Raw genomic sequence first — 144179 nt, forward strand, 5'->3', positions numbered from 1 at the left:
TCTCTTGGTGTTCAAAGGCTCTCTAATGACGTAGTTTGAGCAAATGAAACAGGAGTCCCATCAGACTCATGAGCAATGTTTGTGCTTGTAAAGGTAAAAAAAGTGTATTTTAGGGAATTTGTTAGTTTTCATTTGTGTACTAACGGATTATCATTATTTTGTATCTAGACTTGAAAATATATGCGAAAAATACATTTGCTTAGTTCAAAACCTGTGTTTAGGTCAAGTGAAATCTTAGACCCCTTTGAGGTCATTTCTTCTGTTTTACCATATACACTACGTTCTACTAATGTCAGTCTATGGAAAACACGCGGCCGGCTGAGACTGCCTATTTGCTGTGCACATCTAAAATTAAGTTTGCTGAAAGCAGTTCTGTTCGAGCATAGTCTTCCATACAGAGAATACTGCGGCCCGCTACGATCGCCTTTTCTTGTATGCAGATCTAAACACGATTGGAAACTTGAATGGGTGGTCTCCCGCTAATGTTAGAGCTTACCTACAAAATCACAGTTCTGGCATCACGCGTCGTGTTCTATTAAGAGCTTGCTTCGATTGCCTTGGGATGTATGTACACTATTGCCACGGCAACCCATTTGTCCTACTTTGATTTCCACTGCCACTCTGCGGTCGGCCATAGATTGGGATAGATTTCCCTCTACAGATCTGCATCACGTTGTTTTTCAAGACTAATTTACAAGATACATAGCATTAAAAACGTGCAGGTTTTGTCAGAATTGGTTCTGCGGCTTGGGCATCAGTTTATAATAGAAAGGGGCCCATTTTGTGCTTTGGTGGAAACAAGAATTAAGCTTGTATGTACACAATTGGGTCACGTGTATCTCCTATTCCCAAAGCATCATGGGGACTGTAGTTCCCGATACATATTACAGACTTCTTGCCATCAAAACTTTTACATACATATGTATTTTCTATTTCATTAATGAATGTAAAGGATGTGTAGATTCCATATTCTTGTCTAGATTATAATGTTATTTTTCCATTTAACTCCCTTGCCTAATTTTTTATGCGAAAGTTAAAACATGAACAGGCCGTTTGCCTGTAAGCAACATGATTTACATATGATCTGTCATTACGTTAATTGTGAAGATACATAAATTACATTGTAGACATGTCCTCAAACTGTTAAACAAGACTCTTGATTTCTAATTATCAGACATAGCTCATTTCTTGTTACCAGGGTTGCTTAAAGAAAATTGGACATCACATTGTCTGTATTTAAACCGGTTTCTATTCACCTAAAATAATTTATTAGTTTTGCTTCTTCTTGTCGCAGTCGTAGCTCTTGGTTTCCGCCTCGGCACCCCAAGGACACCTTTCTTAGACCAAGGAGTTTTATGTCCTGCTTACAATCCATCTGGTGAATTTTCTACCAGTGTTCTGCCAATGGTAGATTTCTATCTTGGCGTCCAATCACTGCCAAGTGCTCACAAATTCTAGTGCGAAGCTCTCGAATCGTGCTTGTAATGTAAATCTTGCTGCAAATGCATCTGAACGCATAGATCACATACTTTGTACGGCAGTTAATCTGTTCTCGTATTTTAATTGTGATCCCATTTTTGTTCTCGAAGTTGTCAGTCATGGTAACTGCATGCTTGCACATAGTGCACGTTCTACACTTTCTGAAGCCTAATTTCGGTTTTTGTAGCCAATTTTCTGGCTTTTATTCGTTGTCATCAGGTAGTAATGACAGGCTGAGGCTCAGTTTTAGCGTCCTCGCTCGTCGGTACACTATTGAAGGGTGATCCTTTATCAATGGTCCAATGTGTGGGTCCAGTTGGAGCAGGCCCCAATGTCTTTTGAGGGTTTTCTTAATCAACTGGTTGTTAGCACAGAAAGTTTTAATGAATTGTACCTCTTTCCCTTGGGTTGGTTTGTTCCGTTGTGTGATTGTTTGTAGTGTCGTTGTTCGATGCACCTTGTTGTAGGCTGTTTTGATGCTTGTTCCAGAGTAACCTCTAGCTTTGAATCTAGTGGATAGGTTTTCACATTCTTCCTCAAAGTTGGTTTGCTCATGACAATTCCTCCTCGCTCTTATGTACTCGCCCTTAGGGATAATTACGGATGATGGCTGGATAGTGACAGCTAGTAGCATATAGTGTAGAGTTCACTTCAGTACTCTTCCGATATGTTCTGGCCTTTAGACAGTCTCCTGAAACATAGATTGTTAAATCTAAGTAATTTATTTCTGTGTTGCTGTGTTCTCCTGTGAACTCAATGCCTAGATCATTGTTATTTATTTCTTGTCTGAAAAGGTCTAGTTCTTGTGGTGTTCCTTGCCATACAAGCAGAACATCGTCAATGTACCGTGGCCATATCGCAACATGTTGACTGAATGTCTTGGTAGTATAAATCCATAAATCCTCGAACATGCCCATTACTAGATTCGCTAGAGCCGGTGCATACTTCACCCCCATAGCTACACCTTGTTTTTGTTTGAAGAAGCTGTTGTTAAACATGAAAATGCTATTATCCAGAGTAGCCATCAGCATTTCTTTGAGCATGCAGACAAATGGGAGGTCTGATGCTGATTCACGTTTGAAGGTGTGATCAATTGCGTCTAAGGCAAGGTCATGGCCTATAGACGTGTAAAGGGCCTTGAGGTCCCAGGTTGCAAGTAAATAAGTTGGATGCCATTGGATATTCTCAATAATATTTATTGCTGCGGTTGAGTCTTTCAAATATGCTTGTACTGTTTTAACTTTCGGTCTTAGTAAATTGTCAATATATTCCGAAATAGGTTCTGTTGCCCAGCCTATTCCGCTTAATATTGGTCTGCCTTCCGGAATTGTTAGAAACGGTTTATGTACTTTCGGGAGAAAGTAGATAGTTGGTAGAATCGGTTTGGGGATAAAGAGGAATCTCTTTTCCTTATCAGTTATGAGGCCTTGCCTATACCATCCATCAATTGCATTTTTAAGGTTCTGTACAATTTCAGTCTTGGGGTTACTTGGTAGTCTCTCATAACAATTTGGTGTATTTAGATGGTTGAGGGCCATCTTAATGTAGTCTGAACGATTCATAATAACTATGTTTCCGCCCTTTTCTGCCTCTTTGATAACAATTGCACGGTTTTTCTCCAGTTTTTTTAAGGGCATTTCTCTTTTGTATTGTTAGGTTTTCATGTTCTCTCATTTTTCCCATTCTTCTTTGTCGATCCTCCGTTTCATGTAGGTCTTTCGTTACTGATTTATAAAAAGCGTCAATCATATCATCCGGAGGAAATTGTAGTAAGAATTTGGAGGTTGGTCTCAAGTCCTTCTTGGTTAAGCTAATCGGTGTGATCTCGAGTTCTTGCACGGTTTGATGAATCGGAAAAGAATCTGCTTCTTGCAAAGATCTTATGAGATGGATGTTTCCCAGTTCCTCTATTGTAACTTCACTTCTTATTGCTGGATGTGGTTTTTGTTTACCTGTTGTGATTTGGGTAGAAAAGAATTTTTTGAGGTTGAGTTTCCATATAAATTAATGCTATGTATATTGTAAATTAGTCTTGAAAAACAACGTGATGCAGACCTGTAGAGGGAAATCTATCCCAATCTATGGCCGACCGCAGAGCGGCAGTGGAAATCAAAGTAAGACAAATGGGTTGGCGTGGCAATAGTATACATACATCCCAAGGCAATCGAAGTGAGCTCCTAATAGAACACGACGCGTGATGCCAGAACCGTGATTTTGTAGGTAAGCCCTGACATTAGCGGGAGACCACCCATTCAAGTTTCCAATCGTGTTTAGATCTGCATACAAGAAAAGGCGGTCGTATCAGGCTACAGTATTCTCTGTATGGAAGACTACGCTCGAACAGAACCGCTTTCAGCAAACTTTATTTTAGATGTGCACAGCAAATAGGCAGTCTCAGCCGGCCGCCGTGTTTTCCATAGACTGACTTTGTCAGAAGCGAAACTGCATTAGTATAACGTAGTGTATATGGTAAAACAGAAGAAAGGACCTCGAAAGGGTCTAAGATTTCACTTGACCTAAACACAGGTTTTGAACTAAGCAAATGCATTTTTCGCATATTTTCAAGTCTAGATACAATATAATGATAATCCGTTAGTACACAAAGGAAAATTAACACATTCCCTAAAATACCCTTTTTTTACCTTTAGAAGCACGAACATCGCTCATGAGTCTGATGGGACTCCTGTTTCATTTGCTCAAACTACGTCATTAGAGAGCCTTTGAACACCAAGAGATAGGTAAGCCCTATTTGGAGATAACTTGTATTTAATTACATCAGCAGACAAATGGAATTTTTAAAGCTCAGCAGCGCTAACTCCACTCTTATATTTTGTTGTTTTTTCTATCCCTTCTTCTTTCTTTTTTCATTTCTGCCATAATGTCTCTCCCCGCCCTACCCCCTTCTCCCCCCCTTTTTTGTCTTTCCGTCTCCCTCGGAATACTTACCAGTACTTATGTGTCAACACTACAACTGGTCGCCATGATGGTATGTGGTAACACTTATATTCAAAAATTCCTCTTGCAATTTTACCTATAATTTACACCCCTCATTTCATATGAATAACTGACTTCTCATATTGTTTGAAATGTGTTGCTCTTCCTTTTCTTTCTCAATATGGGGCAACAAATGTAAATCTATGATGTCAAATATGTTTTACTTTGCACTATAGAAATCGATGGGAATTATCTTTTTGATAAAATATGGGTTTTTTCGCACTGTAAAAAACTATGTTGATATATCTTTGTTTAGTTATGATAGCAACCGGTAGAGAATTTATTGCCCAGATTTGAAAAAGGCACATTAAGAGTGCCGAAACACATGTTATCAACATGGGCCAAAAACAAAAATAAAAATGCATGAAAAAATGCAAGCAAATACAAGAAACAGTCTAGACTGATATTTCTTGTGGCGCAGTAATAGATGTGTGCAGAACTCCTTTTTCTTCAATTTTGACAAACGGAGTAGGGGAACTCTGGGTCTTCGTTTTCTGCACACACCATTGCGACACGTAAAGCTGTTATTTCACTGGAAGGTCGTGGAGGTTTAAGAGTGTGGCCAAAAAAGCTCCCCAAGTTTGCATACTAGTCAATAGTTGGTCAAAGACTTTAATGTCTTGAAGTCTGCCCAGGGTGTCCCCTTGTTTTTTTTGTGCAGTCCATCAGGTAAGTAGTAGTTATTGTTCATCCGATCGAAACACACTTTCCCTCTGAAATGTGCCAACATGCAGGTCTGCCAAGAGCTCTATGTGAGCTTCCTTGAACTCAAGCATCAATGTGCGTGCGCCCCAAAAAGGACTTCCTGTAATTTATCTAGTTTTATAGTCCTTGTGTACTGTTGACTGACCTTGCTGAAGATGTGGGAGTCAGTGTTGCACCCCAACTTTTCTTAACCTATGGTACCCATGGGCCCTGGATCTGCCATGTACTTGATGGTCCTTTGTGGGGTCCATTTAAGGATTAGTCTTGTACCCTGAAACAACCCATGTGCTGGGCCAGAGTTGCAATTATCCAATAGCCACGGTCTAAAGGTGTCAAGCCCAATGCCCCCTGATGGTCCTGGGCCCACCTCCCTACTGCTTGCCACCCCTTCCTCTCAGGATTCTTCAAGCTTCATTTGCTATCTAGTGTCTCCCTTGTTGTCTACTATTCTTCTAGTCTTTGTTCTTGCCAGGAAGAGAACTTTTTAGTTCCTGGACTTTGGACACTGTTTGGTTCTGGGCTTTCTCTTCATTTCTTTGAACTCTTGTGACCTTCCAGGCTATTTGCTTGTCTTACCCAGTGTTAACACCTGCTCGATTCTCGTGGTGTTCCCCTTTCTTCTCTCTTACAGTATCCATGCTGTCAGGTCTTCCCTTTCTACATTCCTCTTATGGTATACTTGCTCCTTCTCCTGGGAACTGGCTTGTTGACCTGCAATCTCTCTCCGTCACCTCTTTTACCTCCTTCTTTCCTTCCCTCAAATCCTCATTCTATCCACCTCTAAAGTTCATCCTTTAGTTTTCCCTCCCTCATTGTACATTTTGCCTTCAGGAGTTCTTTCAACCTCATCTCTCCTCGTTTCTCCCCATGGGATTTTGAATCCTGCTGGTCTAACCTTTTTCTCTTCCTTTTGCACCCACTTATGCTACTTTCCACTCCTCGTACAATAGACTGGACCTCTTTTTATCTGTGTTTTCCCTTCCCTCCCTGTCAGGATTCCAGTCTATTTCCCCTAACATTTCCTCCACATTATTTCTTTCTGTGTCTCACTCTGTTCTTTTTTCTCCTATTCTTGCTGCTCTTATCTCCTTCAACCTGCCCTCTGTCTCTTCTCTCTCCTCCATCCCTTGTAGCCTTTCTCTGCTTGCCATTGGTTCACATTTGTCTAATTTCCCTGCTTTCTCTGCTCTCCTTTAACTCCTCTTCTTACCCTCCCCTCTTGGCAGTCTTGTCACTCAGGACAAGACAGGACAACTGTTTCGTCTTTCCTTTTAACCTCCTTCCTCCTGGTGATCTGTCATTTATTTTGTTTACATACCACTTGGGGGTCTTTCTCTGACATCTGTCAACGGCCCAGTAAGGCCTTACCATAGACTGGCACGCAGCCCTATTTCTGAGGCTGCCTTACTTTCTTTCCAGGCTGAAAGTAGGAACTGACCTCTTCATCTCCAAGTTACCTCCAGTTGCTTCCCTGCAGAATCAACTGGACTATGCATCTCTGAGAAATTCCAAATCCTGGAACACTGATGTTCATGTTATGACCATCCACTCCACCTGTCTCCTGGATGAACCTACAAGTCCCAGATCGACACTCTCATTGACTTTAAGTCCCCTGGCCCATGGACCTCTTGACACACTCCAGCTTTCCCCCTTCTAAGGAACTCTCCAACAACCTGTAAGGTGGAGACCCTCTGAGTCGATGAGGTCCCATTATGCACCACTTTGTATTGAAGCGCATATCATGGTTAAAGAGTTTGTCACTTGCTCCTTAGGTTGCCCAACTAAGCCTGGCTTGGTCCCCTTTCATGTGACTTTGTCGGATTTCACGCCCCATTCTAACTGGTTTCCCCTGTTCTAGTCTTTCCCAGGATGGGTGCTGAAGTTATGCTCTTCCCAACTTCACTCCTAATCCAGGATAGCAATATTTGGTCTATGGTTTAGGGCCCATCCTGACTGGCCTCCATCACCATAATTCGGCTAGTTTTAGTGGGGCAAGAACTGGTATCTGAATCTTCAAGCACATTGTCTTCTGCCGTCATGTGCCATCGGACCATCATGCTCGTCTGATAGCACAGCGAGTAGAGCGCTTGCTTTAACATGCGTGCAGAGCCTGCTGAATCCTGGAAGGGCCAAACTCAGCCTTTCATCCTTCCGAGGTCAATAAATGAGCACCACACACCGTGGGTAATAATAAACAGCGCTCACATACCTGAGGGTTCGTAGCGCTATATAAATGCTAAATTATTATTATTATAAATTATTATTATTATTATTATTATTATTATTATTATTATTATTATTATTATTATTATTATTATCATCTTCTGGTCATGTTTCTCAGAGAACCTCCGCAAAACAGCCCCATTTACTATAACCCCCAACTCTGATCCCGTGGTGCATTATGGATTTGTGCCTAGAAACACTTGTGTACAGGAGCGTTATTAATGACATATCATATCTGTCATGATCTCTGCTTCCAAAAGATGAGGACTTGCCCGACTCCCTTGGAAGCAGACCCATAACCCCGGTTCCGAGTGCCAGCCAGTCCCAATTGGGACCTTTTGGACCCTGTCCTGGCGCCAGTGGCACCAGGCTCATAAAGATGCCCAGTCCCAGCGCTGGAAGCGCCGGGCTCATAATGCTTGGGTGGACTTACCTGCAGCAGACCATGCTGCTTACTTACCTGCCAGTTGAACCCCTGGTCCTCTTCTGTTTGGGACTACTTTTCCTGTTGGGTGGGGCAGGAGCCACTCCCTAGGTTCAGAACACTGGAACTCTTCTGTAAAGCAGGAACTCTTTTCTTACCTAGGCGTGGCTGTGGAAGGAGACACCTAAGCACTACAGGAGGCTATTTAAACCACACCCGATGGATGAATCTTGCTTTGTGTTATTCTGCATTCTCTGCAGCAGAACGCTCATCCTGTCTTCTGCTTCTGATCCTGGGCCTAAGGGAACAAAGGCTTACCATCCTGGAATCCAGTCTTCAGCAGCACCTGTAAAGACAAAGAAAGAACAGGTTAGCACTACGGTCTTCAGTGGCAGCGCATCTCTTACCTGGTCCATCGGCTGTCACCAACGCCTCGCGCTGCATTCCGGCATCTGAAAGACAAAAGCTTACCAGCTCTTCGCACGCTCCGGAGGCCTTCGGCGCTGCATCCTGCATCTGAAAGACAAAAGAAGGTGCGTTTAAAGACATTGGGCAACTTTATTACTCACGTGCCATTACTCCTTCCCACGCCGAATCCAGTGGGTATTCCAGCACCCTTCAGCTTCTCTAAAGCTCCGAACTTGTAACTGCAAGATAAAAGGGACAGTTAGTGCGCATCGTGAAGCAGGCTACAAGCGCTTACTTACGTGCTTCCAGGCGCTTCTATTCCTCACGCGGGTTCGATCCTCAACTCTCATCAGCCCGCCATCCGCCATCGCCGGAACCCTACAAAACAAGAGATATCATTACAAAAGACTTTTAAGACATTTGAATTGCCCAGAACTTACCGTTCGTGCAGTTAACGACGGACAGCAGTCCTCTGAGGTCAAGAGGCCTGCACCCTTATCCAGTGAAGAAACTGGTTACGGCACCCTGCCCCGAGGCAGATGGAGAGCTCGGCGTTCACTTACCTAAGGTGAGGGCGTTAACCTTTGGGGTTCTACAGGAGAAGAGAAAGGGAAGAGGAGAGAGTCACCCAATAACCCCAGTTCATTAATCCCATATTTTCTATCTGCAGACATCTTACTCTTCGAGTCAGACATACAGTGCACAGAGGTCCAGCCCAAAGAGCCAACCGTGTGTTACACATCACCTTTGAAGATACGGCCTTCACCCAGTCAAGACCGGCGCCTCTGCGGGAATCAGGTGAGCGTTACAGAACACAAAGCCGACCGCAAAACTCCCACCCAGGCGCTATGGAAACCTCGGATACCGACCAGCTAGCCCAGTTACTTGGGGAACTAAGAGCAGAAGTGCATGCAGCCCGTCAGGAAACGAATGCTCTAAGAAGGGAACTGATTATTTCCAAGGAGCGAACAGACGATCTCGCTAGACAATTGCTACAGTCACAAGCCGGACAAACTCCGTTACCCGCACCAGGGGCAAATCTTCCTTCAACATCCTCTATGAACCCAGTGCAGATCAACCTACCTGGGAATGTACCTCTGGCTCCGCCCGAACGATTTTCTGGTGACCCAAAGAGGTTTGCAGTATTTATTAATCAGTGCCGGTTGCACTTCTTATGCCGGCCAGCAGCCTTTCCAACTGATCAAGCTAAGGTAGCTTTCGCGCTTTCGTACCTTAGTGGCAATGCGGCAGACTGGTCGATCCCTCTAGTTAATCAAGATGATCCTGTTCTCCATGATTTTCAAGCTTTTCAGCTCAGTATGGAAAAACTGTTTGTAAGACATTCACAGGGGCAGGCCTTGGACAATGAGCTCCTTTCATTGCGACAGGGTAATCAAGACCTTTTGGCTTATATTGCGTCTTTCAACAGACTGATAGTGGAAACTCGATGGCCTGAGGACAAAAGGATTACGCTGTTCTATAGAGGTTTACGTGGAGAGCTCAAAGATGTGTTAGCCCAAGTAGTGAATCCCCCGCAAGACTGTTCGGACTATATTGACTTAGTCGTTCAAATTGACCACAGACTGCAGAACAGGAAGGCCGATCGTTTCAAGTTTGATGCTCGAGTATTTTCCAAATCACCAACTCCTACCAAAGGAGTAGACTCCGGGGAACCCATGCAAATAGGGGGCCTGAAAGGACCACTAACACAAAAGGAGCGGGAAAGGAGAAAACAGTTGCAATTATGCCTCTATTGCGGAAACTCGGGGCACTTTCTTCGAGACTGTCCGGTGAAACCAGCCAAGAAGGCAGTAGGAGCTGCAGTTACCATGGTCACAAACTCTGAGCAGGGAAACGCCCTCGCCCGACAAGAATAGAGGTCCTCTTGCCGAGCGTTAAAACCAGTTACGTGACCTCGCATTTCGTGATACCTATGGTCCTCATTAGCCCTGAACATCCGGATCGATTACATGCGATTGAAGCTTACGTCGACAGCGGTGCCATCAGCAATTATGTGGATCATGAAATGGTTTTGAGGATGAATCTGACTCTTTGTCCAAAGGCTGTAAAGGACGTCATTGCTACGGTGGATGGTACAGAGATAGCCTCCGGACCAGTAACGCATACCACCCAAGAAGTGACGCTAATAAGTCAAGATGGACACCATGAGAAGATCGTGTTCGATGTGATCAAGGCCCCTCAGTTCCAGATTATTCTAGGAATTCCTTGGTTAGAAAAGCACAATCCTCAGATCGATTGGCGAGCAAGAACGGTTCAGTTTCCAGAATGTGTCTCTACTTGTCACCCTCGACCTGGTGTTGCACTGGCAGCAATTTCCTCGGAGGCTCCCCAGTTACCTCCTGAATACCTAGAATTCCAAGATGTTTTCCGGAAGGATCAGGCTAACTCTCTACCCCCTCATAGGTCTTATGACTGCCAGATAGACCTGATACCTGGATCTACTCCTCCTTGTAGTAGAATTTATGCCCTCACCGAGCCTGAGAATCTTCACCTCCGACAATACCTGGATCAATACCTAGCGAATGGGTTTATTCGTCCTTCCAAGTCCCCTGCTTCCTCAGCTTTGTTCTTCGTTCCAAAAAAAGAAGGGGACCTTAGAACTTGTATAGATTATCGCGCCCTGAACCAGATCACCGTTAAGAATAGATATCCGTTACCTTTGATCCCTGAACTCCTGGACCAAGTCAGAAAAGCATGCATATATACAAAGCTGGATCTTAGAGGAGCCTACCACTTGGTACGAGTAAAAGAGGGCGATGAATGGAAGACGGCCTTCCGCACCAAGTATGGGCTATTTGAATATCAGGTCATGCCCTTCGGACTTTGCAATGCCCCTGCCGCCTTTCAATATTTTATGAACGATGTCCTCAGAGAGCTCATAGATGTGTGTGTTGTTGTTTACATTGACGACATCCTCGTTTATTCTTCATCGGAAACTGAACATCGGAAACACGTGAAAATGGTCCTCGAGAGATTGCGTCAACACAAACTTTTCACTAAGTTGAAAAATGTGTTTTCAACGTGACTGAAGTTGAATTCTTGGGATTCATATTATCACCTAGCGGAGTGCGTATGGATTCAAAGAAGGTCGATGCAATTCTCAAATGGCCATCGCCATCCTCTGTAAAAGGTGTTCAAAGCATGTTAGGCTTCGCTAACTTTTACCGCAGGTTTATCCCTGAATTCTCTCGAATAGTCCAGCCCATCACCGCCTTGTTAAAGAAAAACAAACGTTTTGAATGGTCTACCGAGGCGGAACAAGCTTTCCAGAATTTGAAGACTAGATTTATCTCTGCACCGATCTTAAAACATCCTCGCCCAGAACTCCCCTACATCGTTGAAACTGATGCTTCGAGCCTTGCCATGGGGGCAGTTCTATCACAAAAGGACCCAGTAACCAATCAGTTGCATCCCGTGGCATTCTGGTCCCGCAAATTCTCGCCTCCTGAAATCAATTACACTATTACTGATAAGGAACTTCTAGCTATCAAGTCCGCCTTTAAGGCTTGGCGGCATTATCTTCTGGGGGCCCGACACACTGTTACTGTGATTACAGATCACCGAAACCTGCAATATTTGAAAACCGCAAAAGCTCAATCCTCTAGGCAACTCCGTTGGGCATTATTTTTTACCGAGTTTGACTTCATAATTACCTATCGACCTGGTACAAAAAACGGTAAAGCTGATGCCCTTTCTCGGATGGCAGTGGAAGAACATTTGATCAATCCTAAACCTGTACCTATCATTCCCGAACAAAGAATTCTATGTGTAATCGCCACACAATCCATAGAGGAAGTTAAGGATAAAGCCAGGCTACTGGTAACTCCAGCAGACATACAGAATTGGCATCTGCAGGGAAAGGACTTTACGGTGAAGGACAACCTATTATATTTCCAAGAACGGTTATACCTGCCCAGCACAGATATACAGAAAAAGGTAATCTCTTGTTATCACGATTCTTTAATGGAAGGACATCCCGGTATGACCAAGACCTCGGAAAAGATCAAGCGCTACTTCTGGTGGCCGTCTTGGAAAAAAGATATCAGAGACTTTATAATGTCCTGTGGAGTATGCGCCCAAAACAAGAGTCAAAAGGAAAAACCAGCCGGCCTCTTACGCCCTATTGACATCCCGCCTCGCCCTTGGCATACGCTTTCTATGGACTTCATCACCGATCTACCTCCATGCTCCGGATACAATACGATCCTAGTAATCGTGGACCTATTCTCCAAGATGGCGCATTTCATTCCACTCAAAGGCTTACCAACAGCAGCAACTCTGGCCCGAGAATTTCTCGAAAACATCGTCCGACTGCACGGTTTTCCTTCAGTTCTAATTTCGGATCGAGGTAGTCAATTTATTTCTCATTTTTGGCGAAGTTGCTGTCGGTCGGCTCAAATTGATGTGAGACTTTCGACCAGCCACCACCCTCAAACCGACGGACAACCGAGAGGACCAATCAAACTCTGGAACAGTATTTGCGCTGCATGCTATAACAAACTGAAAAAACTTGGAAAGATATCCTTTGGATAGCCGAATATGCCTACAATAACTCTGTCCACTCGGGAACTGGGAAGACCCCGTTTTTTCTTTTATACGATAGTCACCCTCGAACCTCGGAGTTGGATCCACTCCAAGATCTTGGAACACCAGCAGTAGACCACCTGCATTCTACAATCACCCAAGCCTTTAAGGAAGCCGTTTCTCACCTTCAAAGGGCTAAAGAACAATACAAGAAAGGAGCAGACCAACATCGGAAGGAAGCCCCTCAATATCAAGTAGGAGATCAAGTCTGGTTATCCACCAAATATCTACCTCTAAAAGGACCACGCACATTCAACCCAAGATACCTTGGTCCCTATTCCATCACTACCATAGTAAATCCAGTAGCGGTCAAGTTGGACTTGCCCCCTCACATGAAGATACATCCGGTCTTCCACGTCTCTCTATTAAAACCCGTGCAACCTCAAACCCGACTAACTACATCTCCAAAACCTACTCTAGTTGATGGAGAACTCGAGTTTGAAGTCAAAAGCATCCTGGATTCCAAGATCTCCAAATCTAAACTATTTTACCTGATTGACTGGAAAGGCTACGGTCCCCAAGAAAGATCCTGGGAACCTGCAGAATATGTCCACGCGCCTCATCTAATCAAATGATTTCATCGAACATTTCCTAACAAGCCCAAACCCCCGGAGAAGCCCGGTTTGGGAGGGGCCTTGAGGGGGGTTGCTGTCATGATCTCTGCTTCCAAAAGATCAGGACTTGTCCGACTCCCTTGGAAGCAGACCCATAACCCCGGTTCCGAGTGCCAGCCAGTCCCGATTGGGACCTTTTGGACCCTGTCCTGGCGCCAGTGGCACCAGGCTCATAAAGATGCCCAGCCCCAGCGCTGGAAGCGCCGGGTTCATAATGCTTGGGTGGACTTACCTGCAGCAGACCATGCTGCTTACTTACCTGCCAGTTGAACCCCTGATCCTCTTCTGTTTGGGACTACTTTTCCTGTTGGGTGGGGCAGGAGCCACTCCCTAGGTTCAGAACACTGGAACTCTTCTGGAAAGCAGGAACTCTTTTCTTACCTAGGCGTGGCTGTGGAAGGAGACACCTAAGCACTACAGGAGGCTATTTAAACCACACCCGATGGATGAATCTTGCTTTGTGTTATTCTGCATTCTCTGCAGCAGAACGCTCATCGTGTCTTCTGCTTCTGATCCTGGGCCTAAGGGAACAAAGGCTTACCATCCTGGAATCCAGTCTTCAGCAGCACCTGTAAAGATAAAGAAAGAACAGGTTAGCACTACGGTCTTCAGTGGCAGCGCATCTCTTACCTGGTCCATCGGCTGTCACCAACGCCTCGCGCTGCATTCCGGCATCTGAAAGACAAAAGCTTACCAGCTCTTTGCACGCTCCGGAGGCCTTCGGCGCTGCATCCCGCATCTGAAAGACAAAAGAAGGTGCGTTTAAAGACATTGGGCAACTTTATTACTCACGTGCCATTACTCCTTCCCACGCCGAATCCAGTGGGTATTCCAGCACCCTTCAGCTTCTCTAAAGCTCCGAACTTGTACCTGCAAGATAAAAGGGACAGTTAGTGCGCATCGTGAAGCAGGCTACAAGCGCGTACTTACGTGCTTCCAGGCGCTTCTATTCCTCACACGGGTTCGATCCTCAACTCTCATCAGCCCGCCATCCGCCATCGCCGGAACCCTGCAAAACAAGAGATATCATTACAAAAGACTTTTAAGACATTTGAAGTGCCCAGAACTTACCGTTCGTGCAGTTAACGACGGACAGCAGTCCTCTGAGGTCAAGAGGCCTGCACCCTTATCCAGTGAAAAAACTGGTTACGGCACCCTGCCCCGAGGCAGATGGAGAGCTCGGCGTTCACTTACCTAAGGTGAGGGCGTTAACCTTTGGGGTTCTACAGGAGAAGAGAAAGGGAAGAGGAGAGAGGCACCCAATAACCCCAGTTCATTAATCCCATATTTTCTATCTGCAGACATCTTACTCTTCGAGTCAGACATACAGTGCACAGAGGTCCAGCCCAAAGAGCCAACCGTGTGTTACACATCACCTTTGAAGATACAGCCTTCACCCAGTCAAGACCGGCGCCTCTGCGGGAATCAGGTGAGCGTTACAATATCATATAATTCGGAAGTCTATGGATATTGAAGGTCTGTGCTGGGGGAAACATTTACTCATTACATTGAGACAGCATTGAGCAGGCTTCTAGTCACATGACCAGGTCCTGCCACTCAATTGCTCTGCCCACCACTGGTTTTCGCACCTTCCAGGTCTCGACTTAAGAACACTAGTCCAGCTCCAGGCAGAGAGCATTAATTAGGCTGCTGGTCTTGTGATTAGGCCTTGTCACTCAGTTGCCGTGCCCACCACCTGTTTTCGCACCTTCCAGGCCTCTACTTGAGGACTCTAGACCAGCTCCAGGCAGACATCATTGAAAAAGGCTGCTGGTCACATGACTAGGCCCTGCCACTCAGTTGTCCTGCCCACCACCAGTTTGTGTGCCTTCCAGCCCCCTACTTAAGGACTCTAGGTCATCTTCAGGCAAACAGCATTAAATGGATTGCTGGCCACGAGTCCAGGCTCTGCCACTCAGCTGCTCTGTCTACCACCTATTTCACCAGTCCTCCTTAAGCGTCCACGTCACTGTCGTCCTGAGCAAAGGATGGATGAAGGACCTCAGCTGTTTGTGCCTGTTCGGGCCTGATGGGCAAAGGACCAGATCCGCTATCCTGCATTTCAACTATAAAGTAGTTGCTAATACTGCTTCTTGCCAAAAGACATCCCAATGTTTCTCCTCCCTCCACAGCCCATCCCCACTCTTGCTAGGGTTCGAATGGCCAAACAACCTGGGCATTCCCGGCCAGCTACAGCGGCGAACCTCATTGATTTCGCCCATGCCCCCATCCAACACCCACGGATACTCGAACACATAGGGCCATTATGTGGTGCGGGGAAACTGCCCCAGGCCTTGCACTTGTGAGGGGCCTCGTGGCACCCTCCCTCCCTGAGTGGAAGGCAGCACACTCCACCCATGTTCTTTACACAGGGGGCTGCGCTGCCTGCCACTCAACAAGGGAGTGTACCATGCAATATATTTTTGTTTGTTTGTATGCAGAGCCGTTCGGCTCTGCAACAAGCAGCAAGATAATGAGAGATGGTGTGGCTTGGGAGTGAGCTCTGCCTGCCACTCATTACTGCACTCACAGTTTAGACAAGCTAAAAGACAGGAAAACACTCCTCTCTTGTTAGTCAGCGTGTTCATGTTCTTTTATCAAGCAGCATGTCTACATGCTGGAGAGAAGGAGAAGGAAGGGCCATTCATTCCTCCTGTGGCTGCACCGGCAGGTGTGGGGATGCATGCAGGAAAGATACGTGTTTTTTTTTAATTAAATGTATATTTGTTTTTAAATAAATATGTATGTATATGTGAATGTGTGTGTGCATGTATGTTGGTGTTTATAATGGTGTAAACTGTGTGATTGTTTTTATGTATGCATGCAAGGAGCTGTCTGAATGGTGGGTGAAAGTGTTGGATGTGAGTGTGTGTGCCAGCCCCCACCCCTAAATTTAGCAGCCTGCAGGCCACTACATTTAGTGGTGGCAGCGGGCACTCTTTTTTGCATTATGCTTGATGCACAGAACCATGCATAAGGGGTAAAGCAAACATACATGTTATTACCTTGCTAAATGGACAAAATTTACTGTAGGCCAGTTTAGCAACATAATAACACTTATCATGTTTTTTTACCCTTGATGCACGGTAACAGTATCAATTGTAAAGCAAACATAAGTGTTACCATGTGGCTTGACTTGTCTACTTTGAATGTAAGTCAGGCTAGCCAGTAAATATCTCTTATGGTGCACGATAACTATGCAAGGAGGTTAAAGCTAACATAAGTATTATTACATGGCGAAACTGGCTTACATTCAATGTAGGCCAGTCTAGCCTCATAATAACACTTAGTTTGTTTGCTTTACCCTTGACACCAAGTAAAAAATGTGATGTCACATTAAGTTCTCAAGACCTTTCTCTTCAAGGAATGCCTCTTCCTTAACATCTAGTTCCAAACCCCCTGCACTCCCCACCCTGTCCCCCCCGTTTGCTTGTAGTCCCCTTGCTGCCAACCCTCAGGCTCCCCTTTTAGCTTTGCACTCCATTTGTCTCTGTTTCCATCACTGTGTTCTTCCTCCCATGATTGTAAGCACTCTGTTGCTTTCTGAAGCTAGGTTCACGCTCAATAAATAATCTAATAATCTAATAATAATAATAACAGGAATAATAAGAAGAAAGAAAGCATATGCAGACTGGCAGTAGTAGTGCCAGCCTGCATTTGCTTTCCTAATGTGGGTTGACATTTCGTACTCAGCATCAAAGTAAAACAAACACAAGAGGCCTCATTACGAGTGTGCCGGTCCAGTAAAAACGGGGCCCGGTAAGCATACTGGCACTGTTGTTACCGCACCGGCACACTCCGAGTTCTGTGAGCGGCTGCCATCCCGCCCGCCAGGTCAGACCTCTAGGACTCAATGGGAATGGGGAGCAACATTTTCTGGCGCCTGATTTCATGGACCGCCAGGGCTGTAATGACCCAGTGATTTCGTGAAGTCAGGCACCGGAAAAGGTAACAACTCCGGCGGCAGCCTGCCGGTTTTACTGACACGGCTACCACCAGAGTTGCAATGAGGCCCAATGAGTGGCATTAGTTACTGGCTGGGAGTCCTTATATGGTAATATTAGTGGAGCCTTCATGGACCTGTATGGGAACAGCCAACATGTAAATGTTTTTATTCTGGCATATGCTGTGGGCAAAGGCAGGATGAAAAGGCTTTTCGAAAACATTCCTATGCATGGTTATTGGTTTTTCTATGTGCTACCATACAAAACCAATTTCAAACTTTATGTCTTTTTACCACATTGTTCTCCAGGAGTGAGAAACCCTCTCAAGCACTATTTGTTTGGTTTGCGCTCCCTCATTGTGCTCTGTCTATCTTGCATAATTAGTGCAAACATTTCAGCCTCTCCAGTTCAAAAATTCACCAGCCACCACTGAACATCATCTGCATGTCAATGTGTACGATGTGTGGTGTGAAGCGCATAAATGGGCAGGGCACTCCTTAATGATGGTGTGATGCACTTCATGCCGTTATGCCATCCTATATTTATTTATGCATATGATACAAAAGGTAGTCGGGAATAAACCTTTCCTCAGTAGAAAAACATAACGTTGTTGTTGTTGATTTGCAGTAGTAATAATAAACCATATTTGCATTCCTCCACACAAACTCAAGGGGACATTTCTCACATCTCCTGTTTGCAGCACCAACACCACTGGCCCAGTGCAAAAAAAGCATAAGGGGGACTCACCACATTTTTTGCCATGGGCCTCACCACACCTTGTGACAGCCCTGCACACACGCTCTCTCATGTTGATCAATGCTTGTTCAGCAGTTGCTCATGCTGCAGCGATCTCTGACCTAATCCCGTACAACAACCTTGATGCCCTGATCATCACTGAAACATGGTTTGCCCTATTGTCCCCTTATGGTTTGACATATTCCTACCTCAAGGCTACTGCATCCAACATGCTGACCGGCCATTATGGGTTGGAGGCAGAGTGGCAATCATCCACAGGAGCGATTGACCATCATCCCCTCTCCCAGAACAAGTTTGCTTGAGTCACTCGCCTGCCGATTCTGTATGCCGCAAAAGGAATTCATCACCTTCCACCTCATGTATAGACCACCTCACACAAGTGACTCTTTCATTGCTGACATCTTCAACATTCTCTCATCTGCCAAATTAGCATAATATAATAATGTCTTTCTCTGAGATTAGCCTTCACATCCTCCCACCTCATCACGTGCGCAGACTCTATCCCACTGAACTAGTCTGACTAGGCCACCATCCCTCTATCAATCACCCATTCGACCAATGCCCACATAGGTCAGGATAAATGCCCCCTCACACAGTGCCGATCTTTCACAACCTTCCCGGTCAATGAACGAGAAGTAAACTTCCCCACCAGAGGGCATACCTCAGGCCTCCTAGAATTATTGAAAAACTCTGCTATGAAACTAGACACTCATGTCCCCATAAAACAGATGTGCTAAGACAAAACCATCTGCCCTTGATACACCCCAAATTCACCTCCAACAAATGCTCAATCAGAGACCTAGAGAAACGGTGGAGCAAGAAACATAACCCTGCAGACCTCACCAACCTCCAATCTCTCTGTGCCAACCATAGGATTCTGATTACCAAGGCCAAAGCTGCTTACTACTTCACCACCATTGCAGCAGCCTCGAACAGGAGCAAAGCCCCTTTTGAAGAAGTAAAGCATTTGACCAAACTCTCACCCAACCCTGAGGTACAAGCAACTCAGGAAACATGTGATGGAATCAACACATTATTTTATCCAAAAAATACACAGAATCTGAGAGACCATCAAATCAACCTCCCACAGCATTAGCATCCCTGGCCCCAGCAAGCACACTGCCCCTCTGGACCGAATTTTATTCTCTCCTCTCTCTCCCTCACAAGGCTCCATCCTCTCACCAATCCTTTTTAACTTTACACAGAACCTCTGGACACTCTCCTCAAAGATCCCAATATAGCTATCCACCAAAATGTGGTAGATGCTCAGTTGCACATGAGAGCAAATTACATTCAGGACATCATTAATCTCCGAGAGTACCTAGCCATCATTCACTCTTTGATGTCAGCTGCCGACCTCAAACTAAACCAATCCAAGACTGAATTCATCATTACAGGTCCACCCGCTCAAAAGAAAACTTGTCCAACAATGGCTCAATGATATGTGCTGCTGGGGTGGTCGATAAAGGTCTCAATGGGAAAGAAGGGTTTGCATTGCATGCACCATATAGGTTACTGGGGTAGATACGATGTTAGCGATTTAGCATGTATCTAGTGTAGTTAATAGGAATGGGATGAGTGTTACTATTAGTGCTACTTTGTTGATAGTTGATACAATTAAGATTCGTACACGCTTAGCAACATAATGACAAGTCTGCTGATACAATGTGAACACAATGTAGTCGTGTGGCGTGCAAATGTAGTGCCTAAAGATGGGAAGCGAGGAACTTTGTATGTACACACGAGCAATACATGCACAGACATATAAACACAGGGATTTTCAGGGAAATGTGTTTGGGACAGTTGGAGAGCAAGAGGTACATGTTGAACACAAATCTGTACACCGCAGGTTCCCTGATAGTTGGAGTTGGTGTAGGCCACAGAATCCTCGGGTGGCGAGATAAACTCTGTGCGACCTGGGAAGCTGGTTGATTGAGTACGAATGTTGGGGGAAGGTTGCTAACTGCATTCGGGCAGCTGCAATAACATCAAATGCTCAGTTGCGGCAAGGTAAAGATTCTAAGACTTATTGTTATTGTGGAGATGAGATGTAATCTTTCTAAGTACACGTCAGTTGTTATTCAGTGAGCAGGGAAGTCCTGCCACCTGGTAGGGTCGATTTGGGGCCAGGTAACAAACCTGGTGCAAGGGGTGCTTAAGGGCAGATCTGATATATGGTTTATGGGTTTTGATCAGGTTCTCAAGGATGTGGCCAAAGCTTTGCATGCTGAAATGGTAGTCATTACAGATTAGCATGAAATCTAATCCCAGGACCAGCAAGTCTGGGCGAATAAGATGGCTATCGCCAGTTCAACAGGAATTTGTTTGTTTCTCTCCCTCCTCAAATTGTTGAAGTGTTCTCTGAAAGCCACCTGCATCACAACTGGAGTTAGAGGTCCCAGCACAGTTGGAACTTGTAATAAATTAGGTTTGTTGTGTGTGAATATGTAACCATGTAATGATGTCACTACTTACTATGGAAAGATCCTGAAAGGCGGTGTGCTGTACCCATAAGTTTATGCAAATATGTGTTGAAAGGGGTTGATGATTAAGTGAAATGTATCCAATGAGAATGTGGGAATTTAGGGGGATTAGATTGATTTGTATAGGTTTGACCAATCATGTTTGGGGGTGACCTTTGTAATGGAATATTTGGGAGAGTTTTAAGTGTTGCAAAATGTATATAATGTGAGATCTATGTGTGGTTCGGGAAGAATCGGGTTAGTTTGACTCTATAGCATCATCTAGCCCCTCCCCGCTGCTTGTGTACAATACACTTGTTTAGAGACCAAGATGCGCTTGCTTCTTTAAGAGGTGGTCCTATTTTGGGTAATGAGATCAGAGGTCCACCCACACATTTGGTGTCCTCGAGAAGATCTCCAGGCTTTCTGAGACACAGGGAGGTTCCTGTCTGAACAAATCGACTGTTGGGCTTCTTTGCGGGGACCAGTCTTTCATGAACATTAAAAGAAGGGTTGTACAGGCGCCATATTGATTAAAGGCCTATTTGCTCCCCAAAAGCATGGGTCCATTGTCCAGCTGTGCAGGGCAAATTGAAGGAGTACCACTATTGAGTCCTTCAAAGAACATTTTATTTGAGAACACTTTTGGCGGGTAAAGCAAGAGGGTGATAAGGGAAAAAGAGGGGTTTCCATGATATGTTTTTTTTGGGGCAGGATAAATTAGGCCTTTATGTGTGGAGTCTGATGAGGTAAGGTGGGTTGAAAACAGTGAGTGTTTGGGAGGAGAAAATGACATGTTCTGTGTTGTAAGTCCTTTTTATATTTTGCAAGGGGTGGTGAGGTGGCATCTTAATAGTAAGTCTTCCTATATATACCGTTGTGGAGTGTGCCTTGTAACCCTTCATTTAGCTTGTTTGGGCGGCAGGAGCGATATTTTTTACCCAGTTTGTTATACTCTTTTTTTGGTTAGTCGAAGTAGGGAAGGGTATCTTTCCGTAGTTGGAAAAAGACAACATTGTAGTCGAAAATGTTGTAAAAGAGATGAAGAAGAGATGAAGAAGAAGTAAAGAGGATTTGGGCCTGCATTGAGTTTTTGTTGATAATATGCTGTCTTTTGCGTAACAGTGGGACGTACCAATTAAAAATGAGTAGCTAGTGAGGTAATCATGGTGAAAGTGATTGAGGTGAGTGATTGTGGGGAAGCTTTACAAAAATTGGAAAGGAGAAAATAAAAGGGTTCTTTTGGATAGAAATTTCGTGCCATGGGTTCAGCTTCTGTATCTCGATTATTTTCTGGCAATAAGATTGTTAAAGTTAAGTTGGACACTCCACTTGATCACTTGTGTCAGGTGTTTCCAGGGTCTAAGGTAAAGATTTAGAAACATCATTGGGAATGGCTGCGGTCAACTATGGGTAAAATGCTTAGCTCTTAGCCCAAAGTGGGGACCTATGATAAGGGGATGATGGAAAACGTGTATACCTTCTCAGTTACTAGACAAAAGGTATCAAAGTTAGAGAAACTCTTAGATATTTAGTGTTATAGAGGATGTATGAGAAGGGCAGAAAGGCCCACAGTGTTAACAGAGCAGAGGAAGGGCCGAGAAAGGGGGTGCGCAGATTCCTTATGCACCGTCCCCATATGAGTGCTATCCTTTAGCGCCCCAGATGGATATAACAACCCCAAGTTCGAACCCCCATTTTCTCCAATGGTTACGAGGCGGACACAAGTAACGCCTCTTTTAGCTACGGCTTCTGATAGATGGGATACCGAGGGAACTGGAAGGGTAACTCAATGTTTAGCTCTAGCACGGAAAGATTGAGAATGGGGGCTAAAAGCAGAATGACTTCCCCGACTGTTAGGTTAGCAGAGAGGTTAAGAGTGGAGAAGTGAGAGAGAGTGAGAAGGGTTGAGAACGGGTGACAAAGGAAGGAGCATACCTCCGATTGCTAGAATTGCGGATAGGATGTGAATGGTGATGGGAAAACAAGAGCAGAGAAAGAAGAGGTAGTGCTGTTGCGGCAGCAGAGAAGAGAAAAAGCAGGAAAAAGAGAATAGGCATGTAGAAGATGGAAAAGAAGGAAAGTGGAGGCATGGACAGGACCTTGATAAGTCAGTTATCAAGGGCGTCCATGTGGTTCTTGAAGAGGACAGTGTTGCTTAGGGTACAGGACTTGAACGAAGAGAACAAGAAGCAGCATACCAAGGTAAGGCTGAGTATGCTTCCGTGCCCCTGCAAAGGCCAGGGATGAGATAGAAGGTAAAGAGAACAAGAAGAATGAATGGCAATCGGATATTGAGCAGAGAGACCAGAGTCCAGCAATCCATCCTCCCACTCCAACAGCGGCGGCTACAGAAATTACACCATGGGGTTTTAGGAAATGGTGTGGCGCTCGTATGGCCATAGTGAAATGTAAGAGAAAGACAGGGAGAGCCCCAATAAAAGTGAGAGCAACCCTGTTTCCATTGCTCCAGAAGGAACGGGGAAAGGTGCATTATGTCCTGTGTCGCACATGGACTGGAATAGCTTGATGAAGATACTTTGCTCACTGCAGGGACTGCGAAGTGGATTTATTCATTGGAAAAGCAAACTGCTAATGCTATGTTTGCTATAGTGGACATGAGAAGCTTATTCACAGCTCTAATGGGGAAATGGTCAGATGATCTTTGAAGGCGATCAGGGTATCCAGGAGTTCAGTTAGATACAAACACTCACCATGGAACATGCATCACTAATTACAGGGCGCATATATGGTGAACCCTGCGGGTTATTTAGCCTGATAGGCCAGATATAAATTCGGTTTTGGATAAAATTATGACGTTAGATGATGATACTGCCGCACACATCCAGTTGATTCAGGAAATGTGGAGAGCAGAGCCTGAAGAAGCTTGGAACCAAAATGTGGCTATTTTCTACCGTTTGTTAGAAAAGTGAGTTCAGCATGATTTAGATAAGGTGGTGGGAATGGACGCCAAACGTTGGCTGGAAATTCAGGCGCACATCGTGCATTTTTATAAGAGAAGGCAGGAGAAAGGAAAAAGAGAGTATTCAACAGGTATAAAAGGCCAAAGCCAAGCTAGTTCAGAAAAAAATAGCAAAGATCTCTTTAGAAGGAGTAATAGTTACCAGCCCCACGGAGGGACAGCAGGGACAATTAAGGCAGCAGGGACATATTGATTCAAGTATGGCACAGGGTTGGATGGATGGTTATGCTCCTGATCAGAGGCAAATGAGAGGGTTTGCGAGGGGAAGTGGAGGATTTCCATGAGGAGGTGGATCATTTGGTGGGTTCGGACGAATGAGGCCCCGGTTGAACGGACCAATGGGAGGTAATTATGGAGGAATGTATAGGATTCAGTGTTGGTTGTTTGGGAGAATGGGCCATGTGTCACAGGACTGTGGGGATAGGCCACAGTATTTTAACACAGGTGCTCAGCAAATGCAATCCCTGACCATGCCATATGCCCCAGGTTCTGTGCAATCACAGCAGGTACGGGTTGAGCAGAACCTGGTGCCTGGGGCTGCACAGACCTATACATTTCAGCCAATGGTGCCAGTGCCTGCACCAGTAAAGGCATGGGAAAACAATTCTCTACCCCAAGGAACGGTCAATCATTACACTGGAGCAAGTGTTTTTTTAGATAATCCTCTTCTGCTCCCGGGTACTATTGTGTATCCAGATTAGGACAGCGCACAGAGATCTCTAATGTGTCCATTCCTGTCTGTTACTGCTTATCTGAAACAGGAACCCTGGATAGGTGTATAGCTAGGTGATCAAACATTTTCATTTATGATCGATACAGGGGCTATGAAATCTTGCATAAAAGAAGGTAAGTTTCCCTTGTCAGGCAAAATGATGGACACACAGGGATTCTCTGGGGCTATTCTGTCAGTTCCGTACACCAAAGTATTAAGGTATTAAGGTATGTACACAAGATTTATCTGCTCCCTTCTTGTATTGTACAGGTCCCCTGGTGAATCTCTTGGGTAGAGACATCCTAAGCAAGCTGAATATGATGATCACTTTTACTGAGGAATGTATAGTATGTTCGACCCCAGGTTTGTATCCAGTGAGGGAAGCAGAGCATTTGCATGCAGGTTATAGTGACAGCGTGATAAGGGTGGGTGTCCGTACAATCAGCTTTGTTCCTATATGGAGTAATAGTTGTTTTTTTAGTTGGGTCCCTTGGCTCAGAGATCGGACATGGCGGATACCGATTGAATTTTTGTTTTGGCCTGCTGAGTCACAGGGCACACCATTTTTGGAAGCAGTGGTCATTAAAAAGGACAAGGCTATTTTGAAGTGACAGACATGAGAGTCAGACACAAGGAAGTTATATCTTCAAACAAATATATTTATTGAGATAAAATTGGGTTGGGAAACTGCCTATCTGGCCCTATTCTATAGAGGCATTTCCCTACCTTAGTTTTGATTTCCCTAGAAATCAAAACTAAGGATCGGTCTGTGTCAGTAAGTAAGTATCTGAAAAGCCGTCCTTGTGTCCAAAACATCCAATCCTGACCCTCACAGTAAAACAAAACAAAAAATGGGTGCAAAGAAATGTCTTTATCTTGATGTTAGGAAAAGGTTTCAATACCAAAAGTGTAACAATAACTCCAAAAAAAATGTTCTCTAAGGTAGAGACCATTGGATCCAGAGGGTGATCCCTTCCCCTGGAATCTTAAATAGGATGGCAAAAATTGGCTCTTTTAGATAATAGTTCCTTTTTGTCTTCAATAGACTCACAAAGTTCTTGTTTAAGCAATAGGTTATATAACAGTCTTTCTGTAGGATTTCCTTTAACTCTGCTTATTGCCTGGTATATTCCCCTGGCAGGAATCTTTATATAATTTCAACTGCCTGATTTTCTCACCTGTCAGGACTTCTCTTATGGTTCTTTTCAGATCAACTGGTATACTACCCTGCTTTGAATCTTTATATAATATCAGCTGCCTGGTGTACTCACCTTCCAGAACTTCCCTTAACAGTTTCTCACTTCCTTGGTTATACCGCAATGGCATATGACATGAGGTGCTTGGTATATTTGCCTATGTTAACACTTGCTCAAACTTCTCACCCACACTAGCATCTCATGCATCTGTACTGGATTGGGGTTGGCCTTTATAGAGTGTCTTGTCTGAAATCAAACATTAATATTGGGTGTTGAATTTGTACTTTGCCTTGACTGTATTCAAACAACCTTCTGCTATTTTCAGCATTAGCAATCTTGTATCTTTCAATCACTTTCTGGTGCGCTTGTCGGAATGCCCCAGGGTCCCCAGCTGCTTTGGGCAGACTCATCAGTTCCTTCCAGCGTTTCCGACTCTGCTTGCGCTCTGTGGATTGGCTGCTTCACCCGCGATCCACTGTGGAGTCAGCAGAGGTCTTTCCAGTGTTCTGTGTAGCTATATGGTCACACTTCAGCTTTCCTTCTCTTCCGAGACTGGCAAATGCTGCTTTCTCCACCGGGCCAACAACCAGGAGCTCCTGCGAGGCTCCCTGCGTCTCCATGACTTTTCCAGCCCGTATGTGGCAGCTCTCTTTCTGTCCTGGTAGCCTTCTCTGTGTGCCTCCTATTCACGAGCCTTCACCTGGAGTTCACTATCTTCTCCTGTACTGCTCGACTTGACAGTGCAGTTGCCATTTTTAAATGTCCCACACACTGAAGGCTTGGAAAAACAACTAGCCTGCATGTTGTACTTCAAACACCTGTCACTTTGCAAAAATTCTTTCATCGTCTTCCTCCTCTCAATACCTGAGTGATTATGGAAGTTGAAGTCCATGGATGTCATTGGACTTTTAGTTCTTAAATGGTTTCTCTCAGGGGCTTCATATAAAGGCATATTAGAAACAGAAGGTGATATGTGTGAGTTGTGGGTGTTGTGGGAAACCAAAGGGTGTCTCACCCGCTAGTCCTCAGGGACTTGTTATCCAGGTGGCAAGGACACAGCCATCACTTTTGGATCCAGTTCCTGGAGGGGTGGACCAGTGCAGGAGGGTCACCTGGGTGAGGAGGCTTTGGGGAGTGGGGGTGAGACAGCCGATGGTGAGACGTGGTATTACACCTTATTTTCTTTATCCAACCTATCCTATGTTTTAGGATGCTCCAAGGTCCCAACTCCCCTACCTTTTTACACAAAAACGGGGGTGAGGAAGAGGGTTACTGAGAGTAACCATACTAACTCTCTCACATCGTACTGCACATGTCCCGTTAATCAGGTCAGGCAAAATCAGGCACTTTACATTACGCTCATACACCTGATACCAGATAGCTCTCCTCACATGAATAAAAGGCAGAACCCAAAGACACACTCTTAGCAAGGTGGAACACGGGTATGAGCAGAACTTCCGGGAAAAAGGCAAACATACTGGAGCAGAGCGACGGACTAAGGGGCAAGAACATTGGGTCCAAAACCCTAAGAGTTCCCTAGCAAAGGTGGTTGCCTCTGAAAAGCCACAGAAAACATGTGGAGAAGGCCAGATCCCACAAGTGAAGACTGCATTGTGTTTCAAGGACACCAGCTAACCTCCTGGGTGAACAGCAGAATTGGGGAGGCGAGGCGAGGCCAAGCCTGTGGTACTAACCTTGTTGCGTGAATTGGGATTTGCAAAACCAGGAAAAAGACATATACAGCTGGTGAGCTGGTAAGTGACCTGAAAGACTGGTGTGTCAAAGATTGAAAAAGCAACATTTTATCAAAAGTGAACGCTAGGCACATGTGAGTGAAACACGAGGAATGGCAGTTCTGTGAATTAATTTAGAAGAAAAAGATGGCTGCAAAATCAGCAATACTAAGTAACAGAGTGGTCTGGCGAAAGGAAGTAGCCCACTCAAAAGTCTCTGTGAAAAGTTAATTATTTGAAATGAGAAAATGAAGGAACAGCAAAAGTGAAATAACGAGGTGTAACTCCTAGAGAAGGGGAGCGTGAAAGCTGAACTGCCAAAGTGGTCCTGCAGTGGTGTGAAAGGTAAACCACACACATTCAAAAGTCTTCGACAACTGAAAGTGGTCCGAGCCTGACAGAGGGTGACCCGAAGTAAAATAAGCTTGGCCCCCTGGCAAGTTTGTATTGAACTTTATTGTGAGAGGTCTGAGCAACGGCTAAGGTGGACCTATGAGCACTGTGTGATGAAAGGTCTGACCCTATGAACTTTTTGGTTGAAACATTATTTTGAAGTCGAGAAAAGAAACTGATATGCCTCGATCCATGCTCTGGAACTGTTTATTGTATTGGATGCCGAGCCAGAGTCTGTTAGAGCAGAGCTGGTTCAATCACCTTTATTTATTTGAACACTGACTTTTCCTTTTTGCATGCATTTCTCTTTTTTTTTTACAATTCTTTGTCCAAGAGATAGGGCAGGCATTAGGTTTTGTTAGCATAGGCCATTTTAATTTGACAGACTCCACTAGGGCTGAGTTATTTATTATTTGATGGTCAAGACTACTTCCATCTTAGTTATAGTTCAACATAAGAGTTTCTCCGACCCCAACATTTTCAATAAAGGTTTTACAAATTGTAGCCATTATTTTAGTGTCATACCATGCCTCCTTTACAGTGCTTAGGCCAAGAAAAGATCTCTTTACTTACTCTACAAGGGGGAACCGTTAAATTACAATAGGCCATTAAGGTGTTGGGTGTCAGAGGTTCTTCCTCATGGGAAAGAGTGATACTGTGTTTCATTCAATGGAGTCATAACATCTCCCCAGTAGTTGTCTCCTCATGTGATCCTCCCTCATAAAACCGCCCCCACGGTCAGGATCAGGTAACAGCTGCCATCCCCTGGCCACATGGGAGGAGCTTCCCACTGGGGAGTCCATGATTACGGCATTGGATTCATCACAGTGGTACTCTCATGCAATGACGAGGAAGGTGTAGAGTGGGGCACAGTCTTGTGCATCGATCCAACCTCATCGCTAAGGGACGTTTCCAATGAACAATTGTTCAAGGATGCCTAAGAAACAGGTGAGATTGATTTTTGAGATTGGGGTGCCCTCCCAGATAGTGATAGAACAAAGGGAAGTACCACAGACCACGTTCATTGAAAGAGCTACCTCGCCATATTTGGAAGGAGAATTTGGAGAAGGCGCTGGATCACTTGTGGACCAAAAATCCTCATGATGTGGGGTTGTTAAAGAGTGTTGGAGCAGTACAGATACAATTGAAACCTAATGCAATAGTATCACATGTGAAGCAATACCCCATGTCTAGAGAAGCTGACAAAGAGATTTATGAGACAATTATACTGTTATTGAAGCAAGGCATAATCCAGCCTTCCGCATCCCCAGGAAACACAGCCATCTATCCTTTGAAGAAAGCAAAGGGGTCCAGTTTATAGGATGGTTCAGGATTTCCACCCTCTGCATAACATTGTTGAGGTGCAGTTTCTGGTGGTGCCAAATCCTGCTACCATTCCCTGTGACATCCCTACTAGGTCAACCCACTTTACGATGATTGATTTACAAAAATCATTTTTCTCAGTCCCCTTATGCCCTGATTCGCAGTATGCCACAGCGTTTACATCGTGATCAGAGATTTAAGCACATGAGGTTGCTCCAGAACTACTGTGAATCTATGAGTGTTTTCAATAGCATGGTTAAAATGGATTTAGGGAATTTACATGAGTCCAGTATGGTAATCCAGTGGAAATCTTTCTAGTCTGTAGTATTTCAGAGGAGCAGTGTTGAGGAGATTCAATAACACTCCTCACCCTGCTTGCGGACATGGGGTACAAAGTGGACAAAGAAGAATTGCAATACTGACAGACAGAGGTAGTATATTTGGGGCAGGTAATATTGACTGCAGGATGAAAGGCAATGTCTGAGAGTGCCACTGCACTTCAGAATACGCCCCACTCAGTTACTGTGAAACAAATGCAGCCATTTTCAGATCTTTGACTACTCTAGTTACACAAGGTGCTTACTGCAAGGACTTAAGATTAAGAAAGCACAGATGTGACTTGCTTTCGGAAGCTCAAGGCTGCGATCAGCAATGCTCCAGTCTTGGCAACCCTGAACTACCAAAAGCCATTTGTTTATTTTCACATTCAGAAGAGCAGCTGATGACAGCGGTCCCGGCTCAGAAAACATCACTAGGCCATAAACCCTTGGTTTACTTGAGCAGACTCGTAGATGCCGTTATTCAGGGTCAGCTTCCATGTGAACAAGCTTTGGTGGCAGTGATACAAAAGCCTCAAACCATTACCATTGGTTGCCTAGTGATATTGTATGTGAAGCATGCAGCTTTTGCGATCTTGGAAAAGTCCAAAATCGATCTTGATGACACAAAGAGTCTTGGGGTATGAAATTATTCTATCAAATGCTTCCATCCATCCAGTAAGGTGTCACCTAGTCAATCTTGCAACATTTGTAGCAGGACCAGTAAAACCTGATGACATTGTACATGACTGTGCGACTTATGAGGGAGAAGAGGAAGACAGAGTGAATGTTAAGAAGGATGACCTGGAGGGAGGTGAGGTACTCTTTGTCAATGTTTCTTTCAAAATTAATCAGGACACTGGGGAGAGGCATATGGGTGCAGCCGTTGTGGGCCTTGAAATTGAGGAATACCAGGTCAAGATGAAGAAACAGTTGCCTTCACCTTACTCACGCGGTGGAATTAGTGGCACTCATAGAGGTGCTGAAAATGAGTAAAGGGAAGGCAGTCACTATTTATTCTGATTCTGCATATGTAACCTCCACAGTACATTCAGGCTTATCAAGATGGCTGACAAGAAGGATTAGCAGATCTGACGGGCCCCTGCCCAGCATGCTGTGCTGTTATCCAGAATAATTGAAGCAATAACACTATCCCCAGAGGTAGGAATATTTAAGTTTGCTGCATATATTAAACGTACTGACTCAGTAGTGCTTGGAAATGATGTTGCGGACAGAGCCGCAAAAAAAGCAGCGTATTTGCCATTCACAGATCCCCCAAAAATGGAAAGCGTGTCCCAACAGGTACAGTTGCCAGTCCTGTATACTGCAGTCCCTTTGTTCCAAATTTTAGAAATGCAGGAAAGAGCACTTAAAGATGAGAAGGAACTCTGGGCAAAGAGGGGAGCTCTAGGAGGAATGGTTTATACCAAACCTCCAGGAACAGGTTGGTAAATTTGTAAGGAACTTTATAGTTTTTAAAGAATTAAATCCTGGAAACACCATGAAGATGGTAAAAGGAGTTTTGCCCTGGCCATCAGGGCCTTCTCAGGAAAGCCACATGTATTGTATAGATATGATACAAAGATGTAATAATTTTCGATATCTCATTGTGGTGGTTTGGCCATTTTTCTGATGGCTTGAGGTTGGTCCTTGTTTACACCCTGATACTAAATTTGCAGCAACACATTTGGTGTTGGAGGTATTTCCAGAGTGGGGAACTTGTCCTGAAGTCTGACAATGGGACCCATTTCTTTAACGCCTTATTTTCAAAAATCACTTTGCTCTTGGGAATCAAGCACAGGTTGTGTTCAGTGTACCACAGTCAGGCCAACGGGATCATGGAGCTTTTAAACAGACTTCTTAAAACTCGGTTATCTAAAATGTAAGTGATTTAAGGAAGAATTGGCTGTACTGCTTGCCACTCGCCCTGTTTTATTTGAGAAATCACCCAAGGAAGGAACACCATCTCAGTCCTCATGAAATACTGACAGGGCACAGATTACACCCTCTACTTTCACCTGCAGTATCAGATGCACACAAATCAGAAGAGATTATTGGTGAGGAGTTCAGGGAATACCTTAGGACTTTAACCAAAATTGTTAGACTTGTATCTTCATAGGTTGTGTTCTTTCATCAACAGTCAACAGGAGAAAAGATTAGAGAATTCAAAGATCCACATCAGTCAGAGCTGTTCCCGATGGGCCTGGTATTTGTTCGGTCCTTCGTACAATGCTGGAATGACCAGAGTTTCCATGAGCCTCATTGGGTGATTTTCACAACTCTGACTGCTGAAGAGGTGGAGGGCAACAAGAGCTGGATTCATATTGGTGATGTGCGAGGTATTACCGGCGCCTCTCCACCGGGAAAGGGCCAAGGGCAGGCTCAAAGTTAAGTATGCCCTAAGGATTTGCAGGATTTGTTCCAGTCAATAGGGGGGGGGCAAACAGAAACCAGAGACTGTTATTGTAAATATAAAGGAATTTGGACTTAAAATGAATGCAAGGATGTTTGATTTTATGTTTCTTTCACTTTTCTTGTTATTTTGTTCACGCGTGGCAGAGAATGTAGATGTGAATATTTGTAACTTGTTGAGTATTGTAGGATTTATAAAGTGTTATTTAGACCACTAAGAAGCATTGATACTGATCTCATGAAAGAATACGATAATATAGATTCAGATCCAATAGTTGATGCACAGGGCTTTGCAACTGATTATGTCTGGTACAGGCACATGAGGAGGGTGGGGAGGGAGAGAGCTATACAGTCTTTCTACATTTGCTCTCTTATCCCCCATGCTTCTGGTGTCCCCAGACTGTTTATGCCTGATGAGATGGAGTTAGCCCAAGCACTGTGCCCTTTGCAAAGTCTGAGGGCAGTTTCAAGGGCAGTCAGTCACAGCTTCTGTCCTACCTATTGACGAGGCATGTTCAAGTATAGATCATAAAGAGCAGAAGGATGTGCACTGTATACAAAGAGCCCAGTTGAACTTGGAAGGGTCTATTGCTGTGAATACTTTTTGGGGGTAAAGGGTGAAGAGTTGCAGAGCTGGAGGAATGAGCGGATCTTTGGGAGGAGGGGTGGCATAGATCAATCAAGATTGTCCAAATGTCTGGAATAAGTACTTGAAATATTTGACATGGCTCAAGGAGGCAGAGAAGCCTGCTAAAATCCAATTGTTTATACGTTTTTGTATGTGTTTTAAGAGCAATGACTCAGTGCCTGTTGGCACAAACGGGAACTGCAGCCACACGCTTCACATTGAGGACCTGTCTGGAGGTAATCAGAACTTCCCAATGTATTTTGGTCTTGTGGAAAGTTTTCGTACTGACAATTATCTCCAGCCTGGCGAGGTGGGTGCAGTCTTACTACATTGCACATGCCTGTTCTTGATGTTCCCCATTTAATTTCATTTGATACTTGCCAGCCCGACATCTAATGCCACATCTGTGCCTATTTTGTCGCCTGTGCCCCTTGCGTCCCTTGTGTCATCAGACATGGACAATTCAATGGCTTTGCCTGAATAAGAAGCAGGATCATTGAGGCAGATTAAAAGATCTAACTATGTATTGCCAGCCTCTAAAGAAGCTCTGATGAACACTCCTTAGCAGTACCGACTGTTCCACAGAACTGAGATGGTCTTTGCTTCCCTTTTGTCCCCTGGTGTTCTTATGGTTTATGAACTCTTCTGAATCAGCTTTTAGTGCAATAAAAGAGGAACTGCAGGCTTTGCGGCTCCTTTCCTGGCAGAACAGGTGTGTGCCAAAAAATAGGGAGCACAAGCTGTATCTTTGTGCCTGCTAATGATTCAGAAAATGATACTCTGACACAGACAATTGCTGTATTACATAATCTGAGGGAGGTCATGGAGAAGGGATCAAGATTTACAGAAGACCCTTGGTGAGCATATCTGTGAAGATCCTCATGCCAATTTTTGTCTTTTTGCTCGCTATCTTTTGTACCTGTCAGATGCTTGTACAATGCTGTTCTGCCCAGATACCTAAAGCAGATACCATTATGGTTGTGACCCTGTCCAAGGCTAGGACCACTGCCATCATATCACATGGGTACTGTGATGAATCTAGTGAGATCATCCCTAAAATACCAAAATAGGCAACCTCTCTTGTGGCCAGCCGCTACCTGATCCTGACCCTGGGGTTGGTATTATGTGGGTGTATCACATGGCAGGGGACTTATGTCAAAGGGAGTAGGAGATCTCTGTAAATGATTCCCCTAATGTTCCTGAATTCTTAATGGCTTATTGTAAACCAACTGACAATGTTGACATAAAAACAACTAGGGACTTCAAGTCCCATAATGCCTGGGGTACTGGAATGAGGAAGAGGGATTCAGAGTTGATGAAGTATAATGAGTGGTCTAGTTGTTGTAATAGAAAGCTCCTGAGCGGAACATTTAAATGTATAAATGAGTTTTAGATGCAGGGAAAACGAGAGGAACGAGAAGCTGATGGTGTAGTAGTGGCTGCAGCAGAACTACGTGCGGGAGCTGAAGAAAGCTACGCCATGTGGGAGATGAGCTCCCGACACACTGTGAACCGATCCGGTACAGAAGTTGTACTGAAGATCACAAGGAGCTGTCAATGCTCCCCTAAAGTGCTGCACGTACCGCAGCAGTCTGACCAGAGCTGGCAGAAGCATAGAAGGCCACAAAGAGCTCTGCAACAGTACTTGTGAGTCAGAAGGAGATGCCAAGGCATACCAGTGAGTTCACCAGAAAAAGGTGACCGTGAGGCACTCCAAAAGATGCCGCTATGTGAATTTAATGATGTTGAATACTGAACAAATGAAATAAGGCAAACTGGGCGCAACTCTTTTAACAAGGGATACCAGTTGGAGATAATTGTAACCCGCATCGCCAAAGCTGCAGAAGAATAAAAACAAGACAGACTGGGCGCATCTCTCCGAACAAGGGATAACAATTAGGGGACATTTGTATCCCAAATTCCCAGCAGCCAAGAGGTTGCATAAACATAAAACAAAGTCAGAAGGAGCAAAGCCCTCTGTGTGAGAAATCAATTGGGAGAGAACTGTAACCTGCATTGCCTACAGTCAAAAATGCAGTAAAAGAATAATACAGAGACAGCAGGGGAGCACCTTCCCTTTTATGGAATATCAGTTTGTGAAGGGCTGTAACCCAGTTTGTCAAGAGTCAAGAGACTATAAAGTGAAGCAGCTGTTGTTCAAACCTCCTCACTTAGGATCCTGGTGTGGAGAGTTTTGGAACAAGCATTTCCACAGAGTTAAATTGTAGTAGTAGGAGTTTTATCCTGGCAGGCGAGTGAACCTGGAAAGGGACCAATAGTAGTTAGTCCTGGCAGCCGAGTTTACCAGGAAAGAAGAAGATTATTTAAAGTACACTGGTTGTGATAAAAAGATGTTTTGTAAAATAAGTATTAACTTAATCACCTTGTCTTGATGAAGTGTTGCATTTAAGCTATCCTTACAAAAGTGTTTCTTTTGAAGAAATAGTATGATGTGTTAACAATTGCTTGGCCTTTGAGAAATGAGCATTTGTCCTGAGTTATGAACTTGAGTTTTGAAGAAATTACTTTTGTTTTGCTAAGTAAGAGACTGTGGAAAGATAACAGTTGCTTTGATTTATTAACAAACCTTTTGAAGAGAGAGATTCACTTTGACAAGTAGAAGTAAATGTTGAATGGAAAGAGCTTTTGTGCTACGTTGAAGGGAACTTTATTATTTGCACAGAATTTTCTTGAATCTGAACTTTGCTCAATGTATTCTTGAATTGATCCAGGGGAAGGGATTCCAAACTTGGTCTCAAGGAATTCTTTCTAAATCTTTTGAGTTTGAATTGATATAATGAGAAATCTGAGGGCATTCTCACATGAAGCCCTCTTAGGACCTCTCTAAGATTACCAAGAGAAAGTTGAGGCCACCAAAACCCGAGGCTGGGGTAGAATCTCTGTAATTTGGGTATAAATTCCTGAAAGAACAGGAGGTGCTGCCTGAGGGTGAGACCTGGTATCCCTCCTTCATAAAACCTACCTAGCCTACCCTCACTCAGCCTTCATGGGGTATTCCCACTCATGCCCTGTCTTTTACACTGAAATTCCCAAAAGTAATGTGAAGAGGAAGAAAACCCAAAGAGTAATACACACATCCCCTTCGAAAACATCATTATAGTACTGGGACAAAGAAAAGGGCTATAAAGAGACTCCAATGGAATGGTCAGGCAGGTATGAATATTGAATTTCACAAAGTCAGGCACTTGAGCATAACGACCCACACCTGGCCTCAGTTAATTCTTCCCACATGTATAAAAAGATGAGTCTTGTGAGAGAGAGCAATACAAAACCCCATCTGAGATCAGGAAACCAGCCGGAAGCCAAGCAGCAGGAGAAGTGTGCTCGAGGAAGAAGTTGGGAGCGGGACAGTGTAGCAGAGTGCGCTGAGACTGAGGACCCTATGAAGCTGGGAGTTGGCTGCAATGGGTCTGCAAGGGGAAGCTGTACCTAGTTGGTACGTTCCCCGGAAGCTTGGTGTGAGTGCTCATTGCCCCAAGTGTTGATCTAGCACTGGGGTGTCAAAGGGGTAGTGTGACAACCCCTGTGAACAGGGGAAAAAAGCAGCAGAGGAGGGTCTCTGCAAAGCCATGCACTGTCGAAGGAACAGAAGTATGAGCCGGTGAGTGTCAGCAGAGAGAGACACTGAACCACTTTGCTTCCGAAGTGTGAATGTCAGCTGCAAGAGTTACAAGTAAACTAAAAGCATTATTGAACACTTCCAGTTTGATGAAACTGAACCGCGAGTAGATAAAATGTAACAAGCCATTGTTGAAGCAATTAAAGAGCTCTGCAGGCAACACATTTACTGCGTGTGAACTAATTAATTGTAAAACTTCCAATTGAATGTGTTCAAGCCAGTTAGTTAGGTAGGGACCTATTTGTTGGGCACTGGGGAAGGGAATTTGTTAGGCTAGGGAAAGACAGGTGTTTATCTCACCCCTTTTTTATTTAATAAAATGCCATCTTGTGAAAAAGCTTTGCCTTTGTGTCGGTCTCGCATTTCAGACTCCTCACAGTTCTCAGACTGAGTTAGAGTTTGATCCTGGGTTGGTTGGCTCTCCAGATGCGGTTTTATGTCCTCCACCAAATTGGGATGATTGTTTGGAACAGCGTATAGATTGCGGAGCTGATGGGGGACGTGTTCTTGTTGTTCAGCAGAGGAGTATGCCCATAGTGGGACTAGTATGAGAGATGTTTGTAGGGTCTTGTTTCCCCAGAAGATGGTTCAGAAAAACAAGGGATTGGTTTATTAGTTAATGAATTAACTAAGGGGGAAATGTTCGGGTGGTCGATAAAGGTTTTAATGGGAAAGAATGGTTTGTGTTGCACAAGCCATATTGGTGACTGGGGTAGACGCGATGTTAGCACGATGTTGCGCTTTAGCATGTATCTAGTGTGGTCAATAATAATGGGATGAGTGTTACTATCAGTGTTACTTTTTATATAGTTGATACAATTTAGATTTGCATGTGCATAGCAACATAATGAAGAGTCTTCCAATACAACGTGAACACAATGTAGTCGTGTGGCATGCAAACGTAACGCCTAAAAATGGGGAGTGAGGAACTTCATATGCACATGTGAGCAAGGAGATTCGTGTATGGAAAAGCCACTGTGAGGGGACGCGGTAGATAGTGAGCACACAAATCTGAATATCACGGGTGCCCTCATAGTTGCGGTTGGTGCAGGCAGCAAAACCCTGGGGTTGACGAGAAAAACTGTGTGCAACCTGAAAAGCTGGTTGGTCAAATACAAAGGTTGGGGGAAGCCAGCTAACTGCATTCGGGTAGTTGTGATAACATCTAATGGCCAGTTGCGGCCAGACAAGTGTTTTACTATTTAGTGCTAATGTGGAGAGGAAATGTAATCTTTCAAATTACATGGGAGTTGTTATTCAGTTGTTATTCAGTGACCTGGGATGTCCGGCCACCTGGTAGGGTCGATTTGGGCATAGGTAATAAACTCGGTGCAAGGAGTCCTTAAGGGTAAAACTGACAAATGATTTATGGCTTTCAATCAGGTTTTCAGGAATGACCAGGATGTGGAAGAGGCTATGCGTGCAGAAAGGGAATAGTGCATGCCCAGGTGGTTTTATACATCAATGGGGGAAATGCCCTCCTGACTGAACTCCCAGCTGCTCACTTAGCTCCCCTAAAAGTATTTCACCATGCTAAAGCACGTCATATTACGGATGCATGGAAATTTGGCCGAATCACCCCCACCCTACACAAACTACATTGGCTTCCTCTCCAGGTCTGGATACCATTCAGGACTGCATATATCAACTACAAAGCAGTCATGGGTAGTATGACAGTGTACCTGCAGCTAAACTCCACATATCTGGTGGCAAGCGCTCCTCGCACAACAAATTGACCAACCAGCTTGAATCACGACTCGTCCACAAAGCGAAGACCCGCAAACAATCCTCTTGTCACACACCCACCCTCTGGAACTCGATCCCTGTGTCTGCTTGGAATGCACACCCAATTCTCTGTTTTCGCAAATCTCTCAAAACATTGATTTTTCAACACCTGACCAAGGACTAATTCCAATGGGTGCACCTACTGACACACATACCTCAACTCACAGTACTGTGCTACTGTTTAAAAATGTCAGCCCACATGCTGTCTATCCATACTCTGTCCAGTGCTCCGATGCGCTCGAGATAGATTCACAGTTTAAACATACCAATAAAATAAAAAGTAATGGTGAGAGACAACAGCATTGAGCCCAGTGGCCCTGTAGCAGTCCTTGGTCCTCCTTCCTGGTCCTCGCAGCCCCTTAGACTTGATTTTCTTCCATGTCCGGTTTTGATTTCCCTCAGAATTCTACCCTGTTGTTTACAATTTGTTTAGTCAGTGCTCTACCAAGTGCTAAGGTTTTCTGTATTTTCCTCCTGGATATTTATTTCTGGCGTTTTCTGTTTATTTCGTTCACATCCCAAGACCCTTTCAGTCATCTGTTTGTCTTTCTATTTCATCCTCATGTTGTTCTCCTTTCTTCTAAACTTTAAGTACCAATTCTGTTCGCTGGTCCCCCTCTCTCGCTAGGCCCATTATGATCTCTATTTGCCTCCTCTTTTACCTCCTCCTCTCCAGTACTGTGGTTCCTCCTTTTTATCCACCTTTAAACATTGCCCCTTAGTCTTCTCTACCTTACAGCACTTCTTCCTCTTAGGACTTCTTCTTTCATTCCCCTCTATCCCTGGAATTTGTCTTCCTTCTTGTTTATCTCTACTTATTTTCTCTTGCACCCCATTTCCTCCACTTTCCACTCTTCTTACACTATACTGGACTTCCTTTCATGTCTCACTTATATTCCATTGCTCTGCCTCCTCATCTCCCCACCAAAATATGATTATTATGAATTGAGATGTGCAGTAATGATAGATTGTGAAGGTAAAGAGGCCACCTATACCTGGACCAATGGAATGTACTCCTCTAAAGCTTGGCTATGTATTCATTGAGAAACCATGTAGGATGAACAGCAGTCCCATATTAGTTTTCAACACAGCCATGAGTGATCACGCTTTTCTTAAATGGAACATCCATTTAAACCTTCCTGTCCATAAGCACAACTGTATAACTAGAGCTTCCGCCAATCTACAGTGAAATAGACTGACGTAGTCTGACCATAATGTAAAGAAATGTAACTTATTGGTTAATTAGGTTGACTGCATTGTAGACACATTTTTATCAACCAATGTCAGGACATTAAAGCCTTGATTGAGGATGTTAAAGATATAATAATTGTCAATGGGAATAATTGAGCTGGAACATGCCCTTTGTCCCTACTTTTATTTGTAATTTCAATTGAACTTCTGGCAGCTGCAATTTGAGAAGAAGAGAACATACAAGGAATAGGTTACCGTGGAGTGGGTCAGAAATTGTGTCTTTATGTCGATGATCTATTACTGGTGCTGAGGAATCTAGAACATTCAATACCAACACTTATGAGGCTTATATCAGATTTTAATGTGTGCTCAGGCAGTAATATTAACTGGGCAAAGTCAGAGGCAATGATGTTAACCAGAAGTTATGATAAACTAATGGTTGCTAATTTGGGAATCAAATGGTGACAGGAGAAACTTAAGTATTTGGGTGCTTGGATGACCAATAAATTGGAAGGAATGGCACAGAAGAATATGAAAGTTCTGAGCTTTGGACCTAAACTGCATCTGAAGATATGGAAACTACTGAACCTATACTTATGGGGTAAAGTCAATGCACTTAAAATTATCTGGACACCAATGATAACTTATCTACTGAGCATACTACCTTTGGAGGCTGGTAAGAATAATACAGAAATGCTTATGGGACGACAAGCCCCCAAGGCTAAATTATGGAAATTGCAATTTCCCCAGGAGAGAGGTGGATTGGGGGTTCCCAACTTTTATGTCCATCATCTAGCATTCATGGCCAGATATTATGCACCATTATTGGAAAAGGAGCTGGATGATTGACCAAGGCGGAAGCGTGTTTACTAGGGACTGTAGCCCCGTTGGCAGTCCTGACAACCACATCAGGACGAACAGCTAAAGTGGAGCCCACAACGCAATTTTTGAGAAGCTCTTGGAAGGAGTTTGTGACTCTTTGGGGGGGACAATGCCTTTAAAAGACTCGACTCATCTATTTGGTTCAACCCTACGATAAGGGAGAGTGGTAAAACACTTTTCTTGCCAGATTGGTTCTTGGGGGGTTTATAGTGGATTGGGGATATAAAAAGTAATGGCAGATAGCTGACACTGAACCAAGTGAAGGAGACTTGGCAAATACAAAATTGCTCACAACATGATTATCAAAGGCTTAAAAAGGCAATTGGGGAGATTGAGTCTGAGGAGGGAACAGATTTCAGGCCTCTGGATGCTAGTGGCAAGGAGTAGGATGAGCTATCTAGTAATTTTAAAAACTGATTGTGTCTAGATCAATGGACAATAGATCTCTAATGGAAGAATGGACAAGGTGAATGACGTGATATGGCTCCGAAACGGTGGGAATTTGTAAGAATGTTTGTCTGTCCTCTATAGACCTGGGCAGGAGATCACGTCAGATTAAGATCCTGATTAGGGTATATTGGGCCCCTGGAAGATTGCTTAAGAGAGGTCTCTCTGATCCGAATGACTGTTGGTAGTGCGTTCGAAGAGTGGGCACCTTGGAATACACGCTTTGGGAATGTGTGAGAGTGAATGATTTCCGGAGAAGACTCTGCATCATTTTTAACAATGTGTTAGGGCAGAACCTGAATTAAGATTTTAATGCATTAATTATTGGTGATGACGAAATTCTGATTGACCTATGCACCTCTCAATGAAAGTAGATATTTAGAGGTGTTTCAGTGGCAAAAAAATGATACTAAGAGGATGGAAATCGAGACTGTCTCCAGGAAATCAGAGCCTCTATAGCACAGAGGCCAAATGATCTTGTTAACACTGTTATACAAGCTAATTTTGATTTCTGGGCATAAATGCTGGAAATACAGTTTGCCCATATAATATCCACTGGTATACCTTAGAGCTGGAAAGAACCCATTCTGGTCTCTGTCTATATAAAAGGTGATCAACATGGCCCAATGATTTAGGCTATTAGCTATGATTGATTTCAGCTGCAAAATATTTTCAGTGCTCTTGCGACGGAAACTCAAACATTGGGTTGACACAAATAGCTTATTAACCAAGTATCAAACCGGAATTTACCGTGGTCATAGCGCCTTGCACAATCTCTGGTCCCTTCAATATTTTGCAGCAGATGCATTATGATGGCGTAAGAAAAAAACTATATCTATATTACATATATTACAGCAGTGTGTTTGATCGGGTCTCCCATCTTGGATTGTGGAAGAAATTAGAACGATGGGGTATAGAATGCACGCTGCCATATTTCATCCAGCAAATGTATACCAGTATTCTAGTTTCTGTATGGATTGATCAAAATGGCCATTCCACTGGTTTTATCTCTACCAACATGGGATTGAAACAGGGGTGCATTTTGTCACCCTGTTTGTACAATCTCTATGTGGCTGACATGGATATTGCTTTTAAGGAAGTAATTCATTTTCCACCTCGAATTGGGAAGGAAGTTGTCACATGGTTGGCATATGCTGACAACACAGTGTTGGCAGATCATATGCCAATCGGACTTCAACGCTCCTTGGAGGCCCTGTTAGCATATGCCACCTGTAATAACATGAAAATAAATTATAATAAGACCAAGATTATGATCATTGAGAAACATCCAACAAAAAAGCTCTTCCACTGGAGACTTTAGGGTGTACCTTTGGAGGTTGTACATATATATGTGTATTTAGAAATACAGATTATGGTAAGATCTTTTTCTATGATATAGGTAAGCATATATCTGCAAAAACGGTCAAAAGATGGCTTATTATTAAAAAACATTATGGCCAGGAAAGGCGGATACAATGTTGAAGGCCTATTGCAAATATATCTAAGGAGTACTGTACCAGGCATTCTATATGGCCTGGAAACTTTGCCATGCATATTAATAACCTGGCTTGATCAGATGGAAGGCAAGTTGCTGCATTCTTTATTAGGCATTCCGAGCAGTGTGCCTGTTCATGCATCAAAATGTGAACTTGGCCTTTCTTCTGTATGGCTCTTGTAATGTTGCAAATTCGTTGCAAATTTGATTTAGGCCTGATCAAAACCAGAATTGTTGTTAGGTACTATAGCCTGCAATGACTATAATAATCTGTCAAATATTGCATACTGCAATTTAAAAATGACTATGGAAACCCATTTATCTGAATTGTGTTTAGTGTTTCCTCCGATTGAATTTGCATATTCTTTTTTTTAAAACTTGAAAAAAATGTGACATGGGATTGCATACAAAACATCAAAGTTCTATATGTAGTGTCTCGACTTCGGGAGACGCGCATTGCACAGGACACAGAACAGCAAATAAGGCATGTCCACATTGGGCAGCTGTCGCAGTGTAACTACTTTATTGGTGCGCCGAGCATGCTTACATCAGCGTGGGTCTGCTGACCCTTGCATGCATCACTGCGTCCACCATGTGACTGCCGGTGATGCTATATCTCCCCCAAAATAACATCGTCCTACCTCATCTCCTCGATCCATCTTCTTGGCTTTCGAATGATGCCAAAGTGCCTGTCGTGTAGTGAAGCGCTGCATTCTCTGGCTCTGGCACTTCTTCTGCTGTGCTCTGCTCCTCCCTTTCTGATTCATCCTCATCTCCTGAGTAGCCAGAAATCTGCCTTGCAAAGTCTTCTTCCTCACTCCAGATGTGTAACCTTCGCGGTCCATTCTCTCTTGTTTTCCTGAACAGCAAACTGTCCCTTATTACAGTCCAGCCTTTTCTTTCAGCCGTCACCATGGATCCTTTCATGGCTGTGACGGTCAGTGGCCTGGGGTCAAAGGGTGGGGTATGCTTGTGGTATTGTACCTGTCACACCAGCACTTGATCTCCCATTTTCAGATCTGCCTCTCATGCTCTATTCCGTCTATCTGCATAGTCCTTCATTTTTGTTTTGCGTGGTCATCCCTCTTTCTTACTTCGCTCCCCTCCCCTCCCCTTTCTGCCCTCTGAACTTCTTGGGGCAATCTTGAATACACTGGCCGGATGAACATTAGCTCCGCCAGGCATGTTCGAGTAGATTTGTGTGGGTAATGTGGTAGTCCCATAGCAACTGATAGAGAATCTGCTCAATGGGCATGTGGGTAATGTTGGCAATGCGAATGGCCCTTTTCACATTCGCCATGAAGCATTCCACAGTCCTGTTCACTTGGAGCCACAATGGAGTAATCCTGCGGTGCTGGAAGTCCATGTATTCTGCAAAATCCCAAAAGTCTTTGCTGGTGAACGGAGGGCTGTTGTCTGACTTGACTACTTTGGGCACTCCAAAAAGATCTGATCTAGAACCGGTATGGTGGCTGTGGCAGCTGTATATGACAGGAGTTCTGTTTCTGGATACCTCAAGTGTTCATCTAGCACTACCAACACATATTCTCCCGACCTAAGGAAGCCAAAGAAGTTTATGGCCACTTCCTCCCATAACCCTTCTGGGAGTGGGGTCATGCTCAATGGCTAAGGGAATGCATGGGGGTGAAGACTGAGACAAATGTGGAATGCTTTCAGTGTCACCTCAATCATTTTTTCCATTCCTGGGAAGCATATTTTTCTTTGTAAACATTGTTTTTGTCGATACTATCCCTCTGTGACTCTCGTGTGCGATGTCAATTGTGCACTGATGGAGTGCTGCTGGTATCACAATGCAGTCTCCTTTCGGAATCAGAGACGAAGAGGACACAAACAGCTCTTCTTTGGATTTGGCAAACGTCCTGAGGAGGTGTCCATCAAGGACCTGGTTTGCCTGGACAGAGGTAGAGTTTCATTGTCCATTTCTATTTTGGACATGGCCAGGGACAGCGTAGCATCTTCAGCTATGCATTTTGACAATTCCGTCATTGATATGGTTGTAGGTATTGCATTGCGGATGATGTAGTTCACATACCAATCTGCTCCGCTGCCCGAGGAATTTGGGGCCCTCCAGTGGGTGATGCAAGAGAAAATCCACTGGATTTTCATCCTTCCCTCGCTTGTGTCGGATGGCGTACTTATATTCTTGTAGCCACACCCCCCCATCTTGCTACGCGGGGTGGCATCTGTGCTGTTGGCTTCCCATAAATTGTGACAAGAGCCCTGATGATCAGTGATTATTGTGAATGGCTTTCTGTAGATGAACAGGTGGAATTGTGTGCATACCCACACACATGCTAGGGCCTCCTTCTCCACGTGCGAGTACCTTTGTTCCGCTTCCATGAGGCTCTTGCTGGCGTAGGAAACAATTTTCCTCTGTTCGTGTTCACTCAGCGAGTGTTGAGACAGAACAGCTCCAAGACCCAACGGGCTTGCATCTACAGTCACCTCGGTTTGCAGATTGGGACATGAATACGACCTTGGCAATGTCCCTTCGGATTCCGTCAAATGCCTCTTGCTGAGCCAGACCCCTTTAGGAGGATCTGTTTTGCTTTGTGAGCGAGAAAAGTGGTACACTTTGGTGGTGAAGTCCAGTAGGTATCGGGTGCAATAGCTCGCCAACTCCAAGAACGATCCTGTGGCAAATGATCCTTCAAATTTCCTCCTGGAAAATGTCTGCCGCTGATGAAATACCAAAGCTCAGACTCCTGTAGCTAAACAACCCAAACCGTGTGGTGAAGGTTGTGATGTATCGGGACTCTTCACTGAGTTCAATCTGATGGTATCCTTTATTGAGGTCGAGGTGGGAAAATACTGTTGATACGTTGGGTATATGCATATTATCAGTGATGCGTGGTGACTGATGGTGCTCCCTGGGGATGGCTCGATTTGGTGCCCTCATTTCCATGGACAGTCTTATTTGTCCTTACGGGCCTCTTTTTGATACTGAGACCACTGGAGAAACCCATGGTGTGGGTCTTGATGCTGGTTCAATTATATCCGCCTCGCTGAGTGGGATCAGTTCTTTCTCCCCCTGGTGTTGAATAATGAAGGTGATACCTCTGAAATGCTGTGCCATCAGATTCATCGTTGGGTCAATATGCAAGCAGATTTGCCATCCCTTGAGCTTCCCAATACCTTTGAAGAGTTGAGAAAAATGTGACGGTATCCTGGCAGCCAGCGAGATGTGTTTGATTGCCATGATCTGCTAGAGTATGTGGATCAAACACATTTGGACCACTGACTTGAAACTCAATGAGCATTCACTTGTGGCTTCTGTCACCAAGACGTGTATCAAGATGTGATTTTGTTGGCAGAGAGTTTTGAAGGCTCCCAAGCAAGGAAGCAGGTCTTTGGGCCCATAAGCATAGATGCCTTTAACGTGGGATTGTCCTTGAGATATTCTGCTTCTTGCATGGAGTTTATGGTGGTGCCAGAGTCAACTAGGAACTCAAACTCACAAATCTGAATGGTGAGATGCTTATCGGTATCTTATTCCCCTCCTGTCTGTGCTGGAGTGGGACTCAGACTTGCTTGTAGAAGGGGTGTTAGTGTGGAGCCGGTGAATTCTCCTCCTACTTTTTCAACACTTCTCTAGCGATGGTGAATGTTTTTCTCTTGTGCGGCGTCTTTCTTTATGATGTCTTTCAGGGGCCCATGTTTGCTCATCCTGTTGCTGTCGGGGTGGGGATTTATTCCGCGCCACCCCAGCTCCGATGAACTGGCTCTCGCTGCCTTTGGGTTTCAACACATGGCACAGTAATGGTCCTCGCCCACACATGCAGAGCATATTTGGCCAATGGCCAGGCATGTCCCGTGATGGGGAAGGTCATAACCACATCTGTAACATTGCAGCTTCTCTTGTCGAGCATCCTGCAAGGTATGGGTTTAGTTAATGAGTTTGTTGATGCTTTCTCCTTTGATGGTCAGCGTCGATATGTGTGTCTTGCTTAGTGTCGATATTTGATGGTCCAGTGCCAACAATGTTCACACCAGAATGAGGATCTCAGCTAGTGTGTGCGGCACTTGTAGCAACTTTTTCTTCAGTATAATGGACTTGCATCCTGCAATTACCTGAGATTTGATGTCCTTCTCATTGTTGTACAGGTTGATTTCACTATACATGACCCTGGACCTGAGACACATTACAATTTGTCCATAATTTCTCCTGGAAGTTGTGTCATTGTGTGGAACACATGCTGTTCGTAACCGACATTCCTGTGTGTTGCAAAATGTTCTTTGAGTATTTTTTTGAGGTCATCGTATTTGTACTCCACCTCATCCGGTAGCTCGAAGATTATGTCCTGTACCTCAGGACCTGCCGTGACGGTGAGTAGTCCAATAATACATTTATCTTCCTGCAAGCCCACTGCATCCAAGTATGCATTGAACTCTTTCACACATCTGGTCCATCTCTTACCAAGACTGGTGGTGTCCATGGTGTCAAACAGCAGGATAGATTGTACCAGGAATTAGTCTATTCCTTTCTGGGTGGTCCCAGGAGCCACAGCATCCTGGTCTTGGCCCTGTATTGGGTATGACATGGTGCTGGGGTGTTGGGGCACTAGCCGTTGGTGTATCTTCACACAGCGTGCTCTGCAGATTGCACTGGCGTGATAGCCTGTCTTGTTGTCTGCACTTCCCTCGTGCACCCAGGTTCCATGTGCCTTGAATTCCCCTCTAGATGTGGGTCGTATGGCGTGGCACACTGGTGCCTTATTTACCCCTTGGTGCCCGGTCTCACCTCGTGCTGTGGTAGCCCAGGCCGGTCATGTGCCCAGGGTGTCCTCTTTCCATTTGCCACTCACTGCGGAACGCAGCTGGGCCCGTCGGAACAAGCAGCAGCCTTGCTTCAGCCTCCTGCCCGTGGTAAGAGGAGGGCTGTTCCAAACCGGGAACCTACACATTTCGATGTACAGGCACCCTGGGTTCCCTCCCTCGTCGCCATTGTAGTGTCCGGACTTCGGGAGGGGTGCATGGCACAGGACACGGAGCGCCAAATAAGGCACATCCACACAGGGCTGCTGTCATAGTGTAACTACTTTATTGGCACCCTGAAAGCGCTTACATCAGTGTGGGTCAGCTGACCTTTGTACACATCACTGTGTCCACTATGTGACTGCCAGCGATGCTACATCATCACACAAGAAAATATATGACCAGTATTCCACGCAAGATTTTCTTTCTGGTGTCCCAGGTTCTTATTTGTTGAATCCATGCACTTCAGAACTCAGGCGTTTTATGACCTATCAACACTTTAACATACTCCCGACATGCTGGTATATTGGTGCCTGGAATTGTGCACCACAAGAGGAAAGAATATGTTGCTTCTGCGGGGGATCTATCAAAACTATAAGACACTTACTGACGGCCTGACCAATGTTAGAGGAGGGGCTATAATGACTATGTGGCTGCATTTGAAAGAATACAAACTGACCAATTCTGCAATACTATTTATGCTGCTGAGCCAATGGTTCTTACTGCTGACGCTTACTCTATAAGGAGAGGAGTTGTAGCGTTTCATGAGGCCAAAGAATAACTTCTTTTATCATATGTTCTGGAATTGTTTTATTAAGATGAAAAGTCATTTTGAATTTTTTGTGATATGTTTTAATTGGATGTAATGGATTTTACACATGCTAAAGGTTTTAAGGTAAGGCCGTATAACACGTAAATAAATATAAAATATATATTTTCTGTCCTTGCTCCGCTCTCCCTGTCTGGGTTCCATTGTTTCCCTCCTCACCTCTCTGCAACATACTCCTCCTTGTTCCCATTTTCTTCTAATCTTTCTACTCTTATCTCCCCCGATCTGAGGCCCATGTTCTCTCTATACTGTGTGGATGAGCACTTGTCCATCTTCCCTCTGGGAGCCACTCAGAACCGCATTAGCAGTGCGCACAGGCAGTTGCCACCTCCTCAAGCATTAATAATACCCAGGCCACAGCAGTTAGCCACATGCTTTCTCTGTTAAGAAAGCTGATTTATACAAACCAATCTCGCCCTGGTCTGGCCCTGTTTACATTACCCCCACTATGAAAGGGTGACTGCAAACATATAAGGTTGCAGGGTAGGCACATTTCATTCTTAGCCTCTCCTACTTTATCAGTGCTAACATTACCCTGCTAAGGTAAACGTTTACCCTCCTCGAGGCACAGAACTGTCTCTGCTGGATGCCAGAGACAGCTTTGTGTGGTGTAAGAAGCAATGGTAGGATACATTACTGGTGATGCTCGATTTTCCATCTGCCTTCAGCCCCCTTTACCACCAAATAGTTTCAGAGCAATTTACATTGATAGCCATTGTGTTGAACATGGTGTATATCCTTGCAAATCCAAATGCTTGCATCTTCCTTATTGGTTTTGCTGATTAATCTATTCAACTCTGTTTTATATCACACCCAAATATTTTAAAAGCCAAATGAACCTGACAAGAACTGTGCAGATTGTTATATGCTAAACAAACCCTAAATTGAACCTATCCTCGACATGAGTACGATCATTGTACTTCAATGGCCCTTGACCCTGAATGACTTCGATTCCGCCTTAAGATCCCAGACTGATTTAACCAAGTACAAACATAAAAGGGCCTGATTCACAGAAGAGTTTTTTAACGGTGCAATCCCATAGGTAAATGCTCTCTAAATCAAGCCTTAAAACACGTATTTGCAGTATACCTGAATGTATAGTTATGCCCTCTGTTGCTTTCAGCAAATACTAAGTTGAGATGTTTTTTTTTAATTGCAATATAGTTTATTACAAACTTTTCACAAAGACAAGGATACAAAACAAGAAGAAACAGAAACACCATGAAATCCTCATAAAACAACAACCCGGAATCTCATCAATGAGTGTTCCTCAAAACAAATAATCAAGTGTGAAAAGCAGACTTCAAACGGTTAAAAAATAGATACAACGTTCCTCCAAAGGGGGATAAAATATATGATGTAGCCTTCAGCCTGAGAAATGTCCATTATCCGAGGGTTATACACAGATGAAAATATAACCATAAGATCAGCTGACAAAGGACGGGCCCTGGCACTTCTCAACACAGAGTATTATAAGAAGGAATGTAGTAGACAATTAAGTGACAACAGAGTCTATGCTAAGATTGATCATGACCCCACTAGCAAGATCCAGAAAGACCTAGAGGATTTATTGCAGAAAGCAGAAGAAATGGGTTTCATCTCGCAGAAACCAAAGCATTCCTACTGAATAAACAACCTCAGATTCTGCATTTTATCTTCTACCAAAGATCCACAAGAGTTTGACAAACCCACTGCTTTCCTTAACAGGTATTATACCTTAAATATGGGAACGCCATATACTACCCGGCTATCTGCCTTGATTGACTTTTGATTGTGGTGTACATCGTTACATGCACTGGCTATCTTTTTAGGTCAATTTTGATTGTGGTCCTCTACTTCAATTTGTGTTATCTAAGCAGTCCTATTAGGGATATAACCCGCTATTTCTTGTCTTGAGGACGACCCATTGGTCGAAACACTTGTCGGCTGTGACCACAATAAATCACCATTCACTATTTCGGGTGTTCACATTTATTATTCAAGGACTCTTAGTTTTCATACTATTGTCAAGGATTTGAACATTTAATATTGAGGTCACTGCACAGAAGAGCTGCACAACTATTACTCTCTTGCCATTTTCTGTTGGAGGAACCTAGGGGAACCTCTTGTGCAGTGTCTGCAGCATTGGACCACCCACAGTTTTGAAAGTTGAGTGCCTCAGCTTGTCACTCCCCTTCTTTTGTCTTCAGATGTGCACAGTCTTAGAGATTCCCTCGTACCTGTCGGGTTCTGGAGAGCGCTCTCCTGTTTTCATGCAGCATAGGGTATTGAATCCGTCTGGCGTGCTAAATTTCTAAAGTCGCTGGTCAGTGTCCAAGCGGTTCTATAGGTGATAAAATGAAGCACATGTAAGTGTCAAAGAATGCTGTGTTCCTTGATGCTGTGTGGCACGTGCAGTATTAACAGATTATCGCTACTCGTGCGTTCCCTATTTTGCTAAATGGTTTTTTTGATCGTCTCTCACCTTGTAGCGGGCTGTCAAAAGTCCCCTCAGAGAATAGACGTGAGCTCCTTCATCATCAGTTTTACTCCAAGCGTTCAGTTGTGGGCGCGAGCGGTGCTTCGCTTTCACTCCCTTGCCGTGTCTGCAGGACAACAAGCGTTTGTTGCCATGGCGCTGGTTCAAACCTCGAGCGCGCCAGGTCCATTTTCTATGTTTAAAGGTGTATCTGTAACCTGGGCGCCTTCTTGGAATGTCTCTTTGCCTAATCCAATTCTACCACTGTTCACATCAATGACATTTGTGATGTCATCTTTTATGTCCTAGGTGTTGTTAGTCTTACCAGTGCACGTTGGTGGTGCGAGTTATGGTTGCTTAGCTTACCATAACTGGCGAATTTCTGTTTTTCTCGTTTTACTTGTTTCCATAACGTCCCCTTAACAACGTTTTTTTCATTGAATTTCATAGGTGTTTATTAGTCCAACTTAACCATAATGTCCCTTTAACAAAGTTTTTTCCGTAAACCTATATTTGTATATTCAGTGAAAAAACTTTAGAAACATTCGTATGCAACAAAACTTGTTTCTTATTTGACACAAATCCATGCAGCGGTTTAGGCTGTGTTCGCAAACACAAATTTGACACTTTCCGCATGGGAAAATGAATGGAAACGTGAAAACCCACCGTTTTTTTATCCTTTAAATCCTTTGAACCATACCATGGATTTGCATGAAACTTTCTAGTCCTGGTCAGCCCAGGTCCTAATATGGGAATGTGAAACGCTGTGCTGATCTGTCCTAGGCTCAAACGTTATTAATCATAGAATCTGTGCTTTTCCTATGAATGATAGGTTTCACCTTAACTATGGAGCGACTTTAGGTGGCCTATAATATACACACACACTTATATATACAGACATATTTAACACACTTTGTATAGTGTCATGGGGAAAAAACTATAGTCGAGAATGTGATGTTGTGTGTGCCTTCCATTTTCTCAGTATCCTTTGCCCCAAGAGATGGTAAAATGCTTTCATATTTTGTAGTGCTTTGGAGGCTTCTACTAAACACTACATGTTTACGTACAAGGGGAAATGAAAGAATGGAAAGCAAAAAAAATTGTGCAAGAGCAATATAAGGCACCTAGCCCATAGAAGCTAAAAACAAAAAAATGAGTGAATTGTTTAAACATTTTGCATAGGTCTATGAGTGAGGCTAAGATTGTATTTCCCCTTTAAGACCTTCTCAGCAAGAAGAGTTGTTGGGTTTGATTGATATTCCCTGGAACTCTGGTAAATGGTTGCTGCTGTCCTAGTCCCTTCTCCCTGCCAGGTGTTCAGTTAAGTCCTTGACTTAAGGCTCTCTTGCAACACATTGCGCATCAATCACGGCTAAACACAGGAACGATAAAGACCCAGATGACTGCGCGTCTCGTCTCCTGATTTTCTTGATTAAATGCGATGCTAAATGTTTTGTTAAAATTCTTGGTATCTGGTGATAGATGTTCTACTTTGATCTAATTAACAGAGAGCAGCTAGTTTCACACTCCGAAAGCAATTAACGCTGATCATAGCCATATCATCTTGTTATTATAGTATTTTAGAACTCGTGGCATACAAGCGCATTCCTCTTTCCTTTTCATGGGTAATATATATCAGACAGCATGAAAGTATCATTTCCAATTGTACCATTAGGCTCATACAAAAGTATAGATTACTATTAAAGGATAAGCCCAAGGCATACATTACTGTGGCTGCAATCCTCACTTAAATAGTGTGCTGATGGCCAATGGGCCTCATTACGAGTTTGCTGATGCAGGTGAAAAACGGCAGTAAAATGGCCGACATTTCATGACCACCACTTTATGGACATTTTCACGCACCACTGAACTACAAGTTTAGAGGTAAACCGATTGATTTGTCTCCAGCAGAAACCTGTAGGTGAATCATCCATTTTACCTAAAATGATCATGTGATTTACCACAAAGGAATTACCTGGAATCCAGTGGATTCCTGTGGACTCCCAACATGCGGATTTTCACTGCTGTTACACCACATGCAATTCTGCATTAAATTGATGCGACTGAGTGGGGGTAATGGTAAATGAGCCTGGCGATAATTCCAATTAAATTAACACCAAAGCCATAATGAGGCATATAAACGCAGGCGTCCCATTTCACATGACTCAGTTATATTAAATTATGAAGAGCATGGCATAGTCCACAATATTATGCTATATGAAAATACTTTAAATTGCAACATGCGGATATGACTGAAGAGAAACCAATATCAGGCAATATGGTGCTGTCATGATGCAAGCAGTAGAAACGCCAGCAGCTCCATTCACTGTGGTGTACTTTTGTATTCACCAGGGCAGGCCAAAGTTTTTCACATAATTCTGTCCTGGCATGCTACGTTATTTGGTGGGGGTTTATTAAGTGCAGACATCTTGATGCTGTCAAAATAGAAAAACACAACATGTATTTTTAGACCGAGCCCCAAAGAAAAAAAAGGGGATCAACCTAGGACCTTGAGTTCACAGCTTTTTACAGAAGGTTAACAGTCTGGGTTTGGTTCACATGGAAGAAAGAAAAGTAAGAAAAACATGCCAACAATTGTAGGCTAAAGCTGAGCAAGGCAAACACAATGGATGGGCGCTGGAAGCTGAATCGACTTGTGCAGCACTGGGAAATTGGTTCATAGGTTTTTCAAATATAACTGTATGGGGTAAACCTGCAGAAAGAACACAGGAAGGGGAGGGGTAGCCCACACCTCATGAAACAATTAGTAAGGGATGCACCCGAATATCTTGTGCTGGTTATCCTAATAAGTAGTCACAGAAGTTTCAGTAAATACATTTAATTGAGAGATAAGTGAATCAGCCAACACGCGTTTCAACACTCATAGGTCTTTCTCAAGGCAAGAGGTTTGTTATGGTCCCTAGTACAATCTGGGTCTGTTGCTCAATGCGAATGAATGGACCCTAGATTAGAGGTTCAAAAATGAGCATTGCGTGGTTCAGGCTGGGTTATATGTAGCGGCCAAGTCGATTGGTGCACCATACAGGACGCTGTGCGGAGCCGAAAGGCTTTCTAACCATTTGAGCCGAAAGGCAGAAGGAGGGCCGACTTCCAGGTCCTCCCTTCTCTTTGTGATAATTGTCTACAAGCCCTGTTGGGCTCCTCTTTACATAGGCTATTTTTGCTGCATCAACCGACTTGGAAACATGGAAAGCAGGCGTCCCTACTTCCCAGGATCAGAGGAACAGTTCCAGCAACAAAAGAAAGCAATCCTGGAGTAACATTTATAAACAAACACTTTATTAAAAATATACGTAATGTATGGACATAATCATATGCTTATATTAAACAACAGACATAACTTCAAGGACAGAGCACAGACAATGGGGGTCATTCCGAGTTGGGTGGTAAGGGAAAATCGATGCCGGTAAAGGACTACCGGCATCGTTTCCCGTTACGACCCATTCTGACCCACCAGACCGTTATTTACGGCGCCGTAAAGTACGAGGCCGTAAATAGCGGTTTAGTGGCGCGCGCCCGACACGCCATGCCGAAATTAGCGGCATGGCGTAAACCGGAGCTGATCCCAAGTAAAGCGGACATGGAAAAAACGGCCTCCACAAGACCGCAAAGTACCTTACTGCCATGGAGTAAATACCGGCATCGCCGAGAAGGTGTTAAGAACCCTGAGCAGTGTTTCCAAGAGGAACAGGTGCACTCAATCAGCACAGGTGGAGGCAATGGAGTCTGGCACAGCACAAAAGGAGCACACCCACACACCACACCCCCTCCGACACCAAGATGATACCAATTGTAGCAGCATTCCTGGAGCTGGAGGCCCTGCTTGCAAGGCAGCAACTACAACAACAGCAACAACAACAACCACAGCCCCCACCACAGAGGATACACAGGAGGAGAAGGAGGGTGAGACAGGCCCAGCATGCCCTACCGGTGCAGCCACCATTACCACGCCGGCAGCCCCCAATCCCCCGCATCAGAGCCACCCCCTTCAACCTTACACCAGAGCAGATCCACACCCTTTACCGGCTTGACCGGGACACCATTACCACCATAGTGGACCTGATACATGACGATATAGTGAGCCGCATAGAAATCAGCACTGCCATCCCCCCTCTACTGAAGGTAGTGTCTGTGCTCCACTTCCTTGCCACAGGCACCTACCAGCATACAGTGGGGCACATGCATGGCATTTCACAGCCCATATTTTCCCGGATACTAACCAAGTGCTGGATGCCCTCCTCAACCACACAAGGGACTACATATCCCTACCCCGGACTCCCCAGGAGATATATGACACCAAAGTTGCCTTCCATCCACTGGCAGGCATAGCAAATTGCATAGGTGCCCTCAACTGCACCCACGTTGAATTGGTGGTCCCGCATGGCATGGAGGTGCCATTTCGCAACCGCAAGCAATAACACTCCATCAACGTCCAGATGGTGTGTAATGCCAGTAAAGCCATCACACATTGGATTGCCCGATACCCCAGATCAACTCATGACTCCTTGGTCCTGCGGAACTCAACACTACCACGCTACATGGAGCGACATGCTGGACGACGTGCCTGGCTGCTTGGTGAGTAACCTGAATCGGCCATGGCAGTGCATTGGGGCTGTGAGTAGGTTGTCTGCATACTCCACCTGGGTGGGAAAGGGGGGGAGATGCACACTCTACCTGGGTGGGAAAGTGGGGGGGAGATGCATACTCCACATGGGTGGGAAAGGGGGGGGAGATGCACACTCCACCTGGGTGGGGAAGGGGGGAGATGCATACTCCACCTGGGTGGGAAAGGGGGGGGATGCACACTCCACCTGGGTGTGAAAGGGGGGGAAGATGCATACTCCACCTGGGTGGGAAAGGGGGGGAGATGCATACTCCATCTGGGTGGGAAAGGGGGGGGGATGCACACTCCACCTGGGTGGGAAAGGGGGGGGAGATGCATACTCCACCTGGGTGGGAAAGGGGGGGGGTGCATACGCTTGTGGGATGTATTTACCCATGCATCCGAGCCCTACCTCAAAACTGTGCAGTATTGACATGGAAAACATCATGATGGCCAGAGCTTCCCAGAAAATGCACAGGGAAATGCATGAAGAATAGGCTGCCACTCATTTTTGCCGATGTTGTGGGCACAGAAGGATACTGCCTAAAACCACCATTGGACTACCCACACAGTAGTCTGAAACCATTGGGAATGGCAATGCTGATTGCCAAAAGCAAACCCATAACTGTTGGGAATTCATTTTCTTAAATCCCAAAAAGGGGTGCAGTACCAGTACTCACCACTATCCAAAAGCCGGCGTTTTAAAACCACCAGATTTTACTTTTTGTAGAAAACTGAATAAATGAACCCAAAACATGGCAAAGAAAGACTTACTGAGAGGTGGATACAATCTAAAGTTATATTCTGAAGTGACTTGAAGGTTCATAACAAGACTGGCTGAGCTGTGGATTTCAGCAGTTTAAGTAAATTTGGACTGAAAGACACTAAAAATGTAAATGTTTAAAAGAAATGAGTGACCTACTTTGAGTGTCACATAGGTTGCAATTGTTTAAATGTCATAGTTTTAAACTTAGAATCAGCATTCTAACTGCATATGTAAACATTGTCTTGACTTAGACTGGGTAACAAAAAGTGACATTTTATCTGAAACCTGGCTTAAGGAACTGAATTCTGCCTGGCAACTACCCCCATCAGGAGTGAAACTTGAGTCACAGCTGTGTTCCCAGGCCTATCTGCCTTTTGCTGGCCACACTAAGGATATGCCATCTCTCTGATAATTGAATTAAGGGGAGCCCCCACAGAATACAGGAGCTCTGAACGAAGCCCTGTCCTGACTCAGGCAAATGTTTTATTGCAGATGTCGTAAAACAGCTTCCTCTTGGCAGAAGCTGGGAGGGGCAGGGTCTCTGAGCTTGGCAGAAACTGGAAAGACTGGTTTCTGTACCATGTGACCTGAAAAGACACACCTCTATAGCCAGAATATGGTTTTAGAAAAAGATGAATAACTCATAGTACGGACTTGTGAAAATTATTTAAATGACACCATAATTCTTGTGATTTTTCTGCCCACATTTTAAGAGGTTTTTAGAACCGGTGGCATGTTCAGGGGAGTTTTAGCGGAAAAGAGGATATTACTCAAAATGTGTGCATGTGAAAAATCTGACACTTCATCAACTAATGTCCATACTCCTTGCGCACATGTGTGTAAATTTGGGGTAATGTCCGGTATTGCCAACCAGTTAAAAAGTGCAAAATATTGCCATTTCTGAATGCAAGCCCCCAGGAAGAGCAGATTTGGACAGGGTATACCTCCTGTGATATGTGAGGGGTGCGTGTAATTTTAAAACAATATGTACCTCTGCAAATATGTATTTGGTTCAAATCTAGATTTGTGTGCAAGTTGACAGGAGGAGTGGACTTTCTGCAGGCTGTAAAATGACATCACTCTGACACAACTTAGCTCCCCCAATCAGGGGAGAAATGAAAGCTTGGACAATGATAAGTGGAGAGGGGTAGGGTCTAGTGATGCTGCACACACACCCATAAAAAAAACACATAAAAGCAGACAGACAGGACAGATAGGGACCTTCAAATCCATTTGCAGCTGGAAGCTCTGCCGGGAAAATCCATACTTTACATCTATCAACCTTCAGAGACCCAGACCAGACCAGCAGAGTAGAGCTGACCTGTTAGCAGAACTACAGAGAGCTGACCCAGATCACTGTGAAGTGCAGAGACCAGAGTCCAGTCGAAAACCTGACCAGATCCGTGGCAAGGCATATTTCTAAATATATTGTGAGTACATAGCAGAACTGTGCAGAACCAATCTCCTAGTTAAAATAATATAATTCAATCTATTTTAATCTAAGTAGAACTGTCTCCTAACTGTCACCTGTCATTTGTAAAGCTGTCACTTGTCATTTTCTAGTTGCAAGCTGCACTTGTCTTTTTGAACTTTAAAATTTCAAATCTGAAAAACGACCTTTATTTAATCGCTCATATCTCCGTGACCGTTTGTGCTAGAGACTTGCAGTAACTTTCCTCTGAAAGCTGAGAATCGTGGCTTTCTTACGAACCTAGAACCGCATTCCTGCCCCCTATAGTTTTGCCGTAATCGTGAAAAACGCACTCGCGAATTGTGCCACGATTTGCAAGTTTCTCCACGTGTAAAAATCTGCTGCTGCTTGCCTTTCATTTGCCAAAAATTTGTTTAACCCACCAATTACTCCTAGATCCTTGCTAAAGTGAGCCTGGACTAATATTAACTAGATACCACTCACCCTGAACCGCTAGAGGGAATTAAAAGCATTTTAACATATTTTCACTCCATTGCCAGCACATATCAAAGCATTTTGCCTGTGTTGTAAACTTCTGTAGTCTAAGTTGCTGGGGTGAACTGAATCACATTTGATTGCATTTCTGAGAACTGTGTGCCTTCCTTCCATTTCCTTGCATTGCATAAAAGGGGGGGTGAATTGTACAAGAAAGTGATTACCTTGTTTTTTCTGAAATCCTATCAAGTTATTTTCTTTACTGCATTTCATTCCACATTGCATCCATTTGAAACCATAAAAGTATTGTTGCTATCTTATCCATTTCATGTCAACTCCTTAGTGATTATCAAGAAGTGTGTTAGTGCCAGATTCTCCGTTGTTAATCTTTATCATATCAGATTCAGTGTGATATTCAATTATTAATTTATTATAAAGCGTGATATATATATATATATATATATATATATAGTTTAAATTATCAATTAAACCTTTTAACTTGCAAAACAGAACTACTTCTTGGCTCAGTGGGGTCAGGAGGATTCCAAGAGAGGGGTGTTATATAGGGGTAGTCATCCAGAACGCATGAACTGGACATAAAGTTATATCAATAAGGGTTTTCATTCAGTATTATAGACTAGGCGTTGACTTAGCTGTAGTGTTGAATTGAATCCTCTTACAAATTGGGGGCTCGTGCCGGACGTTTGGGTTAGATCTATCACTTGTGCAGATTAATACAGTGTGCCAGCTGACCAGATACACATATCCGGTCGGATCACCACGCTGTGTTACGCTGTAAAGCACTCCTCATAGGAACGCTCCAAGGAAACGGTCTGTTTTGCAAGAATAAAATACAAACTTCTGTAAGTCAGGACAGAAGACCAATCTCTAGAATGACGACCTTAGTAGACATGAAAATAGCCAGAGAGCACCTCTTACATAAACTATTTGTGAGAGGTGAATGGACTGAACAGGGCCAGGATGCCTGGTTGCAGGCCATCACGCGACAGGTCACTGAAACAGGGTCAGACCTATGGAGAGATCAGGGTCCATTACATGTGGCCCTGAGTGAACTATATATGGCTCCTAAAGCCAAAGATGAACACAATAAGATTGCCAGGATAGCAGCATACCTGTACCTATATATGGGAGACATGCAGGACAAATGTGCTGAAGGCCAAGATCTGGCGAGTAGGCAACTGCTGGCATTACAGAAGGCCCAATCTGAGCTGGACTCTTCTGAGCAGAGGCTGCTCAGGAGCCAGGAGTCAGAAAATGATAGTAGGCAATATATCATTAAAATAAAAGAGGATATGGGCATCCTACAACAGGAAAAGACAGACCAGGATACCAGATTTCTGGCCCTGCAGAAGGAGCACCAAGACAGTTTGGACTCCTTACTGCAGAACCGGAAAAAGTTGGAGCAACAGATCAATTTCAACAGGGCATGCGCGGAGCAGGTAGTCACCCTGCAAAGCCAGCTAGATAGAGAGAAAGAGGAGAGCAATAAACTGATTCTGAAAGACCTGGATACCCAGGCAGAGTTTGATGAAGAGCGCCAAAAAGCTGGTGCCTTTCAACGACAGAGGGACGACCTGGCAGCACAGATGCAGGATCTCAGTCAGGAAAGAGACACTTTAGGCCAGGAAGTCTGCCACTTAAAAAAGGAAATTGAAGAAAATCACCTGGCCCTCCAGGGGCTGGGTGACCTCCAAAAAGAAAACCAGAACTTGGTAGAGCACACCAGAAGGGTGGAAGATGCTCTGGCAAGAAAGGAGCAGGCCAGTAGGGATGGGACTCAGGAGGTAAACCTCCTGCAGCAAAGACTGGCCCAGTGCTCCAGGACCAATCAGGAAACGCAGAGAGAGAATGAGGCTCTCTGCCAGCACAATGATAGGCTCCAACAACAGGTAGCGATGCAGGAGAGACTGATAGAGTCTAGTAAGGCCTTAACTGAGGAACTGAAGGCGCAGGCTCTTGCATTGCAACAGGGAGCAGGGGCGGATAGAGATGAGGTTCGCTGGGAAAGAGAAACTCCTGAGCATAACCCCAGGAGCCCTAGTACCAGAAACCTTTATTTCTCTCAGTCCCTGGACTCTGCCACCCCCATGTCCCTTGGCGCACATGAGCACAGGGCCACAGGGATGGCAGATTACTATCCAGCTAAAAGTATGGGGCTCATAGGCCAGTACCACTCAGGAATGGAGGGGTGGGCATCCGGGTATGGGCACCCAAGTACAGTACAGTTCAGTGGGGAACCCCAGGAGAGTAGGCCCCTTAAGGGCATCCTGAAAACCTCTGCCCAGTTAGGTCAGTGGGGGGTGTACCCAGCAAATCCTGGCAGCAAGGAGGGATCTGAGGACTCCTCTGAGCACCACAGGAAACAGGAGACCAGGTCCCCACATTCTGCCAGCCATTCCCAGGCTCGCAGAATCCGGGAAAACCTGGAAGAACAGACAGGAACCTCTGGGAGCAGTGCCTCTGAGTCAGAGGATGAATGGACAAGGGTTACCCGAACCAAAAAGGCCAATAAGGCAAAAAGGGCCTTGCTTAAGGACCCCTTAAAGCAGATTAAGGCGATCAGGAGCGTCATCACGCCTTACCATAAGAACGCTAAGTATTCTGTTTGGGAGCACTTAGAGTTGTTTGAGCAAATGATGGAGACTTTCCATTTGAAGGACAGCCAAAGCTGTATTCAATATGTAAAGTGGACCTTCTCCCCGGAATACTCCAGTTTCTTTGCGGGGCTGGAGGACCAAAATCATTTAAGATGGTCCACCTATAAGGCGGCCATCTTGAAACATTTTTCCATTCATAGAAATCCTCAAGAGGCTCGCAAGGCAGCCTACAATTTGCAATGTGGGGAGGATCAGGCCCCACAAGAATTTGTGCAAGAACTGAAACGTGCTTTTGCGCAGACCACCAGAAGGGTGCGCACAGACAGTAGAGAATTCATCAATACATTTTTTCATGCCTTGCCCAAATACATAATGACCCAGCTCGTGAGGGATTTTCACGAGAAAAGATCTTTAGACTGGGTCATTGAACAGGCTACCCGGATCTATGAGGTGCAGAAACCGGTAGATAGCAAAAATAATGCCCAGAAAAACCCCAAAGCCAACAGCACCCCTGCTGCTGCAAAGGTGGCAGAGGTAAAGGTCACCCCCGTTTTAGAGTTGGAGATGGGGGTCCTAAAAACCTACCTGCACCTAATAATGCTAGGCCCAGAAGGTCCTCGGGCCAGTTACAGACAGGGAGCCAGGGAGGCAGCCCCACAAATGGGGTCCCTCGCTCTCCTGATTATGTAAGCCCCCGTTACAAGGGAAACAGACCCATCCTGGGTTATGTGTGGACTCCTCCAGCCCAAGGGGGGAGATCCAGCCAAGAACCTAACCCAGGGAACTTTCCTCCTAACTTCCCACCGGAGGGCAGAAATTCTCCAAACCCTGGGCAGAACTTCTTCCCCAGGTATCCACCCAACTTCCAACCCCAAAATCATCCACCCTTCTTTCCCCAATTCCCTGAGCCCAGACAACCTAATCCGGGAGAGGGGAGGCCAAGGGTGGAGGGGTATCCAAATCTCCCCAACCAGGGGTACTACCAAAGAAGGGATAGCTACCCTTCCCGGGATCAGCCCAGGGGAGAAAACAGGGCCCCGTATCAGCCTGAGCGGGTTTCCCAGTTAGAGCGCCAGGTCCAAAATATGGCACGGGATCTGGGTCAAATACTGAGGGCACAGCAGAACCCCCAGATGGGCATGCCGGCGCAGAACGCCCCCAACTCTGGACCTGGTGCCCCAGAACAATGACAGGGGCAGCACCCCGATAACTCACCGGTTCCCAGGGAGGAGGCACAAAGGGAAGGGGGGTGTAAAGCCTTGGAGGAAGCTTCCTTCCTCACTTGTAAACAGCCCCTGGAAACCCAGGAACCGGAAACAAAATCTCTTGCCCCTGAAAGCCTGCCTCCTAAGGAACAGAGGGGGGGAAGGAGAAACAAAAGACCCAAACAGACTCAGTTTGAGGAGGAGGTACAGATCTTCCAATTTGAGGGAGAGGGATCCTCAGAGGATCCTGGGAAAATGATCTTCTCCTTCAGAGAGGGGGGAACTCCTCCCAAAGAAAAATGGGTCCCTAGGGATGCAAATCCAGACTGGGGAGATGTGGAGACTGAGCTACCGCCGCCCACTATCTCATCCCAGAACCAACAGCAAGAAACTCCCCTGGTTCAAACCCATCCTGGTGACTGCCTCCAAAAAGGGGGGGGGGGGCGGCCCGGAACCAGAGCCAGGGGAACCCACACTGGCTCTGATCTCCAGTTGCCAAATTTTTCTTTCAGATTCCCAAGGCTCTCCACAGAATTCTGCCCAAATTTCTTCTCTTGCGATGTCCAAAACCAGAAAGCTAGCCCACCAGTTGTCCAAAAATGTGCATTATCTGTGCCCCCTTGAGGAGAAGGAGGGAAGATATTATGCCCCGGTACAAGTACAGGGGCAGGGTACAATTTTAGCGCTGGTGGACACGGGATCTCAAGCTACCCTTCTGTCCAGAAGGGCCTTTGATGAACTGAATGCAGGAAGGGGAGAGAATTACCAAATTCCTCTCACCTCTCTTCCTGGACAACTGCAGAACTTTGACGGGAAGGAAATTGCCGTTGAGGGGACTGCAGACTTAGACATTAAGATCGGGCGACACAAGTTGAAACACCCGGTCATAGTAGTGACTCCAGAGGGCACCCCTTGTTTACTAGGGAATTACCTCCTGAGAAGGTTGTCACCCCTAATAGATTGCGTAAACAACGTCCTCTGGACCCAGACTAGCCGACCAATAAAATTAAAACAGAGTGTCAACCATGTTAGTTTAAACGGCACCTGCCACATGGTTGAACAAAAATCTGACCAAGCAGAATTCCACTTCCAGAACAACCAGATTCCAGACGTGACAGTAATAGCAGTAGGACAACAGACTGGTGATGGGGGGTCCTCTCTATTTCTGAAAATCAACCTTCCTTCCAGTTCAAGGTGGTATTCCACACTGGAAGGAAACACCCTGAAATTCTTTACTAATCCACAATCAGAAATTCCCACTCCTATAGTCCAGAAAGATGTGAAATCAGCTCAGAGCCTGGCTGATATTCAGCAATTTGGAGAGCAGTTGTTCATCCCTGTTCAGTTAAATGAGGGGAAGGAATCTGTTCTCGCTCGAGTGTGTGTGAACAACGGTAAGAGCTTCATCAGCGAAGCCATGTTTCGCCAACTCCCGAAAGATCCAGCCATTCCCACATTCAAACTGATAGACAAATGGGAAATGGACCTGGAAGCGCCTAATTCCAAACATCTCCTGCCAAGCAGGTGTATGCTCAAAATCTCCATTGGCAACAAGAGCATAGTCCACAATTGTTGGGTCGTGCGAGACGTCCCTGCCGCCTTTTACTTAGGCAGTGACATTTTCAATCGCTTTGCCATTAGTTTGGACCTAATAAACTTCAAAGCTTGGTCCCGATTAGCGGATAATCCCATGGGTTTTGATGATCCAGAAAAAGCATTTAGGTCAGCTCAATTGCTACCTTATGCAGTTGAAATTCAGATCAAAGAGGAAGTCACCATCCCAGAAAGGACCCGACAATTCTCCCTGGAAGTGAAAGTTAAAAGAGGACAATATTTGCAAAACCCTGATGCTTACATACATCTAAATGCTTCTCCCCAACAGCAAGGATTAGGGGTAAACCCAACACCATTAGTCAACATAGAACATGACACCATTCCAATAGAGGTGGATAACAGCGACTTAAAGAGTATTACTCTAGCCGTAGGCACCATTATTGGAATGGCGGTTGATGACCGACATTTTTCCATCGACTTAGTAAATGAACTGTTAGGACCAATCCCCAAGGACTGTTTTGACAGTGACAGTGATGACAATACAACACCAGACAGGATTTTTACCCGGCATGGGGGGAACTTCCTGGTGTACACTTCCTGCCCCTATGGTAAGGAAGATGTGACTTGTGACTTCAGGAGGGATGAGGTGATTTTCCAGGTCCATGAGGGCTGCCTTTCCCACCTGAAGCCTCCGGTCCAAATCAGCACTCTGACCAGGGACTTCTCCACCCAGCTGGAGGAGGCCGCTGAAATAGCCAAACCAGAAGTCTTTCCAGGCTTCAGGCAGATGGTGGAAGAGAGAGTCAACCTAGCTGATGCCTGTGTGACTCTGGAACAAAAGCAAAAGTTGAAACAAGTTTTCTTGGATTTCCAAGATCTCTTTGCGGTAGACTCATATGACTGTGGTCGCACCGACATCCACACAACAACAATCCCCACAGACCCTGGCATGACTCCTGTGTTTGTGAAGCAATATCGTTTGCCTCTCGCATCCATGGAGTCCCTTACTGAGATAATTAAGAACCTTGAGTCCCGGGGAATAATCCGTCCAGTCCACAGCACCTTCAATAATCCGGTGCTGGGAATATTGAAGCCAAACGGCCAGTGGAGACTCTGCGCTGACCTTAGGGAACTCAACAAACGGGTCCATACTTCCCGATGGCCTCTGCCCTACATTGACCAAGGGCTGGCCCAGATCCAGGGGTCACAGGTATTCACTGCAATAGACCTGACCAATGGATACTGGACTGTGCCTGTCAGCAGGGAGGACCAATATAAACTGGCTTTTACCTTTGGGGGCCAGCAGTATACATGGACCCGGACTCCCTTCGGATACCTCAACTCCGGCAATGAATTCAACATTTTTCTACACAAGGCCATGCCCGACTTGGGTGCAAGGGGTAACCTGGCTTATGTAGATGATGTCCTCATCAAAAGCTCAACTGTTGAGGAACACATAGCGGAGATCCGTTATGTTCTGACACAGTTGAGGGCCGGCGGAGCAAAACTTTCCTTTCAAAAAGCACAGTGGTGCAGAACCCGTGTTAATTTCTTGGGGCATGAGATTACTCCTCAGGGTCTCTGTCCCCAGGAAAAGAAAGTGGAAGCACTTCAGAAACTGAAAGACCCCACAACTCTGCGGGAACTAAGGAGCCTCCTTGGACTGACTAATTACAGCAGAAAGTTCATTGAGGGCTACGCAGAGATCACCAGACCCCTGATTCATCTCCTGAAGGGGGGGGTCAAGTGGGAATGGGGTCCAGAACAAGCCGAGGCAGTAAGACAACTCAAGAGAAGCCTCTCACAAGCGCCTTGCCTAGCTTACCCTGTCAGAAACAAGGAGTTCTTCCTGGAGACAGGGTTCTCTAATACGTGCTTGACGGCAGTATTATACCAAAAGCATGACAAGGTCAATAAAGTAATCTCCTATGCGAGCAAAACTTTATCCTCTGTGGAGGAAAAATTCAACGATTGTGAGAAGGCACTCCTGGCAACGGTGTGGGCATTGAAGAATTACCGCCCGTTTATCCAGGGGGAACACATCATAGTGGAGACTCCACACCAACCTCTGCAATATCTCCAAAGTGACAGAATCCGGGCCGGAAATGTGAGTAATTCCCGAATTACTTCCTGGATTCTGTCAATGCAAGGCTTTCCTGTGGAGGTCAGATATGGCCAAAACAAGAAGAGTCCCCTCGCGCAAGGTCTGGCTGACTTGCATGATTGTGCCAGAGAAAACTGTCTCGAGGACGAAAGTCTAAAAATAAAGGACAACATGGAGGCATACCTTAATTCCCCCCACAAAGTCTTTGAAGAAGACAAGTGTGAGGGAATGCCCACTGTGTATGTGGATGGATGCTCTTACCATGTTGACAACAACGGGGAGAAAGAACTGGTGGCTGGCGTAGGGAATGCATGGGTGAATGAGTCCCCAGAACCATCCGCTGGATACAAAATTGGTCCCCGAAGTAGTCAAATGGCAGAATTGATGGCTGTGCATCAAGCCATCCTCACTGCTGTCCAGCATCAACTCCACGAACTGGTCATAATCACAGATTCGGATTATGTACGGAACGGGTTCGTGGAGCACCTGGTTAATTGGAAAACCAGAGGCATGTTATGTGCTAACAACAAACCCTTGAAACATGGGAAGTTGATCCAAAACATTGATGATCTGGTCACCTCGAAGGGAATGACCATCTATTGGAAAAAGATCAAGGGTCATTCCAAAGTAGAGGGACCAGACAAAACTGGAAATGACTTAGCTGATCAGCTGGCCAAAACCGGGGCCATCCAAGGGGATCTAATTGAGATTGAGTCCCTGTTGGGGGAAATCCAGGTCACTGCTATCACTAGGTCCCAGACAAATGCTCACAACGACCTTTCAATTGCACAATGGAGTAAGGAGACCCCTGATGCTGATTTGATTACAGCTCAGAAGGGGGATCCAGTTATTGGTAAATTTTACCAACACCTTGAGGACCCTGAGAACTTTCCCCTGACGGATACCGATTACATTGGGAAAGAGGACCTAAGAGTGTTGATGAAATGTCCAAAAATGTTCCGAATCCAAGACGGTTTGCTGGTAAGGAAATCCAAAGCTGGCCACGATCAGTGGGTGGTTCCTACCTCATTCCGAAGCCTGATGTTAAGTCACGCCCATGATGCGGCCACCGCCGGTCATAGGGGGTTTCACACAACATTGGAAATCTTAAGAGAGGTTGCATACTGGCCACACATGGGGCAGGACCTCGACCAATACTTGAAGGGGTGTCTTGTGTGTGCACAATTTCAGCCATCATCCCTCACGCACCGTGCGCCTCTCCAAAAGAGGGGGATGACACTGCCATGGTCAGATTTACAAATCGACTTTGTAGGCCCCGTGATTCGCTCTGCTAGGGGGAATAAGTACATGTTGACCGTCACATGCTTGTTCACCAAGTGGGTGGAATGTCTCCCAGCCCCAAATTGCAAGGCAGAAACTGCAGCTGCCCTGATGATTAACCACATCTTTTCCCGTTTTGGTCTACCTCAAAGGATTGAGTCAGACAGAGGTAGCCACTTCACCAGTGAAGTAATGACAAAGATGTGGGAGATACTGGGGGTCAAAAGGAAGTTGCATATTGCTTATAGACCAGCTTCTTCTGGGGCAGTAGAGAGATATAACCGGACAATTGTGAGCATCTTAAAAAAGTTTGTGTCAGATTCTGGGCCAAGTTGGGATATCCGATTACCTCTGGTCCTAATGGCCATCAGATCTACCCCTTCATCTGCAACCAAAATGTCACCATTTGAGTTGATGACTGGGCGCAAGATGGTGCTTCCTCAGCATTTGCTCTACAGGACCCAAGAGCAGACACTGATAAATGCCTCCACAACTCATGAGTATGTGGAGAATTTAAGGAAACACCTCCAACATGCTTTTGCTTACGCTCAGCGGAATCTAGAAAGATCGGCTGATAGCATGAAGACCCACTATGACCTGAAGACTTCCAGGAAGGAATATCAGGTGGGAGACCGGGTCTATCTATACAACTTCCAAAGAAACCAGGCAAAACAGCGGAAATTTTTGCCTACGTGGAAGGGACCCTTTGAGATCATCGACAAGATCTCCCCTGTGGCCTACAAAATCCACATCCCCAAAGGTCCTTTGGCAGCGGGGGAAGACAATTGGGTCCACATAAACCAGTTGAAATGTTGCCATCCCAGGCACACTCTGCAACAGCTGGAGGAATCCTCTGGAATCCTAGCGGGTACTGTCTCAGACTAATTCAGTTCCAACGATAAAACATACCACATCTAGTCTCTAAAATATTGTGATTTGCATGAAACTGTCTCTTAGTTATACTGTTTTTTTTTCAAAATAAGAATGTAATGTTTCGTTATGATGAAATGCATATGCTGCCCCACTATCTCAACAGTGGTGGAAAAATGTCTATGAATAGGTATTGCCGCTCTTCCTTTGTCGTCCTAGGAGAAAGAAAACCTGGAGACGGGACAAGGAGGACGGTCCGGAGATCGGGAGCAGAGACGCAAGGGGCCCAGTGTACCGCCCAATATTCCCATCAGGACCGGCGAGGAGAACCGATCGATCCGACCGGATGGAGGAAAAGATGCTGAACTGTGCCATCTATTGGAAGAAGATGAGGAAACATCCCAGATCTTGCGGGTCCCACCAGTGAAGGATCAGATGGCCACCGCAAGAAGGGGGGCTTGTGGGATGTATTTACCCATGCATCCGAGCCCTACCTCAAAACTGTGCAGTATTGACATGGAAAACATCATGATGGCCAGAGCTTCCCAGAAAATGCACAGGGAAATGCATGAAGAATAGGCTGCCACTCATTTTTGCCGATGTTGTGGGCACAGAAGGATACTGCCTAAAACCACCATTGGACTACCCACACAGTAGTCTGAAACCATTGGGAATGGCAATGCTGATTGCCAAAAGCAAACCCATAACTGTTGGGAATTCATTTTCTTAAATCCCAAAAAGGGGTGCAGTACCAGTACTCACCACTATCCAAAAGCCGGCGTTTTAAAACCACCAGATTTTACTTTTTGTAGAAAACTGAATAAATGAACCCAAAACATGGCAAAGAAAGACTTACTGAGAGGTGGATACAATCTAAAGTTATATTCTGAAGTGACTTGAAGGTTCATAACAAGACTGGCTGAGCTGTGGATTTCAGCAGTTTAAGTAAATTTGGACTGAAAGACACTAAAAATGTAAATGTTTAAAAGAAATGAGTGACCTACTTTGAGTGTCACATAGGTTGCAATTGTTTAAATGTCATAGTTTTAAACTTAGAATCAGCATTCTAACTGCATATGTAAACATTGTCTTGACTTAGACTGGGTAACAAAAAGTGACATTTTATCTGAAACCTGGCTTAAGGAACTGAATTCTGCCTGGCAACTACCCCCATCAGGAGTGAAACTTGAGTCACAGCTGTGTTCCCAGGCCTATCTGCCTTTTGCTGGCCACACTAAGGATATGCCATCTCTCTGATAATTGAATTAAGGGGAGCCCCCACAGAATACAGGAGCTCTGAACAAAGCCCTGTCCTGACTCAGGCAAATGTTTTATTGCAGATGTCGTAAAACAGCTTCCTCTTGGCAGAAGCTGGGAGGGGCAGGGTCTCTGAGCTTGGCAGAAACTGGAAAGACTGGTTTCTGTACCATGTGACCTGAAAAGACACACCTCTATAGCCAGAATATGGTTTTAGAAAAAGATGAATAACTCATAGTACGGACTTGTGAAAATTATTTAAATGACACCATAATTCTTGTGATTTTTCTGCCCACATTTTAAGAGGTTTTTAGAACCGGTGGCATGTTCAGGGGAGTTTTAGCGGAAAAGAGGATATTACTCAAAATGTGTGCATGTGAAAAATCTGACACTTCATCAACTAATGTCCATACTCCTTGCGCACATGTGTGTAAATTTGGGGTAATGTCCGGTATTGCCAACCAGTTAAAAAGTGCAAAATATTGCCATTTCTGAATGCAAGCCCCCAGGAAGAGCAGATTTGGACAGGGTATACCTCCTGTGATATGTGAGGGGTGCGTGTAATTTTAAAACAATATGTACCTCTGCAAATATGTATTTGGTTCAAATCTAGATTTGTGTGCAAGTTGACTGGAGGAGTGGACTTTCTGCAGGCTGTAAAATGACATCACTCTGACACAACTTAGCTCCCCCAATCAGGGGAGAAATGAAAGCTTGGACAATGATAAGTGGAGAGGGGTAGGGTCTAGTGATGCTGCACACACACCCATAAAAAAAACACATAAAAGCAGACAGACAGGACAGATAGGGACCTTCAAATCCATTTGCAGCTGGAAGCTCTGCCGGGAAAATCCATACTTTACATCTATCAACCTTCAGAGACCCAGACCAGACCAGCAGAGTAGAGCTGACCTGTTAGCAGAACCAGAGAGAGCTGACCCATATCACTGTGAAGTGCAGAGACCAGAGTCCAGTCGAAAACCTGACCAGATCCGTGGCAAGGCATATTTCTAAATATATTGTGAGTACATAGCAGAACTGTGCAGAACCAATCTCCTAGTTAAAATAATATAATTCAATCTATTTTAATCTAAGTAGAACTGTCTCCTAACTGTCACCTGTCATTTGTAAAGCTGTCACTTGTCATTTTCTAGTTGCAAGCTGCACTTGTCTTTATGAACTTTAAAATTTCAAATCTGAAAAACGACCTTTATTTAATCGCTCATATCTCCGTGACCGTTTGTAAAAATCTGCTGCTGCTTGCCTTTCATTTGCCAAAAATTCGTTTAACCCACCAATTACTCCTAGATCCTTGCTAAAGTGAGCCTGGACTAATATTAACTAGATACCACTCACCCTGAACCGCTAGAGGGAATTAAAAGCATTTTAACATATTTTCACTCCATTGCCAGCACATATCAAAGCATTTTGCCTGTGTTGTAAACTTCTGTAGTCTAAGTTGCTGGGGTGAACTGAATCACATTTGATTGCATTTCTGAGAACTGTGTGCCTTCCTTCCATTTCCTTGCATTGCATAAAAGGGGGGGGGGGTGAATTGTACAAGAAAGTGATTACCTTGTTTTTGCTGAAATCCTATCAAGTTATTTTCTTTACTGCATTTCATTCCACATTGCATCCATTTGAAACCATAAAAGTATTGTTGCTATCTTATCCATTTCATGTCAACTCCTTAGTGATTATCAAGAAGTGTGCTAGTGCCAGATTCTCCGTTGTTAATCTTTATCATATCAGATTCAGTGTGATATTCAATTATTAATTTATTATAAAGCGTGATATATATGTATATATATATATAGTTTAAATTATCAATTAAACCTTTTAACTTGCAAAACAGAACTACTTCTTGGCTCAGTGGGGTCAGGAGGATTCCAAGAGAGGGGTGTTATATAGGGGTAGTCATCCAGAACGCATGAACTGGACATAAAGTTATATCAATAAGGGTTTTCATTCAGTATTCCACCTGGGTGGGAAAGGGGGGGGGAGATGCATACTCCACCTGGGGGGGAGATGCATACTCCACCTGGGTGGGAAAGGGGGGGGGAGATGCATACTCCACCTGGGTGGGAAAGGGGGGGGAGATGCATACTCCACCTGGGGGGGAGATGCATACTCCACCTGGGTGGGAAAGGGGGGGGGAGATGCATACTCCACCTGGGTGGGAATGTTCACGCCAGTGAACGATGTGCACCTCACAGCACACTGTGCCCCAAGGCAAGTGACACGGCACATGACCACATAACCACACAGTGATGAATTCGAGCCGACACCTAACACTACATGACTAACAGGAAACCTGGCCAGATACCACAACACATGCACCACTCATCGGCGGCCCTTACACACCTTAGGGGCATCCTGCACCATGCAGTGCAATAGCACCATGTCGCTGACTCCTGCATCTCAACACACAGGACAGTCATCCCTGGGAGTGCATAGAAGTGAGTCTAACAGGGATCCTACAGCGTGTCACTGGTCCTGCACCCCCATAGGATTGCTGCAAGTCACCATGGTAGGGATCCGTGCAGAATGACGAGTATGCTTCCAATTACAGCCAACACCCCCTTTCACCAAGTCTCGCGCAAGACATCAATGAATGCAGTCCAACACTGCTGCATGCATATACGATGCACATGCAACAAGACGTGAGTGCACACCATGACCCATCAGGGAGAAGCTACCCCCTCCATCATTCCATTGCACATGACACATAGCCGGGCCAGTAATGGGGTGACTGTATCCTGGGACAAGTGTGTATGGCCAGCAATCACCTGCGGCCATGTAAGACTAGTACAATTCTCCACCATGAATGCACAAACACTTACCTTCATTCCACTCTCATGCAGGTGATGCTGGCTACCCTTTGAAGCCGTGGCTCATGACCCCGGGCCGCAACCCACAGAACAGGCACGAGGAGGACTACAATAGATCCCATACCCGTACACGGGTGGTGATAGAGCAGACCTTCGGCCTGTTGAAGGCACGATTTCGTTGCCTCAGCCGGTCATGTGGGGCACTCATCTACAGCCACGAGAAGGTGTCCAAGATCACCATGGCATGTGTAATGCTGCACAACATGTGCATCCGTCGGAACGTGCCACTGCCCCCTGACGTGGAACTGCTACCACCAGATGATGATGAGGGGGAGGAGGAAGGAATGGCAGGACAGCATCACAGTGCTGATGCACAGGAGGGAAGTTCCGTGCGGCAATCATTGATCGGACAATATTACTGACTCACAAGTCAGCTGAGGGTGTGAGGATGACAGGACATTGGGCACTGGGTGTGGGGATACATGTACACCATGCACTGTGAGACATTAAAAGACACATGCACAATGATCAATGTCCACTCTTTTTTTAGGGATGATCAACCACTGTATTGAATAATAAAACGTGTACAACAAAACCTCCACCCTCACCCCCCTCCCCCCAACTCCCACACACACCCTCACCCCCCCTCCCCCTCCCCCCAACTCCCACACACACCCTCACCCCCTCCCCCTCCACCTCCCCACCCCAACTCCCACGCACACCCTCACCCCCTCCCCTTCCCCCCCAACTCCCACACACACCCTCACCCCCCTTCACCTCCCCCCACAACAACCCCACAATAGTCCCATCAGTGCAACATAGGCCACATGTGTGTGGCAGTATGGTCAATGTGCACTCCCAGAGCCAGGGGGATCCATGTCGTGGCGGCACAATGTACGCAGTGACCGACGGACAGGGCTGGTCTGCGTGGAGGAGCTTTGGGAGGATGGGTACTCCCACTGGGGCTGTGGTCTGGGGGGTGCTGCCTCCAGGGCATCTGCGATCCGGCCCAGCACCTCACAGAGCCGGTTTGTGCTCGCAGTGACCACCTCGCCCAGAGCCTGAAGGTCATTGTGCCACTCCAACCTTGAATCGCGGTTGTCACGGATGAACTCCTCAATCAGGCCCGTGAGGTGCTGGGAGCGCACTGCATCCATGGGCGGTGTGGCTGATGTGCTTGGCAGGCTTGGTATTGAGCCTGCAGCCCTTTCGGGACTTTCTGCAGGGGAAGTGGATCCAGGACAGGCAGGTGGTACTCCTTGGCCTGTGAGCCCTGGGGTGTCACTCTCCCCGGAGTCGCTGTGTGCCACCTGGCTGTATGATGGAGTGTCTGGGCTATGTCCAATGTCATTGGGGTCCGCCACGGAAATTGATGTGGGGCTGTCTGGCACATCGAGGAGGCACATGGCAGCATTCTCCCCTGCCACACTGGACTCCTCAGAGTGCACCGTGGGGCATGTGTCCGGCGGCACTGCAGGCATGGCTAGGGGTGCGGGTGGGGGTTGTGCACCCTCCATGGGGGTTGCTGGAGCAGGTGGTGTTGCATGTGTTTTCTTCCTGCTTGCAGGTATACGGTGTCCCCTGGCTCTGCCCCTGGAGGTACTGGCCCGGGTGGCTTCCTGGTCCTCACTTTCATGCCCGCTGCCTGTGGGGGGGAAGAGAGAGACAGCATGAGCAATGATTTGGGAGTCAGCATTTCTTCAAGCCTATGGTATCACAATGGGATTGCAGCATTTTGTTGACATTTGGGTGGTGAGTGGGACAGTGATCTGGGCTTGGATGGAAAATGCATGCAGATGTCTGGGTCACTCATGTTGGCGGAGTACTGTGGTGACTCACATTGACAGCCTCTTTGTGTGGTATGGCCAATATGGGTTGCAGCCTTGCACCTGACATCAGCCTGGGTCCCACTTGTTATGGCATGATTTCTTTGGGGGGCGGGGGGTTCCCATACATGATGTGAGAGCTTGCCCAGCCCTTGGTGGTGCCTTACATTAGGAATGCATTTACTGTCTTGACTCATGACACTCACCTCCATCAGCGGATGACGGAGCACCGCACTCCATTTCGCCAACCCCTTCTGTGGCTTCTGTGCCCATCATGTCCGCACACGTTTCCTCCCAGGGCATCATTTTGATGGGAGAAGCTGGGCCTCCTCCTGTCTCCAGGGCCTGACTTCGGTTGGCCGATAGGATGGCCCGCACCCTGAGACGGAGGTCATCCCACCGTTTCCTGCAGTCCTTCGTGGTGCGGGGGTGTTTCCTACAGCGCTCACCCTCTGTGCAACCAAGTCCCAGATCTCCTTCTTCCTGACGACGGTGGGCCTACGCATGTCACTGCTGAATACTATCTCTGCATGTTCGTGCAGAGTGTCCACCAGCACCTGGAGCTCGTCCTGTGCAAAGCGCTCCTTCCTTATGCGGGCGGAACCCTTTTTCAGTGCTTTCGGCATGATGCTGGTCTCTAATGTGCCTCCGGGTCCTGTATGAATAGGATGGCAATGGATTGTGTTTTTAAAGATAGCCGCCGCGCTCCTTCCCGTTCCTGTGCGATGACGTAATTTCCGTATCCGTTAATTAGCGGTGACCGTAATTTACGGCATCCGCTAATTACGGACGACGAAGCTTCGATGGCGGTGTTGTTAAGAACATCTTGCTTCATGCCGGTAAGGGGTTTAAAGGGCCCGTTAGCGGTATGCCGCAAGGGGATTTACCGGCATGGCGGAAAGCTTGCGCCCGCGAGGTCGGAATAGCCTGTAAATAGCGGCGTGGTACCAGATCGGACTCGCTCTTTCCGCCATGCTGGTAAAAACAAATACTTACCGCCAACCTAGGAATGACCCCCAGTATATAAATAAATACCCACACGCATTCAATACTAATCATTCAATGTCACATTCACAAACACACCTCACTCACTTCTTCAATCGCTCTCAGCATCTGTAAATGGACATCTTAAACCAACAGTCTAAAAATGCTAATCAGGAAACACAGTGAATTTAGATAATAAGAAAAGTGTTTTCACGTATATGTTGAGATGGGCATTTATTAACTCTTCATACAACCATCTTCTACCCGGTGTTCCAGAATTAAATTACCCATCTGGTTTCGACATGTGAAAAATGCAACATCTTCATCAGGGGACCAACAAACTACAAAACCAAACAATACATATTATTCAAATATATGCCTATGTGTTGGCCCAAACACATAGTTTACAAACAACTTAATTTATTGCAGCAGTACCAAACTTAATACAGTACTGATCAATTCAACAGAGTCAAAAGAGGGATATACTTAATTAGTCCCATGGACCCAAAGCATGCCACAAAAGAGGAAGTTCTTCCACCGTGCATCCGCAGTGTAGCCGGAGACCCACGACCCACACCAGAAGCAAAATCGACCATCTATAAAGGCAACCTTCATCACTGTATATACAAATCAACAGGGCCCAAGAAGTTGGTCATCCAACATATCTCGTAGGACTGGACAGCAGATTTTGTCCAGCCACGGAGAGAGCCCAAAAACTACTGGAGATAAGAGGGTACATCATTACTTACTCTATTCCTACTAGGCGTTGCCCAAGGAAGTCTGTGTACATGTGAGGATCATCATAATCGCTTACCCATAACTCCCAAAATCATCCCTCACAGACCGGATTATGAGAAATATCTTGCTTGGAGGTTTATATAACACAATCAAATCCCTAAAATAAATGTTTCATATGAATTGGCCGTGCCAGATTATGGCCTTGTGGTCAGCTCGACTGTGTGTATTATTTTTAATACTAGATACATTGACCATACTCGTTCGACGCACTGAACCAAATTGAGTCGGCTCATATACACAAATTATTTTTATATATATATAGCACCGCGTGTACAGGCGCTCTATTTCTGCAGCACTGCGTATCAAACTCGCAGCACTTGTTCGACACTCAAAGTGTAGCTTGCCACTTTTCCCAGAGAGCTCACATCAGGTTACAGGGTGCCCGTACCTGCACTTACTTGGGATTTTAATGTTGCGGAATCCAATTCCGGACCAATGCAGGGTTGTGATTTCCCCTCAGTGGAACGCCAGTACTTCCTCAAGGGCATGCACGTGATAGCGCTGTTGTGCTTCAGACGTTTATGACGTTAGCCCTTCATATTATTGGTAGCTAAGCATATGTCGATAACGGCGTTCATGCTGGAAGATCCAATTTACCATTGTCTCTGTGCATCACACCTCTGGAAACTGCACAGAATCTCAGTTTAATATCAAACGTCAGCAAACTAGCCAACTTTATGATATATAGCGGTGCAAAACCAAATTACTGCATATCACAAGGGGGCATGCATTCATTGTGAACTTGAAGGGAATCCATGTCATCATTCCCCTATCAGACTGACCTATCAGGTACCGATATTGTACCCTGCAATGGCATCTCATACACATGTGAGACTTCCCTAAAAATCGGGGAGGCAACACAGTGGGACGTGGCTGCACAGAGCCTCCGGTATCGCCCCTCTCCGGAGGATACTGCCCAATGGGTATTGGAGCAGGACCATGGTGGGCCAGTTGAAGGTATGAACTGATTTGATTTGGCACCCTTTGGCCGCTGGGCCATGTGTCAGCCATTGATGAACACTGCAGCCTTGGTGATATGCTGTGGTGCTCACTTGCAGAGTGACGTCGAGGAGATGTTAGTGCACGGCAGACACTGGTGAGGAGGAGTTCGCCAGAAGCCATATTGGGGACTTTCTGGTCTGGATTGGAGGGTGGTCCTGTTGGCTTGAGCACTGCACTGCTGGATGTGGATCCTGGCCTTGTTTGGTGTCCTCGGGGCTAATTCTACCTATGAGGGGCGGAGCTCAGCAATCTGTCACAGTGTCATTACGGATTGCAATCTGTTCTCACCTGCAGTCTCTGAGTGGAAGGACTGTGAGTCTTGGTGGGGAGTTAGGTGATTGGACTTGGGATTTGGGTGCCGAAGCTCTGGGGTTTCCCCTGTGGAGATGGAAGCTGTTGACCTGTGGTGACTGCTAACCTCCTTCAACCTGTGGTAACTGCTAACCCCCTTCAGAGGTCTGGTGTGGGCCAATAGGTGAGGTGTGGGCCAATAGGTGAGACTGCAGCAGTATGGTTTGGTGCCTCTCATTCTGGGCACACTTACAGGTGAACCGCTGGAGGGCGGCGTGCTTTACTAGCACAATGCAGGAGACCGCAAGTGGGTGAAGGGCGGGGCGTGGCTACATGGCTGCGTGAGCAGACGTGTTCTCAGAGGGCTCCCGCGGATCCGACATTGATCCTTTGAAATTGATGTGCTTTACCCTGGTCATGTATGCCTGCAGCACACCCAAAGAAGCATGAATATCAGGGGCACAAACAGAGCATCGTGACAACTCGATCCGCAGAGGGACAGGCGAGCTACAGCTGCCGGAAGAATTGGCGGGCCTGAGTCTCGGAGCGGCACAAGGTGGCGGATGGCAAACAAAGGGCCATAAACTGACCGCTGCTTCGCGGTAGAGGTGGCAGGTGCGGCGCAGTGGAGATCGAGCCCGACGTGTCCGGGTGGGACAGGAAGAGTCCAGCATGTGTGACTCCAACAGAGGACCCATGTGGAAGGGGGTCCTGCTGGTCTCCTGACAGGCGCCCAGTGAGTGCGAATGTACGTGCACCTGCAGCTGTGGGATAAACCTGAGGAAATAGGCCCGAAATACTGCTGTACCCGCGGCAACAGAGCGACACCCAGTAGAATGCATGGGCTGAGGTGAGGAGGCTTGGGAGCCATGACCCACTGACACGAATTGGCTGCACCGGGGCTGGTGACACTGCGCACCAGATGCCAGGACGGAGCCACGAGCCCAGCCTCCAGCGCGAGGTGATGTAGATGCTCATCACACAGCGCGGGGCCCCTAACACATAAAGCCATAAAAGGCTGACATGACAAGTAAGCTGCTGAGATGGGGCTCCAGTTTTGAGTGGACCAAACAGCCCAAATAACAGGGCGGAACGACACAGCCCATTCCAGGACCTGTACCGGAAACTCGGGGGCATACTCAATACAGCCTGCTCATGAACTGTGCCCGGTGGATAGCGCTACAGATACCACCGCCAGGAGGGAAGCAACAGTACCTTATTGGGGCTCAGGGCTGATGCACTTGGGGCCAGAAAACACGCCCGAGGATCTGAACCAATTGGGGCTGGAGCTCGGGGCCCGAGTGAGTTGAATAAGCCTACTTCATTACGGGGGAGGACACAGCCCATCCAGGAGTTAACAAACCCTTAAGAACAAAGGGCAAGCAGCCCACGCTCGATGACTACACCAAAACATCGCCGGGTGCAGAAGGGGCCAGGAGCAAAGACAAAACCCCCGTAGGGGGCACAGACACCATGTGCACGAACCAGCATATCCTTGCTGCAATTGCGGATCTGAAAGTGGCCTGGGAGACCAAATTGAGACTGGCCATGAACGGATTAAAGGTAGCTCTGGAGCTCAAAGTCGGGGCAGTGCAGGAAGAGGTGAACCTTCTTCGGCAGGATGTCAGGACACTGGCGGAACGCACGGGGGACCTAGAAAAAGAGATAACCGGAGGAGTGTTGACCCAGGGGTTCGCTGTGGAAAGAGCGCACAGGGTCCTGATGAGGAGGCCACTGCCGGGAACACCCGCTAGGCCGGTGATAGCCAAAATCCTGAATTACCGGGATTGGGAAAAAATTCTTGAACAATAGAAAGGGGGTCGGTAAAAATAACTGCATACCCAGATTACACCTTGCAGGTGCAGCGCAGACGTATGAACTTTGGGACTGTGAAAAAAAGAAGATTGCGGGAAGCAGGCCACAAGTATATGTTGATCTACCCGGCCAAGCTAAAGGTGTTCCACAAGAACAGAACCCTGTTTTTTGAGACCCTGGAGGAAGCTATGGGGTGGCTGGACACGCAGAGCTGCCCCCAAGAATCGGAAATCCAGACAGGAGAAGGAGAAGATAAGTAACATGTGGCTGCGGCACCTAGGGTGTCACAGCCTAAGACAACGGGACTTGAATATAGCATAAGACATGGCTTATGGGAAGGTGCTGCTAGGGCTATACATGCATGCATGATCCGATAGTACCAAGAAACCTTGATAATAGTGCGGGAGCCTTACAGAGCCAACCCTCGTACCCCCATCACGAGAAGTTTAGTTAGGTCACCGGTAGTCCGGTGACACCCTGCCAGGTTCCTGACCTCGGCATTCCGAGGCAGGACCAAACGCGGGGGGGCCTGAGATCCAGGGATGGAGCTAGGCACTTGTTGGGGTCGGGCGGGAAGGGGGGAGGGAAGGGGTTGTGTGCAGTGGTTTGAAGTTGGGAAAAGGGGGAGGGGGAGTTTGTTGGGAGCGGGAGGGGAGCGAGCCAAACTTTGTGTCATCATAGGCGGAAGGGGAAACCGGGAGGGTAGGCGGGATACCAAATAAATGGCGTTGGGTAGCCTCAGAGTGGTGACCTGGAACGTGAGGGGCCTCAATAGTTATCTAAAGCGTAATAAAGTAATGATGTACCTAAGAAGGATGAAGATTGATATAGCATTAATACAGGAAACCCACCTCACTAGGGAGAAACTGGAGGTGGTCAAGAGGAAATGGAGGGGGAGCATTACCGGAGCCACATATTCATCTTACGCAAGGGGAGTCATCATATGGGTGGCACCGCATGTACCATTTCAGCTGATTCGGTCAACGGTGGACCAGGAAGGTAGAATGGTTGTAGTTCAGGGGATGCTGGAAAACCAGGAAGTGAGCATTATAAATTTATACACCCCTAACCAAGATACAGCGGCTTACTTCAGGACTCTATATGGCAAAATTAGCCCCCTGTTGGGTGGCGCGATCCTATAGGGAGGGTACTTCAACTGCACTTTGAATCCCAAAATGGACAGATCAGACGGTAAGATAGACAAACCCACCCCGGCTGCTAAGGTGTTACAGGCCCTGTTGACAGATTTTGACCTTTTGATGTCTGGAGGTGGCTGCACCCAGCGGACAGGCAGTACTCACACTACGCGGCGCCACATGATTGCACACGAGGCTGGATTATGTGTTTGCCGCTGCTGAGTTAGTAGGAGAAATGGTGGGCGCGGAATATAAAGCCAGGGTGCTCCTCGGACCACTACCCCCTGGTCCTGGAGTGGCGACACCAACCCCCCAGGGCGCGGATCACGACGTGGAAGCTCGGAGCTGAGGCCCTGCAGGATTCGGGATTTCGGGAGGACCTGAGGGAGGCGATCACTGAGTACTTCGACATTAACACCGACAGTGTGCAATCGGTGGGAACAGTATTGGAGGCATATAAGGTAGTAGTGCAGGGTGTAGCCATATCAAAATCCAGAGGGCTCCAAGGGGGTATAGCACGGGAATTGCAAGAAATGGAAAGGGAGTTGGAGGACATAATGCATAAGGGCAGTGCCTCTCGGGAGGATGGGGTAAGGATGAGGTTGCTGCAACAAGCCAGCAGTGAGCTCTGGGATAGATTATGTAAATTGAGCTATAAGAAATATGTGGAAAGGCAGCATGCGGGAGGAGATAAGCCGGGCAGATTGCTGGCCTAGTTATATAAAAATGAGACACCACAATCTGTGATCAGAGAAGTCAGGGATGACGGGGGCCAGATCTGGGATACCCAAGAGGGAGTAAACAAAGAGTTCCTCAGATACTATAAATGTCTGTATGATGACCTATGGGAAAATATGGACCAAGAGATCCAAGAAACACTAGAAGACATAGGTCTGCCCTCTTTAGACGACCTGGAACGGGCAGACCTGGACACCCCAAACACCTCAGACGAACTAGAGATAGTGATTCAGCACCTGCCCACATGCAAAGCTCCGGGGTTGGTCGGGCTCCCCAGTGAATTTTATAAAACATATAAACAAGAGTTGCTCCCGCCGCTGCTGGCGATGCTCAGTGAGGCATATGAGCGTGGTACGGTGCCGGAGTCCCTACGGGAGGGGTGATCATCCCGCTCTTGAAACCAGGTAAGGCAAGCACAGACTGTGGGTCATATAGGCCCCTATCGATGCTCAATCAGGATAGTAAAATCCTCACAGCCGTGCTGGCTAATAGGCTTAAGCGAGTCATTAGCGGACTGATACACCCCGACCAAACGGGTTACGTCCCTGGCAGGAACATAACCGACAATCATAGGAGACTTCACCACATTATTGACCAAACAGAGAAGGACCCCGGCGAGCTGGCAATTGTCTTGCTGGATGCGGTGAAGGCCTTCGATTCAGTGAGGTGGCCCTGGTTGCTAGCGACCTTGAAAGAATACGGGATGGGGCCGGGGTATCTGAGATGGGTCAACATGTTATAGAGCTCCCCAATTGCAAGAGTTAAAACGGGCACTACAATCTCAGATAAATGGCAACTTAACAGGGGCACTCGACAGGGTTGCCCCTGGGCCCATGCTAAATATCCAAGCGTTAGAGCCTCTGGCAGTCTGCCTCAGACAACAATAAGGGGAGATAGGGATCCGCACTGAAGGAGGTACGCATCTTATATCATTGTATGCCGATGACATGCTTTTATATCTGCGCTTCCCAGAGGAGAACCTACAATATGTCCTGGAGGTGATGGAACGGTACACTACCCTCTCGGGCATAGCAGTGAACCCCAGGAAGTCCAGTGTGTTCCCTCTGGGGAGGTATAGAAGCGCCCCACGAGAAGCCTAGTGGTTTTGCCAATATCTTGGCGAACTGAGGCGTTTCGATACCTAGGTATCGATATATACCTCACGACGGGGGCAGAACACAAACACAATACGGAGAAGGCAGTTGAAGGTATTAAAAATAGCATGGGATATTGGTCCAGATTGCCCCTGGCCATGGTGGGGAGAGCGGCTCTGCTTAAAATGGTAGTCCTGCCCAGACTGTTACACTTTTTTGTAAACATCCCGTATGTGATCCCTAAATGCTTTTTTGCCAAACTCCATAGCCTGTGCAGGGGTTTCATATGGCACAATTCCAGGAACAGGGTGGCCCTCTGGAAACTAAAAAACTCGTGTGATAGGGGGGTATAAACCTGACGAATTTTGAGTTATATTACTTGGCAGGACAGCTGCAATATGTGGGCAGGTGGCTGTCTGAAGAAGAAACGGCTGAAACCAGGCTGTTGCGCAGGGATCCTACTTCCTCAGAGAGACAGTGTGGTTGCCTAAACCAAAGATACTAGGAATGGCGAGACTGTTGGTGCTTGGCTGGGAAATGTGGCGTAGAGCATGGCAAACTGTGGGAGACCCGGCCCCGTTCTCCCTGCAGGTGCCGTTAGTGGCGTTATGCGGGGGAAGACTCCCAACTGATAAAAGGAGTCTGTAGATACTGGGAACCGATGGGCTTGGTCACCCTTGGAGATATATGGCAGGAGGGGGAGGCATTGGACTTTGGGAGACTAATGGAGGAAACCGGGGTGCATAAAGGCCAACACATTACTTATTCTAGAAATATTAAACGGGTGAGAGAAAGGAGGCCTGCGGCAGTGCTTGCGGAACAACCTGATGCTACCATAGAGACGATGTATGATATCTCGGAGGGTGGGCATGAAATATCTTGCATATATGAGCTACTTGGGACAAGGGTGGGGAAGGAGCTGCTCCAACTGAGGCGGGACTAGGAAGAGGAGGTGGGTGAACCCATGTCGGGTGGGTATTGGGATAGAGCCCAAAGGTATCATAAGAAGGTGTCCCGAAACACGAGACTTCAGCAGATCCAATTATATGTCACTCATAGGGCATATTTGACCCCCGGCAAAATTGCCAGGTTTGGTGGCCAGGCGATACAGAAATGCCCTAGGTGCGGGGAGGAGGAAGCTGGAATTCTGCACATGTTTTGGGCTTGCCCGGAGGTGAGAAGGTTCTGGACAGAGCTGAAGATACGCTTAGCAGGGAAAGGGGTTAGGCTGGATGTGGAGTCAGCTTAGGCATGCATGCTTGGGGGTTTTACCAGAGCACGCAACCTGAGGCACATTAGTAAGATGAAGGACCTGGCATATATCTTGTCCAAACGGAGAATCGCAATGTGCTGGAAAGCAGCCCATCGGCCTAAAATGGAAATGTGGTGGGCAGACCTCATGAAGTGGGCGGAGGTAGAAACGGCTGCTTGGTATGAAGCAGTCACCAGGGGGAGGAAGAAGGGGTGGGACCCCTAATAGCATGGAGGCAATTGGTGGCCTTGATGGTGGGTCCCTCCCAGGCCGACCACAGTGATGATGACACTGAAGAGACGATGGCAGTAGACACGCCTGAAGATGAACAGGTGGATGACACGGATGCAGGGGCTCGAGTTAGAGGGGTGGGAGGGGGGGAGGACCGAAGAGTGCATTTTGCAATGTAATGTTTGAAGCTTAATCACGAAAGTCCTTATTGTTTGTAATGTTTGGAGTGTTGTTTATAAAATAAAATAATAAAAATATTTTTTTTTTTAAAGTGGGTGAAGGGCCAGCAGAAATTGGAGCAATGCATGCGGAGCAAGAACAAACAGTCCAAGTGAAGGTCGCAACCTGGGGACGATGTTCTGGATTCGTGCCCTGATGAAGATGTTGTGACCATGGCCCAGCTGATGGAGGCCATTCAAGACTTGCGATATCTCTGGAGAGTAAGGTGCAGACAGTATCTGTTGAGCTCTCATTGGTCAGAAGTGGGAAGTGCTAAAAGTCTTCATTCAGGGGGTCTGCATCTTGGCTGGTGTGGAGGTGCATAGGGTTTTGTCTAAGAAGGTGATGATTTTGGACTGAAAGTTGGAGGTTTGGAACAGGAGCTGGCTCGAGGTGAGATAACAGCAGAGGTGTTGGCAGGGGTGCACAAAGGGTTGCACAGAGTTCTATGTCACCTTTTATGATTTAAGAGCGGATTGGATGAACATTTTGCAGAGCATTGGCTGGATGAGGCTACCCTCGACAGCCTCAATGAGGAGCAGAGGGAGTGTTTCGGTAGTGAGGTGGTGAGGCTATAGGCAATTGAAAGCCTTTCGTAGGGTAAAAAAACAGATAGATGTGATCTCAGTGGAGGTGTATAAGGCATATGGGGAAATACTTGTGCCTAAACTTCTCAAGATTTTCCTCGAGGCCATGAAGCTGTGTAGGCTTCTGCCTGCCATGTTGGAAGCGCTGGTTTTTGTCCTGCTAAGGAGGGGATGGACCTCACTAACTGCGCCTCTTATAGGGCTTTGTCTATGATTAACGTTGGTGTCAAGATCTTGTGCAAGTTATTAGCGGTTCACTTATTGCTGGTAATGCAATACCCGGTGCATCCGAATCCGACCAGGTTCATACCCAGTCGATTCACCATGGATAACCTGAGGGGACTTCTCTTGATTTTAGATGAGCATAGGACCCCCACGCAACCATTGGCTGTGGCCAGTTTTGATACACACAAAGCGTTTGACTCCATTGCTTGGGAGCTTCGGTGGAGGGTGCTGGACCAGGTGGGACTGGGGGCCAGCTTTGTGGAATGAATAAGGCTTCCATGTGAGGGATCAACTTCCAGAGTGAAAGTTAATGGAGTGATTTCCAGTCCTTGGCCAGTGTGGCATGGCATGAGGCAGGGGTTTCCGTTATCACCGCTGTTTTTTTGCACTGGTTATAGAAACCTAATGGGGGGGTCTAGGCATTCTATATCGCTGTATGTGGACGATGTGCTTCTCTATGTAGAAAATCCCTCAGTTAATTTGGAACCAGCATTGCTGATGGTGGAAAAATTTGGGAAGTTATCGGGTTTAGTGGATAATAAGTCGAAGTCTGCTTTTTACACCTTGCTGTGTGAACTGGGGAGGGAGTTACTACAGTCTGGGATGCAGATCTCTTCTGAAGGCTTCAGATACTTGGGTATTAGGGTAACTGCGGGCTGGGACTGGATGTCCCTCCATAATGTTAGTATGCAGATGGACGCCTTCAGGAAGCTCGTGGGTTTCTGAATCAGATTTCTGATTTCTTTGATGGGATGCTTGGCCCTAGCGAAGATGATCTTTCTCCCCAGACCCTTGTACGTGTTCCAGGGGATATGGGTTGTTTGACCTAAATGACTTGACCTACTGCCGATTTGACCAAATTTCTGTGGTTGAATTATTTTGCCCTACTGTGCAGGGGGACCCCCCACACACCCTCCCCCTGACTTCCACCCACCTCATCCTATTCCCATACCCCAACCCACAACTAGTTTTTAATTTTTTTAAAATTAAAATATACCATTTGACCTACCAAATTCGATCAAAAACATGCAGTCAAATCAGAATAGGTCAAGTTGGCATTAGGTCAACTATGCCAATACCATTTTAGGTGATGCCCATTTTGTTGAAGGCAGATTGTTTTCAAACTCTTCAAGAAACACTGACTAGATTGTTGTGGAAAGGGGGGGGTACCCCAGATTGCGCTGGACACTCTGTATCTGCCGGCAGGTCTAGGAGGAGCGGGGTTTCTGGATTTTAGAGCCTAGTATTGGGCATCGGTACTGCAACACATGGTGGACTGGTTTGTGCAACTGCATGTGGACCAGGCCAAGGGGGTTTTGGAATTACTTGGAGGACAGGATAGGGAGTTAGGGTGGATTCGCACTCCGGTTGGTACTGTCATCCGGGTATGGTGGAAAGCCACATTGGGTTCGGCCAGTGCTTTCCCTTTTTTGCCGGTATTACTATTTAGCTGCAGCAGGCTAAGAACTAGGCCACACAGGGTATGGGGGACTGAGGTTGGTTGCCTAGGTTGTGGTGGGTTAATCGAATGTGTGTACAAGAATGGTAAGGCTACCCCTTACAGGGAGTTCTAGATGCCACACCCAATGGTTTGAATCCATTTCTTGGAGTTTGCTACACTGATGGATGGCACAAGAGAAGCTTCCGGTCTAGCCATGCATTCACTGGATGAATGTGACAATACTGCAATAAGTCAAGAAGTCACACTACCAGATGCACCTCCTCAGAGGTATGCTTCCTTTCCTCTCCTTCCTCCAGAAGCTCACCGTCTCCAGAGCCCTGGTTCTCTATAGGCTGGACTATTGCAACAGCCTCTATCTAAATCTGCCTGCCTCTACTCTCCGCCCTCTGCAACTTATCCAAAACAGGACTGCGAGACTTGTCCTTTGCCTCAAGCCCAGGGTTCGTATCTCTCCAGGACTGAAATCTCTGCACTGGCTCCCAGTGGCTCCAAGGATTACATTCAGAACCCTCTGCATTATCCACAAGGCCTTCTGGGGCCTGGGGCCGTATTACGTTCAACTCTCTCTTCCCAAATACCTTCCTTCTCTGGCTCTTCGCTCATCTGCCTCCAACCCCCTCAGGGTCAGCCGCTTCTCCAAGCAATGAGTTGGTGGTCGATCGCTCTATTTGGCAGGGGCATCCCTCTGGAACAGCCTTCCCGCCTCCCTGAAACTGGAGGAGAACCATCTCCGGTTCAGGAAACACCTCAAAACCTTCCTCTTTGCTTCTGCTTTCTCTGCCTCTCTCCCCTGCTGAAATTCCCGGCCGAAACTGCACTGGTTACCAGGCCACCCTTTCTGATCTTGGGGCCAGGTCCCGCCTTTTGCACACCTGCCCTGCCTCCCTGGCAACCCCCGCATTTAGGGACTGGTTTTCTGTATCCCTACAGTCCCCCTACCAGCACTTATGTCTGCTCTAACCTTGCATTTGCCACCATCAGGCCGCTTTTATTGATCGTATTTATCCTTCTATCCCATGTACTGCACTTTCCCCTCTCCCTTCCCCCAGGCACGTTTCCCTTTCTCCCTACCCTTGCACTTGCGCGATCCGAATGACACCTGGCCTAGTAGAATCGTTGTCTGTCTTCCCACTGTTTCCCCTCCCTTGCCTCGTCGCGCCTTGAAACACTTGTGTATAGGCGCGTTATAAATACCATATCATATCATATCATCATATCATATCATATCAATAGGCAGATAGGGGAGGAATGTGGTTGAGTTGTACGTGGCGAACAAGGCTGAACACGATATCTGCACGTGGAATGGGAGTTGGATTTGGGTGACCAATTTAGGGATGGGGAATGGGACAGGGTTCTTGGACATGCAAAGAAGGTATCAACAAATGCCTGATTTAAGTGGATATAATATAAAATTGTATGGCGGGTGTTTATAATGTCCTGGAAAACGCAGCTGGGTCCTGGAATTGGAGAATGGCATAGGGCCATGAGCTGGTGGGTCAGGGCTGAGATGGACTTAGGGGACATGGGCACACCCGTGAAACAGGGGGTGTCATGGTATACGCTGAGGCATGAGGTGTGGGATGCCCTGCACAGATGCACGGATCTCTGACCACCTTGGATTTCAGATTATAACACTATGTCAGGATTGGTGTCCTCATCCGTGGGGAGGTCTTGGTGATCAACATACAAAGATAAGGAGGGTTGGCACAGGGGACTATGGCGGGGTTGCTGGGGGGACACTTCTTGGGTTTCGCTGTTTTTTTACTTCTTCCATACAACTGTGCTGAGGATGATACCATGCTTGTAGCCTTTTCACGCTTGCTCGGCTTTATTTGTGTGCACCCATGTGATTTGTTTCTGGAAAATGATAGCGTTTTTTAAAAATAAAAGATATTTTCAGATGAAAAAAAACCTTTCCTGAAACAACTGCAACTTCTTCAGACAATGTATGTTCTGAATCCATTACGATCCCAAAGTTTCTGACCCAGGGGACCAGATCAGGACAGGAGCCACCTCTGTCAGGCCAAACGATGGAATTGAATGGGTCAATAGCAGTGTTGACTGTCATCACTTCTGATTCGATGGGGTTCATCTTGAGAGAATTTGTATCCATCACTCGTTTGATATAGAGAAGTGACAATTTGTCACAGTACCAGAGGAGAGAACTTGATTCCTTGAGCGTTTCACTTGACTTTGGGTGTTGTCTGTGTAATTAGAAAATAGGAGTCCACTTTAGCATAATCAATCAGTCCAAGAGTCCAGTGTACAGATTGAAAAAGAGGATTGACAAAGCAGAACTGGCAATGACTACTGATCAGATGCAAATGTTGCCAGTTCGTTCCACTGGCTGTCAGCGGTCAGCTAAAAAGGAGCAGATCCAACTAAACACTGTGCCCAAATGTTCCTGAGACTCCTGCCGGGTTAGGAGTTGATAATTGACAGTATAGGAGGTCATAGACAGAGCCAGCGCTCTCAGTGCTCTGGCACCGCCTCCGTCCACTTCCTTCCCATGTTGGTCCCTGATACTTGTGGAAATCTACTCATGGCTCTGACCCATCTAGAGTCAAATTGTGACTGGTCTGTCAGATGATTGTACTTTGGGAAAGTCTGTAATTGTCAGAATGCAATCTGTTTATTCTGTTTGGCTTGATAGGAAAGTGGGGGATGGGTTGAAATGTCCTAGATCAGCCGAGTTCAAGGGGGCCATATTAGCATAGGTCTTTCTGCATCCTGTTTCCTCAATGTGGGAAAGGTGTTGCAGTTTAACAAAGAATTAAACAACCAGATCTTTGTGATGACATTAGGGAAAATTATACTGGGACATTTGGAAGGAAAGAAATCATGCGGGGAATCTGAGCATTTGTATGAATCAATAAGGGACATTAAGGGGTTTGTAAATCTCTTCCTGAGAAGTTGATGGATTGCAATTATAGGGTTTAGATGTAGATTTGGTTATGCTACCTTGTGCTGCAAGATGTATCAATTATTTTGGGAGTTTGAAAATCTGGTTTAAACAATTTGAACACATCTTCAATTAGGTATTTTGTTTTGATTATGCAGTTTGGAAGATTGCAGATGTCGTGTTCCTAAGATCATTTATAATTAAGAAGAGGTGAAAGTAACAGGAAGGGATGGCTTCTTCATTGCTGCTGCTTTGTTTTGGGAGACTCCTGGAAAGTGGAAAAATACAGCCTCTTTGATGCCACTGTAATGGCCCTGGACACAAAAGGATTCCACCCTCCACAAATCCTGGCTGCCCAATACACACTAAGCCATGATGCTGTCACCATGAGGGCAGGCTATATGAGGGTTGGGAAAGATACACAGCCCCAGATGCATAGCAAAGGACTGATGGTAAGGCTCAATGCCATTATCTGCCATTGACTACACATGACAGGGGCAAGGGGGCGCATGCTCGTGCTACCAGCTTGGTTAAAACTGCTTTTTGATCTGTGGGTAATCAATTTATGTCAGCACTAAAAATATGCAGTCCTGCTAAGAGACCTGGATTCCATATGGAGATAACAAATGTGTGCTGTCTGCCCTGCGCTGTCATCTAATACTGATTCTGTAGCTAGACACCACATTGTAAGGGCATCTTGGTGTTCTTTGGATCACTAACACATGGTTGAACTTTCATCTAATCTAGTGATCGCAGATTTAATTCATGGAGCCCTTTCAAATCAAATCATTTTCAAAAGTGCCTTTCTTTAAAACATTGGAGACTGTGAATTCATCTCAATCCGGTACTATCTGGCTCTTACGGGCACCTGGCCCTTGCCTTCTTGACCACATGATTTTTCACTCCAACCTTCCCTGCAGAAACAAACATGGTTTTGAAGTCATGTATGGTACTCCTTTCGCTCGCTGAATTCCGAATTCATTGTGTCCAGTAGGGATGCACAGCGGACTTTGACTCCAGAAATAACATCTTCTTGATGTATGACACCATCCAAGAGAATTTTGAGCGCCTGCTCCATAAACCCCTATTTCCTTTTTTTGGAATATGGAGGACAAGGCAATACCAGTAGCAGGAATCCACTAGAACACCAAGGAAATGCAATGAAGTGTCATGTTCTCCCCCCTCTACACCATGGGTATGCAGAGACAATATGCATACATCTGCATAAGATAATCGTGCAATAATGTTTGTGCTACCAAAAGGCACATCTCACATGCACAAAACAGACGCATGTGCCCTAATGCCGAACATTAGTGAATGGTTGTAAACATGAATAGAGCATATGAGTTGGATGGAACTGAAAATACAAGTTAGCTTAGCAGTTTTGTATATACGCGCTGTGAGGCAGAGCCCATGTTCGCTGCACAAGTTTATTTTGAAGTGATGTGTGTAGAGGGGGACTTGAGGTGCGTATATTTAGAAGGGAGCCTTGTGAGCCCGTAGTGTGAGTGTATGTTGGTTGAAAATGGGTTGTACAGGGTGGCGTTAGTGGCATAGAGTTATGCTGGTTAGTGCTTAGGGAGGGGATGTTTAATTGCTGTGCATGGTCGCTTAGTCGATGTGCATAGTATAATCCAGAAAGTAGAGTTTTACATTGATAGCGAGAGAAACTGGCAGTCCATTCCCTGATGGGCATTTGGAGTAGCCTTGCAGGTGCAGCTGGACGGATGTCCTTGCAGGGGTGTGCCTGGAAGCAAAGTCACCGTAATAAACACATAGGAGAACATCACTCTTACTTAGGGTAAGTACTTAGGGTATATCACAGTCGGGATGGGGGTCAGGGAAGAACACATCTCAGTGAGAAAGCACATAGGAGCATTTCATAATGTTGGAGCTCCTAGGAGCAGGTCTGTGTGTTGGTGCACCTTGGAGATTACCTAGGAAACAAAATGAGGATTTTGAAAGGGAAAGGTGAATAAGAGTCAAGCAGGGACTTATTCCTTCTCTCTAATTCTTTTAATTAGCACCCAGAGAGGGGGAAAGCAACCAATCAGGTTGTTCTGGACGTGGGCTGAATCCCACGATCCGAACCCGCTTTCCAAGCAACCTGGTGGTTTCTTCTCCCGCCCTGCCATCTTCGCCCGAACCTCCCTTCCCTTAACTTCATTTTCCCCGTCCCTTCCACCCCACGTACCTGATGGCTATGGCAGTGGTGGTCCACGGCTGCTGATGCTTCTTATAATATGTGATCTGTTGGAATTTGTTGTGTCATCAGCATGACGCGCTGTATAATTCTGGAACACATGTGTTCCAGAATCATACAGCGCCGTCGTTCAGTTGCGGAGGATGCTCCCACCCGAGGACCTCCAGTATAAATAAACAACTAGAAATGCAAATACTGGCTACGAGTGTTCATCGTAGCATAGTTACACAATGCTCTGTCTACCTTTTTCTTGCAGCCATGGAAATGGCCCGCCTTCCAACTCTGTGGCGGCCATCTCTAGAGAGCCTTTTCTATGAATGAGCAGGATGCTGCCAGGCGTCCTGTTCATTCATAGAAAAGACACTGCCATCAGCACGCTGGGTGCTAATAGCGTCAAGTACCCATTCCACTGGCTATACTGGGTGTTAAAGTCCCAGGGCCCCCAGAATGGCCTGTGGGATGGGTATTTAATGCTATATTAAACACTGCCTATTGACTAATTATTTAAGAACGTGCTCATGATACTTTATATGTAGGACTCCTACAAACATTACATGTTGGAACCTTACAAACATGTTCAAAATCACACTAAAGGTGTCTAAAGTTTAGTTAGAGAAGGCATATTTTACAGGAACTTAGTTTCCGGAAGGTTTTCCACAACTGTCCATTCGAATACCAAAATGTGCTGCGCTGCATTCCTTGCTTTATAAAACACACACATTCTTGGCTTGGGGAAAATAGTCCCTTTGGATTTCTGCAGAGATCCCATGCGTTTTAAGATGGGGAAATGTGCTCCCATGTTCATTCCTTTGTGAATCTTAAGCACAGGGCGATTAATATTCATGTCATGCAGGGAAATATATTAAATCTTCTATTCATTACTCATTTTCCTGTTTGATTTCATCTGTGCTGTACTCCTTTTTCAACAATATTAGTAATCCATGTTATTAATATGTTTTGCATTCTGCCGCTAACCTGATATTATTTATAATCACGCTTTGCAGAATGGTACAGGAACTTCAGTTTCAATTGTATTAGAGCAGAAATGCTCTTATTGAATGGCCTAATTTCTGCTCGTGGCATGACTTCATCTCGAGCACCAGTTTCTTTGTCTATTATCACAGAAGGATTGTTCTAGAACAATAGGGTACTTCCAAGTGTACAAATCCTGCGTTCTAACACACGAAGCACGTCTACGATATCCAACTCAGAAATAAGACACAGGTAAATAAACAGGCCCTGAAAAAACCATCATTGCGTCTCTTTAACAATGAAAACCCTGTCCGTGTCGAGTATGACGGTGATTAACCAGAGTACTGTATCCTGGTGTAGCACTCACAGACCCCAACACACAGTACTGCGCTATTGTTAAAAGATTCCTGCACAAATGATGGCTGTTTACACTCTGTACAGCACCCTGCTGCTCTCAAGCTTTAAAAAATACAATTAAAAATATTTTTTAAAAATTGGCGATAGTATGAGGAGAGATGTGAAGCATCATCGACTGGATTTGCTCTCTATTTACCTCTGTTACTCCTCCCTAACAATCACTTATTATAGGTGTGTAAAATGGAGGGAAAAGGAAGAAGCAAACAGAATTTGTAAAGAGTGATGCTATACTTTTTTGGGGAAGCACTAGTGCATCCAGTCAGCAACACTGTACTTCCATTAGGACAATACTACGCTGGTATCAGCTGGGCTGCTTTACTTTCCAAAAAGCAAGGGCAACTATACTGCTTATGGTGCAGTACTGTCTCATTTTCAGGGGGCCTGTCAAATTTCACTGACACAGAACGGTATCTGCAGGAGTCCTAAACTCTCACTGAGGCTGCACCAGTACCTCTCGATGTGTATGCTCTAGCATAATTCCCAGAAGGCACGTGTGTCATTTCATGTGCTTCTCTGAAAGTATTCCATATCTTTAAAGAGGCAGTGCAATCACTTCTCAGAGGGGATGTTATACTCATAGTGGGACAATCACATATCTTTTGAGCACATTCCACACACAATGCAGGTTTTGGTACCTTTGGTTGGACTAACTGAAAATGTATGCAGAGAAGAAATGATGCAGTAGCTTTCAAAGTCCTATTGACTTCTTTCTTGGATGGTACAGAGAGAAATGATTGGTAAGGAAAAACACACATCACAGTTCATTCTCAAAGCAGCAAAAAGAGCATTTTAAACTTCATTGGTGAAGGAATAGCATTCGTGCAGTGGCGTAGCACAATATTTAGGGTCCTTCCTGTGAGCCAGGCTGAGGGCTCCCCCCCCCCCAGCTCGGAAACAAATCACGGGTCGTGCCACACTCTTGGTTGGCCTAGATTATCATGCTTGCGCAATACACAAAAAACGTGTTGCTACAAGGTACGCTGCACACTGCACTAGGAGAAAGATATACATGTGTTTTACTGCATTATACAGCACATTTTCTGAGACAAATTGACTAAAATGCCAGTGTTTGAAATTGTTTTGTAGGCTAACAGCAATCCAAAAATCCAATACATGCAAGTCGCCAACAGTGCACAGGAACATGAATGCTTTAATTTAATATGTTGCTATTACAAATGCCATGCCACAATGAAAACATGTCCAACTGGCTGCAGATTGTAGACCAGTCTAGACACGTAATAACATATTACAGTAAAGCATGCCAGGCCACATTTAGACATACCTAGACTGGTTGCACCAAAATGCCAGTTGAAGCAATAACACTTATCACAGTTATTTTATTACAGATGCCCTGAAATATATACAATGCCACAGAAAGAAACAGCTAGACTGGCAGAATTTACTCAAATGCCAGTGCGAGGTAATTATACTTAGCAGGTATGATTTATCAGAGATGCCCAGTAAAAAACAAATAAAGCCAAACTTAGAAATGACTAGACTGGCTGCACCAAAATGCCTCTCTACCACTAATAACACATCATGCCTGCTTAGCCTGGACATGGATGACCTTTAGGGTTTATCGCACAACCGCCCCCCCCACCCCACCACTCTGCACATCCCCTCTCCCTCCCACCCACTACCACAACCCCCAAAACTAGCTCCTCGGCCCAGAATTACCTCAACATCCCTCTTCCTTGTCCCAGTGCTTACGTATAAGGCACCTTGCCTCATAGGTACGTACAGGGATGAGGAAGAGTGGGGCTAGGAGTAATAAAGATTACAGGTAACTAAGCCAGGCATTACCTCAGTGTCCCTCTATCTAATACCAGCACTTGTGTATGAGGCAAAATGCCTCATACATAAGTACTGGAACAAGGAAGAATAGGGTTAGGAGTAAGGAAGATTACCAATAAGTAATCAAGGCATTAAACACAAGCAGTGACACAACACCGTTCAGCTGACTGGGCTTCAGACTCCCCGCCCCCTGAACTTTTGGGCTATGTTGACTCGAGCTTGTTGACCTACAAAGTTGTTGCCGGACAGAACAGGTCACATATGTTAACTAGGTTTCACTGTTAACAAAGGTCCGGCAATTACTAACATAAAGCATTACACTGTTAGTACCTGCATCCAAATGCTTAATTTTTTAGGCAATTGAAATCATGATGTTGATTTAGTACTTGCATACCAGGGGAGTGATTCGAAGAGTAGATACGGTACAGGAGACCACTCATTCTCACAGCAGTCCATAAGTGGGTTCTTTCAGACTTAAAGGAGAGAGTTAACTTTGTGTAACGTTGAAGCTGCACTAGAATGCCTAAATAAGTTACATGCCCCCACACAAATACATTTGACCCTCCCCACTGCCCGTGAAGACAGCACCTCTCGCAACACTTAAAGAGTTATCCCCCATCCTCTGAAATTTAGGTTTTGTTGCACCCATAACTACAAACACACACCATTCACCATACACACACACGCACACCCATTCACTTAAGTGTACACTCTTTCACCATATAGGCACACCCAGGCTGCCACCCATACATTAACAGGCCGATTCATGGAATAAATGTGCGCCGAAAATACCGGCGCAGAGGGGCCTATACGTGCGCTGCGCCGAAAAATAGCGAAAAGCGCAGGGAAACCAGCGCACGTCGATTCATGGAAGTCCGTGCGTAAGAAAAGCATAGGACGTGCGCTGAAAAAGTGCGCGGCGCACGCCGGCACACAGGTCAACCAACGGCGTGCGCCACGGCCACTGCGCTATCACTCCGAGCGCAGCGCACAGCTCTAAAGTAGGCAGAACACAGGGCGGGACACTCGGAATGGGGAATAAAATGGGGCACAACACTCGGAATGGGGAAGAATGTGGGCGGCACGGGGAAGTACAGGAGGCAAGTGCGCGGAACGCCCACACGCTCTCCGGCAACACGTATTCATGGATTCGAACAGGGCAAAACAGCGCTCGATCAAACCAGCGCACAGGCCCAAAAACGTACGCCACAAGTAAGCAGGCGGTAGCGTCCCGACGCACTCAACGAAAGTGCGCCAAAACCTGCGCCAACAAATACCACCCACATACAGCAATGGGCCATACCGTGACCCCAAAGGACTAATGATGTGCAAAGGTGTACGCCATTTACACGGACACCCACTGTTCAAAAATTCGCGTGTGTGTGTACAACGGGTTGCGCGAGAAGTCACTCGCGCGATTGCCCTGGGTACGTGTATCCCGGGGTGCGGGGAAGTCCCACACGCGATTGCCCTGGCCACATCGATATCAGGGGTGCGTGTGAAGTTCCACACGCGAAAAGCCAGGGTACGTCATTTACAGGGGTGCGCGGGAAGTTTCACACGCGAAAAGCTAGGCTACGGGAATTCCAGGGGTGCGCGTGAAATCCTACACGTGAAAAACTAGGGTACGTCATTTACAGGGGTGCGCGGGAAGTTTCACACGCGAAAAGCTAGGCTACGGGAATTCCAGGGGTGCGCGTGAAATCCTACACGCGAAAAACTAGGGTAAGTCATTTACAGGGGTGCGCGGGAAGTTTCACACGCGAAAAGCTAGGCTACGGGAATTCCAGGGGTGCGCGTGAAATCCTACACGCGAAAAACTAGGGTACGTCATTTACAGGGGTGCGCAGGAAGTTTCACACGCGAAAAGCTAGGCTACGGGAATTCCAGGGGTGCGCGTGAAATCCTACACGCGAAAAACTAGGGTACGTCATTTACAGGGGTGCGCGGGAAGTTTCACACGCGAAAAGCTAGGCTACGGGAATTCCAGGGGTGCGCGTGAAATCCTACACGCGAAAAACTAGGGTACGTCATTTACAGGGGTGCGCGGGAAGTTTCACACGCGGCTCTGCTGGGTGGGTCCTCACAGGTGTTCCATTCACACCCTCCACGTCCCCTGCATGCAACCCACACCACAGGGGACTACCCTGCACACCTGCTCATGCCTCCCACCACCCCCACCCCCCCCCCGCAGTCAGGGGCACCTGCCAGAAGGCCCCCACCCATGTCTACCACCCCCACCACCCCCGTAGTCAGGGGCACCTTCCAGCAGGCCCCCACCCATGTCTACCACCCCCCCCCCGCAGTCAGGGGCACCTACCAGAAGGCCCCCACCCATGTACCATCCATGTCCACCTTCACCTGGGTCACCACCCCACACAATCATGACCGTAATGGACAGTCTGCCCTGCAAGAATTCCCAAACAACTATCCCATCCACCCACATATCAAACACAATGACATGTGACACACCCAATGTAAATCATATGAATGAACACATGTCTGTCACACACAGATGTTGCAAGTGAATGTCCAAACAACCCACATGTCATGCATGAAAGCAATGAGATGATACAACACATTGAAGGATCAAATGAAAATGTATTAAAAATAAACAAGGATGATAAAAATAAAAAATAACAATAAACATGCAATGCAAACTAAATAATAAAAAAGCACAACCAAAAAAATCAGGAACACTAATTAACAAAAATTAAGTAAAATAGGGGTCCAAAATCAAAGTCCAAAATCAAATCCAAGTACAAATGAAAGAAGAAACACATTGCCTCATGTGAAAAAATCAAACACATATTAACATCCCTCAAACTATCAACATGATGATCCGGGTCCATGAGCCCTAATAAATGAAACCTAACTATTTACACTAAGTAAGAAAATGTCTATATACAAAAATGTGGTGCATTGTCCTTTGGCAACCAAATAATAACATTAAAACAAAGGAAACCTAACTACAACTAAACTACAGAACTATATACAAAGGCGGCGGGCAAGTCCTGCGGCTCACTGATCGTTGTTCCGGGCTAGGGCATCATCGAACTCCCGCTCGATGTCCCGGAGGCGGCCCCGTTCCACAGCCCCGAGGGTCCGCAGGGACGCCGATGTACCCACCTCCAACTCCCTGCGGATGGCCTCGAGGCACTCGGCCCGCCTCAGGGCCCTCCGCATGGAGTTCTCCGCCCTGACCATAGCGAGCCGCGCCTCTTCCGCCCGCCGCCGCTCCGCATCTATGGCATGGCCCAACCGCTGCCACACGGAAGACACTTGACGTCCAGGGTCCTCCTGCCCTCCGGCTGATGCCTGCCCCTCTGATGGTGATGGCCCCGAGCCATTAAGGCTCCCACCTTCTTCCTCCTGCTGCTGACGTGCTGGTGCCGGTGCCCTGACACCTGCTGCCTGCACATCCTCCATTGTTTGGGGTGCTGTTGTTGCGGTGGCCACCCCTGCTGGACTCACGGCTCCCGACTGGGGCAGGGATGTGTCCTCCACCAGCTTGGCCCCATCGTCAGAGGCAGCTCCACAGGGCACTCAGGTGACAGGTGGGTAGGAAGATGGCACGGAGGACGACTGGCGCATAGGGGGTTCAGGTGAGGAGGGGGTCGGAACAAGGCCCAGTGTATGGAGGAACACAGCCTGGTCTCCCTGAGAATGGGTCCGGACGTGGGCAACCCTGCTGGTGCAAGATGATGCAGACACAGGACCGGGGACAGGATTACACACAGGCACCTCCGCGGCGGCCTGTGCTGCCTCCTGTCCCTGCCCCTGTGCTGCACCACTAGCACCAGTGGAATGCCCACCTCCAGACCCCATCTCAGTCCCTTGCACGGCCTCCTCCTCCACCAAACCCACCACCAACCTGGATGACTCCCTGCCATCTTCCGCCGCGGAACCCTGTGGGGTCTCAGCTGCCCCTTCTGCTGCCGAGGAGTCCAACTTCCTCCTGCGCCTCCTGGACCTCCCCTCGGCAGCTGCGACCTGGGACACAGCACCGGACTCCTCACTCCCCGACGAGATGACAACAGGGGAGGGGAGCCGGGCCTTGCGTCTCCGGCTGGCGGTGGCATCCCTGCGCTGTGCTCCACAGCACCTTCTCCGCCCTCCACATCAGATGACGCTGCAGGCAGGGAGAGACAGGAGACAGGCATCAGGACACTGTACAATTGACTCACACACATAACAGTTGTACAAGAGTGGCATTGTCATACTCCAGACCTGGCATCACAATCCCCAACACACTTGTCTCCTCAACGCACACACATGAGTCATTCAACAGCCATATTGCTACAGCCCGCTACATACATTCACATACAGCAGCATGAGCAGACAAAGTTGAGCCACACATCACATGATACACACGGACTCAAATACACATGCACACATGCAAAGCACACATCCAAGCATGTGTACCACTCCGCAAACTGTCAGTCATGAGATGAACATCCATGTCACATTTGCAATTCTCTCCAACATGACAGTGTCACCTGCATCCATGTAGCAACACTGTTGCACCCTTCACAACTACACACACGCACACGCTGCAGACTAATGCACATGGAATCAACATCCATGTGTCACACCACAAGCATGCCAACTCACATGCACAGTCAAACACATGTGCCCACACACAAGCATTTGCACTGCAAGCACACACACACACACATGCACCATCCCTGTCTCACACATCACAGGCACACATGTGCTTGTCTCACAGCCCTGCACACACACATTTATACATGGCCACACAAAGACATGTGCAACATGCACACTCCTGGCACACCACCACACACACAGCTTACAATCAGTATGCATGTACACTCACCGCTCGACTCCAGACGGGTCTGCCTCCCAAGGACCTGGACATGGAGCGCTGGGGATATGCGTTCCAGGACCCAAAGTTCATCTTGCGACAAGTGGCCCCGCCGCCCCTTGGCATCCACTGCCTTCACGAGGTGCCGGGCCTTGTTCAGGGTCCTGGACCTGTAGTCCTCCCAGCGCTTCTTGACTTGATGGAATTCTCGGACTGCCACCCCCTCTGCGTTGATGGCAGTCACAATGTCCGTCCAGATCCTGGTCCGTCCTTCCTTGTCGAGTCGCATCCGTCCGTAGAGGGCATCATACTGCCCCAGGACTCGCTCCACCAGGACACCAACTTCGGTGGCACTGAAGCTGGTGCCCCTCTGCCTCCCTGGCCGGGGGTTGCCAGTCGTGCCAGATGTTGTGCTCCCTGACATGGCAACCCCAGAGGCAGGAGTGGGTGGCCAACTGGGTCCTGGGGCTGGGCTGTGGAGCGATGGTACGGCTGTCGGGAGTCTTTGGTTCCAGCAGGGGTGGTCACAGCAACTGCACCCCTGGCTGATGTGCAGGCAGCAAACAGCAGGGCACGTGGGCAGCAGGCAGTCAGGCAGCAGCAGATGGCAGGTGGGAGCGTGCTCGGGGCTCTGGATTCCGGCCTTAGGGGCAGGAGCGTGGTCTTCCGTGTGTGAACGCGTGGCCAGCTTGATACGGAGTGAATTGGCACGTGAAAATCATGCACGTCTGCGTGGAATCCGAGGAAAGGCCGCGTAAGCACGTCAGCACGCGTACGCAATTTCATTGGTCCAAAGGGCCAGGCGCGTAAGCGCGCCTATGACGCACGGCCGTTTCCCAACCCGCATGATTGGTCCAAAGGGCCAGGCGCGTAAGCGCGCCTATGACGCACGGGTGTTTCCCAACCCACGTGAAAAAAATAAACCTCCCGCGCGAGCGCGTCAGCACGCGTACCCGATCTCATTGGTCCAAAGGGCCAGGCGCGTAAGCGCGCCTATGACGCACGGGTGTTTCCCAACCCACGTGAAAAAAATAAACGTGCCGCGCGAGCGCGTCAGCACGCGTACCCGATTTCATTGGTCCAAAGGGCCAGGCGCGTAAGCGCGCCTATGACGCATGGGTGTTTCCCAACCCACGTGAAAAAAATACACGTGCCGCGCGAGCGCGTCAGCACGCGTACCCGATTTCATTGGTCCAAAGGGCCAGGCGCGTAAGCGCGCCTATGACGCACGGGTGTTTCCCAACCCACGTGAAAAAAATACACGTGCCGCGCGAGCGCGTCAGCACGCGTACCCGATTTCATTGGTCCAAAGGCACACAGCGAGTAATCGCATATTCAAACGCCCGGTTACCATTTACATCTGAATACAATTACAATATTAATAACGTACATTTAACCTGGTAAACCTCGAGCATGTAGTCACACACGCTCGGCCACGACACGTGCAAAATTACAACAGGCAATACGGAAAGACGTACGCCTGCAGGAAGCAGGCGTACGTGACCCGGCACGTCTAAATATTCACGTGAAAACATCCTACAAGCTCAGTGCAAAGATGAACATACCGTTCCTAGCAGCAGTGGCTGTGGGTTACCAAAGGAGGAGGAGGAGGAGAGTCAGGGCCAGAATTTTCTCACCCAGAACCAGCCTATTCGGGATGCCTGATGACCAGGTGTATGGGAGGTACAGGTTTCCAGCACACATCATACTGGACCTGGTCAGTGAGTGGGAGGATGACCTCACATCACCCACCCTGTGCTCCCAAGCACTCAGCCCCCTGCAGAAGGTCCTGAATGTACTGCACTTCTTGGGCACTGGATCTTTTCAGCGGACAAGTGCCATAGTGGGTGGTGTGTCACAGGCCACGCAGTCACGCTGTCTACACCAGGTCTTGAACATCATCACTGCACGGCCATAAGTCCGCAGGCACATATATCTCCCCAGGACTCCTGCAGAAAGGCGGGCGTGCATCCAGGAATTCTATGGTGTGGCGCAATTCCCCAAAGTGCTTGGTGCAATTGACTGCACCCATGTGGCTCTACGTCCCCCCAGGGCAACAGAGCACATCTATAGAAACCGCAAGCACTGGCATTCCATCAACGTGCAAGTTGTATGCAATGCCAAGGGAATCATCACATCAGTATATGCCAACTATCCCGGGTCCACCCACGACAGCTTCATCTACAGAATGTCTACCCTAAGCCGGGACCTAGAGGCTGGCCGGCATGGAGATACATGGCTGCTTGGTGAGCATGAATGCCACTGCACATGCATGCATGTCAGATACAGGGTCATGTCACAACACCACTAATGATACCCATCACCACCTCCGCAGGGGACAGTGCCTACCCTATCAGCCACCACATGATGACCCCAATCCGGAACCCCACCACGCCACCCGAGGTAAGGTACAACACAGCCCACATTGCAACACGGGGCATAGTGGAGCGCACATTCGGAGTGCTGAAGTCACGCTTTCGCTCCCTTGACCGTTCTGGCGGGCAGCTGTTATATGCTCCCCCACTAGTGTGCAGGATCATAGTGGCAGCATGTGTCCTGCACAACGTTGCAACACGCCGGGGCCTGCCCGTGGACATGGTGGTGCCCCCACATCCACAACCACATGCACGGCCGCTGCGCATGGGAGGGGAAAGGGCACGGGGGGAGGCAGCCCGTACGCAACTGGTGGCCAACTTCTTCACCTAGGAATCACAGTGCTGGCTAGTGCACACTGCTCTGGCACATACCATCTGACGATCAATGATGACACTACCTGACAATGTCACAAAATTTCTTGGCAATAAACTTTCAGAAACACATCAGCCTGAGATTGTTAACATGGAAGTGTCACTATGTGTGCACCCCTACCTACACATACACCAGCAATGCATAACTATGAAAAGACACAACTCCATTCATCAAAAATGCATTGGCACAGGCGAATTGCTACATTACAACATTGCCATGTCACCCAATCCCTTCACAGTCCCGCCACAGAGGACACCATGTCATGGTATGTGAGAGCAAACAAACTGACCCTCACAACATGACACCGGTGTCACAAATAGCAGTGCCCCAAATGGAACATAGCCGCACTTGAACAGCTAACCGTGATGGAGGCACTACTACACACCTGTGTAAGAGTCATTTCAATCAAATTACACACCAACCCACCCTGAAGCCCACCAAAACAAGACACAATGCATGTAATCAATGGTAGTCTCAATACCTGATTGTGCTGGTATGTCCTCACCGTCCAGATGTACAGTGATGGCGCCACGCAAAAGTGTCACTGCACATCTACCGACATGTAGTCTGACTCCAGAGAGTATGCCCGTGTGAAGAACTGTGTGAAATACCTGCAAAACATGAGTAACATATGTAAGTTGAGGCACATATCAAACCATCATGCATAGTTAGGTGCAACAACAATGTACACCATGAATGTCTACACAGTATTGACTATGGACTGCCCAACAGCTCATGGAAGTCCAATGTCACCGTGTAATTTGCTGTCACTTGGGCACACCCTTTGCAAGCCCATGGAAACGGAAGCAGGAGGGGTGTGGATGCCAGATACCCAAGCATCGAAACCAAACTCAGGACAAGCCTGCATGTGCCCAGCCACAATACAGTGTATGCCCAGGTACCCACACAAGGCAACACACTTGAAAAATAAAAATATGATAAGAAAAAATGGCCATGAAAGGGTCGGCGGGGAGGGGGGGGGCACCTATGAGGTCCGAGGACAGGATGCACGCCACAATCCACCTGTGTGGATCATGGGAAGTAAAAACACCCCATAGGCTCGTGGCCCACACGGCTACTCTGTTGTGGGAGATGAGTCGCTATCGCTCTGGCCAGACCCTGCAGCTGACTCAGGAGGTGGGGGAGCTGCCTCAGAAGATGGTGTGACAATGGGAGGCAGCCCACGCAAAGCCCGAGTTTGCTCCTCCATGGCTGCAAGCAGGCGGGTCTGGAAGGTCTGGTTCTGGATTATGATCATGCGGAGGTCCCCATGCAGTAACTTCCGGGATGACCTGACCTCCGCACGAGTTGCCTGCATCTCGGCCGAGAGCGTCCGTGTCAGACGCTCCAGCTGCTCCTCTGTCCTTCTATGGGATGAAGCCTCAAGCTCTGACAGGGTCGACCTGAGGTGATGGAATTCTTCCCTCAGGCCTTCCCTGTGGCGCTGGGACTCCATGGAAAGTGATTCCCGCAGAGTCGCCAGTCCTGCCCGCCTGTCCATGTTGGACGCCAACATGTCCTCCCTGTGTGCCTGGCAGATGGACTCTGTAGCCTGCTCCAGTCGCTCCATCAGCCTTTCTGGGGGGACAATGGAAGTGGCCACCCTATCCATGGCCTGTGCAATCATCTCGGATGATGCTGCCTGTTGGGTGGCCATACCGTAGATGGATTGCTCCCAAGCGGTATTGCCAGGTGGCATACGGCCACCACGTTGGCGGGCACCACACCTGCCTGGGGCAAGGCGGACTGCGCCTTGCTGTGTTGGCAAAGCCTAAGGCTGCAGGACTGCATTCCCTCTCTGATCTGCAGCCCCAGGAACAGGATCAGAGATTGTGTGGTGTGGCCCTGCATCCGTAACCACCGGAGGCTGAGCTGCCGACACTGACATCCCCATTGAGGGCAATAACCCGGCTGCAGGTGGGTCGGACAGAGGAGATTCTCTCCCAAGAACACTCACCTGCGACTGCACATAGGTGTCATCCTCCGAGTCTACACCTGAATACTGCTCGGGGGAGGAACCCCCAGAGACACCCCTCGACAGCACGACCTGCAGCACTTGTGGGTTTTCACCCACAAACACACCACGTCCCTCACTTGTGGAAGGTCGGCCCGGGTTGCCCTCCTAGGACGGCTCCACCACCACATCCCCAGCATCAACAAGTGCGTCGTCCCCTGCAAAGACATGAAAGAGAGAAATGGAAACAGGCATTAGCACCATGGCATACAACAAGGGCTGATGAACAACAGAGCCAGTAGTTCAATGACACATGTCCCACATGACTGGGAAACCTCCTATGCATTCACCATCACTGGGTCTGGAGGGGAGGCTCAGGGCACACAATGATGACACAGAGAATGGAGAGCAACGCCTGCTCCCCATGCTGCCTAGCACTGGCATCACACATTGGCCGGTGATTGCCATGTCAAATGCACATGCCATCACACACATGGCATGTGACATAGCCACCAAGTGAAGAGGGAGAGGAGGGCAACTATTTTGGATTTTGGCCACTCTGGTCCTGACATTGCTTCATCACATCAAGAAGTTAACATGTTGGACATGGATCTGCTAGTCCCAATTGGCCACGATGCACAGTGCCTTGTCAACATTAACAAAATGCAGTAAACAATGAGATTCCACCTCCCCATCACCTGTAATGGATTCATATAGCATTCGTGAAGCACCTGTACAGAAATGTATGAAGGAACAGCGGAGCACTGAGGGGTGGTGGGGCAGAAGGGGATGCCATTCAACAATCCTACTGGTGCTGGTGTCATTCATGTAACGCAAGTGCAGAGGTGGGTGGCACAATGAAGTGCAAGGGGAAGTTGCGGCTGGTAGTGCTGTACAAGGTAAGTAGGACTTAACGTCGAGGGCAGATGGTGGTAGGCGCAGACAAGTGCTGGGGGGGTGGCCTATAGGGGTACAGAGACAGTCATGCAGTGCTGTGGGCTCGGAGGGGACAGGGGAGGTACACACTGCATCTGGCTTGGCAAGGTCCTTGCAGATTTCAATGTGTCCTGCAGAGTTGTCAGATGCCGCAGATATGTGCCCTTGGATTGGGGCTCTCATCTTGGTGAGAAGGGTGAGACGCTATTGCCTTTGGAGCAGGTGGCAGGCCAGTTTGCCAGAGGATGAGCATGATACAGGCCATTTCCTCTCTGCCACCCGGCACCTGTGTTTTGGGTTCACAAGATGCGAGTCATGCCAGGAGTCAGCATTGGCATGGGGCTTCAGGCGGATTGTCATGACCGTGGCAAAGACATCCAGTGTACCTGACATAGAGTGGAGCATGGAGTGGGCCGTGTCAGGATGGGAGTGAGCCTAAGGGGGAGCTGGATGGGGGGGGAGATTTTGGCAGCATAAGCCTCGACTGACACACACTTCATGGGTTGGAATACCAAGAAGGTGTGTGACAGTGGTGAGGGTGGCTTTGCCTGTGGGGTGGTGAGGGTGAGGTGGGAGGAGAGGAGAAAGTGATCACTCCAGGAGAGAGGAGTGCAGAGAGGGATGGAGAGGGGAAGGTCAGATGAGATCAGAGCATCAAGAGTGTGCCCTGCAGAATGAGTAGGGACAGACGGGAGTTTAGAGGGTGATAGGGAGTTGCTGAGGTCACGGAAAAGTCACGTGGGGGGACAACAAGCATGCAGGTAGATGCGTACATCACCAAGGAAGAGGATTTCAGTGTCTGGGGACATGAGTGAGGAGGAGAGGTGAGGCCACTCAGAAAGGAAGTAGTACATTTGACCATTTTTCCGATACACAGTACGCACAGTTTGTGAATGTCGAGGTGAGATGGAGAGAGACGTCACACAAGTCATTCCAGAGGGGAGTAGGTCTACGTAGGAGTGACAGTGGCAGGAATACCCTCAGGGAAGGCAAGGGCACACCCCCCCCTGCATAGTAGTGCCGGGCCAAGGAGAGGATCTCCTGAACGTCAGGTAGGAGTGTGTCAAAGATGCAGACAGAGCTGGCCGTCAGACATGTTTCCATGAGACCAAGGATGTCAAGGTGCATTACCTCATGTAAGTGACATATATTGGAGGAATGCCTGATGCAGCGGCAGAGTAAGGAGTGTAAATGTGGAGGAGGTTGACAGCCTTGTAGGACTTACGGGGAGTGCTACAGATCAGAGGTGCAGCTTGTGTAGGAGTTGGAGTGGGAGGCGGAGAAGGATCATGGGAGGGTGCATGGAGGCAGTGCAGGATAGATGAGGAGAGAGGAGGGGGGACAGCAGGAGAGGAAAGGAAGTTGATGAGATGTGGGTAGCATTTGTCAAGGAGAATAAGGTTGGCCTGAGGTCCTTGGACTGAGATGCTCCCATTACCATACTCATCAATTGTGGCCTCTGAGGATTGGAAGGAGGCCAAGAGTACACCCCAACGGGTCACACCATTGATGGTGGAAGAGGAGCAAGGAGAGAGGACTGGGACCATGTGAAGGGTCCATGGGACAGGCAAAGGCATGTATGAGCAGATGTCAGTGAGAGTAACCTTGAGTAGGCTCAGATGTACTTGTCAGCAATAGGGTGGGTCGCATTGGAGGGCAGGGTGCCCTCATTTGACTGTTTGCAAGCAGGTGTCGTGAGTAGGGCACGATGGTCTGAACAGTAGAAGTCAGGGAAGATAGACCATGAAGAGCAGCATGGAGTGTGAGGGAATGGGGCTTGAAACCAGACGGAACAAGAGCACACAGGTAGGAGGTGGGTGTCAAGGCAAAATCCAGAGTATGTCAGCATGTTGAGTGCCATGTATATACAGAGGACGCATTAGCATGTGGTATCATTGCATGTCAGGCATGTGACGATGGAACTTGAATGGCTGGGGGAAAGTGTAGGAATGGTATGTAAGACATAAGATGAATAGACAGGGGAGAATGAGCAACAATGTCGTGACAAAATGACAATTCAAGGGGAACTTCCATGGTGTAGGGCCATATGTGCACTGTTGGCAGTAGGGATAGTGTTGTGGGCACATGGTGTTGCACTGAACATACTGGATGAGGCACATGGGTGACACTATCAACTCTGACACACACACCCTTGACAGGCACCCAACATGAAGGCTTTGCACACACACCATGCACATTGATATAACACACATGCATGTGCACTCACCGGATGATGCCTCGTAATCAGGGAGATCTCCCACACCTTGGAGTTGTCCCTCGGTGACGTAGGATCCAGCTACGGACTCGTGTGGTGTGAGTTCTATTTCCTGTGCTGGGGACCCACCTCCAGTCACCAAGGTTGCAGCATGACTTGAGGCCAGCTTATCCTTTGCCCTGCGCTTAAGGTCATTCCAGCGCTTCTGGCAATCACTAGCTGTGCGCCTCACTACTCCAAGGGCACTTATTTTGTCAGCAATGGTCTGCCAGTGTGCCTGGCATCTGGCATGTGTGGTCTTGGACCCTGCAACGATGACCATTTCCCTATCATGGTCTGACACATACTGAACAAGTGCATTCAGTTCGGCGTCTGTGAAGCTGGGCTTCCTTGATGGGCCGGACTGTGCAGCCGTGCCTGGGGCATCAGCCTGTGCCGGACGTGCACTCTTCCTCTTCCGCTTGGAAGGGGGTGGGGATCCAGAGTGTCCTACGCCGCTGTGGACACTAGGGGCAGGAGCCGTGGTGGACTCAGTACTGGGTGTGTGGGATTGCACACTCAGCATGGGAGTAGGTGCAGGCATTGGGGGTAGAGGGATAGGGTCAGGCCTGATCTGAGGTGCATGAACTAGGACCGACACAGTCTTGGCAGGGTGTATGAGAGATGGGGTGGATGGAGCCACACCCTGGCCACGGGGGGCAGCAGATGACCTATCTGGCATAGATGCGCGTGTCCTGATGACACCAATGTGCACCGGTGCACGTGCAGTGGACCTGCTGACCTGGATGTCAGCGATGGAGTCACCCTCGGACAGGTCTGGTGCCACAATGGGCTGGTCCAACAAGGGCTGATCAGGGTTGGTATCAGCCACATGACCCTCAACCTGGGGCGGGGGGAGGGGGGGGCATGGGTGTCCCTGACTGGTCCTCCAGACTGGGGGGGACAGGGGCACCCTGCAAGTCACAACCACGTCCCCTAGTGGATCCTCCACGGCCACCACGTGTGGCTCGGCCACCTTTGCCACCCTTACGGCTTGCACGCCTCCCAACCATGGCACTGATGTTATTGTGCGTATGGGAGTGGGTGTGCACAATTGTCCTGGGCAATTGGGTGTCAAAGGGGTTGGGTACCATATGGTATTCGTACCCTAGTGCAGTGGCAAGGCTATATGACACCCCTGGGGAAAGATGATGGGTCACGCAACGCACAGGCACCCCAAAAAAGTTAAGGAACGTGCACGATACCCCTCCTAGACCACGTGTGCGTATGAAAAACCCTGCACTACGCTGTGGCATCCAGTAACACAGTAATGAACGTATGCGTGTCACACGCAGCCTAGATTGACCTCTGAAGAGGTACGTGACACACGGGGCAAGCACAGATGATAGATGCGTGCGCAACTCACCGTCTGCCAGGGAGAAATGCGTCAAAAAGACGCGCGTGTGCGCGTTGGCAACATCCCCGCCAAAAGAAGAATGGGACGCTGTCTGAGGAGACAGGACAACAGTAGAAGGGAACGCTGTGTGAGGAAACAGGCCCAGGAAAAAGAGCAAAAGAGAAAAAGCTGTCAGAGGTAACAGGGAGTACGACCTTTGAACGCCGTGAAGTAAATCGCGTATCAACTGACAAGAAGTACAGAATACACCAACTCGCTCTCCACGAAAAGCACGTACAAGGAAATGGCGTTCTACATGTACCTTTTATGCAGGCCCACAGGTCCTGCGTCACTTCCGCGTGTAGGCGCTGAAGGGCCAGCCTCCAATCACACGCATTGACACTGGCTTGTGTTTCTTTCACGCGTGTTGGGAAACGGCCGTGCGTTATAGACGCGCTTACGCGCCTGGCCCTTTGGACCAATCACGCGTGTTGGGAAACACCCGTGCGTCATAGGCGCGCTTACGCACCTGGCCCTTTGGACCAATGAAATCGGGTACGCGTGCTGACGCGCTCGCGCGGCACGTGTTTATTTTTCACGTGGGTTGGGAAACACCCGTGCGTCATAGGCGCGCTTACGCGCCTGGCCCTTTGGACCAATGAAATCGGGTACGCGTGCTGACGCGCTCGCGCGGCACGTGTTTATTTTTCACGTGGGTTGGGAAACACCCGTGCGTCATAGACGCGCTTACGCGCCTGGCCCTTTGGACCAATGAAATCGCGTACGCATGCTGACGTGCTTACGCGCTGAGGGCCTTTCCTCGGATTCCACGCAGACGTGCATGATTTTCACGTGCCAATTCACTCCGTATCAAGCTGGCCACGCGTTCACACACGGAAGACCACGCTCCTGCCCAGAAGGCCGAGTTACTGCCCCCCAGTGCCCCGAGCAGCCTCCCACGTGCCCTCTGCTGCTGCCTGCCTGCCTGCCTGCTGCCACCGTGCCCTGCCATTTGGTGCCTGCACATCAGCCATCTGCAGGCGTACAGTTGCTGTGTCCACCCCTGCTGGAACTGAAGACTCCCGACTGGAAGAACACCACTCCACAGCCCAGCCCCAGGACCAAGTTGCCCACCCACTCCTGCCTCTGGGGTTGCCATGTCGGGCACTGAAACATCTGGCACCACTGGCAACCCCCAGCCAGAGAGGCAGAGGGGCCCCAGCTTCAGTGTCACCGAGGTTGGGGTCCTGGTGGAGCGAGTCCTGGGGCAGTATGATGCCCTCTTCGGAAGTAGCCGCGCCAACTATGAAGGACGGACTCGGATCTGGGACGACATCGTGACTGCCATCAACGCGGAGGGGGTGGCAGTCCGCGACAACCGACATGTCAGGAAGCGTTGGGAGGACTGCAGGTCCAGGACCCTCTCAAAGGCCCGGCGCCTCGTGGAGGGGGGCCGGGGCCACATGAGTTCGATCCAAATGAGGGTCCTGGCACGCATACACCCAGCGCTCCACTCCCAGGTCCTTGAGAGGGAGACCCGTCTGGAGTTGAGCGGTAAGTGTGCAGGCATTGCTGTGTGAGACAGTGCATGTTGCAGTGTGCTGGTTGTGTGATGCTGTATGTGTGGAATGGGCCTTGTAGGCATGTATGTGTGCAGTGTTGTCATGGCGATGCATGTGCGACCAGTAATTTGTGGATCACATGGTTGTTGTATGTGTTGCTATGCAACCTGAGGAGGCCTATGCAGATTGGACACATGTGAGCATGCTAGTGTATGTTCGTGGACATGGGTGTGGGTGAGGGATGGATGCTGATGCCAGGTACATGTATGGTGTCGAGGTCGATGTGCTTGACCTGCATGTCTGTGACTTTTGAATGGCATGGATGCATGACACATGTCTGTGACACTGTACAGATTCACTGATGCTGCCTAATCATCCTTGTATCCACTGTGTTTGTGATGTACGAGGCCACATGGATGTGACAGAGGTGAAGTGTGTGCGTGTGATTTGCATGACCAATGATGCATGTGTGTTCCATGACATCGTACTTTAGAAGAGTGCAGTGGACATGTATGTTGATGTGCATGCCATGGACCATGGGTGTTGCGTGTGTGTATTGCCTGACCCATGTGTTGTGGAGGGACATGATAGAAGTGTACTTTACCATTGCCAGTCATCTGATATTGCTTCCTGTGTAGGGGACCATTGTACAGTGCCCTGATGCTTGTGTTCTATGTCTCCCTCTATGCAGCGGCTAGTGATGGAGAGGGCGGAGACGGCGCTGTGGAGGTAGACGGCGGGGATGCCCCCACGGCTGTGGCGGAAGGGGTGGGTGAGCCCCCACAGGGGCCAGCTACAGCGGAAGAGGGCAAGGAGCCATCCAGGTTGGTGGTTTCTACAGAGGAGGAGGCGGCCGAGACTGAGGCACACCTGAGGCCTGGTGGGGGCATCCCTGCTGGTGCAAGTGGTGCAGTCCAGGGCCTGGGGCAGGAGGCAGCACAGGTCGCCGTGGAGGTGCCTGTGCATGTCGCTGTCCCTGACCCTGTGAGTGCACCACCATGCACCAGCATGGATGCCCCGTCCCAGGCCCGTCCGCAGGTGGAGGGGGTGTCTATGTCATCTGACTCCCCTCCACCTGCGGACGAGGGGACCCGTGGGCGCATGGAAAAGGTCCTGATTGGGGTCGCGTTGCGCACGGGGGTCATTCGTGATGACGTGCGTGCTTCCCGGGAGGAGCACGCACATCATCACGAAGAGCACCGTGCCGACGTGGCCCAGTTGGGATCTGCCATTGGCGCGGGTTTTCTGCAGGTGATGGCCAATGTGTCGGGCATCTCCTCCTCTTTGGAAAGTATGCGCCGGTCGTTCTCCTTGCCGTCTTCCAGCCCAGTTGACACCAGGGCCCCCTGTGGACCTGCCCCGACCAATGCAGCCGGCTCAGTGGGGATCCCATCCCTGCCACAGTCGGGAGTCGGTGGTCCAGCTGGTGTGGACACCATGGCAACTGGACCCCTGCAGGTGGAGGATGTGCCGGCATCATCAGGCAGGGCACGTGCACGACGGCGTCGGTGGATACCATCAGCCTGGATGCCGTCGTGCTGGCAGAGGCAGTGGCTGCAGAGGCAGCGGCAGCGACGTGGGAGGCGTCATGGCTCGGGGCCATCAACATCGGAGGGGCAGCCATCGGCTGGAGGGCAGGAGGACCCTGGACAGAATGTGTCTTCCGTGTGGCAGCGGTTAGGCCACGCAATAGATGCGGAGAGGCGGCGGGCAGAAGAGGGGTGGCTCGCTATGGTCAGGGCAGTGGACTCCATGAAGAGGGCCCTGAGGCGTGCCGAGTGCCTCGAGGAGATCCGCAGGGGCTTGGAGGTGGACACTGCGTCAGCCCTGCGGGCCCTCGGGGCCATTAAGGAGGAACGCCTCGGGGAGATAGAAAGGGAGTTCGATGATGCCCTGGCCCATAACATCTCTCAGTGAGCCGCAGGACTGGCCCGCCGCCTTTGTATATAGTTATGTAGATAGTAGGTTTCCTTTATTTTTATTTATTATTTGGGTTGATTGGACAATGGCCCACGTTTTTTGTATATAGTTAGCATTAGTTAGGTTTTGGGTAGGTTTCATTTTATGGTTTTTAGGGATATTGGACCCGGACAATCATCTTTGTACATAGTTTGTGGATATTTTCGATTTTATTATTTGGACCATGGGGCAATGTGTTTGATTTTGATTTCCATTTTGATTGACTTTGCACCCGTTCTTTTGGATTTCACCTTTCATTTGATTTTTTTTGTTTTTTACCTGTTACTTTGTGTATTCATTTAGGTGTTTCTTTTTTTTCCTTCTTACATTTTAATACATTGTTCTTTTGATTCTATTGTGTGGACTTCTCTCATTGGTTTGTTGACTGTCACAATCTGGGTTTTCACAGTCATGTGTTGCCATTGTGTGAGTCTGACGGACTTGGACTCATGCGCATACTGCTCATTGGTTATGTATCATGTAATGGGTATTTGATTTTTGAATGGATGTGTACCTTGGATGTGTGTATGGACTGGGGTGACATGGGGTGGGATGTGGTTGCCCATGGGATCCTGGGATCTGTATTGTGATTTCCTATTGGTAGGGGAACATCTGTGTGGGCCTGGTGGAGGGTGCCCCACAGTGCTGGGGGGTGGGTGTGGTGGGAGGCATGAGTGGGACATAAGTGGGGGCCTGCTGGCAGGTGCCCCACAGTGCTGGGGGGTGGGTGTGGTGGGAGGCATGAGTGGGACATGAGTGGGGGCCTGCTGGCAGGTGCCCCACAGTGCTGGGGGGTGGGTGTGGTGGGAGGCATGAGTGGGACATGAGTGGGGGCCTGCTGGCAGGTGCCCCACAGTGCTGGGGGGTGGGTGTGGTGGGAGGCATGAGTGGGACATAAGTGGGGGCCTGGTGGAGGGTGCCCCATGACTGCTGGGGGGTGGGTGTGGTGGGAGGCATGAGTGGGACATGAGTGGGGGCCTGCTGGCAGGTGCCCCACAGTGCTGGGGGGTGGGTGTGGTGGGAGGCATGAGTGGGACATAAGTGGGGGCCTGCTGGCAGGTGCCCCACAGTGCTGGGGGGTGGGTGTGGTGGGAGGCATGAGTGGGTCATGAGTGGGGGCCTGCTGGCAGGTGCCCCACAGTGCTGGGGGGTGGGTGTTGTGGGAGGCATGAGTGGGACATAAGTGGGGGCCTGCTGGCAGGTGCCCCACAGTGCTGGGGGGTGGGTGTGGTGGGAGGCATGAGTGGGACATGAGTGGGGGCCTGCTGGCAGGTGCCCCACAGTGCTGGGGGGTGGGTGTGGTGGGAGGCATGAGTGGGACATGAGTGGGGGCCTGCTGGCAGGTGCCCCGCAGTGCTGGGGGGTGGGTGTGGTGGGAGGCATGAGTGGGACATAAGTGGGGGCCTGGTGGAGGGTGCCCCATGACTGCTGGGGGGTGGGTGTGGTGGGAGGCATGAGTGGGACATGAGTGGGGGCCTGCTGGCAGGTGCCCCACAGTGCTGGGGGGTGGGTGTGGTGGGAGGCATGAGTGGGACATAAGTGGGGGCCTGCTGGCAGGTGCCCCACAGTGCTGGGGGGTGGGTGTGGTGGGAGGCATGAGTGGGACATGAGTGGGGGCCTGCTGGCAGGTGCCCCACAGTGCTGGGGGGTGGGTGTGGTGGGAGGCATGAGTGGGACGTAAGTGGGGGCCTGCTGGCAGTTGCCCCACAGTGCTGGGGGGTGGGTGTGGTGGGAGGCATGAGTGGGACATAAGTGGGGGCCTGGTGGAGGGTGCCCCATGACTGCTGGGGGTTGGGTGTGGTGGGAGGCATGAGTGGGACATGAGTGGGGGCCTGCTGGCAGGTGCCCCACAGTGCTGGGGGGTGGGTGTGGTGGGAGGCATGAGTGGGAAATGGGTGGGGGCCTGCTGGCAGGTGCCCCACAGTGCTGGGGGGTGGGTGTGGTGGGAGGCATGAGTGGGACATAAGTGGGGGCCTGCTGGCAGGTGCCCCACAGTGCTGGGGGGTGGGTGTGGTGGGAGGCATGAGTGGGACATAAGTGGGGGCCTGCTGGCAGGTGCCCCACAGTGCTGGGGGGTGGGTGTGGTGGGAGGCATGAGTGGGACATAAGTGGGGGCCTGCTGGCAGGTGCCCCACAGTGCTGGGGGGTGGGGGTGCTGGGAGGCATGAGTGGGACATGGGTGGGGGCCTGGTGGAGGGTGTCCCATGACTGCTGGGGGGTGGGTGTGGTGGGAGGCATGAGTGGGACATAAGTGGGGGCCTGCTGGCAGGTGCCCCACAGTGCTGGGGGGTGGGTGTGGTGGGAGGCATGAGTGGGACATAAGTGGGGGCCTGCTGGCAGGTGCCCCACAGTGCTGGGGGGTGGGGGTGGTGGGAGGCATGAGTGGGACATGAGTGGGGGCCTGCTGGCAGGTGCCCCATGACTGCTGGGGGGTGGGAGTCATGAGCAGGTGTGCAGGGTAATCACCTGTGGTGTGGACTGCATGCAGGGGACGTGGAGGCTGTACAGGGAAGACCTGTGAAGACCCAACGATCGGAGTAGCGTGTTCAAATATCCACGCACCCCTGAAATGGACGTAGCCTAGCTTTTCGCGTGTGAAACTTCCCGCGCACCCCTGTAATGGACGTAGCCTGGCTTTTCGCGTGTGGGACTTCCCGCGCACCCCTGCAATTCCCGTAGCCTAGCTTTTCGCGTGTGAAACTTCCCGCGCACCCCTGTAATGGACGTAGCCTGGCTTTTCGCGTGTGGGACTTCCCGCGCACCCCTGGTATTCCCGTAGCCTAGCTTTTCGCGTGTGAAACTTCCCGCGCACCCCTGTAATGGACGTAGCCTGGCTTTTCGCGTGTGGGACTTCCCGCGCACCCCTGCAATTCCCGTAGCCTAGCTTTTCGCGTGTGAAACTTCCCGCGCACCCCTGTAATGGACGTACCATGGCTTTTCGCGTGTGGGACTTCCCGCGCACCCCTGGAATTCCCGTAGCCTAGCTTTTCGCGTGTGAAACTTCCCGCGAACCCCTGTAATGGACGTAGCCTGGCTTTTCGCGTGTGGGACTTCCCGCGCACCCCTGCAATTCCCGTAGCCTAGCTTTTCGCGTGTGAAACTTCCCGCGCACCCCTGTAATGGACGTACCATGGCTTTTCGCGTGTGGGACTTCCCGCGCACCCCTGGAATTCCCGTAGCCTAGCTTTTCGCGTGTGAAACTTCCCGTGAACCCCTGTAATGGACGTACCCTGGCTTTTCGCGTGTGAAACTTCCTGCGCACCCCTGTAATGGACGTACCCTGGCTTTTCGCGTGTGGGACTTCCCGCGCACCCCTGCAATTCCCGTAGCCTAGCTTTTCGCGTGTGAAACTTCCCGCGCACTCCTGTAATGGACGTAGCCTGGCTTTTCGCGTGTGGGACTTCCCGCGCACCCCTGGTATTCCCGTAGCCTTGCTTTTCGCGTGTGAAACTTCCCGCGCACCCCTGTAATGGACGTAGCCTGGCTTTTCGCGTGTGGGACTTCCCGCGCACCCCTGCAATTCCCGTAGCCTAGCTTTTCGCGTGTGAAACTTCCCGCGCACCCCTGTAATGGACGTACCCTGGCTTTTCGCGTGTGGGACTTCCCGCGCACCCCTGCAATTCCCGTAGCCTAGCTTTTCGCGTGTGAAACTTCCCGCGCACCACTGTAATGGACGTACCATGGCTTTTCGCGTGTGGGACTTCCCGCGCACCCCTGGAATTCCCGTAGCCTAGCTTTTCGCGTGTGAAACTTCCCGCGAACCCCTGTAATGGACGTACCCTGGCTTTTCGCGTGTGAAACTTCCCGCGCACCCCTGTAATGGACGTAGCCTGGCTTTTCGCGTGTGGGACTTCCCGCGCACCCCTGCAATTCCCGTAGCCTAGCTTTTCGCGTGTGAAACTTCCCGCGCACCCCTGTAATGGACGTAGCCTGGCTTTTCGCGTGTGGGACTTCCCGCGCACCCCTGGTATTCCCGTAGCCTTGCTTTTCGCGTGTGAAACTTCTCGCGCACCCCTGTAATGGACGTAGCCTGGCTTTTCGCGTGTGGGACTTCCCGCGCACCCCTGCAATTCCCGTAGCCTAGCTTTTCGCGTGTGAAACTTCCCGCGCACCCCTGTAATGGACGTACCCTGGCTTTTCGCGTGTGGGACTTCCCGCGCACCCCTGCAATTCCCGTAGCCTAGCTTTTCGCGTGTGAAACTTCCCGCGCACCCCTGTAATGGACGTACCATGGCTTTTCGCGTGTGGGACTTCCCGCGCACCCCTGGAATTCCCGTAGCCTAGCTTTTCGCGTGTGAAACTTCCCGCGAACCCCTGTAATGGACGTACCCTGGCTTTTCGCGTGTGAAACTTCCCGCGCACCCCTGAAATGGACGTAGCCTGGGATTTGACGTGTGACACTTCCCGCGCACCCTAGAAAATCGCATGGGCCGCTTGCCGTGATGGTCCAGGGTTAGCGTAGCCCCTTGCGCTGGTTTGTGATTTTTATGAGATTTCCCAGCGCAAGGGGCGTTCCTGGGGGCGTAACTGGCGCTGCAGCGAGTCGCTGCGCCACTGTGCGCCACGGCTGCCTGGGGAAGCTAAAATCCATGAATACGCTGTGCGCCGGATTCGGTTTTGGCGCACGCGGCTGGCGCAGACTATCGCACGCGCACGCTGTGCGCCAGCCGCGTGCGCTACTTGTGCGCTGAATTCTATGAATTACCCTGAATGTCTCTACAATTTAGCCATACAGGCACACCCAGTCAGCCACCCATACATTTAGGTGTGCACCCTTTTAACCTAAAGGTATAGCCAGACAGCCACCCATATATGTAAGTGTGCACCGTTTCACCATACATACAAACACACCCAGGCAGCCACCCATACATTTAAGTGTGCACCCTTTCACCATACACTGACACAGGCACACCCAGTCAGCCACCAATACATCATGCACTCACTCATTCCTGCACATTACATTATATACATACACACACACACACACACTTACATGCATGCACACACATTTAAAGAAAAAACATTTTCTTACCTTTAATACATTAGTGCGGGGAACAAGGCCTTCAGTTCCCTGAAGCCACCAGGAACGCTTGTTCCCGCCATCTGCATGGGATCTCGAGACCTCCATGTCATGGGGTGGAGGGGAGCCCTATGACTTCAAAAAGAAATGGTTTCTTTTTGAAGTCACCCTGACTTCATAAAGAAATTATTTCCGTTAAAGGACTGGACCGTGACTTCAAAAATACAATATTTCTTTTTGAAATCATAGTCTTCTCTCACCCGATTACATGGAGGCCTCTAGCCCGAGGCTTCTATGTCATGGGGTGGGAGCAGCCCTCGGACTGCAAAAATAAATAGTTTCTTTTTGAAGTCACTCTGCCTTCGTTAAGAAATTATTTCTGTTACACGCTAACAGAAATCATTTCTTTATGAAGGCAGAGTGTCTTCAAAAAGAAACAATTTCATTTGCTTAGTCATAGAGCTCCCCCGGCCCCTGACATGGAGGCCTCCAGGCTTCCATGTCATGGGGTCGGGCAGCCCTCGGACTTCAATAATAAATCGTTTCTTTTTTTTAAGTCACTCTGCCTTCATAAAGAAATTATGTAACAGAAATAATTTATTTATGAAGGCAGAGTGACTTCAAAAAGAAACTATTTCATTTTTTTCGAGAGGGCATGTACTGGTAGGGCCTCCTGCACTGTAGGGGCTGCAGGGGCCCCCCTCTACGCCAGTGCATTCATGGGATGCTGGTCTGGAATTGCTGCCTTATCTAAAAGACCATAACACTCCTGGAAGAATGGAACACAGTTTAACATTTAAAAACAGTCCACATTCCTAGAAGAGAGTTGCATTTTATGAACACAAATCTTTTTTGCATGTAACTGCTGAGTTTAATATGTTTTCAAAGTCAGGCACATGTAGTCTTAAAGTGGGCCCCAGTAATTTCATAAAATGGCATGTTATTTTCCACATTGGTAACTGAGAGTTGCATTTTAAGGAAACCAATCCTGTTTATATGTAACTGTTAAATGTGATATGTTTTCAAAATGAAGCCCCGCCACTTTTCTTCGGTTTAATTTCTGGTTGGTTTACATTTTGTAAAAAAAAAAAAAAGAACATGCATGCAAGCTTGCACATTGCCCAGTTTTCTGGTCGAGTTTTTTTCTCTTTGCTTTCGTTTTTTTTTCTCACTTCTATACCAAGGGGCCCTCTGCTCCCTCACAGGGGAACTGGCGGCTAGCGTCACAAAGCTAGCAGGGACTTTTTTGGGTCCAAACTCTCCATACGGTGCAGGAAGTGCCATATCCATGCCATTCTACCTTCTTTCTCTTTTATGTCAGATTACATGCAGCGAATGGGACAGAGCCCCCACTTCATAGGGGCACTGGTGTAGACTTGCAGGCAGCAACATGCTGCCTCAGCGCTTAGGCTTCCCTGAGGGGTGAAAGCCGGGCAGCACAGCAAAACAGGCCCTCCAAGGATTAGGCCAGGCGTCAGTGTTCCTCTCACGGGTACGCTGCTCACAACAGCCTCAGTGTGGGAGAATCACCCTTCACAGCCCACTCACTGCTTTGGTGCAGTTTTTATCAGACAGCACAGAGACACCATTGACCCCGTAACCGACAGGGTGACATACCACGGGATGACATATGTCCAGGTGTTCCCGTACTTTAGGGACAACCCAAAGGTGGCCAGTTAGTGGTCATTCCCATTTGATTAGTAAATCACTTAACTCATTAAATAGTGCCCCGTATATTTTATATTCTAGGCATTCTTCCTCACTCAAATTAAACAGTGATTTTGGACACATTTACACGTCACAGAAAACAGTTAATCGTACTTAAACAATGTTTTCCCTACCATGACGTTCTCTTTTCTGCACAAATGTTTATAAGAACAATGTTATATTTTCTCTAAAAGGGGATTTTGCCTTTTAGGTTCATCACATAGTAACCCCTGGTAGGTTTCTTCCGATGGGGGGTTACACATACACATTAACATAGTTTTACCATTTCTATCAACAATGGAGTCCTCTAAAGCTAGCCAAAGAGTGTTGGTATTCATTCCACAACTGCTCCAGTTTGCAGCTGGTTTTGTGCGTTTTTCTTCGTGTCTGTGTGTAATGTGAAACAGGTGAATTTAAATGACCTGAGTGGTCGGATGAAGGTCGTTTTTTTAATGCTCATCTGCATCTGACAATAGCCATTGCACCCATCCAACACAGTAAACATCTGGCTCTGAGTGGCTCAGTCCCGTGCCTCACCAACTCATGGGGTGGTGTAGATGTTGGGGATGGTCGACTGTTCAGCCGGAAGTGCTTGATCTAAAGCTGCACATATTTGTCTTTCTTCCTATCGACCACAAAGTGCAAAGTGCAGGGGATGTGCAACTCCCGAATGATTCCAGGCTGCATCAGCTCATTGACATGACACTTGACATCTGTTGCAATATTGTCGCTCAGTCTGATGTGGTTCTCCACTCTTTGTGCTTCACCGATATCCCTTCACAGTTCGAAAACACTTCACCCTCAGCACCAGTTGCTTATGCTGGTGGTATTCTGTCTCTCTAGCTGGGTCTCCAAACTTCATTTGTTGCAGGTCATAAGCTAGTATGGAATTCTGGAACGTGTGACTTTTGCCCAAGAGTTAGTGAGATGGAACGAGGGTCCCTTCCTAGCTCCAGGCATATGGATGGATTTGCCTCAGAGTTTGGTAATTGAGTCCTTGGTGTTGTTCATCCATCTTCCTTTGTCAATGTCTAGTGTACTTTATACGAACAAACCTCAAGGCAAGCCATCACCATTGGGTGCCTTGATTACAAGTATTCATGTCTTTGGACATTCTCCGATGCAGCTTTTTCCTGGTACCATCACAGCCTTGCTAGGTGGTACATCAACAAGTCCGTGTTTCATGGTGGTCATCTTTCTGAAGGGCCCCTGTGCTTGGTTGAAACGTTTCATGTCTCTCTTGAGTTAGGCCTGTTAGGATGCCAGTTGTATGGTGAGTGTTTAGGCATACATACATAATCCTACCAATGTCCCAAACATGGCAATGCTATGTGCCAATGAACAGCGGCACTCAGGGTTTTGATTCCTGATGGTGCAGACCAATGCCAGCCTCGTCAAGGTGGTGTTTATGCTAGTGTATTCCAGGGTCAGGGTGATCTTGACTTGTAAGCAGCATTGCAAATTCCATGGGGTCAGGGCCCGCACTACACCCAATGCACTCTTCCAAAATACCTTCCTTCTCTAGCACTAAACTCAGCTACCTCCAACTCTCTAGGGGTTAGACGCTTCTCCAGGCAGAGAGTGGGGGCTAGATCTCTCTCCTCTGCAGGTGCCCCCCTCTGGAATGGCCTCCCTGGACCTCTCAAACTTGAGCCGGACCACCTGAAGTTCAGGAAGCACCTCAAAACTTTCCTCAACTCCTCTGCTTTCGCTCTCTCCCTCCCCTGCTGACCTTTCCTGATCCACCTGTCTGCTATACCGACAGGTTGCTTGGCTTCCCTCAGAGTCTCACTGGGTACCAGGCTCTTTCTTGTTAAGTCACCCTTGTGTTGCCTCTGGGTCTACCACGCACTTAGGGACTGTAACTGTAACCCTACAGTACCCTTTTCTCCTTGCACTACCAAGAGCCGTGCTGCCCAGGCTGCACCTACTCAGAGCACTGATGCTCTGTTTTCTTCTCCCCTCTCCCTTGCACTTTCCTCCTCCCTTTCCCCTTACACTTCTTGTTCTTGCACTTGCACGATCTGAATGACACAAGGCGTAGTGAGATTGTTTGTCTTGTCCTCCTTCTGTCTACTCTCCCTTGTCTTGTCACGCCTAGAAGCACTTGTGTACAGGCGTGTTATAAATGACATATTGTATCATGATATTTAGTCCTCCAAGGGTTCTGGGAACAAGTGGGTGAGTTACGTGCTATTGTCATGTATTTAGCTATTTTTGGGGTATACATAAGATTTGAAACCTCAACATTCAGCATTTGGACTCAGAGCAGGGGTATATATGAACAACAGGGTGATTAGAATTGTGAGCAGCATGCACGTGACACCTGTTGTGCATACTCACACATATAGATTTGCAAGAGTCAGTTTAGAACAATAGAGTTTATATAGATAGTAATGTACTAAGCTTGTGAATTCACTACAGACACATATATCATGATTCGTACACTAACACAAGGCCACACGTATTCGTGTAGCTATGCATTCACCATAGATGCATATGAGGTGCCAACACATGGCCTAAAAACCTATGCATTACTTGCATCATACACCTTTTTGTAAGCACTTACAATGTGCTTCCTTATTGAGAACATAAGTTAGATGCATATATTCAGGTTTGATTTATGTAGAAGAGCCTAGCAGGCAAATAAAGGCATAATTGTTACATTTAGCAGTTGAAAAGCCCAAAAGACTATTTTGCAATCTTGCTGAAGCACAGGCAAAAAAAAATGATTGTAAAAAGTCCCTTCTCTAATCTAATGGACCAATTAGGCCAAGCAAGATGCAACATATGACGAGGAAATAGACAGATAAAGAGAAGGATAGAGACAATCTTTATCAAATATGGTAAAAGCAGACAGAAGACTAGACTAGTGCCAAGTGTCTGATGAGGTAATAGAAGAGCCAACAAGAACCCAGTTCATGTAGGGATGTTTTATCAGATAACATAATCAACAGAAGATAGAGCACTGGAATAGCGTCAGGCATCTGATGATGCAATAGAAAATACAATTATAAGGGACATTTTTTATAAACAAAAATGACCAATAGGCAAACAAAGATATGACAACCATGTCAGTGATCAATGAAGAAATGTAAGCCTCAGCAATTGACCTTGGAGATTACATTTTATGAGTTCCAAAAACAGCATATAAAGGGGCCACAAGACCAGGTTATCAGAGCAGCCTCAAAAGAACCCAAGAAGGATGAGGTGCTGCCCCTCAGCCAGACATGCATGCTGAGCCGAGGAAAGATGCCCAGATGATCTGAAGAATTGAGCAGATCTGAAGGAATCTGAAACAACCAAGCCAACCACTGAAAACATGTGTATGAGTAAGAAAGCCACGCCAAAAATAGAATCTAATTCTTTTTGAATTATCATTTTAAAAGCACGCATGTGCTATTTAAATTACATTCATTATTAACAGTAGCCAAAGAGGTGCTAGGAAAGGCATTAAATGGTAAGCATGTTTGAGAGTTCCTAGTGATAAACACAAGGGAACATTATAAGCATTTTGAGAGGGTGTAGTGAGAAACACAAGTGCACAGTGTTATCATTTTGAGAGTTCTTAGTGAGAAACACAAGGGAGCATTGTTACCCATACATTACAGGCACACCAAGAGAGTTCCATTGTCATGTTTGATTGAGACCAATACACCCGAATCTACCGATAAAGCGTGACGACAAAACATGACAGCACATTTATTGCAATGACACATTTTAAGTATTCCAAATACTGAAAGAAAGAGTAAGATACAATTGCAAACCATTGTGTAGTATGTTTTCTAAGAAGGTGAATCAACCTACTATGTGTTTTGTTTATGTTGATTGAGATGGTTATCAGAACATAAGAGATTGATTGTTTTTTAATATAATCCCTGATAATATCAGAACTGGGTATTCTTGCATCTCATTCAAAACAGAGACCACTGTCTGAGCTGAACTGCATATATTTGTTGTTAATAAAATGCACCTGTGAATATCCTGAGACAGGCCTTTTCCTCCCAGCATGAAAGGGAAAGCCTGATAGATATGCATGTTATATGTAAAGAATAGGAAATAGAGACACAACAAATATAGAATCAGGGCAGTCTTTCTACTTTTTTATCAACATCTGGAAGAAGATACCTTTTATATTTTGGACGATCTATTACTTTTTCTCTGAGCAGAGCTCCCAGATAAATCAAGCAGACAAATTGAAAAATAGGAATATCTTCGGGTTTTTTAAAGATGTAATAATCCAAGCCTTTGAATGACAGCTATTATTTTTAGAGGGCAAAAGGTTAAAATCATAGAAAGTGGAATTCATGTCACCGTAAAAGGTTTCCCACAATATAATAACTTGTTACCAATTTTCCAGGAGGGCCTTGGTACAAAGTCCTTCTAGATCCACAGGAAAGCACATGGTGAGCACAATGAATGAGTCCAGCAGGTAAGTTGCAGCTAGTGTGATTGCCGGTGGACAGCCTTGCACAGGTCACCATGGTTGCTACAGAGTTTGCAGTTCTGACAGGGATGGTCTGGTGTCAATCCTGCCCTGTTTCATCACCTGGGACCTGATGTTGTCTGGGTGTGCGAGGATGCTCTTATTGAAGCAGGCTTGCAATTAAGAGGTTCCAGCTGCTCCTCCCTCAAGACTTCTTCTGCGTTTCCCCGATAGTGCATGTTTCAGTGTGCTCAGCTGGTCTGAAACCTTCTCGTATTCAAGTTCTCCATAACAAAGTCATGTGGAATATCCTTCTTTCCTGCATCTGTGGCAGAACCACCATGGTATAAGTGGCATAGTTGAGCAGGGGAAAGACTCGTTTTGTTCTTGAGCTCGGAGACAGGTGTTTTTTTTCCTTTCTCTGGATGGCATAGCAGCACCACAGTCTTGCTCCATGGCTGGGAGATGGTTGGTACAGAATGCAGATTGGATTGTAAGTGCTCCACAGGTTTCTGGATCTCTTCAACCTGTGTCTTGGGGTCTGAAGGAGGATGAGGAATCAAAATAGCTTTGCACACTGACCTCCTCTATCTCATTTTCCAAGGAATGAATGGTCCCTCTGAGCTCCTCACTGGATCCTGAAAAATCTATTCTCTTAAAGAGACAATGATTAATATGTTCTGAACATTATAGCTACTGGAAATGTTTTCTTTTGGAAACGAGGAGAGAACAGTTTTACTTGTTCTGTTTGGCCTCCACAGGCACAGAAGCGTTCTCTCTTAAAGGCCCATTTTCTTTTGTTGATAACTTTTCTAAATGATGAACATCATGGGAATGGTCTTGGGGAGGGAATTTGTGCTGATAATGGGGAGGGACGTGCCTGAAAATTATGGAGTGAAGGCACATGTAATGACCTATGGCAAAAGGTTGGGTTTGGGCCCAGAAGGATAGCTCAGGGGTAGCTTATCTTGAAAGCAAGACAACAATGAGCAGCATGGGTTCAATACCTCATCCCGTTTTAGAGGCTGGACTCTGGCATGAAGCGAGATATAAAAGCACACTTGGGAGTTCAGAGGAACCTTCCCATTCCACCTACAGGCCCTGCATCCCCTGGCTCTGGGAGGCACCGAGCCACCATGATCACCCTGCTTGATGCTCCTAGAGTCAGGCAGAGCACCTTGTCACAGTGGTTATCGATGTGGTAAACGTGCTGGTATACCGTTGTTTTTTCAATAACTTTGTGGGTACATAAAAATATATATTTATTGAGGGTTGAGAGGTATTAGGGTGTTGGAATTGTGGGGGTCAGTGGTTGGTGGGTGAAAGGAGAGGTATGGGGGAACCTCCATTATAAAAAAATATGAAGTTATTTTGTCGAAGTGAATTACCCCGAAGTAATTAACTTTGATAAAAACAACATAGAAGCAAACGTGCTTTGAGTAGGGTTATGGTTTGCAGCTTGGTTTCTTTTAAGTGTTTGATGTGGCTTGCAATGTTTGCTGTTGTTGTGTTTAACACTCATAATAACTTTGGGACATGGATGCGGTTATGTTGATGAGGTGTTAGGCACTGGATTCTAAACCTATAGGTGTATGGGGACCACTGCCTAATCACATATGTTATTTTGTGTTCCTTAAATTCAGTAATACATTTGAGATGTAAAATATTCTGTGACACACGATCACTTAATGAGCATTGCCCCATTTTGGCGACCACCCCGACCACAGCTTGATTGCTATTTAATCGAATATGCTGTGATTTGCACTTTTTTTATTACAAATCATAATTCGCAATTCTTTTTAGAAATGTTCTAAAGCAAATTTTAGATGCACTGCCTGGAGGTTCCTAGGAATACAAATACAGTGAACTTCATGTTCACTATTTTAGCCTTAAAAACTCCGTTGGGGGTAATGACGAGTTGAGCAGTACTAGTACATACTGCCCGTAAGTGGCTATGCTGCCTGTAAGTGGCTATGCTGCCTTTCGTTTCTTTCTGCCTGATTACAGGTCAGATACTGCCTCACAGAATCCCACCACAGAGAACACAGGAAACTAAGCCAGCATTATCCCAGGAATTCCAACATAGCACTGGTGTTACCGAAACTGTGCCAGCGGTAAATATCGGCATATTACAAACTGGAAGTTTGCATTGATCCCATCCAAAAGCCCTCCAAAAATACTTCCAGCCAAAAGGAGTTGCTGATCGCAGGCACACTGCAACCAAAGTACAAAAGAGGCTGCCTATTGCAGTCTTCTAAAAACAAGCACCACCCATTAAACAAATCACTTAATTGCACAGATTTAGATGTGAGGCTGGCACAAGCTTGTAACGCTACAGCCGATTGCCTCGTGCCTCTTAAAGTTTCTAAATCTCGGTCTCGCGCTTCGGAACCTTGGTTTATTGAGGATGTCAGGATTCTCCAACTTCATCGCAGGCAGGCTGAGTGAAAATGGCAAGCCACGTACTAACCTCTTGCTAAAATTGCACTGCACCAGACTTCTAGTATATATCGCAAAGCCACTGTGCAGGCGAAACGCACTTTATATACCTCTCGAGTTTGTTGGTTTGTTTGTTTATTTATTTATAGTGCGCACCTAACCCGGAGGTATCTGGGCGCATTACAAGGATATCTAGTTTCTTAGTTACACACAGTAAATCTACAATAGGCAGTACAGGAATATGCAGTTTTATACAAAGGTACATGAAAATACAGTTTACGTTATTTACACACTAGGCAATATACAATTAGGCAGGCAGTGTCAGAATATACAGTTAATTATTATAGGCAGTATAAGATGCACAGATTTACTATACATGGTTCATGTTGAGGAGGGCAATCAGGGGCTAGTAAGGTACATCATTGGCGATAAGCCAACTTTTTATACCTTTCAAGTTGAAGTATCACTTAACCAGCCGAGGGAACTCTTTAAGCTGGTGAGCTCATTTTCTTCTGTTTCATCTGATGTAGTGGTTCCTTTGCAGTCCCTTTGTGATACACTATCCACTTATTTTGTTGCCAAAATGATTGCCAAACTGGGGAAAAATGGCTTTGTCAGGATTTAGGACTATGAAACCCCTGCAGAGTCTTCAGATGGTGACTTTTTGAATTCGTGGCCCTCCTACCTGCTGTTTTCAACCAAAGATATTACTGTGGCTACTAGCAGAGGTTCCCCCTTAGTCTGGTTCCTTTGGCTACTCTTAAAGATGCAATGGGCCTCATTATGACTGCTGCGGTAAGACAGCGGTAGTGCTACCAGCGCCGTTGTTGCCATGACGCAACATTACGAGTTTGCATGTGGGTGCCGATCTGGACGCCTGGTCAGACCAGGCGTGCAGAGCGGCACCCGTGAGCAGACCAGGATGGTAGCAACGGTACTGTTATGAACGGTACCTCTGCTACCATCCTCCTCATTCCCATTGAGCCCTATGGGGGCTAGAATGGGAATGGGGACGTACCGACTCCGGGTCCCGCGAAAGGGAATTACTGGGCCCTCCAAGGTCAGAATGGCCCTGTAAATCCCCTTTTGCAGGACCCGGAGCTGGACCCGAGTTTGGCGGTAGTCATGCCCTTATTAAGGTCATGGCTACCTCCAAACTCGTAATGAGGCCCAATGCCTTTGATAGCCTCTCGAGTTACTCAGGCTATCAATCATTCTTTACTTACTGGAACTATATCGTCTGCCTTAAAACATGGTTTGGTTCTACCATTATTGAAGAAACCATCTCTTTCTCCTAATGTTCCTGCTAATGTTAATGCTATATCTTTTCTTCCTTTTCTGATGAAAATTCTCAAATCCTTAGTTGGCCACCTTAGTTCATTTTGTGAAAAATCTTTTTTCTTCAGCCATTCCCAGTCTTGATTTCATCCAGGGAGTGGCACCAAGAGTGTGCTGGTTTCCGTTTTGGATGATCTAACCAGGCTTAGTGATCAGGGCGGTGTGGGGGCTGTAATTTTGTTGTACCTCTATGCAGCCTTTAACACCATTGATCATTCAGTTTTGCTGAAGTGCTGGCATTTCAGGTGCTCTGCTATCATGGTTTCATTCCTTTTTATCAGACCAACCCAATCTCTTTCTCTATCTCTATCCACCTTCCGTTCGTCTCCTACTCCCAGTTGCCGAGCTGGCTATTTTAAGTTGAAAATACTCAGTAAAGTTCTTCCTTTTTTGCCATCCCATCTGCAGGTGCCGGTTGTGGCTTCTCTGGTACTTAGTTCACCTGACTACTGTAACTCTCTCTTTCTGTCTCAACCAGTCTGGCTAATTAAACGCCTCCAGATCCTTCAAAATGCCTCTGATAGGTTAGCTATGGGGAACATATTACTCTGTTTTTTTCGTTCTCTCCACTGGTTGTCAGTGGTCAGTCGAATTCAATTCAAGTCTCTTTGTCTGGTGAATTGAGCTTTTTACAAGTAGGAGCTGAATACCTTTGAGCTAAATTCAGCCCCTACATGCCTACTTGTGCACTTCGCTCTGCGGATGCCTGTCTGGTTCAAATTCCCTGTTTCAAATACACTTGTATCGGGGGCCGTGCCCTTTCTGTTGTAGCAGCTAAAATGCAGACTCTTCTGCCCTGTGCTGTTCAAGCCACCAAAGATCACCTATCATTCAGGCAACCTATCTCTTTTAACTGTTTTCCATAGGACTTTGATAGCTGGCTTGTCATGAACTTTAGCACCATGATGCCTTTTTGGTAAGCAGTGTGCTTTATAAATGACTTTAAGATAAGATGCAATTCACAACTGCACCAATGGACTCTACAGCGCCCCCTCCACTCTACTCTACAATGCCCACTTGCTCTTAATTACAAATCACTGTCACACACTATCATGACCTAATTAAACTTCCTTCGTTAAATGTGTGATATGCAACTATGCATCAGGCACTTGGGTGTTGTAAGTGGAGTCCATGTCAGCATGTGTTGGTCCAGACTGCTGAATGAATGTCCACATGGCAGGTTTCGACATGAATGGTGTCCCAATGGCTTTGCATTATTGTGTGGAAAGTATTTCAACATGTGACAAGATGCCTCTTTGTAGCCTGGAAATGATAGTCCAATCATGTTGCTCTGTGACCATGCTGCAATTGGCACTGCTGATTTGGGCATGTGTGGCCCCACTTGTACAAGTTTACAAATGTTGACAGGTAGACATGGTCAGCAGGGCCATCTTCCAGATAGTAAGAGGGAATGTCCTCTTGTATGTGCATGAGGTGTGTGTACTCACCAAGACTTTGCACGGAGCCTGCTTTAATTTCTCAAATTCCAAAACCAGCCATTCACACAGGAATTAGGGTGCCAGCCACCTTCGCCTCTCAGGGATGCATTCTCGCAGGAATCAGGGTGCCAGACACTTTCGCCTCTTAGGGATGCATTCACACAGGAATCAGAGTGCCAGCCACCTTGGCCTCTCAGGGATGCATTCTCACAGGAATCAGGGTGCCAGCCACCTTTGCCTCTCAGGGATGCATTCTCACAGGAATCAGGGTGCCAGCCACCTTGGCCTCTTAGGGATGCATTCACACAGGAATCAGGGTGCCAGCCACCTTTGCCTCTCAGGGATGCATTCTCGCAGGAATCAGGATGCCAGCCATCTTCGCCTCCTAGGGATGCATTCACACAGGATTCAGAGTGCCAGCCACCTTTGCCTCTCAGGGATGCATTCTCACAGGAATCAGGGTGCCAGCCACCTTCAACTCTCAAGGATGCATTCACACAGGAATCAGGGTGCCAGCCACCTTTGCCTCTCAGGGATGCATTCTCACAGGAATCAGGGTGCCAGCCAGCCACCTTCGCCTCTCAGGTATGCATTCTCACAGGAATCAGGGTGCCAGCCACCTTCGCATCTCAGGGATGCATTCACACAGGAATCAGGGTGCCAGCCACCTTCGCCTCTCAGGGATGCATTCACACAGGAATCAGGGTGCCAGCCACCTTCGCATCTCAGGGATGCATTCACACAGGAATCAGGGTACCAGCCACCTTTGCCTCTCAGGGATGCATTCACACAGAAATCAGGGTGCCAGCCACCTTTGCCTCTCAGTGATGCTTTCCCACATAAATCAGGGTGCCAACCATCCACTTTCGCCTCTCAGGGATGCATTCACACAGGAATCAGGGTGCCAGCCACCTTCGCCTCTCAGTGATGCATTCACACAGGAATCAGGGTGCCAGCCACCTTCGCCTCTCAGGGATGCATTCTCACAGGAATCAGGGTGCCAGCCACCTTCGCCTCTCAGGGATGAATTCTCACAGGAATAAAGGTGCCAGCCACCTTCGCCTCTCAGGGATGCATTCTCACAGGAATCAGGGTGCCAGCCACCTTCGCCTCTCAGGGATGAATTCTCACAGGAATAAAGGTGCCAGCCACCTTCGCCTCTCAGGGATGCATACACACAGGAATCATGGTGCCAGCCACCTTCGCCTCGCAGGGATGCATTCTCACAGAAATCAGGGTGCCAGCCACCTTCACCTCTCAGGAATGCATTCTCACAGGAATCAGGGTGAGAGCCACCTTCGCCTCTCAGGGATGCATTCTCACAGGAATCAGGGTGCCAGCCACCTTCGCCTCTCAGGGATGCATTCACACAGGAATGAGGGTACCAGCCACCTTTGCCTCTTAGGGATGCAGAACCGGTTGCTCCATGTTAATCTCACTGCAGGGGAAACTGTTTTTTTCCAGAAGGCTGCCAGCGGTAACAGTTTATTCCATCGACCGCTGCTGACATTATTGGACTTTGGGGGATTTGTCTAATCAGTAATGGCGTTTGCAATACCATAGACACCATGTCAATAAACCCACAATCATGTCAAAGGAGTGCAAATACCACCAGCGGTGGTGCTATTTGGCTCTGGCAAACTTTTCACAAAGAATTCCACCCAACTAGTAATGAGGCTATTTGCAACACAATGGTTTGAAGAAAAGGATACAATGAACAAACTATATAGGCAAGATGATTTGAATACACATGTCATAAAGCCTTGAGGAAGCTTATGACTTGTCAAAACACGCAGTGCTCTTTCAATCCAGTGCATCAGATAATGTTAATGTATGTCACTGGCCATAGTGTTGGAGTGAGGTATTTGGCAGAAACTCATTTGGGAATGTATAGTTCCCTTCCAGATGGGCCAGAAGTGTAACATCAGGTCCATGAAATCAGTGATTTCTGCTAGTCAGATCAAAACCAGTGTATACATCAATACACCTCAAAATAATGATTTTTTAGCTGTTCCTAGCCCTGACCAGTCTCAGAACACTGTCCCAGTTAGCAGTTTACCAATTTTCAAAACTTATCACAACATTGGATAGCGCCTGATGCTGTTTTAAAACTGGAAATTTCCTTTTTCTATATATCAATACACACCCATGTCCTTACAGTTTACAAGATTAAGGAGGGGCAGTACATGTTGGCTAGACAAAAAGTGCAGTGATCTTTTTTCAAAGCAAACGAGCAGGAAGCAAACTTCCATGTTTGGTAAGTTTAGTGGGCCAAAACCCATTGCTTTTTAAAGTTGATTAAATGCAGCACCTTCAATGGGTCTCATAACGAGGTTGCTGGTACTTCACCAGTGCCACCGCCGGGTTGCCGCCAACCCTGTAACACCATTGCCGGTGCTTGACTTCCTGGTGCCACCAGGACATTACCAGTACCGGCCGATCGGGAAGGCAGGCGTTTTCCCTTGCCCCAGTCCTTTACGCTGAAAAGAAATGCATTGAAAGAATATGGGCCTCATTATAAGTATTGCGGAATGCGTTTAACGGTGCCAGTAATGGTGCCGGCGCCGTTAAACGCATTCCGCAATATTACGAGGTTCCCTCGCGGGACCCGATGTGGACGTCTGGTTTTACCAGACGTCCTTACCGGGTCCCGAGAGGGGACCAGGGAGCTAACAACGGGCCGGTCGTAATCGGCCGATTGTTAGCTCCCTGCACCCATTCCCATTGAGCCCTATTGGGGCTCAAATGGGAATGGGGAAGGTCCGGGCCCGGGTTCCATGAAGGAGGAATTACCGGGACCTCCAAACTCGGAATGGCCCGGTAATTACCCATTCAGAGAACCCGGACACGGACACGGTTTTGGAGGCAGCCATGGCTGCCTCCAAAGTCGTAATGAAGCCCTATGTGTTTTGCACTTGCGCAGTTTTTGCTTTATGTTGGCTTTTTCAAAAAGAAAACAAAAACTCCAGTTTTCATAGCAAACGTCCCCCTGACAGCATTTAGAAGAGTCTCGCACTTCCTGACCCATGTAGCACATTTTCTGAATTAACCGGGGTTAGTACGTTGATATACTTAATAACGAAGGGATCACATATTCAATGAAAAGTTATGTGTATAGTTAATGGCCATTTTAATAAAGGCAATCATATCTGTAGAGAGCCTACCCCTCCAAAATAATCTAACGAAATAGTGCCATCAATACAGGAAGCTGTAAACTGCGACATCCGTTAACCCCTGGGAAACCACAGACGAACGATTCCCGGTGGCTTAGACCTCATTTAAATATAACAAATCAAACACCTGTTCTTAATCAAATAATTACATTTCATTACTCTAAGAAATCAATCAGTACTCAACAGGTAGCCGAACTTACAAAAACGAAAAATAAGCAAGACAGAAAAAAGCGAGGTAGGCAGCCAGTACATTTATAATATTAGCCATTGATTCCTGCCAGTAACCATCAGCCAATTAGTCAAAATGCAAAACACGTTTTAAATATCAAAGCATCCTCAGCAGCAACACGTCGCGTCGCTTTCGCAGTGTACAGAGAACGTACAAAGCCGTTCAAAGTTAAAACGCATTTCAATATCTGTACATTACATAGCTTTACATTCAGATTCTAACTAGTCATCACATCACAATTGACCTTAGATATCAAGAATGCACCGATTACATGCCAGTAATCTTCATTACTCCTTGTCCAGGCTTAGGCTAATGAGGTGGAGTCCACCACCTAGACAGGCAAGTTGTTTATTAAAACACATTCAGTATGGCACCTCTGCTTCCTAGTGCAAGCGTATAAGAGCCTGGAGTCTCCCATAACAGCATTGTATATCAAGCAATATAAGAATTCACAATATCCCATTGCATCGGGTACGGGAACCTTGTACTGGCACAAAGATGAGTAGGGCGCGGAGTAATAAAGATTACCCATGAATAATCCAGGCATTCACTTCCAGTCCCTCATCCTTGTCAGCACTGAAATAATAATACATTAATAAATAATAAAGGCAACAAACAGTGATACTGCAGCCAGCAAGTGGCAAGTGCTGGGTTTAAGACAGAAGACAGCTTAGATCTGCTAAGTGCAGGAAGAAAAAGGTGGGTAGGGCTGTATGGGTACAGATACAGACCCCAGTGCGGGAGGGTGGCAGGGTGAGCAGGTACCTGGGCCCAGAGGACAGAGGGTGGCCAGTTTCACAGTGCCGAGAGAGAACAGATCAGCAGGGGAGAGGGTGGGTGAAAGCAGAAGCAAACAGGAGGGTCTTGAGGTGCTTTCGGAACCGGAGATGGTTCTCCTCAAGTTGCAGAGTGGCAGGGAGGCTGTTCCAGAGGGAGTCCCCAGCCGCAGACAAAGATCTACCTACAGCTTGATTCTTTGAAAGACAACTGACCCTGTGGGAGTTAGAGGTAGAGGAGCGAAGAGCTAGAGAGGGGAGGTATTTGCGGAGGGATACCTGAAGGTTTTCCCGCCCCAGAAAGCCTTGTGGACAATGCAGAGGATTTTTAATTTAATCCTTACATCCACTGGGAGCCAATGGAGAGATTTCAGAGCTGGAGAGATACGATCCCAGGGCTTAAGGCCAAGGACAAGTCCTACAGTCCTGTTCTGGATTAGTTGCAGAGGGTGGAGAGTAGAGGCAGGTAGATTTAGAATGAGGCTGTTACAATAGTCCAACCTAGAGAGAACCAGTACCTATGAGTGCAGAAAGAAATTTGACTTTTTATTGACATCAGAGATGTGGGTCGAGAAGGAAAGTGTGGAGTCAAAGATGACCCTGAGGTTCTTAGCCTCGCAGGTGGGGGATAGGAGGAGGGCCAAGGGAGGGTGGCCAGAGAGTGAGGGGAAAGGATGGTGAAGGTGTGCTGATGAGGATCTCTGTCTTGCTGGCATTCAGACAAAGATCATAGGTGGCACACCAATCTTCAATGGCAGTTAGACAATAAGAGATGAGAGAAGGAGAGGAGGTGGCCAAAGGCGAGGGTGGCCATGGTGTCCAAATCAACATTTTAAAACCTAGTCTCAAATGTCCATCCCCTTGGCGTGGCCTGGGCACCGACAGTGGTTGATGTAGAGCCGCAGACCTCTATCTGACGCCCTGGATATCCTGAAAGATCCTGACTCCCCCCACCCCCACCACCTCATACCCTGAGGGTGATAGGGTTCTGGACTGTTGCTGGAGGTGGCATGACCCCCGAAATGAAGCTGGGAGCTTGTGGTGGAATGGGGACAGCATGCAGCGGAAAGCGGAAAAGCCACAGCTGGACCCCGCGGCCGCCATCCTGGGCTCTTCGGCTGGAGTGAAGAGGTAATGTGGCAGCAGATATAGGGCTCTGAGGTGGGATGAGCGGATGCCGGGCTTAGCTGCACAGATGGCGGTGAGCGGTTGGTCTGGGTCCCTGCAGCCAGCTGGGTGAGGCAGGGGACTGCAGGGGCTGAAGGGTATGGAAGAGCTCTGGAGGGCTTCGGTGGACACCTGTGGGGCAGGAGAAGCCAGATACTCGGCCGTGAAGCAGGAGTGGCAGTTTGGACCCAGAAGCAGTGACCTCCCTGGGTGCTGGAGGAGGCGAGGACCCGGAGCAAGGGAGCACTACTGGGCATTGGCGTGGGGCCATGCAGTGACTGTGTTGGAGCATCGACAGGCTTGGGAGGGCCCTGTAGTGAAGAAGAAGCTGGGGCTGGATCAGGTTGGAACATGGCCTTGTTGGCCCAGTTATTGACACTCCCTTGCAAACAACTTGGAGGAGAAATAGCTTTGTCATCATGGTTAAAAGCCAGCAACAAAAGATTTACTCTTTTTTGGGAGGTAAAGAGCAACAAAGGATATACTATTTTTGGGAGGTAAAGAGAAGCAGCCAAAGATTCCTCAGCAGCAACTTTATGAAGCCACCTGGGGGGCTGATGGACGCAATTACAGACTCCCACACCTCCTTAGAGAAAAAAGTACAGACGGTGGGAGTGGAGGTGTTCCTGACCAGGGCAGACTTAAAGAAGGTGTATGAGAGGGTGATGGAGGTTGAGTAGCATGTCAGTGACTTAGAAGTTGTAGTGGCTGGCATGTGTGCCAAAATGGGTGCCTAGGCAGTGGTAACAAGGGCACTGGAAGATAAAGCTGAGGATGCAGAAGGCTACTCCAGAATATTCAACATCCCTGTGCTTGGGATCTCCTAGGGGGAAGAGAGACAGAGTGGGGAACTGTGTCTGGAAAAGCTTGTGCTTGACATGCTCAGGCCTCTACAAATGGTTCACTTTGGACAGGGCCCACAGGGTCCCTGGAAAAACCCTCCAGTTGGGGCCCCTCCACCCAGCCATTATCGCCAAATTTCTCAGTTATCGAGATCGGGATGCTGTGCTGCAGGATGACCGACGGGCGGGAGCATACAAGATTGGCATCTCTTAAGATTCTGATTATCCCAGATTTCACACAGGAGGTACAAAGACAGAGGAAGACCAGCGAAAGGGTGAAGAGGAGATTGCGGAATCTCAACTTCAAATATATGATGTTTTACCAATGCCAAGCTAAAGGTTTTTGCGCAAGTCAGATGCTTCTTTTTAAGGATACTTTGGACTGGTTGGAGGAAATGGGGCATGGTAGATCTGGATCTGGTCGTTCATATGCAGCACTAGCAGCTGTGGACCCGGGCCACATGCCAAGACCAGCAGGGAATGGAAGAGGCCTGGCTACCCAAGATGGGACAGTGCCGCTTGTGGACTATATGAAGTCGACTGGTGTGGTTGTTGTCGCGGAAGGGGTCCACTGCGGATGAAAGCATGTGGACTGCTGAAGTTGCTTCATAAATGGGACACAGCTGCTGATGGAGCAAGGGGGTAGGTTGCCCTGAAACTGTCAATGTAGGTGCCATGGCAGGGAAGGTGCCAAAAAATAGGTGTTTTGCATATGGGCGTGATGGCGTCGACCAGGGTGAGCAATTGGGGACATGTTTAGGGGTGGCAGACTGGTATGCGCTGTCCGATTGGGTGGAGAAAGGGGGTCGTGCACCTGGACCATGGCCTTTGCGATGGGAGGCACTAGGGTTTAGGTTGGGCTTTGGCGACAGATACACCAAATTCTGAGGTGCGCACCCCGGAAGTACTCCGAAAGTACTGTTGTGCTGTGGGCACTGGCTGTTGGAGGCTTTGGTTGTTGGCTGCTGCAGTGCTTATTGAGGATTAGTGCCGTCTTCCAGTGCGCTCGTGTTCCATGCGCAAGAGGAAGGCTATCTGCCACGAAACACCGGACTACAAACACCAGTGTAATTATTACTGACTGATAAAATTCTAAGTGTTGCTACTTGATTCTTTAGAAGGCCTGCTTCTTGTGAACTGCTTCTTGTGGACTGGGCTTTGGTCTCGTGCTTTGGTGGGAGTCACTTCTACGCTAACGTGATACGTATTACTTTTGTTCTTTACTCTCTAGATTCATTGCTGTGCTGACTTTGGACTCCACCCCCCTGTACTCTGCCCGCCCCCCTCCCAACCTACATAGCACCTGGTGCGTGCGCACCCTCGCGCGCACTCTGGAAGTACTCCAAAAGTACTGTTGTGCTATTAAGCTGGAAGGGTGGGGGTTGGGGTGTGGCCGTTCGTCTATGCGTACTGCATAGTGGGCACCTAGGTTGGCGGTGTCTCGCGACTGATGCATGAAGGTAGAAATCCAAAGCCACAGTCCAAGGTGGCATCACACTTAAATCTCTGTGATATTGTTGGTTCCCATTTGTTTCCTGCCCCTTGCAGGCCTGCTGACAAGAGGATCTGTGAGTTCGGCGAAAGCCGGTTTTCTAAATCAACACATTGCATGGACCTAACCCAAAGCAAATACAGGGTCTGTGTTTTTGCTTGTGTTGAACTGTAGTGTCAGTAGTGGCTGGGAGTGTTGAGGTTGTTCTCGAATTATGGTTGACATCTGAACTGGGCAGTTGTATTTGCTATTGGGGTCTGTGAGTGAACGTTCCCTTAACAATTTCATAGCAAGTCTCTTTTTGAGAGTCTAACTAATTACATTGACTCAGCTACTCTAGCAAGGCATCTAAGAGTTTTACCTGCCGTAGGCAGTTTGTAATTGCTGGCTCAGGTATTGACACTGAGAGTCTAGCATCACAATGGTGAATGGCCTCCGCAGTGGCGGGAAAATCCACGAGTCTCCAATGGTGTGTGATGGGGAACTAGCATCGCTTCACTCCGATGCCTCTGGTTGTGTTTCTGTCATGATGCCTACCCCCGGGCATCCGGATCAAGCCCATCAGCCCTGGGAGCAGGCATCCAGACATTTACAAAAACCCCAGCAGCCCCAGCTAGGGGCTGTCTGGGTTCAGTCCTGGCGCCGTAGGCACCAGGCTCATAATAAAAATTTACCAGGCTCATAGACATTGCTTACCTCATACAGACCATGCTGCAAATAAATCCAAGCCAACGTGAGGCCTGCATGGGACTATTTTACTACAGGGACTATTTTTTACTCTGGTGTGGTCCTGGGGAACTTCTTTCCTGGGACTACTTTGGAGGCTATTTAAACCACGCCCGAACAGCAGCACATGCTTCGTGTTATTCTGCATCCAGCAGCGTGGCTCTCACCGTGCCTGCAGCCAGCATCCAGTCTTCTGCCACGCCCGCCTCGAATCCGGAAATCCTAGAATAAAGAGGAAGAAAAGGACAAGGTTAGAAAACAAACTTATTTCAAATTCCTCACCTGATTCCGGATCCATTTCATCTCCCGACCTGGAAAGTACATCAGTCCTGCACGCGTTGCTTCGCCAGCTCCAGCATGGCGCTATACTCACCAGTTCTCACAGCATCTTTCGATCCGGCAATGTCTCCATCATTTCTTTGCCGTACTTCGGCACCTAGGGGCACAAGAATAACAAGGTGAGCCAAGGGAATCAACAAATACCTCTTACTACCATAGACTTACCTGATTTACCACCGGCGGTATTATTCTCCATATCTTCCTATGCCGCATCTGTAAAGAGGGAGAAAAACAACACGTTAACGTATGCAATAGTTACCGGACAGCGTTGGGTAACACAGACTCTTACCTGAACGCTAGCAGCAGCTACGAGACCTTCTTCTCACGAACTCAGTTGCAACTTAAGGAAGGAAGGGGACAAGAGTGAACATCGGGCACATTGAACTCTTTGAACTTGATACTTAGCAATCCCGCCTGGGACTTCAGAGTCAATGCTTACCGGAACTCTCCCAACGCCTTCAAACCAGTGAAGTAACTGTTATCTATGCGCCCCCGCAAGACACGCAGGATGGAGAGCTCATCTTTTACAAACATAAGGTGAGGTTACTAAGGGGATATCGGAGGTGATTAGTGGGGGAGAGCGAGAACAGTTGGGAGGCCATCACTAAAACCCACAGGTGGCTAATCCCTGTCTCCACTTGCAGGAAAATACTTCTTCGGGTCCAGCAGACAAGACTAGGCGGGCCAGTCCAGACAGTCATCTCTGCACTACGCATCACGTTGACGGAGACCGCAGCTGTCCGGGTCCGATCGACACCCCTGTGGGGTCCAGGTGAGCATAACAGAACACGAAGCATTTCTAAAAATACCCACCCGGGTGTTATGGAAACCTCGGAAACTGACCAACTGGCCCAATTATTGGGGGAACTTAGAGCAGAAGTACATGCCGCTCGCCAAGAGACTAATGCCCTCAGGAGAGAACTGATTGTCTCAAAGGAGCTCACTGATGATCTGGCTAGGCAACTACTGCAAAACCAAGCTGGGCAAACGCCCCTACCTGGATATGGGGGAAACCCAACCCCCGTTTCATCAAGCAATCCTGTGCAAGTGGTTTTACCAGGAAATATTCCGTTAGCTCCACCCGAACGCTTTGCTGGGGACCCCAAAAGGTTCACCGTGTTTATGAACCAATGCCGCTTGCACTTTTTATGCAGACCGGGAGCCTTTCCAAAAGACCAAGCCAAAGTAGCCTTTGTATTGTCATATCTTAGTGGCAGTGCAGCGGATTGGTCCATTCCGTTAGTCAACCAGGATGATCCTCTTCTCCGGGATTTTCAGGGTTTTCAAAGTAGCATGGAAAAACTATTCGCCAGACACTCACAGGGTCAAGCCCTGGACAACAAACTTTTATCCTTACGACAGGGTAACCAGGATCTGCTAACCTATATTGCAACCTTCAATAGGTTGGTGGTGGAAACCGGGTGGCCGGGGGAAAAACGAATTACATTGTTTCATCGTGGACTTAGGGGAGAACTCAAAGACGTCTTGGCTCAAGTTGTGAACCCACCTCAGGATTGCACAGAATTTATAGACTTAGTGGTCAAGCTAGACCACCGACTTCAGAACCGAAAGACTGATCGAGCTAAGTTCGAGAATCAGGTATTGGTTAAACCCAACGTTGCCCCCAAAGGAACAGATGCATCTGAACCTATGCAGATCGGGGGGGGTTAAAGGACCCTTAACTCAAAAGGAAAGAGAAATAAGACGACAGATGCAGTTGTGTCTGTACTGTGGAACCTCAGGACATTTTCTACGGGATTGCCCTGCAAAACCACCCAAGAAGGTGGTAGGAGTTGCTGATAAAAGCCACATAGAGCATGATTTGGGAAACGACCACGCCCGACAAGCGTAGAGGTCCGCTTGCCGAGCTTAAAGAAGGACACTCAGACCTCGCATCCGATCATCCCAATGGTCCTACTTGATCCCAGGCAGCCATCACGTATGCACGCAGTAAGGGCATACATAGATAGCGGGGCCGTAGGAAAGTATACGGACCACAAATTGGTGTCAAGGATGAATCTACCTCTTTGCAAAAAGACCACTTTGGATGTCATCACCACAGTTGATGGAACTGAGATTGCCTCGGGGCCTGTAACTCATTCCACTACAGAGATGACACTGTTGAGTCAAGAGGGGCATCGAGAGACTATTGTGTTTGATCTAATCAAAGCCCCACAGTTCCAGATAATACTGGGGATGCCATGGTTGGAAACACATAATCCTTGTATAGAATGGCGAGAGAAGAGAATAACCTTCCCGGATTGTGCACACACCTGTTACCCGGAGAAAACTTTGAACAAAGGCCTGGCTACAGTCGTTACCCAATCGTGCAGTTACCTCAGGAATACCAAGAATTTCAGGATGTTTTTCAAAAAGAACAGGCCAATACATTACCTCCTCACAGATCATACGATTGTCAAATCGACCTCCTACCCGGTGCACAACCCCCATGCAGTAGAATCTACGCCCTCACGGAACCTGAAAATCTTCACCTACGGCAATACTAGGACCAATACCTTGCTAATGGCTTTATTCGTCTATCAAAGTCTCCTGCATCCTCAGCTTTATTCTTCGTGCCAAAAAAGGAAGGTGACCGTAGAACGTGCATAGATTACCACGCATTAAATCAGATTACGGTAAAAAACCGATACCCATTGCCTCTGATCCCCGAATTACTAGACCAAGTAAAGGATGCTTGTATCTACACTAAGTTAGATCTCCGAGGGGCATATCATCTTTACGTGTCAAGAAAGGCGACGAATGGAAGACTGCCTTTCACACCAAGTACGGATTATTCGAATATCAGGTGATGCCCTTCGGGTTGTGCAATGCACTAGCAGCCTTCCAGTATTTTATGAACGATGTCCTTCGTGAACTCATTGACGTCTGTCTCATCGTATACATAGATGATATTCTAGTGTACTCCTCCTCAGAATCAGACCATGTTAAGCATGTGCGTGCAGTCCTTGAGAAGCTACGCAGCACAAGTTATATGCAAAATTGGAAAAATGTGTTTTTCATGCCACGGAAGTTGAATTTCTTGGATTTATCCTGACTCCAAAGGGAGTCCGAATGGACTCTCGAAAGGTGGACGCAATTCTCAAGTGGCCATCACCCAGTTTAGTCAAAGGGGTACAAAGCATGCTCGGATTTGCTCATTTCTACCGCAGATTCATTCCGGACTTCTCCCACGTTGTACACCCCATCACAGCACTTTTGCGAAAAAACAAACGCTTCTTGTGGACCGAAGAGGCTGAAAAGGCCTTCCAAGAGCTGAAAGCGAAATTCACATCAGCACCTGTCTTAAAGCATCCACGCCCTGAGCTTCCATACATAGTAGAAACTGATGCATCCAGTTTAGCCATGGGAGCTGTCCTGTCCCAGAAGGATCCTGAAACCGGTCAACTTCACCCAGTAGCGTTTTGGTCCAGAAAGTTCTCAGCACCTGAGTTAAACTATACGATTACCGATAAAGAGCTATTAGCTATCAAATCCGCCTTTAAGGCTTGGCGGCACTACCTTCTTGGTGCCAGGCATACCATTACCGTAATCACTGATCACCGGAACCTGCAGTATTTAAAAACAGCCAAAGCCCAATCATCGCGACAACTTCGATGGGCATTGTTCTTGGCCGAATTCGATTTCGTGATCACTTATCGACCAGGCCGCAAAAATGGCAAAGCAGATGCCTTATCCCGAATAGGGATGGGAGAAGCATATACAAACCCGGAACCAGTGCCAATAATTCCCGAGCAAAGAATCCTTGGCATAACTACTCTACAGACACTAGAAGATATTCATTCAAAAATCCAACAACTCCTCGATCCAGCAACCCTGCAGGACTGGGTAAAGAAAGGCCCGGACTACTCAGTTGTCAATGACCTACCTTACTATCAAGGACGACTATTTCTACCACAGAAGGAAATACAAGAACTAGTCATCTCCAATTACCATGACACCCTGATGGAAGGGCACCCAGGTATCACAAAAACTGAAGCGAAAATTAAGAGACAGTTCTGGTGGCCCACTTGGCGAAAAGACGTAAAGTCATTTGTGATGTCTTGTGGCATTTGCGCCCAAAACAAAAGCCAGAAGAAAAAAGCCGCTGGCCTTTTACAACTTTTGGATATTCCACCTACACCATGGCACACCTTGTCTTTAGACTTTATTACAGATCTACCTCCATGTAATGGATTTAACACCATCCTAGTTATTGTGGATCTTTTTTCCAAGATGGTCCACTTTATTCCTTTAAAATGATTACCTTCCGCTTCAATTTTGGCCAAGGAGTTCCTCGAAAACATTGTTTGGATACACGGATTTCCTTCCATATTGGTCTCTGACCGAGGCAGTCAATTCATTTCACAATTTTGGAAGAAATGTTGTCAAATGGCGCAAATCGACTTGAGGTTATCAACCAGTCACCATCCCCAGACCGATGGTCTTACACTCTACTATTACTCAAGCCTTTAAGGAGGCAACAGAACATTTGAAACAAGCGAAAGAGAAATATAAGAAAATGCTGATCAACATAGAAGCGATGCTCCACAATATCAGATTGGGGATCAAGTTTGGCTGGCTACAAAACACATACCTCTAAAAGGAACTTGGACTTTTAATCCTAGGTATTTGGGATCTTACACTATTAAGGCCATTATCAACCCGGTGGCCGTCAAGTTGGAATTACCCTCTAATATGCGGATCCATCCTGTCTTTCATGTTTCACTTCTGAAACCAGTTCAACCCGGGACAAGACTTGCCAAACGACCTGACCCCATCCTAATAGATGGAGAACCTGAATTTGAGGTAAAGAATATCCTGGGCTCTAAGTTGGTTAAATCAAGACTTTTTTATTTAATCGACTGGAAAGGTTACGGACCACAGGAAAGGTCATGGGAGCCTGCACCTCAGTTGGTGAAGAAATTCCATCGGAACTTCCCAGACAAACCAGGGCCAAGGGGAAGAACAACTTTAGGAAGGGCCTTGGGGGGGAGTGCTGTCATGATGCCTACCCCCGGGCATCCGGATCAAGCCCATCAGCCCCGGGAGCAGGCATCCATACATCTACAAAAACCCCAGCAGCCCCAGAGAGGGGCTGTCTGGGTTCAGTCCTGGCGCCGTAGGCACCAGGCTCATAATAAAAATCAGTCCTGGCGCCATAGGCGCCAGGCTCATAGACATTACTTACCTCATGCAGACCATGCTGCAAATAAATCCAAGCCAACGTGAGGCCTGGATGGGACTATTTTACTACAGGGACTATTTTTTACTCGGGTGTGGTCCTGGGGAACTTCTTTCCTGGGACTACTTTGGAGGCTATTTAAACCACGCCCGAACAGCAGCACATGCTTCGTGTTATTCTGCATCCAGCAGCGTGACTCTCACCGTGCCTGCAGCCAGCATCCAGGCTTCTGCCACGCCCGCGTGCCTCCAGCCAGCATCCAGTCTTCTGCCACGCCCGCCTCGAATCCGGAGCTCCTAGAATAAAGAGGAAGAAAAGGACAAGGTTAGAAAACAACCTTATTTCAAATTCCTCACCTGATTCCGGATCCATTTAATCTCCCGACCTGGAAAGTACATCAGTGCTGCACGCATCGCTTCGCCAGCTCCAGCACGGCGCCATACTCACCAGTTCTCACAGCATCTTTCGATCCGGCACTGTCTCCATCATTTCTTCGCCGTACTCCGGCACCTAGGGGCACAAGAATAACAAGGTGAGCCAAGGGAATCAACAAATATCTCTTACCACCATAGACTTACCTGATTTACCACCGGCGGTATTATTCTCCATATCTTCATATGCCGCATCTGTAAAGAGGGAGAAAAACAACACGTTAATGCATGCAATAGTTACCGGACAGCGTTGGGTAACACAGACTCTTACCTGAACGCCAGCAGCAGCTACGAGACCTTCTTCTCACGAACTCAGTTGCAACTTAAGGAAGGAAGGGGACAAGAGTGAACATCGGGCACATTGAACGCTTTGAACTTGATACTTACCAATCCCGCCTGCGACTTCAGAGTCAATGCTTACCGGAACTCTCCCAACGCCTTCAAACCAGTGAAGTAACTGGTATCTACGCGCCCCTGCAAGACACGCAGGATGGAGAGCTCACCTTTTACAAACATAAGGTGAGGTTACTAAGGGGATATTGGAGGTGATTAGTGGGGGAGAGCGAGAACAGTTGGGAGGCCATCACTAAAACCCACAGGTGGCTAATCCCTGTCTCCACTTGCAGGAAAATACTTCTTCGGGTCCAGCAGACAAGACTAGGCGGGCCAGTCCAGACAGTCATCTCTGCACTACGCATCACGTTGACGGAGACCGCAGCTGTCCGGGTCCGATCGACACCCCTGTGGGGTCCAGGTGAGCGTAAAAGTTTCTTTATGTTCACGCTCACAGGGGGTCCTCATCAGAGTGGGGTTTCCAATGTGTGAGGATGGTCCTCATTTGATGTGTGAGGAGGTCCAGCATGTTTGTGCGGCCACCGATAGTGTGTCTATAGCTAGTTCTCTGAAAGAGCAACTCATAGAAGGGTCGACTTGAATACCTGTACCCATAAAAACCTATAAGTTTACTGAAATGAACAAAAGTGATAATACGACAGGAATTGGTCCCCCAACTGTAATGGAAGTTCCAGCTGATTCAGGGAGATTATTAAGCCATAACGGAATTGAGTCCACGCGCCCTAAATTTACTGATGTATCCATGATTGCGCCGGTGATAGAGGCAGAGCTGGGGAAACGTATGAGGTTTTCTCTGGGCCCCTCTACCCCGATGACTCAAAGCAGACATGCAATGGAGAATGTCCATATGTTTAGCAAAATGGCAGAGAAAAATCCTAGAGACGAGAGGCGTGGTGCAACAGGAAACTACAAGGGGGACTACTCCAGCAATGATTTTGGCAATGTAAAATCTAGCTCAACATCTGATGTGTTACCCAATCCGGTTCAGATGGGAGCCCTGTCTTTGTCTGATCATGAATTGGTAATGTTTACATCCTCCCAAAACCCTGAGGTACGACCATTCGAATTGGGAAAGTCGTTGGATCATCATATTTCGGAACTAGAACCCCTGGATTAAGAGTTTCCGGTGATGACTAGACTCCTGAATCTGTTGGACAGGGGCAATGAGCAGACCCATTGCGAACTTGCCGTCCTGAAGGGTGCTCTTGTAGAGGTGTTAACCAAAATGAGTAAGATAGAAGGATTTCTATTTGCATGTGAAGCAGTGGCCACTTTGTCGGCGGTTAAAAAGAAACAAACAGTAGACAATGTGGATTTGGCAACTCAAACCCTAGCTGATCCTAGGATGGTAGGTGAGGAAATTAGGTCCTTTGCTGCTCTAACCACAGTGAATCACTTGAAGGGAGAGAGTAAGAGTAAATGTGTGCCCTCAGAAATCTTGCAGGCAGTGAAAGCCAACCCGGCTGCCATCCAGCAGCTAATTAAAGAACTTAGACCTGTTCCGGCTCATGAAAGCAAAGAGGTTACAGTACGGGGCACTAGCTGTAACGTGGGTAAGGAGGGCTTTCAGCCATGTAATGATCTCACAGATAGCCCTTCAGACCTTACAAATCTAATCGACCTGGACGGTGATCTAATAGTCCACAGTGGGCACCCGGTTGCGGAGCTGCCCATCATTGAACCTGATTCATGCCCTAATGTTGTTCTTAGTAGGAAACAACGTAAACTGGCGACAAAGGCCGAAAAAATAAAGTATCATCAGGCTAAGAATCTCAGTGCTGCTATGAAAAAGGGTGGGAATTATTTTTTAAAACATAATGACAAACCCACCCCTTCACTTAATATCCCCATACAGACACCAATAGAGGAGGAGGTAATTGATCTTCAACGAGTAGATACAGAATCTAAGGTGCTATTGAACCTAGAGAGACCGCCCAAGGCTTCCATAACTGATTCCAAAGGGAAACTCAAAAAGAAAAATAATAGGAATGGTCGACAACTTTCAGGGAACAGTGACACTGCTGCTGGGGGGCCGATAAAGAATGTATCTCCAGGGCTAAGCAAGCACAAACAATTGGATCTTTTGAACTTTTATCCCGCCCTGCACATAAAAAAAGCCTATAACACTATTAAAGGAGGGGGCGGTTCCAACTCTGCTAATCTGCTGACGAGGGGTAAAGAGCAGCTGGCCCCTTCCCACAGTGCTGTGAATGTAGAAGCCTGCACTATTCCCTCTGGCATTCTGGGTGGAGAAAGTGTAATTGTTCCTCTCACACTCTCCCCAAAGGCTTCGGTGAAAGCACCGAGGGTCGACGGCTGTAATGTTGGTCCAGAGGCTCACGGTACGACTGGTACCTTGGAGGTAGGACCAAGCTAAACCATAGACATGCCATCGATCATGGGCTAGGAATGCAAGTCATGTAATGGGAAAACAAGCTTAAATCAATCAGCGATATTAAAGGCATTTCAGGCCATGCCATCTCTAAGAACTATTAGATCTGATGACATTGATTGGGTTCACCTATCCTCCAATAACCATACCAGGATTATATGTGGGTATCACTCACATATCATTATGAAACGGATTTGGTCCCAAAGATGGGATTTTGAATTGCTTGGTTTAACGCCACACATATTTTGCACAGAGACTCAAGCAAACACCTTTGTGGAGCAGGACCCACCGAGGCCGGTGTTACCGGCAGGGCGGGAATTGGGTAATGATTCTGCTCCACACAGTGATGAGCTAT

This window comes from Ambystoma mexicanum, chromosome 9 (genome assembly GCF_040938575.1).
Source record: "Ambystoma mexicanum isolate Mex_15411 chromosome 9, UKY_AmexF1_1, whole genome shotgun sequence".
Classification (NCBI taxonomy): domain Eukaryota; kingdom Metazoa; phylum Chordata; class Amphibia; order Caudata; family Ambystomatidae; genus Ambystoma; species Ambystoma mexicanum.